This window comes from Rhea pennata, chromosome 16, assembly GCF_028389875.1.
Source record: "Rhea pennata isolate bPtePen1 chromosome 16, bPtePen1.pri, whole genome shotgun sequence".
Lineage (NCBI taxonomy): Eukaryota > Metazoa > Chordata > Aves > Rheiformes > Rheidae > Rhea > Rhea pennata.
Window position 1 is genome coordinate 16,983,603 of NC_084678.1, and position 134,933 is coordinate 17,118,535.

The following is a 134,933-nucleotide window of genomic DNA, read 5'->3' on the forward strand; positions in this document are numbered from 1 at the left end:
AATTTTCTGTTGAAATGAAGCAGCAACTCAATACTAAAAAGAGTCAGAATCTCGTGTAGAAAAAAAAGCATGATGGAGGACTTTGAGCAGAAAACTTGGACAATGCAGTGTTCAACGTCACTAGGGAAAAAATGACCAGAGCTTCTTCCATAAAGTTGGTTCTCTTCAACTGGAAACCAGAAGAGGAGGAAGATTAGCAATGAATTAGTCAGTTGTGGAATTAAGCCCCATGTTCATTTCTAAACACAGAAATCACTTTCTGGAGCTCAAAGAAATCTTCTCATTCCTTCTCTGTTACATTGTCTTTCATTGAAGCTGAGGGCTGCTGACTCCAAATGAGTTTGCAATATATATATATATATTTTTGTTTTAAACAAGCGTGACCTTTTGAATGCCACATTACCCACATCCTCTTTTGAGGGTATCATCAGGAGATCAGCAGAAAACTGCCTCTGCAGCAGTCTCACCTTGCCCACAATCATGTTGTTATGTGCTACCAAAAGGTAGTTGTGAAGATGAGGCAGTAGATACATTTGCTTAAGAATTCACAGGATAAAACATCCTTCACTTTCCTGAAAGAAAATCCTTGCTGGAAGAACAGGCAGTAATCTTGTTACCATTACTAACTCATGAGTAATGCCTTCTTTTTTTTGTACGTGTCCATAGATGACACTGTCTTTGCTAAGCCATATACACACGAACCACCACAGTTGCACGTTGCCCATGCAGTCCTCCCCTAGCAGCTACTCCCTACCAGGGTGGCCGTGACAGGAGCAAACGCCTGCAGGGGAGACTAATGCGTAAACCTGCCTGCTGTCCAACCCTCTGTCCTAGATCAGCTGTGCCTAAGATGCGAAGCACAAGCAAGAAACTACGGACAGAAATGTCCTGCTGGTGCAGTGTCACTGCTCTGCCAGGGACCGGTCCAGCAGCTGGGGGAAGCAGCTGCCAGCGTGCAACAAACAACATTATTTAGAAAATGCTTCATCATTTGAAGCTTACATCCTTCAGCCTAAGGGATGACGTAGGAAATGACTGGAGGCACTGATCCAGTGCAGCTGTAAGAAGCCTGCATTTACGATATACCATAAAGACTACTGTAAGGGTAGATGAAACTCACTGTAAAATCAAACAAGTCCTTAAATGCCTTGCTGAAACAGAAAGCTGCAGAGTTCACGTGTTCAATTCCTATCCAGGAACTCCTCCTCTGCCAGTTCTCAGAAGTCAAATAACCTAATACTGGCTCCCCTGCAAACTTCCTTAAGTATTTTTTTTTGAGTCATACTCTCCCACAAAAGTTGAGTTGCTCCTTAAAGAAAATAAATGTCCTAATGAGACTGTCACAGAGAAAATAAGGAGTTCTTTGTTTCCAGAACAAAGCGGTACGATTAGACCCTCCTCTGTGGCTGGTTCTTTAAATGTAACATTCAGATGAATGCGCAGGTGGGCCGTGTTTTGCTTCTTTGAGATTTTGCCAGTATCTGTATGCTGTCACTGAAGCACTGCTCGCTCACATGTGCTTTTGTATCTAGAGAACAGGGACAGCTGTGCGATACCAAGGGCTGTCACACCCTGCTATAAGATTTTTCTCCTCCTACACTAAACAAAGCTTAGTTTTACATCTGAGGCTATGCGTAGTACCCACGTGTATTGAATACCATGCTTTTTGTAGTGAGGATGAAACCAGCTGGTTACCTGAGGCAGTGGGAGGACAGCTACTGAATCAAAACCAGCTGCTCCCATGTAGCTGTGTCCTCTGCAAGGATGAAGCTCTCCCAAATCAGCACCCATGTTCTCAGTATGGTGGAAATTTTGACAATTCATCTCTAGGCAATAAGAAGAGCTGGGATCACGGGACTTTCGCCCCACAAACCGTGAAAGACCTAGTAAATGTCACATGAGTGCAGCTGCTGTAACAAAGTGCAGGGGATCTCTGTAAACGAGAGGTGCTGAGTCACAGGCTTGGTTGTTTCTGCATGACGTCATATCGGTACACAACCTACAAAACTGGGCAAAAGGAGAACTTGATTCTGCCTTTGCCGGAGGTAGTCTGCGTTTGAGGTTCAGAGTCGTGAACTGGGGAATGCACGCTCCTTATCTTCCAAGTTTCCCTCTAAATATTCCTTACCTTCTGGGAAGGCCAAGACAAGTCCAATAAATCACCTGCCCAACTTCAGTATCACAGAAAGTACAGAGACAGAAATAGAAACTAGCAGTGAGGATCTTGATGGTCAGATTGAGACTGAACAAGCCCTTCCGAGCATGTCCTCGCAGTTGGGTCTGAACTCTCCAAACCTTTAAACAGCCCCTTGTGCTTCACAGTGGAAAACACCCTTCTCGCTACCCGCCTCACGCTCAGAAGCTGGGCCCAGATCACCCAATGCACATATCCGCCAAGCTTGTTTTTTTCTGTTTAGAAATATCTAGGAAGTCATCCTTTTCCTGCCCTTCTACAGAAAAATGACCAAATCTCCCAGCTCCACTCCCATGGTAAAGCTACGTGCAGCCCAGTTGGAGCTCTTCCACGATCGGAGCAGTGTCCGGGAGGGCCCCAAACCAAGCACTGGCTGCTGTGGGCACAGAAAGGGTGACCTGGGGCTCCAGGCACCTGATGCGCTTCTTGAGGCTGAGCTGGTGTTGCGCTTCCCTCCCCCCCCCCCCCCAAATGCAATACTAACTCTCTGATTTCCAACAGTACTTAGTCATTCAGGGACAGTGGGCTGCCGTAGCCCTCTCCCTAAACATTGAGCAAGATGGAAAATGCCAATGTTTTTTAAAGGGTAAGCAAACAATTGCTTTGGGAAGACCCCTGTTTTACATTGACCCAGAATTAATACATGAAGTGCTTGCTGTTCTAAACAGTCAGGGAATTGTGTAAGCATTATTATATCTGTCATTCCAAGCTTCCTGACCAAGTTTCCCAGAAAACTGATGTAAGCAAAGAGCATCAGAAGATTTAATCAACTTACTCTATTTTTATTCGAGTTAAGAGGATGCAATGCCCAGACTGAGGCTTAACCATGATACAGTTAGCACCTTGTGAGCAACCTGAGGAGACCCAGACAACAGCCGAACAAACAGAAACCTGCTTCAGCCTTGAACCCATTCTCTGGATTAATTTCCATGAGTGAACATTTCAGCCTCTCTAGGCAGAAGCAAGCTCTCTGGCAAGCTCTCTAGGCAAGCTTCTCTGTAAAAGACAACTGTCCTTCTACAATCCACTTGAAAGTGAACCCTGGGAATAAGTGAAAATTACAACATGCTTTGTAATCACCACAAGAAACTGGATCCAATTTTTTGGTAAAAAAAAAACAAAAAAACCCAAAAAAACGTTAGCTACCTTCTTTCCTTTATCTGTAGACTACCGAGTCAATATGCTACACTGTTGTCTGAACAAGTCTGCTAGTTATTCAGTACTCTCAAAGAAGTAACTGAATCTACTGAGGGAGACCGTGGATGAAAGATACTGCCACCGTTTCTTACCTGACATCGTAACAAGGCAGCAATCATTTGCAGTTTTGGAACATCCTTATTGCAAAGACCTCTAAACACTTCCTAAATCTGGGATATAGCAAGCTCATTCCATTTTCCAAGAAGGGAAACCAGGGGACTTTGAGGACTAGCTCAGGCAGCTGGGAAGTGGCAGAAGGGATAGGGAGCAAGTAGCCCTCCAGCCCACACCATGGCACATGGCCAGACCGTGACTCTGAAGCAGGCACCCTTTGGGAGCTCTAGTACAGTGCTAAGGCTACCAAAGTATTAGAGCTTTCTTTATTGTGAAAAGAATCAACAAATCAAACCATTTCCTTTGCTGTAATGTCTTTCATTGTGTTTTTCACATTTTCATAAAAAGGATGCTTTTTCAGTAGGTTTTGGGGTGTGGGAGTTGGCCAACATGAGGCAAAACATTTCATTTCATTAAAAAAAAAAAGAAAAAGGAAAAATGATTTGATGACAGAGTGTCACCCAGCTCCAGCAGCAGCTGTAGCAGGAGACCAATGGCCATGAGCCACACTGAGCCCAGGAGCATTTAGCTGATCCTTGCTCCTTACCTGGCGGCAAAACCAATCCCGACTCGCCACCGGCTTGATTGTGAGCCCTCTCGTTTCCTATTTATCCAACTGGCCCAGGCTAGGAGAAGGTCCCAGCTCCTGCGAGACCTCTCATTTACTCTGAGCGACATCCCCATTTCAGGAAGCTCCTAGAACAGAAAGGAACAGAAATTACAGACTGAGGGAAAGAAACGAGGCCAGAGGAATTAAAGATGAGACTGGGAGAGGGAAACCATCTCCTTCATCGCACGTGCATGACTAAGGCTTTGTCACGTGCCTGCCTGTAAGGTGGCACCTAAGCCCAGCGGCTCAGCTCCAGGCACCGCAGGACGAGACTTCCCTGGGGCAGAACGGGCCGTGCCCAGGAGTCGCGTTCGGGGCTCTGGCCCTGGTCAGCTCAGCGCGCTTCCCCAGAGGGTCAGAGCCCTTCACTGTCCCTCCGTAACAATTTTCTGTAAAATCAGGATGCAATTTTTTCTGCTTCCATATGTTTTCAGACTTCACCACTGAAAGCTCAGAAGCACCGTATGTGCCAAGCCCTCCTCCAGCTGGGCTACGCTGGAAGGTAACGGCCAGGCAAGCAAAGACCGGGCTGGCACAGCTGGGTCACGGTCTGGCAGCGCTGCTGGTGTTGCAATCCTGGGCAGGAGTTCAGGGCAATTACTTTGTCCTGAGCATCATGTCACCCAGTTTCCAGTTGTCACCCTGCCCGTTTAGTGAGCCGCTCTCAGGCAGGGCACGTATGTGCTTTGGCACCTCAGCTTAAGAGGTCGCTGCGTGTTTGCCAGGCACATTTGCTCTGCAGCCTGCTCTCATCTTTCTGCTCCTGCTCGCAGACAACACTGACTTCTCACCCTCATCTCTGTCCCCGAGGCCACTGGCCGCGTCTGTCTGCAGCACTGTCCCGAAGGAGCTCTGCTCTGTTGCCTTCAGGTCACTGCCAACGTGGAAATAACCTGCTCAGCGAGGAGCGATGTATTTCAGCAAGGAGAGCCTGGGAAAATAACACAAACACAGTCAGGGAGACAAAAAAAAAAACCCAGCACACACACATAGAAGATAAAAATCAGCACCTTCTCTATGGAACAGTGATGGGCAAATTCAGACAGGTTCAATATAAACTAACATTCCCCAGGTCCCTTTGCGCAGGCTCTACGGGGCTGAGCCTGCCGTGAAGTGTCCGGCCCAGCTGCCGAGCGCTGTGCGAGCGCACGTGGATGCAGAGCAAAGAGCAACCTCTGTCAAAAAGAAAACACGTAGGAATCTGTAGGCAGAAGGAATTTGCCTGGCCTGTGATTTAGGCATGGCTGTGGGGATCATTGGAGTTTGTTTGGATCGGGCTTATGGAGCGGAAACACGGCCCTGCTCAGATCCTGCTGCATCCCTCTCTGCGCCTGGAAGAATCCCTCCTCTGGCAGTCACAGGTGCGAGCCAGCTCACTGGGAAAACCTTCCGCTGACTCCTCAGGTCGGTGTTAATCATTTACCTGCCTCCATTTCACACCCTCCAGCACTGGGCCAGCAGATGCACCACTTTTATTGCGGACAGGTTTTTATGCCAGGAACGTGTCTGAACCAATCCCGCTGTGAGCAAGTAGTTTCCTGCCAGGGGAGACTCTGATGGGGTTTGGGGAGTCGCTGCCCTCTGTGAGTCACTGTCTCACCTGGATGCCAGGACCTGGACCGCTGAGCATGAGGCCCTAGACAGAGGCAAACCGAAGCAGCAGCCACGCCTGAGAAGACTGAATGAACTGTTGTGGGTTTTTGCGTGCCTTTCCCTCTTCCCCCTCTTCTATTTTAAGTATTTAACAGCATAAGATGATAGGGAAACACAGCTTGGAGAACAGCGTGGGCTTGGGCCTTTTATGCAGGGCCCACAGCATTTGGGGAAATTATCTTCTCTATAGTAAATATCTGAGTCATCTCAGGAGATGTTTCAGTGTTACCATGTACTTGTCCTTAGCCACAGCTTATAAGGAAAACAGTCATTTGAGTTATTAGGAAGGAGTTTGCACTGCTTTATTGTTCCTCTTTTCTCTCTGGGCACGGGAAACTACAGTGAAAACCAAAAGGGGCTTTTATCCTTTAAGTTATTTCACCTTGTCAACTAATCAAATTTACAGTTAGTCATGGTTTGGTCTGTGACTGCCTGATGCAGCATGCATGCGTGAGAAGAGGTGGGATCTGAGCAGGAGGAAGCTTCACGTGTCTTCGCTTGGCGCAGGGTGGTTTGGCTGTGAGACCAAACATTGGGAGCAGTCCCCAGCGGATTTAGCAGCGTAAAATTCTCGTGTAGAATTTTATCACATTTTCCATTTCCTGGAAACCAAGTGGGATTCATGTGCTTGGGGAATTGGATGCTTATTTATAAAGGTCAATGTTTACCAGGAAGATCCCCCACTGTTACACTGCCTGCAAGTCTACACAAGGAGAAACTTCGCTATGTAGAAATTCTGACTAAATCCGCATGAAGCTTGGCAGAGAAACCTCAGACAAGGTCTAACTGTTCCAATAAACAACCTAGAAATGGCAGCAGTGCCCCAAATATTGTCTGCCCAGAAAGCGCCCCAAAGGGCTCGGCAGGCTGCCTCGGCTGGGCTGTGACACCAGCCAGCTACGGGGCTGAGTGCCAGCACCCCTGCTTGCACAAACAGCCCTCCAGACTGGAACCTTGCTACCTCTAGGCCAAAAAAACCTCACGAGGGCAAGCTGAACAACACACGAGCATTCACAGCGCTCCTTACCATTGGAAGAGCAAGTGACCGAGGACACCGAATCTTTAGCACTTAGTGCTAACTAGGCAGCGCAGCAGGATGGGAACCCCATAAGCGTTTGGGTCTTCGTTGACCACAGCCAAGCTGGAGGCTCCAGCTGCAAAAGCCTTCAAACCCTCGGGGTCCTGCCCTTTACTCTGCCTGATGGAAAAGCACCACCCAGGAGCAGTATTTCTCCATGTCACGCAGCACTTCAGTGGAAACCAAAACCCTTCTTGGCTTATTCAGCATGCAGGAAAGCCCAGGCCCTAGCAGAGACTAGGCCACCAGCGCCTTCGTTACAACTCTTTGCCTTAGCCAAATGCCTGAGGCCAAGGGGCTGGGGAGAAGCCCCCGTTTGGGGATGGAACAATTATCGGGGCGAAGATTAAACATTAGGAAAGCTCCTGTGGGTGGGAACAGAGCGCTGGAAGAGGCAACTTTCGTGCTTGTGCAGCCTCCTTTGGAGGATGTGGAGAACAGGTTTGGCAAAGCCGCCAGGGAATCGCCAGGGTCAGTCCTGGCTCAGTGCAGAGGTGGGAGCGAGGGCTCTCTGCTGCTTTCAAACCATTTTGTTTGCATCTGTCCCCAGCTGAGCCAACGCAGGGCAATGTCAGAACCACCAGACTGCTTCATCTCCTAGAGCCCAAAGCTGCGTGAGCAGGAGCGATCACCGTGGAGCCTGCTTGCTCGGGATCGCTGGCTTGGAGCGTGGGTGCAAACAGAGCGCCAGGGAGGCCCCAGCTCCAGAAAACCGAGGAACAGCAAAAGGGCAGGTGCTGCCCACAGGAGAGGCCCTGCTCAGCTAACCCACTGCGCGAAGCAAACGGCCTTTGGGTGTTGTGCAGCAAGGACGACACAGGAAAAGGCTGCCAGCAGCAGAGGTGGGGTTAAAATCCCCTTTTACTTGGTTATTTCAGCCTCCCTCTCATGAGTTAAGTGTGGGGCAGTTCCGCACAGCAGATTTTTGAGAGTGCATTCAGTGACTACTGCTTGGGCAAAAATACTTCTCTCTTGAACCACAAACTATTCCTGACAACTATTCAGCTAAAAGGAGCTATAAAAAGCCAAACTCAGTGGAGGCGGAATATGTAGGCACTGTGTCATCATTGCCACAGGCTGGAAAAAGCCCGAGAGAGTCGCCCTTGTTGACTTCCCTAAATGCATTTATGAAGCTTAAAAGAAGAAAAAAAATGCCTGCTGTCAGCAGGAGCAGGGCAGGGCGCTCCTCTCCTGCAGTTGTGCAACAGCACGCTCACGCCGGCCGCGCATCCCCGCCTGGCCGAGCGGGGCTCGCCGCGGCGCCGGCCGGCTGCTCCGGCGCGGGGTTTGCCCGGAGGCAGAGCCGCGTGCCCGCAGCCTGCCGCACGCTCGCGTGCATCCTTGCCTTCGGCTCACCAAGGCTCTTTTTGCTGCTCTCGGGGTTTGTGCTGAAGGCCGGTGCTTTACGATCGCAGGGTGCTGGCGAAAATGGGGCAGAAACAAGTAGGAGCCAGAAGACCTGTGGCAGCACCTCCCTCCCCCCCGCCCAAAATGAGACTAGGAAAGGCAGCTGGTAACAGAGACTCTTGTAATAAAATAACTTCTTTGCTTTTTTTCCTTTACAAAACAGATTCCATGTACGGTATAAAAGCAGGCAGCTCAGACATAAATTTAAAGCCAGCTGTACCAGTGACTTTAGGGGCATCCTACCCCCAAGCTATCTCAGCACGCTCCAATCTCCAAACCAACGTGACAAACGCACGCAAGTGAATCCTCTGCAGAAAATACTATTAAATAATTAAAAAACCAAAACCAAAGACTGTTTAAAACTAAGCCTCACAGTAGCCTAAAAAGGGGGAACAGGGTCCTTCCCCAGAAAAATGACCTTGCTTGTGTGTTTCTCTTCTGATAAAATACTGACCCGTATTAAGAGCTGGAAAATAAACAGCCAGCGCCCCGAGTTGGCCCAGGCCTCCGCGGGCACGTGGTGGCTCCGTGCTCAGACACGCTGCTGCTTGCAGCCAAGCGAGGTTCACCCAAGGCAGGGACAGAGAGGCGACGTACCCCTGCCCGCAGGCCGGGCCCAACGGCAGCTGCCGCGGAGCACGGTGCGACTCTGACCCATCGCTCGTCTTCTCCGCGGTGCATTTCAAGTTAGTTTTTGACAGATTAATAAGTTAATGAAGGCCCAGTGGAAAACAAAACAAAAACACACACGCACAACGCCGACCCCCTCCCAAACCCTGGAGGTTCGATTCATGTTCTCAGTACAAGAGGAAGCGCTCCCGGACCTCCTCCTCGATCGAGTGCAGCTTGGTGGCCCGCAGCGCGTCCAGCAGCTCCCTGGTGACTTCGTAGTGACCCTCTTTCAGGCGGATGAGGAAAGCCCTGAACTTCTCCTGGATGACTGCCCTGCTCGCCGGCGCCTGCTTCCGCGGCGAGCGCTCGAGGATCTGCTGCAGGCGCTTCAGCTTTCTCACGGGGATGTTCTGGTACGCCACAAAGTCTATCACGGCCTGCTCACAGTCCTCGTCTTCTAGGGCTGCTAGGAGAAAACCACCTGAAGGTTAGAGACGAGGTCCCAGGGTGACACGAGGAGACTGGACCCAAGCGAGGAACAAACCAGCTAACCCTGCTGCTGCCCCACTCCCTCCGCGGCATCCTGCCCCGACCTGGGCGCTTCTGTCCAGGAACGGCCAGCTCAGGCCATGGGCTCCAGCTCACTGAGTCCTGCCAGGAAAGCTGCTGCCCTCGTAACCTGATTTCTGGAGTGTACTTTAACTCATACAGCCACTTACAGCCCAGAGTAGCTGCACAAACAGAATTGCACAACACTACTCACGTGCACAGCTGCGTCCATAGGGCGCAACTGGCAGCCGAGGCTGCTCGGAGGCATCGGACTCACACCGGCCCCGCGCTTTGCTGTGGCTAAGGGGGAAAGGGCGAGTACTGCCGGCCTGGCGTGCCTGGCAGGCGCACGACGAGATATACATGTCAGAATAGGTCTTTGCAGGGAGAAAATGAGGTTGAAAGGGAGAAGGAAAGGACCAAGCATGGCATCGTTAAAAGAAAAGTCCATTTCTGCCAGGTGACTGCCCTGGAAGCCGGGACCCAGCTTTCACGGCAGGCAAACTTTCCCAGCAGTGGCCCATCCTATATGGGCCCATCCGACTATTAACCAATAAGGAAGAGATTGACCTGATTTTGTACCAGTGTGAACTGGGAACAGTTTCACTGGTTATACTGGGTTGGGCTTGCCTGGACCTTCTGACCCTCCTCCAGACTTGGAGTTTGTTATTTAAGTGGTCCTGCAATTGTCTGCACAAAAGAGAAGCACAAGGGCCCGTGCACCTTCCCTGCAGAGTGAAATCGTCTGAAGAGCTGGAGTTAAAAATACCGTTCAGCTCCCCATTGCTCACGGAGCCTGTTTCTCTTTAAATAGCTCTATGGCCAGGCTGGATCCAGGTGCATTGCTTAACAAGAGGAAAGGGCACGTGCTGCTGCTGATGTTCATCCGATGTCCTCACTATCCACCATGATCACGCTCCTGGCAAGCGGTGAGGAAAGGGCACGTGCTGATGATAGAGGTTTTCAGCTGGTGCCCACTTCCTCCACCAGGTTCACACTCCTGGCGAGTGGCTCATGGCATGAGTCATGCTTCTTAAGGAGAAGCGCCACACGTTTGCTAGGCCAGTTTGTTGAAATACTTTTGCATAAAGCTCTTAGGAAGCTGATGATTGAAAGATGAACTTGTCTCATACATTGCTGGAGGGAAAATCCTTCTTGCTGCATGGCAGATGAAGGGAAGCTCTTGTTTTTTGAAGTCCAAGACTGTGAGGATTCACTGACATCAGAGGAACAGACCTTGTCTCCTTCATATATCAGCTGTACATTCAGGGTAGAGCAGGTGGTTTCACAGAGCTGCCTGGTTCACCTTAACTGATATCAAGGCCCTTGAGTCAGCTTGCATGTGAGAGACCCGGACCTGGCCTCTTTCTCATCCCCTAAATTGTTGAGGACGCAAGTTACAGGACAGCTCTCAGGAGCCGTCCCGTCGCTCTCCCGCCTCTCCTGCCTGATCTGTGCCAAGTGAAGGCTCTTGCCCAACTTTCAGGCTCCAGTGAAACTCAGCGCTCGTTTGGTGGTGTCGCTGTGAAACAGCTGATGCAGCATCATTGTTTTTTCCACATAACAGGCCAAGATCCAAGTTACACTGAGGCTCAGATGTATTTTGTACCTTGGAGTCAACAATAAGGATTTCTGGAAAGACAGGCTGAAAGACCAGGAGAGGAAACGAAACCAGGCCAGCCAGGGACTGATCTGAGTGAAGACCAGCAGGCGCTCTGGTGGTATTGCCCTTCACCTCGGGTACGTTTACAAGATTACAAGCAACCAGTTATCATTGCAAGCAATCAGCTGTGGGCAACAGAGCAAATAACTGAAAGAACCGCCTGTGTGTGCTGGCAGCTTTCCCTGGTTATCAAAGTCGCTGCTAAACACCCATAGGATTTTGTTGCCAACTCCATATTCTCAGTGGGCAAGAAACCTGCATGTGGTTTGCTCCCAAAGCCTGGATGAGAAACGGTTGTCGCTCAGACCCTGTACTCATTCTGTGTCCTAATGCAAAAGTACGTAAAGGTGAGGGAGAGAGAGACTATATTTTAATCCTCTGTAGTTATCACTCCATACTTTTAAAAGTAATTTTATCTCAATTGTCATCCACATAGAAAAAGACACCAGAAAGTTCATGCTCGCCCCAGCAACAACGCAGCTCCAGCATCTCCCTGCTCTGCCCACAGAGACCCCTGTGCCAGACCGGCCGGCGGCGTGCCCACGGGCTCACCTGGTCCCTGCGTGCTGTTGCCTCTCCCCATTCTGCAGGACGTGCAGAGCGTGTCGTGGTACTGATTTCCTTGGACGTTGGTTATCTTCCCCTGCTGCGAGCAGTCCTGGTGGGCCTCGCACAGCTTGGTGCTGGAGCTGGAGGACGAGAAGAATCCCTGGGGGCAGGGATGACACTGGGTGTTCTCGAAGGGGGTACCTGGGCACGAGGGCAGCAAAGGGAGTGTCAGCATGTCCCTCCCCAGCCACACACCTGTGTTTGCAGCAGTGACCCAGCAAACGAGCAAGCTCAGAAGTTGTGGCCAGCGTCAGCTGAGCAAAGAGCATCAGACAGCATTTGAGCATAAGGGCAGTATGTTTCAGATGGTCACCATTTGTAGCCCCCCCCCACCCCTTGAAAAGTGTGTGTCCAACTGCAGGACAAACAGCAGCACTTTTTCTAACCATTTTCCAAGAACTGATGCCTAAACATTTGACACATGCCGAAACAGTCCTTTGATTCGCAGTGTAACGCAGCTGGGAGGCTTCTAGCCAAGCGAAAGTAAAAGTTGCTGAGGGCTTCAGTGCTCTGCTTGCTTTTGCAGTGCTGCGTTTTTCTAGTAAAGGCTCAGGGCCAAACCAGCTGCCTTTTCACCCAAATGACATGCCAGCAAGACTCTGTCCAGGGTGTCTTTTGTATTCTTTGAAATAAGAGGTAATGACCTTGTCACAATCACATTTCACACCCATTTTCATCTCCTCTTCATACGGCTAGAGAAGAGCAAGGTTTTTACCTTGTTGCAGCCTCCTTCAGGCTATTTCTTTGACTTTAACGGTAGATATCCTAGCCAGCCCTGATGATGACCCCAGCATGTGGTTCAGTATTTGTAAATGGGAAACAAAATAAAGACAACTTCCCTAGAGGAACCGCACACGTATCAGAGAATTCTGCTCCAACGTGAAAGCCAACAAGGTCTGCCCAAGCCATTGGAGCTACTGCCCCGAAGTGACGACTGCACCCGCCGAAGCCCTGCAAAGCGCCGCCGTGGCACTGCCTTCCCCGCGCCCCGGGTCCCGCTCGGCCAGGCGCTCGCGGCCTCTGCGCTCTTCCCATCCGCAGTGAAGCTCTGCCCTTCCTGGGGGAACTGGGACATCTGGGCTGCAGTGCTGTAACGCCCCCCGCAGTGAATTAGTAAATAAATAAAATAAAAATTGCTTCTCCCCACATGTCCCAGCTTGCTCACATGACTGCTCAGTGCTAAAACCAAGCCTCCAGCCAAATGTAATCTTTCAATTTCACGGGATTTTCCCACACTGTTTGGAAAACTAGTTCACCTTTTGCTGAATCACTGCATTTTGTAACTGTCATTTCCTACAGAAAAAAAAAGAAAACTATCAACCTCAACCATAAGAATCATCTAAAGACAAGAGATATTTCTCATCTGGCCTTTAAGCCTTAAGTGCTTGTGTGTCATAAATGGAAGAATTGCCAAAAGTCTCAATGTCTTTAAAACACAAAGCAAAACATGCCGCTTTCACCCATGCTACCCACACTGTCTTATTTTACTCAGCTGTGGTTTCCAAAAAGACCAGTCTTTGGTGACTCAGGGGAGAGTGAGAGGGAAATATGCTTATATGCAAATTGTATTTTTAGAAAGCGTATACAGACGCACCAATGGAGGCAACTAAGGAACCAGATAAACCTATGTTAAGGAAACAACTGAAAAAAAAAAAAAGCCCGTTAATCTTTCATGGTATGTGTCTCACAAGTCCCAGACTTGCAAATCTCCCTGAGACACAAATCTTTGCAAGGCTGATTTTACTGTTTTGCAACCTGCCTTACTCATTTATCCATTTTGTGTTTTAAATATAACCTATGTAAATGACACAATTAAAAACATACAAGCCAACCCTGGAGCTACATACATTCACCAGCTCTGCATTATATCATAAGCAGTGCTTTTCAGTCCAGATAACTGGCATTTCATACCTCAAATTCTTAGCTACCTACCTGCAAGGGAAAAGAGAGTGGACAAACTAGTAGGAACTACCAAAGCATTTCCACCTGCTCAGAGCAGGTATTTCAGAGCATGTTGCTGCTGGACAGGAACAGTGAATCATTTCCCAGAGTTGGCCAGATCTGCCTGGTGAAGTGAGCGCCTAGGAATTACCATGTCTCAAATATGGTGCTGGGGTGTTTCAAGGGTAGCAAGAGAAAGTGTCAAAAAGTAAAATAAATAAATAAATAAAAAGCTCCTAGGAAAATAGGCCATGAGCAGAGGGAATAAGCTGAACTACAGCAAATCATTGGCTGTTCTTTTTCTCCTAGATTTTAGCCTCCAGCAGTCACATCAGACTACGGTAAGATGCTCACAAGCATACATGCCTCTGCCCCAGCAGTTCTGCTAGGATACATACCCAGTTTAAATACACCAGAGCCCGGAGGACACTCAGAGTGTCTGACGCAGAACTCCATTTCTGAATAATAGCCCTCCTGGCACTGACATACTCTGTTGTGGGTGGAATTGCACTGCTGCACTTCTACCTGCTTCTCCTCGCAGATGACATTACAGTACCGGCACTTCTCCAGGTAGTTCCAGTACTGCGTGTAGTGCAAATCCGGGCAGGGCTCGCACACTGTCGGCCTCTCTCTGGTGCAGTGCTGTGCCACGAAGGTCCCTGGCGGGCACTGCTGGCAAGTAATTTTTTCATTTGTCACAGCATCCTTCCATTGGTAGGTGGGTTGGAAGCTGGAGCTGAGTTCAGCCAGTAAGAGGAAGAGAGGAACAAGCATCCACTATAGCAATTAAAAAAAAGAAAAAGAAAAAAAAAGAAAAAAGTACAAAAAGTTATTAGCTTTTGCTTGTTTTTTGTAGAGACAGGAGCAATAACATGGCAGCTGCGTTACAGAACTAGCTCTTGGTTATCATTCTAGGTGCAAGAAATTATTCTTTAGCCTCACATTCTCCCTCCAGCAGCAAAGCAATAGTGCTACTGGGGACCAGACTCACCGCATCGCAGGTACCTCTCCTCCCTTGGTCACAGGAACGCCCTTCCCAAAGGCCACAAAGCCTGCATGGACCCACTGCTCTTTTCAGCAACAAATACAATTCCAGCACACTCTCCTTCTCTGACTTTTTACTCCAGTAAAATCCCAACCATTCTGGGTAAGGCTTTCCCATAATAGGAATCCAAAAGGAAGAAGTTTATCGAAAAAGTAAATATTAGTGTTTTCCATTGAACTCTGAATTTTTTTGGTTTCCAAAAACCAAACCCAGACACTCAGTAAGGCACTGGAGGACCCCAGAACCTCACTTGTGCTCTCTTTCCTTTTCAGAGCCCCTTAGACTAACCTCAACAGCAGATGGTACGTTACCTTGGATGGATGTCTCACAGTCAGCGTGCGGTAGGAGAGCATAGCATCAAGGGTTTCAGGGCAGCGCGCTCGGAAATCTGGGGATTCAGAGAGGTCTCCTCAGTGGTCTGAGCTGGATCTAAGAATTAACTGCTGCGCTTGAGCTCCTCTCCTGTTTAACAGCACCGCCGGACTGGTCCTCCAGCTGCAAAGCAGTGAGATGTCGTTACGGGGGGTTACGGAAGGTTGAGCGATCTCAGACTCCAGCACGCTTCCCAAGCGGCCCCTCCGGGAAGAGGGCTCCCACCGAGCCCAGCAGCACAAGCCCGGGCCGCCGCCGCCGCCAACCCCACCGCGGCGCCCGCGGCCGCCGGGACGCGCCGGGGCCGCCGCCGCCGCCGCCGCCCCGCTGCCGCCGCGGCGCTCGCGGGAGGCGCCGGGGCTCGGCACCGCCGCCGGCCCCGGGCTCCCCCGGCCGCGGGCTCCCGCCGGGCCTTACCGCGCCGCCGGCCCGCACCGCACCGCACCGCTCCGCTCCGCTCCCCGCGAGGCACCTTTAAAGCCGCAGCCCGCCCACCGGCCGCGGGGAAGACCCCCCTTGCGCAAGGCCCGGCGGCGGCGGCGGCATCCCGGGCCGGGCCGGGCCGGGCCAGCCCCCGCCCGGCCCGCTCCCCCTCTCCAGCCCCGCCGCGCTGCCGCTCGTGTGCCTATACCAACGGGAGAGGTTTCACTCCCGTGCGGGGCATTTGCTGTACGGGGCAAGGAAGCAGGTGGGATTTGTACTGTTGCAAATTTTACGCTGATCATTTTATGCGTTTTTTTTTTTTTTTTTTTTTTTTTTTTTGCTTTGCTGGGGAAACGTAGGGAAATTCCCCCATGTACACTCTGTTCCCTAGCTGTAAGTGTTAAATGACTTCCCAGTAACTGCGTTTCTGTGTCTTGCTATTTTGGGCGCTGTTTCCCTCCAAAAAGAGCCCAGATGCTCCCCATTTCTCACTGCCCCCCAAATCACTGCCGTGGTCAGCCCCCTTGCTCTCCCAGGGCTCCTGTCATCTCCTGCACTCTATACTTACTAAGAAATTCACATTAACTCTGTAAAAACAGCCAAAATTTACAGTAGCTAGGCAATGCCTCCTCAAAAGCAGGTTCACAGCTTTAGCTTTCTGGTTTCAGGAGCACAGAGGATGGCAGGCTACCTCCAAAGATAACACTAACATGTAAATACTTGCCTTGGCTTTTGTGGGATAACAGCGTCCAGACAAAGTCAGGATTTAAATATGCTACAAATGATATTTTGGCAGAAGTCCTGGACTCTGAGGATTTCTACAAAAGCAGAACGTAGCCATACCAGTACACTGTTCAGCAGATCCCCGTAAGAACGCAATTGCCAGCACCTCCTCACACTGCCCATGCTTAAATGAGTCAAAATTGGACTTTGTCCTTCTGCTCCGTCTCACAAAACTCCCTCTCAAGCCAAGGAAAGCCAGGGGCTCATTGGCAAACTGCTTTATGTGCTACCAAGGACACATATCTTGGAGAGCTCACAGTCTCCTCGCTCCGTTTCTGCTACACCTGATCTGGTCCCTGCATTGCCAGCGCAGAGAAAAGGACCAAGAGCATTTATCTTCTCTTCAGCGTAAAAGCACGAGCGCTGCTCCCGAGTGAGCCCACGGAAAAGCACCACGCGGTCCACATCTGAAAGCCTGACTTCGTGTTTCCTCTCAGCAACCTCGTCCCCTAGCATGAAGGGTGCCAGAAAGCAATGAGGAAGGGGAACGCTGCAACCGATTCCACAAGAGTTAGCTGAGAAACAGCTTGCCCATTTTCCTCCCTCCTTTTCACATTTTCAACCAAAAATAAGAGAGAAAAAAAAAACCATATCTGCTCACCAGTTACATCCTAAGACTCAGCACACTCCTCTGGCAAGCTTGCCATTTTGTATTACAGACCTTTTAATTTTGCACTTTGCCATCCCCAGCTGCAAAGATGGCAAACGGGCGTCCTGGGGGACCCACCGCCACTGCCCGTCACACGAATCCCACCAGCTCTCCCCTAAGGACACATCCCCCAGCCCACAGGGCCCCGACCGTCACCCTTCTTCAGGCAGGTCTCTGCCCTCCTAAACCTGCCAGATTAAAGTGCTGGCTTTCTACCAGAATAAAACACCGGGTAGTTTTTATAGTAGTAAAGCACCACCACTGCTGCAATCTCTCAAGAAAACCATGGAGATAATAAGCAACCAGCTGCCAGCAAAGTCTTGCTTATTCAGAATAAAAGTGTGTGAGAGATCAGCCTTAAAACAATAACCAGTTCCTAAAAACACTTGCTTAATACGTACAGCTTGTGAAGCATCTCTACGTGGAGACACTGCAAAGCCTTAAAATATCCCCCCGCAAGTCACTTTCGTGGAATTACTGCCTAGATTTGTGTTGTGCTGCCGCCAGGTCCAGCTTTGCTGCCCGTTATGCAGACATTTGGACAAGGCTGAACCAGGCTACGTGCCTCTTTCTAAAAAGAAAAAAAAACACAAAGGCACTTCCGTACATTTGCGTGTTCCTGCTGGGGCTCCGGGTGAATTTCCCGCCGTCGTTTCAGTTGCAAGAAAGATCTATTCAAGCATACAGTTGTCAACAAGGCCACAAAGGAATACAAAATATTTATAGAACCAGTTTATAAAGCCAACACGTTCATAATAAAATAGGATTCTCTAGCATCTGTTACAGTTTAAGATTTTTCTCAAAGGTCTCCTATTTTCCTACACACTCTTTTGTATTGGTTAGCTACTACAGCTAGGCACTTCTGAGTACCAAATATCGGACTTTTCATAGAACCACATAAAATTTTAGGTGGGAAAAGACTTCTGGAGGTCTCTAGTCCAACCTGCTACCCCAAACAGAGCCAACTTCAAAGCTAGATCACGTGGCTCAGCTTGTCCAACTGAAGATTTCCAAGGACGGCAGCTCCCCCCTCTCTGGGCCCCTGTTCCAGTGCTTGCTCGCTCTCCCACATGAACATTTCTTTCCTTATATCCTGTTGGAAATTCCCTTGCTGAACTTATGACTTGTCACTCATCCTTTCACCATGAGCCTCTGAGAAGAGTTTGACTCCATCTCCTCTACAGCCCCCTTCGGCAGTGGAAAATCTCCCTCCGAAGCAGCTTTCTCTTCTCTAGGCCCTGCATGCTCCGTTTTCCTGGCCTCTATTCCTTCCTCCACCACCATGACCACCTCATAGGAGCCCCTCCACTGGACTTGCTCCTGTTTGCAAACATCTTCTGTACTGGGCAGCCCAACACCACAGTCAGTGGCATTCTGCACATTTGCAGAGCTGTGTTACGACTGTGACCAAGACATGGGTCTGAATTGTAGTCACGTATAAGAGCATCCTCTTTGTTTGCAAAGCCCGGGATCCTTATGTGCTCCCCTCTCGAAACTCGGAATTCCCAAATATTTTTGTTGCACCTGAATAGTCAAAACCAAATTGTGTATTTTTTGCTTTTCAAAAAGCAAACATTAAGTGTCTGGAAACCCAACAGAAAGCCGCAGTGAGAAGGTTAGAGAATGTGGAAGTTTTCTCCTCAGGCACCAGCAAGGTTCCTAAGTACCCTGCAAATCATTAGACAGTTAACAAATCAGATTTGAGCACTGGCCTTCTGCAACACCAGATTTAATGTCTGAGATAGAAAGAAAAAGCTGTCACACCTCCAGACCTAAATCATTGTATCTACATCAAGTGGATGGTGAATGCACTTGGATTTTGCTGTTAACACGGTTAAAGATCAAGCCTACAATGGTTAAATATTTACCCAAAAAAAAAAAGAAGAAAACCCAAACCAGTTTTCTATGAAAGGAAAGTAAATCCCAATGTTCAGAAGGAATCTAAAGCTTTTTCTAGTGAGATCAGCTGCTATCCAAGATGGTTAAAGAAAAACTGTAGCCAAGGTGTTGATCTGACTCTTGCTAGGGTCAAAGTGCGTCCAAATATTTTGTTTGAAAAGAACCATCAGTAAGCGAGCCACATGGCATAGGCTGCTTTCACTTGCAGGGAAGTGTCTCTGTGATCAAAAGCTGCAGAACGATAGAAACATAAAGCAGGGAGGGATTAGACTTGCTACGTAACGCACAGCGGAGTGGGACTTCTACAGTGCTTTATTGTCAGTATATTGATTCAGCCGGGAGCAAAAACACTTAACCAGCTGCAGTTTTATAATCCTTTGCTCACAACATCTGGTTCTAGGGCTTTTGAGAGGGACTTTGCACTTCCCCCAAAATGTTGCTGGTAACTGGTTTTATCATGTTTGGCAACCTAAACAGAACAAGTGATGAGCTAGCTTTTACAGGCTGTTCTCTAAAATTGATTTTAATTTTACTGCTGTTTATCTCACTTGTACACATACTTGTAGGTTCCAAACGTAATCCTGATGAGCTGTAACCCCGTCTGCTGGGGCTTTGCTTCCTCAATTTGATACGTTTAAACACTGACATGATGCAACTAGCCTGCACACTGTCCTTTGGGCCCCTTCTGTGATGGGGGCACATTCCTTTGAGAGAGGATTCTGCTCAGCAAAACCACCAGCTTGCATCAAGCACAAAGCTTCAGGTTTCAATTTACGCAGTTGGAGAGTTTGTGTGAGACCTCTTATCTGAGTTTCACCTCATCTGAGGACAGTCTGCCATTCTGCAGTTTAGTGCAAAAAACAGTACATTTCCTTATCAGGTAGCCAGAAGCTTTTTTTCCCCCACTTTCTTATCACGGACTTCATACGGACTTTTAGTCTGTTATTCACTCTTACTGACCCATCTAGACTTTTCCAAGAAGCTGTGGCAGAAATCATCTCATCTAGACTTTCGCAAACTTGTGAGTAGGTTGAAAACATAAATACTGCACAGATAAATACTGAAATTCTGCAGCATTGTAAAATGACTACGTAAAGTGTTTATCTGAATGGCTTCATTTCTTTCACCATCTTCCTCGATATTCCACAGCAATGCCCCCTCGTCCCCCCAAAAGCACATTAACCTCCTTTACCATGCTGTTTGTTAACCAAAACCTGTGATCTGGACACAGCAATCCACAAGATATATTAAGCAAATGTGGATGGCAAATCCTGGATGGGGAGTCCCTGTACCCCACTTAGGAGCACCGAGCTGCATGCATGCAGCACAGCAGGAAACACCAAGAGGCTTCTCACCATACTGCAGTGCAGTGTTATCAACTCTCAGTTCTGAATTCAATAATAATGAAAAATAGTCAGCTTAACTTTCCTGAAGAGCAAAATGAATTCTCTTCCCCATGCAGTCCGTTTCTTTTAGAGAGACAAGAATCTGGTAAAACAACAACCTTCGCTTATTCTTTTCCTGTCCTTTCTTTTAGACGACCAGCTAACCTCTGAGCCTGAGTTTGTGGGATCGCTGCCCCGTCACTGGAAGCAGCAGCTCTACTCGTTACCCACCGGCTGCCCCGAGCGGCGAGCCTAGAGGAGAGGTGCAGCATCGGATCCTCAGGGCTCAGGTGTAACTTGCCCACACAGGGCACCAGACCACTGAGAGCTTCAGGGTGGCCTGAAACAGCATTTTCACAACCGTTTTTGCAAAAATCGTGTTTCTCACTGCTATACAGAGAAAAGCCTGAAAAGCAAAGAGATTCCACACACTCCATCAGCAGTTGCTTATCCAAACAAAGGTACCGTTCATCTCTTTCCTGGTAAGACACTGTTTTTTCTGACTCTTTTCTGCTTTCTGTCAGATTTGATTAAGAAAAGGAGGGGAAAGTCCCGCACCCCCTTTTTCAATGACACCGCTAAAATTGAATGCAATATTCCAGATGTAGTCATACCACTGCAAGGCAGGGGCAATACAGAGGGATTAATATTTGTTTCCTCCATGATGTGTAACTCATGTGTCATTTGTTTCCCAAAATCAGAGGAGTGCCCGTTACAGGTTTTCCTCCCACTGAAGACTTGTGCTTTGGATCAGTTCCTGTAACTCAGTACCACAACGCAGATTTATCTGAAACAGTTCTTATTTTCATTTTCTGGTCTTCATAATGTATTATCCATGTCTTTCCTTGTAAAAGCAACTTGTTTCAAGATGACTAAAGATTACTATCTGCCTCTTGCAGCACATCCTGACATCTGGTTCCTGGTGATCCTCTTCTACAAGGTTTTGCTGGATGTAGGAGAGGGGTGTTTGTGTGCGTGTGCATGTGTACATGCACACGTGCAAGCAGCAACAACATTAGCACAGCTTTAGCAAGAAGCAAAGAATGAAAAGATGATTCCCATCCAGGATGGGCTGCATGTTAACTCTGGTCACAAAAGTCTCTTAAAACTCAAATAAGAAATGCAACATGCTTTTCTATTGAAATGCTCCTTCCTAAAGTAGTGTGAACACATTTAGAAGGAACATACCTGGGTAACAAAGAGATTCAGAATGACATAAAAGCCTCTGAACATCTCTTTGGAAGACAGAGAGAGTAGAAATTTGTGTGCAGTGCCTTGTGATAAGAGAATCTTGATCGACCTGCTACTGGGAGCAGTCAGAAAATATTTTACTCAACTATTTAGCAGAGAAGTTGAAGAAATGGGAAGGAGAAGGCTAGAGGTCTGATCCCAGGTCAGATAACTCTACAGGGAGCCTGCCACAAACCAGAGTGGTGTGCTGTGGCAGCCACTGCATAATTCCTCACTCTAACAGTTAATAGGGTTACTAGGTAGCGATGCCAAGTGATCTGCAAGGGTGAGACCTAACCTGAAGTTCAGAACAGTCTTTATCACAACAGGAGTTCCTCTGGGTTTACACTTTAACCTGGTTAAGAACACTACCACAAAAAACAACTTGCTCCTCCTCTTCCAAACTGAGGGGCATACCCTTCCGAGTAAGCCTCTTCACACCTGGGTCAGGAATGACAGAGTGAAAGACCTCTGAAAACTAGAACTCTGTCATGCCCAGATAAGCTGCAGACAAGGGCAAGCTCTCGAGGGCTGGCTGCACTCATGCCGTGGGTATGCTTGTTGGCATTCACCCACGCTGCTTGAGAGAAGAATCCCAAAGTTGGGGCAGTACAATTCCCACTACCCAAAAAAGCAGCAACAAAACCAGATTGATTCCAAAGGCAATCAGCAGATCCATTGGCAGGAGCAGGGAAATGTTTCAGAATTTGTTAGGGTGGTCTCAGCTAGTCTAGGCAGGTAACAATAAACCTCTTCAACTACATAATCTGACTGCTGAAGATTAAAAGAAGCAGCATGTGAATCTCCTGAAGGCACTGAAATATACCAAAAAAAAAAAATCACTTTTTGTTCTAGCAGATCACACGTACCTTTTATTTTGGTCTGTCTCTGCTGAGCACTTGCTGGATTCTACAGTGTTTTGGAAGTCCATAGCATGTAATTTCCATTAGGCAAATGTAAGCAAAGCCATCATTTCACTCGCTCTCTGAAGATGCTCAAGCCTAACGCCATAAATGAAACTTGCATGCTGTCCTGTGTTGTGACTTCCCTCCAGTGGTAAAAGGAGCAACCTGCACTTCTTTCAGAGGAGAGGTAATTATAAAGTAGACAAGGCACTAAGCTATCTTACTGCTAAATAACTTTTTGCTATTTACTGCTCCCTCATTTCTTAGACCTTCTATCTCAGTACTTGCCCAGCCTCAAGCAATACTGAGAATTCAAAGCTGCAAAACAGCAGCATCAGCCTGATCTGCTTTTCCCCTTACTTTTATAATTCAATAATAACTGATATACTTGTTAAAAAAGGAAAAAAAGAACTAATGATTAAAAAGGACATTCAGGGCACAACTTGGGAAGGCACAATCTCAACAAAAAAAAAATCTTTCATCAACAAAGAAAACTAACAGGTATGGAGGTGCTTTGTTTTTGGAACTTGGCTGTATCCATGTTTCCTGCATGTTTTTAGTCCAGCAACAGCGTTTCCATCATTAAACACATCACAACGATCACACCTTACAAAGCTCTGTGTTCTTTTAGAAGACAAGAATTTAACACTAATGCCTATTTGACATCATCTCCCCAAACATTTTCCATTTATTTTTACAAGATATTTAGGTTTTCACATGTGTGTGCACATGTATACACACACATACACACACACAGTTTAACTCACAGAACATACATAAATTCTGTCAGTTAAATTTTCTAAAATTTTCCTATGTGTATTTGGAATATCTAGAGCTTTCTCTGCATTATTTGTCCATGTTTCCAGAATCTAAATCAACATTAACAATGAATTTTAATCAGCAATAGAACCTGGAATATTATGTTGAATACAGATGTTTCATCTCCTAGAAAATAACGGAGAACAAAACAGCAGTACATGTACAAAAAAAATTGTAGAAGAGCAATTACTCAACAGGTCAGTTATCAAATTTGTGTTTGAGTACAGACATATGGGCAGATAGAAAATATAATTCATCTACAACTTTAAACATGGCAGAATATATTCTAGTCACAAATTACCATCACACCTGTCCGAATCTTCATTATTTCTAATTATTATTTAAAGAAGTAAGGAAAGCTTCCATTTCAATGTCATTTAAGAACACTACTTTTCCTGTTCTTCATATGGTCTGAATGTATACTGACCAAAGGTTGCACACAGGCATATTAGTCCACATTTTAATGCATGAGAAGCATAGTATCATACTACTATGTGGTTAAGTAAGTGGATTCTAATTGGAAAATAAGCATTGAGGAAAAAGGGTCCAGCAACTACGAAATTTAAAAACCCACCAGTTTTGAGTTTTTTAACCAAGGGGGAAGAAACTTTAAAAAATTGCTAGACTATTTCCTTTCCTTTTTTGAGATACCGAAAAAAATATAAAACTTGCCAGAATTCCAGCAGCCTGAACTCCACTTATACATGGGGGGAAGGAAGGGAACAACCCTCTAAAATCATTAAAATATATCTTCCCCAGAAAATTATGAAAATAAATGATATAAAAAGTGGTTCCTTTATCACAGGAGCCACAAGACTAATTAGCAACACCAATTTATTTATATCTAGTGAAAATAAACAAAAAAAATCAAATACAACCTAATTAAGACATAAAAGGTTTTACTTATAGCTTAATTTATAGCAGCCATTGAAAATTTTAAATTGATACAATTTCTTAAGTTAACTAAATATTAATACTCACTACTCACAGAGAGTGGAAATATGAAATGCCCCCCCCCAGCTTCCCCAAATTCAATTTGATTTATTTTAAAGATTAAAATTAATTAGTTCCTTTCTCTACTTGGAAAAGAAAACAAAAAACAAAACAACAAAAAAAAAAAAAACCAAACCCCAGATACGTCACGAACAATAGGAATATCAGTACTGAGCAGAAAATAAACCCTCCTTAGAACCATGTTTTTAAAATTCCAGCATTATGGAAGAATCAGGATTGCGGGTGCAAAGTAGGCACAAGAAGATTCTCTGATCACTATCCAACCACTGGAATTTGTTTAAGGAAAAAAAAAGTCAGTCTTTCATTATCTATGCTATTGGAAACCACAGCTGCTGCCAAATACCAACAGAACATGCATCACTTTTTCCAGGAACACCAGTTCGGACAGGATGGGTAGTCTGGCCACCTTAGCCAGCCAGCTCAGTTCCACTGTAGTACTGTTGTTAGGGTTTTTCCAGGATCTGATATTACCTGAAGGGAACAATTAATGACAGCTGCCTCGGGATATAAAATTTCAGCCTAAAAGAAGTTACTAAAAAATTTACAGGCTAAAATAAATATGAAATTAAGCTGCTTAGTTCTAAATGAAGACTCTACTGCTTTGTTTCCTGTCAGTGATGAAGAGGAAAGAGACAGACTTTTCAGATTTGATAAGCCTTGTAAAAGAAAACATTATGTGAAGTTATGGTGTGCAGCATGCAATCCTGAGCCTGGGTTCATTTAAATGGACCTTTATCCTGTTTCCTTTCAGTCTGAGATTCAGAGTCCAAAAATATATTTCTGCTGATAGGAAGTACTTGTCCCTTCTCTCGGTGAGATTATGACCAGAAGAAAACTTGGATTAATTGCTTCTTTTTCACATCACTTTGGCATTCTGGGCATTTCTTCATCATCTATGAAAATAAATGAACAAAATACAAAGAATATATATTAAATTTCTCTATTGAGTTTGTAATCATCCAATATGAAATAGGAGCCGTGATAGCCATTTTACAGTCACAAAGATGATGTATTTATCTTTTTTTTTTTTTTAATGCAGTGTTAACTGTGCAGTCACTTTTTTAATGGCTAGTAATAAAATGAGGAAAAAGAAAGCCTCCCAGTGAAGTGGTAACAAACTTTAGAGCTGTTGCCTCAGATGAGTTACAGTTACATTTCTGGAAGGCTAAAAAATACAGGAACAAGGAAACACAACAGCCTGCAAGAGCTGTTGTGAAGTATAGACGTATGTGTTATTAGTAAAATCCCGTACGATCACAGATGAGTTCCCTGAACTCCTATTTCCTCCTGCACAGATCAGAAGGAAGTGATCTGCTGGGGATAAAAGGACATCAGCAATATATGTGGCCACGACCAAGACTTTTGCAGAAGGAACAAGGTACATGCAGTTCTTCACATCACCACACACCTTTCTACGAGGTGAACAGCACGACTGGGTGCACGAGGCAATCATTTCCTCCATACAGGTTTCAGTTTCCTTCTTCATTAATCCTAAATTGATAAAGTCTGGTCTTTAGCCATTTTACCCCCAGATGAACCCCAACCATTCTTTTAATACTCTGAAAGGACAACGCTCTTTGAAGGGCTTAGCCTCTAGCCAGGGACAAAGCAGGCTACAAATTAATTCTGACTAATTCTATGTTTATTCATAAGAACAGTTATTGGCCAAGCTAAAATGCTTTGCTTATTTCAAAAGTAAGATAGTAAAAAAATACATTTAATCTTTGTGAGAGTTTGTATTGCCAGCTCACTAGGCTGAAATGTTGTTTACTGGAAGAGCAGCACCAGCATCACTGGTTATTTGCCCATATTACAGAAAGTACAGATGAGGACAACCAACAGTTTCTCTGGAATATCTGGAAGAAGAGCATGAATAAATGATACATTTCAACCCTAAAAAGGAGCAACAGGCCTCTACACTGAAAGTTAAAAACAAAAAAAGTATATGCTGGCATGCACTGTGCAGTTTCACCAAACATACCGAAAGTCACCCAGAGTTAACCATCACTAAATCCTCTAATAACCCTTCAGCTGCATAGAGTTCTGGTCCTGGAAAAGCTTCTCAAATATTTCAAAATTATTCAATGACTCCCCTCAACAGTAAGCTGTTACAATTAACAAATTGGAAAGGACATTGCAATTTGCAGAAATAAGTCATTGCGTTTTGAATAATGGCCTGTTAGTCACTTCCTTAATAAGACAATATGAAACTGAATTTGGGCTGAAGAAACAGTGAGTAACTTGTTGTCAAAGAACGAAGATAAACCCTCAAATCCAGCCTAGTCAGTGGTGACAAACCCCAATACCATCTGATGAGAGTTTGGAGCACAGACACCACAAACATATGGTTGCTCACTTCCTGTTGGTGAGGTTGCCACTGTCACAAAATCCAACTGCTGTTAGCAATGGAGTCAATGAACCAAGACATGAACAGGAATGAGAATGGAATTATTAGGAGATGGTTCCTCTAGGTTTGAGGAACATGAACTAATCTTTTTGGCTCAGGAAGTTCTTTTGCTGCAAATAGGGTTGGGGGCCAAGAGATTACTTGGAAGAGTCATCACCCATGCTTCCCATGCTGTTATATTCTTCCCTAGGCATCCTTTTTTGGCCACTATCAAGAAACAGGGTGCTCGGCTAGATGGCTTTCATCTGACTGAGCATGTCTACTATTATGTTCTTATGATTTGCTTTAAACTGTGTTTGTCTTTTTTGATCTTTATAAGAGCACCTCCCAAAGCTGCAGTATGCTACCACAAAGCATACTTCATCTTGCTAAGGAAAACAGATATTTTCTTCCCCTGCCTTCAGCTGGCAAAACATGGGGTCAAGTTTCATTGTAACTTGCAAGATTATTCAGGTGATGTGACAAACATCACTGTCATTAATAATGAATGGCATCATTGGGGACCAACCAATATCCCAAAATAAGATTTTACATTAGTCGTATTTCAGAAAGCCAATCTAGCAAATCAAAACTGCTTTAGCAGTCTAAAAGATGAACAACCACACAGAAGAGTGATTTAAAAAAGAGACTGATCAGATTTTGTAATTTGCCTATGAGCTATGAAAAGACAAACTAACTTGAGGATTAAGATGAAATCCAGACCTCAGAATTACTAACTTCAAGATGCAACACACAATACAGGCTACTACAATTGCTCAATATACAACAGTTCTATTTCTGTGAATCCTTAAGCTGGCAAAAATAATAATTACAAGCTGCATCTTACTGGTAAAAAGAGAGAGTTCTTCCTCAGAGATTTACAGTGCAGATTTTTATGGGCTGAGATAACACAAAAATGGGATTATGAAACATACCTAATCATTAAACTCTCCAGAGCTTTAATTCTGTTCCTCAGTCAGCTTTACTCTTCAGTATCAGATATTATAAACATACGCTAATAAAATTCTTGGCATGACTCTTTCCTGAAGTAGAGTCTTCTCTGAAGTAGAGCATGTTGCTCACAAAAGAGATGTTGATTCATCTTTCTTAATCTTGGAACCTCAACATACTTCTTTAGCAAAATCAGGAGAAAGAAAGAGGACCAAAACTAGCAGTACTGGGCTACTTGTAGAAATGTCATTAGTTGTGATAATGGCACTTGCAGATGGGAAAGTGGAGGTAAACTCATTTTAAAAGCGAAACTTAAAAGAACTTACAGTCTAGGAAAGAATCTGCTGAATGCTTCCGAGATGCACAATAGCTTGACAGCCCAATTATACTTTGGCATAGAAGGAACAATTGAGTACTCCGCAGTAAAGCCCATTCAAAGCAACTGGCTTGGATACCCAGTGTACAGCAAACATGAGATGACTTCCTTTGGTGTTCTTGTATTTCCTTGTATTCTTTTTATGCTTCTATTGGACCAAGTCCATTTTGATTATTGTATTTTATTTGGGTTGACAGGAACCATGAATTTCAGCATACTGTTTACTTTCTACACTTAACTGATGTACGTCACTGTCCTCTTCCTGAGAAACAAACCTTTCTCTGGAATTTGGAATGACCGTTTGTTGCATACTTGCTTGTAGGTTCACAAGATAGGAGAAATTTCTCTTCCTTCTCTACTGTTTTTGTAGCTGCCTAAGCTATATTGACTCATAACCTTCTTCATCACCTATGAAACCACTCAACACTTGTGTTATACTTTCACGCCCAGGGTCACAGGTGACTGATAACTGGTCACCGACTGGGCTCTAGTACACAACAAGAATAGAGAATCAAGCGTTGTGTAAGATGCTGCCAAAAATAAGCACTGAGGCATCACTTGCATCCTCTCACCTAAAGGACTGCAACTTCAACCAACAACCTATTCAGCCAGGAAGACTAGAGGACAGGATAACAATGGCAAATATTTGAGCATGACTTTGCCTTATCTCAATATCGTGCCTTACAGGAGATTTTTGACAAGGGAAAGAATAATGGAACTAGGCAAGGAAAAAATATTTAAACAAAGATTCAGATGTACAGAAGAATCTTTTTCAAGCTGATGTCTACAGCTTGCTGCCTGAAACACTGTGGAAGGAAAAACATCTGGAAACAGCTCAGAAGGAGCTGCACCTATGTCCAAACCACAGCATATGGCAGGAGTTCGCCTTCAGTCAAACTGAAGAGCATGGAAATGACAGAGGAGATGCTCAGGTGGTAAACCTTTCATCATTTGTGTGGTTTTTGTCTAAACAGAAGAACGCTGTTTCCAAGGCTGTCCACATGGTTCTCTTCAAAAGCACAAAATTCACTAGTAGTTTCAGGCAAAACTGAAATCAATAAACAAGATAACCTTTAAGAGCTGCTCCCAACATGTTTTGCAGCAAGTGAAGACACATAATGGACATTTAAAAGGCACATCATCCTCAGATTTGCAGTTAGAGCAGTGGAATCTTCCTAGAACAGTGAGTGAGAGGGAGAAAGAAAGAGAGAGAGGGAGAGGAGAATGACTAAATTCCGGTAACAATCTGAATTTCTCACACATATATGCTTCTAGTGCACTACAGAAAATGACCAAGAGTGCATGCAGTGAATTTTAAGAAGTCTCAGTTGCACTACTTCTTTCACACAATCTTGCTCAATGTTTAAGATCCTCATTCAGAAATTGAGATTGCATCCTTGCCTTACAAGGAAACTGGCAAGAAAAAAAATCTCTCTAAATTCTCAGGAAACCAATGCACCATCATGATAAAGAAAATGCAGTACTTTGATAAAGTAAATGCAATTAGCAGAAGGTAGAAATTCCACTCAGCATACAATGCTAATCATTATAGCAACGTATTTTTCCATTTTCTATAATTTATCCTATTCCTGAGAATTAGAGAGATTTGCCTCTGAAATCTCAGCTATACCTACCATACTCTGGCTCCATCTGTAGGGGAAAGATAGGCACAGCTCCAGAGCTTGTGGGTGATCTCATGTTACCGGTTCCTTTTGATACTTCTGTCTTTGGCAATTCAAGTTTGCTTTCTTGGCTAAAGCAGAAGGAGGAAATCTTTCTTTGAATCTTCTCTGGCATCTCACTCTTGGAAGCAGCTGCACATGATCGTAAAAAACACCATATAATACAGTGCAACAAAGAACATAATTCACAGACGCTTTGAAAAATGCGATTAAAGGTAGGTTCCAGTGAATTTTCACTATATTAAAAAATAAAACCCACCAATAAAACACTCCCATACACACAGTTAGAGTAACTATCTTCTTCAGCCACACTGGTAACAGAAGTTTCTGTTATTAACACATAACATTATCATTGAAACGGAACTTTTACATTGAAATAGTTCTGTGGTAAATTCTTCCTAGACATAGTTGGTCTTGATCCACTCTTGCAGCCCCTTATGTGCAAAATCTGTCATCAGTCATAAGTGATTTCACATTTTAAAGAAAACTGCACTATAACTGATTTGCTTCCTATATACTTGCACTTCCCCATCTCTATCTACCTATTGCCTTCTATCTTACACATTTTTTATGCTATTTGGACAGGACCAATTGTTTTGACCTTCCTTTACACAGTCTAGTGCAGGGAGGTCCAAGCCCACAACTAAGGCTCTCAGACCCTACCCATAGTACTAGTGAAAATTTAAACTCCAGAGAAATGTTCCTTTTTCAACCTTGTACATGGCTGGGAACTTTCATGTGAGCTTTGCTGTCTTCTGCTTTAGTGCACAAGTTCTCCAAATTGGAGCCACTGTTCCCTTCCTCTTGCACCCGGTGTTGCATTTTCTTCTCTCCCTCGCCGCAGACCATCCCAGTCAAATCTTTACACATCTGTCTGAACTGCTCTTTGTGATGAGGACGCACAAACATGTAAAATCCTGTCCAAAAGAAAATACATAGGAAAATAAATGCCTGACAACAGGATACTTGTTGATTTGGAAGCTGAGTAACATCAGCTGTATTCTTTAGAGCATCTTCAGCATGGTAGACCATTTGATGTTTTTGTTGATTTTACACTTAAGGAGCTTTCCTTGCCAGGAGGCAGATGAGTATTTGGTATTGAAAACTGTCAACTTCTCTGGAAGTTCTTCCACTGTCTACAACTAACCATAAATATCTGATCCAGCACTTCAACAGACAATTATCTAGCTAAATTAAGTATACAAAATACCTGAAAAAAATTTCTCAAAAGAGAAGTTTCTCATTACTGTCTGGTTGGTTGAGGATTCAATATATACACAGAAATTCTAAGAAATCCCCAGTATGATTTATTGCCAAGCATGGACAATTCCACAGTGAAGTCTGAGGTGAAAATATTTGCTTCCTAAAGATACCAAGTCTCCATTTGAAGAAGGAATGCTTAGGAGAAGATTATGACTCATAGTGCCACACAGTTCATTTTCCTCTCATTCTTCGCTGTATCAAGACTAACGTGACTAACATACACACCACAAAAATTTATTTTCTGAAAATTTGGTGAGACTACAATATCTGTTCTAGATCAATGGAATATTTAACATTATTTCCTACAGACAATAGATGGAATCATGTCAACATTTCCCAGTGTGCGCTATATGCATAGTCTCCTTCAGATTAGTTCACACCAAAGACATGGGACAAGGTGGAACTAAAATGTTATCTAGCAAGTGTAACGTTGAGATGCTTCCACATCAAGGCAATCAAGTCCAGGATGAAGTCTTCTCCATTCTTTCTTTCTTAAAACAGTAAAACAAAACCTAGTCTCCAATTTTGACTACTTGTAGCTTTCTAAATCCTTGTGTCAATAAACCCATGAAAGAAGAAAGTTTCTTTGAGAAAACAAAAATCATTTAGAAATCTCCAACTGATATGAATAATAAGGATACCAAATCATGACACAGTTCCATAACTATTCCTGTGTAAAGTTCTATAGAAAAGCAGTGAAACAAAAGTATCATTGCTTTTCACCAAAACCTGAAAGGGACCATAAAGTTTAGCAGCAGTAGAGCAAACAACGGTCAAGAAAACAGAAAACTGAATCAGTGCAAAAGTCATTACTGGCTTTTCTAAAGAACAATTGCTTTCAGCAACCAAGGAAAAGTAAAGGTAATGGAATTATTTGACTGAGGTTAGCTTGACTGAAGGTTAGGACTGGAATTACTGAGGTCTTACCTCAGTTTTAAGTTGTTGGTTTTTTATTTTTTTATTTTTTAAATGAACAATTCCTAAACTGAAGATGCAGAAGTAACATCTTATAACCTTGCAATTTTTTGCTCTCAGACGACATTCATTTACTACAGCTTTCCTCCAGCTAGTTCCATCTATCTGGTTTGTTAAACAAGAAGATGAGAGAGGTACAAAAATTTTGCCAATGCCAAAAGTTTATCCAAAAAGTGAAGAGTTTTAAAACCAACTGCAAATAACCAGTGAGAACTCTCTGCTCACAAAAGATCACAGCACCAGTATCTTCTTTTCAACTAAATGAAAAGCATTTTAAAATGTCCCTTACTTTGTAGGAGATGAAAGTCTTCTGGCCTCTCAGTGGTGAGGGCTGCTATCACCGATACCATCGTATCATAGTTATCTGTCTTCTTGTAAGCTAACAATGCTTCATAGAAACGGTTGTAAGAGCTTTGGTTCAAAGCCTTTTTCACATCCTTGAGATAGGTAGCCCTCAGGATCTGGTGGCAATCTTCTCTCTTAGAGCTTGAAGCTTTTTCAGCATCTTTCCTTGGAGCTTGGCTGGAATTTTTCCCTAAGAAACAAATATACATGAGCAGCCCTCAGAAAGGAACAAACAGGTCAGTTCTTTGTATCCATAATTCTGTTCATTGAGAAGGGGGTTCCTGAACTATTTCAAAGCAGTAATGCCAACATTGCTTGCACAAACAAATACCTCCCCTCCCTCTGACATGATCTTGGGCAGAGCCAAGACCTGCTCCTGCCAATGGCAGCTGAACAAATTAATTCTGTGGAACCCTTCTGGCATCTTTGCGTTTTTTGTTTTTTTTTTTTTTTTTTTTTTTTTTAATAAATAGAGAAAGGTGTCAGATGGTCACTGAAGACTGAGAAAAAGATTACACAAAAGCCACTTGTGCTTTGAGATCAGCAATGAATAAAGTTTTATGCTGCACTTCGAAGAAGTAGAAGCATTATAAGCAGATGGCTTAACCAACTATGCCAGCCTGCCACACAGGTAAGTAAACTGTGAGATTGAATTTAAAGAGTAGATAATCATCCCTTATCACTAAAAGGGAAAAGGCACTATGCTTTCCTGTCTGAAAAAAAGTCAAATGAGAAAGACTAATCTGAAATAGTAGTCAAAATAGTACAAAAACAGTGAAGGTAGGGGCAACTAAGAACATCCTGCTAACCTCCAAGTGGACTTCAGTTCAGAAAGGTAGTCCCTGACTGATGGGATTTCTTTTTTCTTTTTCTTTTTTTTTTTCCCTTTTTCTTAAGGGAAAAAGTTCTGGTTTGCATATTAAAGAATGCAAACATAGATGAAGTATATTACAGGAAATTAATTTAAATCAACTAGTCACATCTGTTAGTGTTTAGACCTCTGTTATTCACCACAGATAGTGAACTACTTTGAAAGGATGCACTCAGTTCCATGTTCGGAAAGGGGAGAAATGTGGTGTGAATTTTATACCACATAGCTTTTTGATACTATCAGAGGAGCACACTCTGCTAAGGGAACGAGCCACATACAATAATGCATACATTTCTTGCTATTATTTTCTTAACTATTTTAATTAGAGACAGATTCCAGTGAAAATCAGCCTCATGGATCTCAGCAAAAATTTCCTAAGATCCTGTTTGATCCAAATGTCCTTAAAATACAGAACAAACAAGGAAAACAAATCTAAAGAAATAGCATGGCTTCATGTATGAAAAGATTTTAAACACTTCCAGGAAACACTGGCAGCTTTTTCAAAAGATTAGCTTTTGACCATTCTTTACTCCCTAAAGAAAGGTAAGTCTATCTAAACTGCTGTAATCCTTGCTCATAGATAAGTCACTCAAGAAAATTAAAGAAATGATTTATGTGAATTAAAAGTCAAATGAACTTACTTGTTTCTTTGTGAGAAATAAATAGAAAAAAAGTCCTATATGTTCTCAGGAAGATCTGCAGTCAAATCAGAACTGGACCTTTGATTTTTCAAAGGTAAATACTGGGCAGTATGAGATTAGAGAATGCACACAGAAATTATGTACAACTATGAAAACATACTTGCTAATCCAGGTTTCTGAAAAAAAACAGCTTTTCTGTGTGAGGATCATATGTAGTACTGAAAACAGACTGTTTTCTTCTTCATATCTGGAACTATACTGACTTTACTTAGAATTATCTTCCCTAAATTGCTCTCTTCCATGAAACCTTGGCCATAGGCCACCACCTTTGTGCTCAACACACTCTTGCCCTCACAGAGGAATACCAAGTCAGTCTCTAATGCAAACTTCTAGCTTTAGTCAGTTGTATTTTCATGTCCAGCTTGATTTAAGTAATATTTTACATTTCATTTTGTACCATCATTGCTGAAAATTCTGAATTAGCATCAATCACTCACAGAGAGCGAACCACTTGTGCTATGTGAATGCACAAAACATTGGTTCCTACCAGGAGAATTTACATTAAGTGACACAATAAAACATAATGTATATTAAACTTGGAATTATGCTTTTATTTAACTTGAAGTGTACCTGCACTATTCAATCCTGTTAAGTGGAAATGTCCCTTGTTCAAGTGGAGCTCGGGGTTTAGCTGAGTGCATGAGTCCTTTGAGGATGTTGTTTTCTGCTGGCTCTGTTTTCCTGCTGTTAAATCAAATCAAACCATTAACGGTGAACTCAGGGAAGCATGAAGACAGAATGATGCTTTTCAAAGTGTGTCACTCTATACTTTGAGATGCAGATGCATTTCTCTGGTAAGAGAGGATAAGCCAAGACACTGCTTTTTTATAATCTACTGTTACAGTGTTTCAAAAGATTTCACAATCTCTACGATGACATGATTACCCTATTTTCACAATTCTAGTGGCATTATGTGGGTAGCAAGGAAGGCAGAGGAATACACACAAATATTTTCAGATCTACAGGCTAGATTCAAGATATAAATAGATCTGTAAAAAATCCCTTTGAAATAAAATGTCATCTTTACTAACTATGCAGTAACAAATGCTCAGGCATCTGTCTATGTATATGAGAAGGCAGGTATATTTAACTAACTGAAAAAGAAAATCTTTTAATTAGAGAGGGGAATCAGGGGTGCTACATAATTATCTGCAATGCATACAGCACTCAAACACCACAGGAACACATTATAATGGAGGCTTTAGCTCACTAAGTTAACAGGAGGATCAGGCAGAGATTTACATACAGTGTTTCTTTGTATTTTGGAGCTACCTAGTTCAATTTTGCTTAATTAAAAATGCTTTCTACCATGCCATTTCTATGCATTAGATGTGTCTTGCTCTGTGCCTGGACAAGTCCACCAAAGGATACAACGGCCTGCTTAGTGCTGGAAATAAGCTTCTTACCTATTTTGTTGGCCAGTATCTCTCGCTGTTCTCTCAGGAGGCTGTGCTCCGGTTTGTAGCCACAGCCTACTCCAGTCAGATTACAACATGCTTCATCAAACTGCTTTTTATGTTGAGGTCGAACAAATTGGTAAAATTCTTTCATTAAAGAGAGGAGAAATAAATAAAGAAAATCAGTCCACAACAGGTAAGCTCCACAGAAACTGTGGATGGCAAGGCTTGTAGGTTGGAGGACATGAAAATAAAAAAGTGCAAGTAAATAAATTAGAAATCAAAATTTCATTATCTAGCAGTTTATACAATAATCAGACTTACAAGCTACACACAAGTTAGATACAGTTTAGGCTTCCAGCAATAGCTGTAGGTTATAATTGTAAATTTTTAATGTAATGTAAACATGAAGTAGCTTTACTTCTCAGTGAAGCAAGTACTTGCAAAAAAAAAAAAAGGGAAAAAAAAAGGTAAGCTACCTCACAAACTATGGGAATCAAGAGTATTCATCTAGGCAGGTAGCAAAGAACAACAACTGACATGCTGTTTATCTTACAGCTCATCTTACTCCACTGTAAACTGGTGATCTTACTTCACTAGCCTAAATCTCACTGCAAGTCAAATGAACTTCAGGCTTCAGGTGCCTGTCACTTTTGTAAACCAGACTTAAACTATTACCTTAAATTTGGTTATCAAAAGTTTTCTTATTTACATAGTAAGATAGACACATTGGGAAATAAATCATGGCTGCTATTAGTACTAAGTACTTATATAGAGCTTCTCATTCCTTAACTTAAAAGGGTTTACAAGAAGAGCAGCTTTGCTTTTTTATATTTTACTTGAAAGAAGTCACAGAAAAATCCATCCTTTCTCCCATATGCACAGTAAAGAGTTTCAAATTCTCTTATCTGTCTTCTCCTGCTCACTTGCTAATTACAAGACAAGAAAATAATTTATATTCAAATCTTATTGTGCTTTTATGAGGAAGTTTCTCTAAAAGAAAACAGCAGATCCAGAATCAGATGTTTTAAGTTTTAAATAATTTGAAAAACAAACAAAAAAACCCTACCAACCAAAATAAACCATAGAAACAAACATGCCAAGAAAATACAGGAAAGTGTCAGATTGCTAAAGCAAGAAAACTTACAATTTGCATGATTCCCTTAGACTTTCACAAGCAGGCTCCCCTTTTTTCTAGATTTCCACAAACTGAAATTATTTCTAATGTATTAGCAGCTGAGTTCAAATAAATCAGATAATACACTTTTAATTCTTATGAGGATCAAAATGACAGATTTTTAAGAGAAGTGAGCTGTTTTATATGGCTACCCTCACTTTTAAAACATAAGCAACAAGCAAAGGTCATCCTCAAAAGATACACTAATCTTGCACAAGCTGCCAAGACTATTAAGACTTCGCTCTTTCATGTGGTTTGCTGTTGTTCTGTTTTCCTATTGTAATATATGCACTACTATCATGGAGCATCACCTACTGAAAAGAAATATTGATAGGGCTTGACTTTCAGCAATGGCTCCACTCTTCAGACTTCCCATCTCACTTTCTCACTAACTGAACAGCTAAGCTCCAGCTCCCTTCTTTTTAAAGCTGATCATTCTCAATTTGACAAAATTGAGAGGGAAAGAAAAATTCAGAGAGAAAACACACTGCTAAAACAAGGTAGAAATCTAGTTCCTCTCAATGCACTCATTAAAAATGCAGGCAAATAACAACTAAACCAGCAAACTACCTGTTTGTCTTAGTTCACTTGCTTTATACTCATCATTATTTGAATAAAAAAAATTGACGTAGCTATTCTGTACACTTACTGTTTTCACACTGAACTCTTCTGAATGCATATCTAAATCCTCAGAACGATACTCTTTATCTTACCTCCTAAATCACGGAGAATAAGCTACACTAATAATATAATATAAAATAACACAAGTTTCCATGGAATGCAGTTACTCTTTATTTTAGGCCCATCATTATGCAAACTAAGGTATGATAACTAAACCAGTAACACATTTACTCTATGATCTGGGATTATAAATTGATGAACGTTAATAATTATCATTCTGATTGATCTGTACTTCAAAGGTAAAACACTTCCTTGTGAAATCCTGAAGTCTATTTAGAAGACAAAGGCCATGTGATTACACAGATACCAGAGAAGTCACCATACCTCGCAACAAGATATGCTTGCTTTGATCCTCTATAAAAAGGGAGCTCATTTGAGATAACATAGCATTGAAGTCATCTGATTTCTTGTAGTGCTGAAGAGCCTTCGAGAAGAGATCATAGTTTTCCTGGCTTAGAGTTTCCTTCACTGTTGCAATGTATGATGTAGCCCTGGCCTTCTTCGGCTCAGTCAGGTCTGCTATCTTATCTGTTTGCTGAGAAGACAGGAAGACTTTTCAGTAAATAGGATGACTGAAGTACTTAAGACTTCAGGATTGCACATAACACAATGCAATGATTTCAGTTAACACATTAATGTGTTCCATGCAATAACAGTAATCATCCAAAAAAGCATGCATCTATGTGTTATTTTCTGAAAAGAGAAACCAAAACAACTTCAGTGCCATGGAAGAAACAAATCTAATGGGGCCTATGTCCTGGAAATGTTTAGTTATCTAAACAGAAAAAATCTTCATAGGTATATAAAGCAGGAGATTCAAAGAAAGGAAGGCCTTTAAGTATTTTGTTTCCCCTAGGACATTTCTTGAAGGCATTATACACACAGGCAAGCTAGATTACTTTCTAGTACTCAAACATTTTTTTTTTCCTATAATCACAAGCAGCAGGGAGTTGAAAAGATTCAAAACAAGTCCTCTTTTACAAAAGAGCCTGTGCACTGCAATGTGCTTGCACACTGTAGAAGCCAATGGACACCTGTCATACATCTTCACGACAAAAACAGTACCACTGGGGCAATTTCCCAAGTCACGACTTTATTATTAATTTCCCCAGATTATTATTTTATCTGCTTTTAAAATAGTAATCCCTCAAACATCTGTGAGCATTCATTCCCTCAAGGAAGAAGAGCAATGCTATTCACTACCTTCTCTACTGAGCAGTGCTGAGTGCTTCAGAGGACTGTTTCCTATAGAAAGCAGCCAAGTCTCATTTCACAATTCTATTCTTAGGAGAAGGCTTGCTAAGAGAAATGAAACTTAATGTAAACCTTAAGGACTAGGCTGATTCATCATGACATCAGGTAGCAACAAGCCCCAGCAAACACAACTTTCTGCAATACACCAGCTCCCTTCCTCATACCTTAGATACTATTAGTCTCAGGATCTGTGTCTACCTTATCAGTTTAGGATGTCATACGCCTGGGGGTTTCTTTGACAGAGAGAATAGTACTCAGCTAGGACAGTACTTTGGACAACTACTGACATACACCATCACCCAGGGAATTCTCATCAATTTATCATGACTAATTGCACAACTAATTACCTACCTGGGGTTTCTGAATCATCTTTGGAAACAGCACACAACAATAACACGCAAGTATAAACATAATGCATAACAACCACCCACATACAGTGTTATGATGTGATCACCTACCAAATACAACTGGTCAGCTGTGCTAACTGAGACTCTACAGTCAATCAAAAAGAACTCCATCAGCCCCCCCCCCCGCCCAACCCCATACCTGAGCAATAGGAGATAATGCTCAAGATCATTACAGCCAGAGAACATTTATTTTTATCTACTAACCCTGCCTATAATGTCTATATTTAAGAAACAGCAAGACAGAAACAGATTTCAGATGTGCAGAATTGAGTATTTATGGCTGTGGGGGTTGATATGATTATATTGGCATCAGTACCAGTCCACATCAGTCACCTGTCTGCCTGGAAATTTGCAATTCAAATTATTATATTCTGCAGCTTAAATACTCAAAGAGATGGCATATGTGCCTGGAAACACATACCACATTGCTGACTAGTTTTATTTTCTTCCTTCCTCCTTTCTGTTCATCTGTTAACCTCTTCTCATACTGAAGGGACAGTGTTGAGAGACGTTGTGCCTGGAAAGACAGGGGTTAAAACAAAGAAAAAAATCACACCCAAACAAAAAAAAATCCCCCACCAAAAATGATTTTCAGTTATTATCCATTTAATTTAGTCATTTCCTGTAATAAAGTTTGTTAATCCTGTTTGTGATAAAATTCAACAGATTGAAACAAATCAAGTTAAATCTATTGCAACAGAGCCTGGAGCACATACCTGCTTCTCAAAGGTGATCACTTACTGGACAATTCAAGATGAGACTCCAACACAGAGAAAATAAAAGGCAAAGTTGGTTTTAGAGTGCAGACTCCCAATTAAGCAAAGCTGGACTAATAGTTAACTGCTTGAGGGTGGCCAGGTGCATATGTGCAAGTGATTCCCCACATGCCCCTTCACTTTCCTGCCTTAAAGTACTTCTCTTCTGAAATCCCACATCAGGGCATTTCTTTGTGTACTGAGAAACGAAGCCCAAGGAGTCTTGCAGAAAATATCAGGGCAGATGGGACAGGAGTAGAAATATTTGTGGTTTGACAAGCTCTTCAGCATCCCCTGTTCCTAGTAGGAAAGAATTGCACTTGCACTGCACTGACTGGGAATATGGGTATATAAAAAGCCTCAAAAGAGAAGTGAGTTGGCATAAGCAAAGAAGTGGAATTGCTTAACAGTAGAGTCTCCAGTATTAGCACAAGCCAGTATCAACCCTATTAAAAACAACTCTGAGTAACAGATGAAGCTGTGAGATAGCCCCATATTGCCAATTGGTTTCTACACGCCTCTTGAGAAAGAAGGTATGTCAAGTGATTTTCTTGGGCAAGAGCAAAGAAGTAAATAATTTCTTAGCAAATATGTGACCATCAGAGTATTTAGTGAATAGCATTGTTTCTTTGTGAGAGGAACCAGTGAAATATAGTGGTATCCTTCACATTCCACTATGACTATTCAGCACTTCTCTTCAGATCATAAAGCTTCAGATCTATGGTTAAATAAATAAAATAAAAATAAAAAAGGGACAAACATGGAAACAGGCATCCAAAAAAATCAAACGTCCAAGCCAGTGACTTCAGATTTGCTGGTTTGTAGAGTTGCTGATACTCAAACATAGCCCTCAGTGAACTCTTAATATGACAAGGACACTGAATTCCAGAAAAGTCTGAGCAGCATATGTACAAATATTTAGGGCATTTAAAAATGTTTTACTTAAACATCATGTAACAGAATGAAGAACCAGAATACAAGCAGCAAATCAAACCGGTACATGCCACAGATTGGGAAATCAATCAGAGGCATCTTCCTAATCCTGGTTAGGTAAAGGTGCCATCTTAAATAGTACAATCCAGAAGATAGAAGGCTTCTGAAAGATGTGCTTCCACAAGGCATATCCTACAAGGAAAACTGATTAAGGAGAATGGTCAAATCATTCTTCGAATGGATTCAGAGACTATTTCTTGCACTTAGGGTTTTTTTTGTTTGTTTGTGTTTTTTTTTTTTTTTTTTTGAGATAGCAACTACCTGTATTCTTAGGACTTTGAGCAGATTGTGTGAGAATGACTGCATCTAAAATTCCATATTTAAGGAACATGGTTTCAGCATATCCTGGATAAAAGAAAAACTGGTAATAGAAATACTGTGATGGATGGTGAGGAGAGATGCAAAAGCATACTAACCATATTATCATTCCAAAATCTATCAGTTATTAACATTATCTCATCACTGCAGAATGAAAGCTAGCTCCCTCAGAGGCACTGGGTGTCTCAAGACTACACTCCCCAGAGCCCTGGCACTAATTTAGGTGCAGCACAGGATGACCAGACAGTCCTCAAAGTCACAGATGAGTGGCCATGCCACATCAGCAAGCCGACATGAGCTGACTCATTGTCAAGCCATTAGGATCATCTATTTATCTGGCTTGAAAAAAGCTGAACTGCCCCGAAAACAGCATAGCTGTGTTGACATGACACTGTAGCAGAGTTAGTGAGACCCAGGAAATACACCAGGCCTTTCAGGGAATACATTCTGGTAGCTGTACTATGGCATGGCGAGGCTGCCTGTGAGCAACAAAGTTGATTTCTCGGTCAACTACACAAGTTAAATAGTCTCTGTCCTTGTCTGATACTCCAAGCTTGTGCATTCTCACATCCCTACATCTCTATCTCCTAGGCCCCTTTAAATATTCCCTAGATATTCCTAACATTTCTGTGCTTCCCCTTATGAATCTTTTCTCTAATCAAACTGCTTAGGGATGCTGCGATTGTCTTGTTCTAGGCATTCCTGGAATCCACAAAACAAGTCATTGGCCAAACTTAACCTGCAAGCCAGCAGTTAACCACCTCTGCTGATGATAGTTAGGTAAGGAAGCTACTTCTTCAACAACTAACTGCAAAGAGATTTTGGAAAAGCTAGAGGAACACAGCCCAGTCAGTGATGTATTAGAAAATTCAATTCAAGAGAAAAGAAAACCAGCATGGAAGAAGCGTTATTATTTCTAATGCAATAGCAGACCTCTTGTGGTTCAGATTATAAGATCACTAATTCACAGCCAGTTCTACACCCCACCCCTCCCTCCTTTTTTTTTTTTTTTTTTAAATGTAGTATTTGTTCACATACCAATAGCTGACACATTCAAATCAGGAAGAATTGCATACTTATAGCTTCTTTACTGAGAGGTCTTTGTGCTCTAGAGAACATGGTTAACTTCCAAGAGTCTACATGATCAGCTGTTATGAAGCACAATGCAAGTGAGTATATGTTGGTCATACAGTAAAAGGCAGCAAAGAAACCTTGTTTAAGCTCAGTTATGATAACACGCAATTACTAGTGCTGATTATAATGGGTTTTTCTTGAAAGGGGGTTGAACTCTAAGTTAACGCTGAACTCATTTCGGTTTAGAGCCTACAGTTTCTATTTTAAAACAAGTATTATGCTAGATCATTTTCATTACCTTTTCCTCTCCTGGCAAGCCATCTTCTTCCTCTGCATCTTCACGGCTCTTTTCATTATGCTCCAATGCATCCAAGAGTCCAACACATTGCCTTCTAGGGCAGACCAGCTCTTGTTCATATTCTGTGCATAGGCTGGATGCTACATCTCTATTTGCTGATATCCCTGCATAATACAGATCAAAAAACCAACACGCAACTCCTGCATTCTATGTTACTTTTCATTGCCTCTAGACCAAATATAGCAACCCACAAGTAGGTGTTGGCTTATCGCATCTCCCACATCTTAAGGAACAACTGTATTATACGGCTTAGTAAGCTTAATTTGCCCCCCAAATGGCTCAAGAATTTGGTACCACGATCTGGTGGCTAGAGTTAACTTAGGATTTCACTCAAACTTTTCCCAAAGTGAAGTTCTTATTTAACTTCAAAATGACTTGGGATCAAGGGGGAATCTTACTCTAACAGTTGTCTGTGTTTAACTACTGTAGTTTTATGCATTTCCTCTGCTTTTTGATCATATTTCACAGAAAGCTCATTTATTTTTTTGAGACACAATATACAGCTTTTAAAGCCTACAGTCTCACAATACTAGCCCCTATAAGACATTGTCACCTCATATCCCCAGAATATATACATTCCCATTATTTAAGGTCCAGGTACACTTGGTTTTAAACATCAGAACTTGGCAATGTCAGTAGCGTTAAATGAGTATCAGTTTGGTACTTCAAAAAGGCAGTCTCTTCAAAATACATTTCCTCTTTCTTGTGAAATAACTTAAAATAGAGAAAGTTGCTATGGAAAGTCACTGTTTTGAAAAGAATTAATGTGTATTAAGCTATAGGTTAAAAATTCAGTACAAAACATTCTTCAGCCAAAAGTTATGATTGCATGTGCAGTTTAATGTTACAGCTAAAGTAGTGCATCTGGAAACCCATAATAAAAAGGTAATGCAGCTTCTTCCCTCCACCTCCAGTCATACATTCCACACCCCACCTTTGAGATGAATCTAGTAATCATGCATATGATGGGTAAATGGTTCAACAAGCTGGTCTGACTCACCCAGCAGTTTCACAATGGACCGATTCAACTCAAGGGTAGGAGCATAAATGCACGGTTGGAAATTTAGAGAGAACAAGGTCATTGCCAAGGTCACGCTTTTCAACGACAGCCTGCAGTCAGTGGTTTAAATGTAATGTGAAATCATATCCTCGCACTCAACTGCAACTATTCTGGAACCACAGTTTTAAATAAATGTCATTTTCTGAACAGAAAGAGAGTGTGATCCAGAGTAGAACACTCTGCAAGAGATTCTGATGTAAGAAATACTTCACTCTGGCATCAGCTAACCATAAATTCTAAAATACTGTTTGCTTTTGAGGTCAATGCTCTCTTTTCGTTTTTTTTTAGTCAGATCATTGTGTAAGAGTATTTGTACAACAAGATAGACATATGAAAGGTACTGCTGGTCAGAAACAGACTTACAGTTCTTACTTTTTTAAAGTATCTGTGATATTTCACTGAACACCCTCTTTTCTGCAGGGCACCTTTTCAGGCCTCAGTCTCTCTGATCAGCAGTTCCAAGGGGAACCAAGTGGTTCCCCAGTTCCCTAACGCCAAGCTATGTCCCTTCTGATCAGACTTTTACGTCAGTCATTGAGCCTTCCTTGCTTTCTGCCCCACTTCAGTTTCCAGCTTCTTGCCCCACTGTTCTAAACCTGGCATGGTTTAGAACAAATAAAACAACACTAAAAAAACAGAAGTATGTCTATGAGGACCCAAACCTACCTGCTCTTTTCCTCTTCAAACTTGGAACATGGTCATCCAATTTCTTGGCTTTTCTCACAGATGGGATCTGCTCAGATGAAGTAGATGGCGCCATATCACTTAGGGCAGCAGCAGAGCCAGAAGGGCATAGGGGCAGGGGTGGGGGCATCTGCAAACAGTTTAGAAATGTTACAGCAGGCAAAAGCTACTCTTCTATCCATTAACTCCCTCCTTTCCAACCAAAAATCCCAGCAGCAACCTGAAGCTATCCCATTTTTCCCAAATAAGGTTGACAGCAAGATTGTTAAGCATTCTGGATTTATGTGTTTCTGACAACAAGGTAAAATAATCAGAAACCGACATAGACAGATGAAGTGTAGTGCACTGGCTCAGCACAAAGCAGTTTGTGTAACAGAAAAATAGTCAAGTCATTGTTAAGGAACAATTGCTTCCTGACATTATCCCTGCAAAATATCAAAATGTGGTTCTTATTTACCATGAAATTACCATTTATAATCAGAAAAGATTATTAGATCATCCGGTCTCATGTATCTGTAACTTATTGTGTTGAATAATCTGGATTTGGCTAAAGTATCTTTCAAGGAAGCCATCCAAGTTGAATTGTTTCCTCTAATTTTAATAACTCATTTTTGATGAGAAGAATCCCCCATTCACCGGGAAATTTGCCCTAATAGTTAGTCACTATCTAGCAAATCTGGAATTATTTCTAATATGAGTCTGGCTTCCAGCCTCTGGTTCTTGTTCTGCCTTTCTCCAGATAATTAGAAAGTCTTTTTTATAATGATTACTTTAACCTAAGAACTGCCAAACTATTAGCTTTATTTCACTACAATATACAAACTACTACTGAGAAAAAAGCGCTTCTTACGCTAAGAGAGAAATCATTTTAGTAAAGATGACCCAGTGATGATGTGGTAATATTAGCTGATAGTGTATCTCACTCTCTATACCAGTCAGATTAGATGTAAATTGAGGGCTTGACTGATTACTCCATGCATATGCCTTTTCCCTGAAGGTGACAGAGGAAAGTTTTTTGATGCTAACATCAGTTTCACTACTGTTATATCATGCAATGAATGCAGTGTTTCTTCAGGAGAGGCTGGAAAAGGAAGATTTCTTTTTCTAATCTAACTTAAATAGTTGGGCAGCATGACAAAATAGCCTGCCCCATCTCACAACTCATTCTTGGAACAGTAAGAAAGATGAAGCAAACTTCCTTTCACGTAAGGGATCCAATGCAACATGATACTCCAAATAAAATGACAAGACTCCTCCATCTCTCCCTCATGGCTTAGTGTTGTCAGTTGCCAACACTATCAAGAAAATTTTTTGAATACACTTACAACTTCCTGAGCAACACGGAAGAACAGAGAGACACCTCTGACTGCATGCCCGAAGTTATCGTAAATCTTCACGTAAGGGCGGACCCATGAAGGTAGCTTGTCTCTTACATCACCAGTTGTGAACCTGTGTAGGATTGGACAAGTAGAGAATTCTTCCTGCCAAATATCCAGGTATATTAAACAAATGATAAATTAGGATCCAAAAGGACTAGAAAGGAATAGTAAGAAAATAAAAGTTTGAACCTGCACAGTAACTGCAGCTGAGGTGATACCTGCCCTTAGAAGAAAAGGGCTTTGTTGATATTATGTACTGTGAAACCATCCAATTCATATCTTTCACCCATAAAATCTTTAAGTATCCAAAATTAGTACCGAGCTGTGCTATGTTTACTGTTCCCAGTCAAGCCTCTGCATAGAGGGCTATCAAATTCTCAGTGGTTCTGGCAACATAATCTTTCCTCCTCTTCCTTCTACTCCTCTCAAATTGCAGTTTAGTTGACTGCCTTCTCAAATGAGAGATAGAGAATCGCAAAATCATAAGTTACAGCAATCACATAATTTGCAACAAGAAAAAAAAAGCATAAATTCAACAAAGCAGGTTATTTTGCATTAAATACCATCAGTATCCTTCTGCAGCTCCAAGAAAATACATTTTGGGATCAGAAGATAATAATTATACTAATGTATAAAAGTAGTTTTTTGTTATCTGACCTGTTACATAAGATCATTTATCTACTTCTGAACTGTAACTTTCTCCACAGTAGCTCATTTATATACAAAACACAAATACACGTGCTGGGATAAAAAGATGTTGATACACGCTTGTGTTCTAGAGTCAAGGTTTCACCTTTGGTCACATAGGAAGATGGCACCATAGTCTTGGCGATGTCTGATGACCCTGCCGATAGCCTGATTAACAGCCCGGGAAGCTTGCTGACTGTACCACTCACGCCCAGATAAATACTACAATAAGTGGGAGAAAGAACTGTATTATTTTAGCAGATAAAGGTATTCTCTGTGTAGCAAATATTTCTTTTCAAATCACTAAGAAATGTATCTAACAAGATTGACTCAAATCTCTAAAAGCCTAGGAAAGCTAAACAGATTCACTTGAATATCTCACCTGACTTACAGAACACAGAAAACTCGAGCACTGAAATCCAGCTTGAGGAGCTATTTAGAGTATACTGACAGGCTTGGTATTATGATTAGCTCAACATATTAAATACCTAATAGCTACCCTGTAGGATAATAAACAATTTAAAATGCCATTCATTCTCTTGCCTGAAGAATACTAAAGAGGAAGAACAAGCAAGCACTATCACAGGCAATTCTTGCTGTCCAATCTCCTCCTGGGTGAACGAAGTCCCTCAGAAAGATATATAAATAACGTGCACATAAAAGACTGCAAAACTTTAATTACACATTTTTTGAGCCTGTATTGTTTGAAATCCTTCACCTTTCAGAGAAATGTGACTATACTTGTGACTACACTCTGGCTGTTCTGATATTCATGGTTCCATAAGGTTGGGAGAGCTAAAACACATTGAGACAAGAGGGAGAAATGATGACAAAACAAATTAGAAAAGAGTCAGTGAAATGTTGCCCAGTATTACCTGTGCACCTGCACCACTTCTTCTCATTTCATCCAGGAACTGCATCTTTAAAACAATTCTTGGCTCCATACGAGGAGGAAATGGAAGCCCAGTAATGATGACTCCTCGTCCATTCATGTCTGCAAAGTCCAAGCCTTCACTGGCCTGAAGAGACAGTGTTTTCCTTTATCAACAGGAACTGAAGTGACATATCTGAGTGAGCTAATAGTTCTTGGCCTTTTTTCTCCATGACATTAAATCCTTAGCCAAGTGTAGTTTGTAAATATAAGTTTAAACTAGATTTTTTGCTTTTATGCAAGGACTTTAAACTTATTTTCCCCCCAGGAGGCCCTGACAAAGCATACCTCAGGCAACACCTTTACTATATTTGTCTTATTGCTGGATGAGCGTAACAGTTGCACTGAAATGGTGTGTTAAATTAACACCTCTCTTTAATCCTTCCACACTCCAAACAAGAAGATGCAGTAAGAACGTGGCAAACCTCCTTTTACTCGAAAAATTAACAGAATCATTTCAAAGCAATAATGGAAAGCTACCAAAAATCTGCTCAGAAACCAGACTACAATGTCATATTCACCAGTTGTGCTGCTTACATCAGTTCAAGCAGTTCTCACTCCCTTTGACCGCTTGCTCATGCCTCTGCAGCATGTCCCATGCTGTGCTGGTGAACCAGTTTGTGAAATGAACAAGATCAGAGAATTGAATGGACTGAAAAATAATATGGGAGAAAAAACTGGTTCATTTCCTCATCTGAATCAATTCTCCAAACTCATTTACCACAGCTGTACAAACAGTTGTGATGGAGTGTATGACAGGTATGGATAGGTAAGTGACCAACTCTGGCCTGTTGAAACCAGCACTGTCACTAAGGAAGAGCACAATCACACGATGTATGTGATGCTATTCCCCATTCAGCTGAAGCTAGCAGTTATATGGTTTTAGTTACGCACATTTTTATCTTGGGCACAGAAAAAGGAGGTCCCTCAGGCTAATAAGAGCATGAGAAGAACAAGCTTAGACAAAAGAAATGAAAGACACACACACACACACACACAAGAATTCCTGTGAACTTTTAAAGGCAATCCAGAGCTACATACATGTCTAATTTACCAAATCCCCTACGCTTAAGGGTAAGGGCAACTAAAACAAAATCTTCTCTTTATAAAAAGGACTGGCACTCTAGGTTTCTTTCGGGGAACAGAAAAACTTGCTAGAACCTACTGTCAACCTAAAGGCTGAGCGACAACTTGAGACGGAATCTTGAAGGGACAGCTGAGAAGGGAGCTAAGTTTCAGGCAGCTTTCAATAACATGTCTTTGTCAGCTTCTCTTCTGAAATATTTCCAGGTTTGCAGTCATGCACCCTTTGACTCCACTAATCTAAGCAGTTTGTCCTTAAAACTGTGTGATGCTACAAAGCATAGTCTCTCCAGACACTCTGTTCCTTCTAGGCTGATATATTACTATCAGAAGGACAGGTATACTCACTGAGAGTCCCACCCAACAAGAGCTACATTATTCCTTAATTGATCCAACAGCTGGTTTGGAGACTAGGACTAGAGCTGCAAAAAAACAGTTGATTCAAGCTTCTGTTGGCAGGCACTAGGTAGAAGCAAGCAGCAAAAAGGCTGTAAGTGATTTATGACTTTACAAATACTTTCACTGGTAACTGATCAATTTATAAAAACTGGAAAATGTAAATGAAAGGCCAACAAATATCACAGAGGATCTGAACTTGATATAAATTCCATCTCTTAAATGAAGCAGTATTTTTGGTTTTCAGCAATGTTGTTCTAACATCTTTGATCACAGATGTTCCTTTTAAGTATCCTCCAAAATTGTTTTCCTCATCCAATGAACTGAATGAGCTGCCAATAAGAAATGTAAAACATCATGAAGCTCAGCCCCTTTAAGGAACACAAAGATATATCCTTGAAAGACCTGTATAATTGCCATGAATGTGAAAAGGCTTCAGGACCGCTCTTCCTCTTGTTTTTTCTATAGATAAAGAGTCACACAACATAAATATACTACTCAAATCCAAAATAAAGCTCTTTTCTTCCATCATCTATATAATTTACCTCAGAAGATATAAATTCTCTGTTACATTACCTTCCCCCGACATACTGCCAAAAAAGCAGCTCCGTTGGACTTAGGACAGACAATTTTATCATAGTATGCATCCATTACCTAAAAGATAAACTAGTTTAAGTACGAGCAACAGAGGAATTATCCTCTTTACATAGACAAATAGAAACCTATACTAGATAAATCCGACTCACACACTGAGATCCAAAGTGTGACTCATTTGGTTTAGTATCATTTTCCTTACTGGAGCATAATTGTAAATATAACAATTTTGATAAGCAAATGGTTTCTCACATTGCAATGAAATCCAGAATACTCCAGGGTAAGCATAAAAGACTGATGTCAGATACTTCTAAAGAGAAGGCAAAACACAGACAGCGCTGCGTTTCTATGAATTCTCGAGGAAGAAAAGGCAGACCAGGAAAGCAACTCAAAAGTATTATTTACTCTAAGAAGCAAACAAAAGAGGCTCTAAGTAAACAAGAAAAAAAGCTGGAAAAGTGGAGGAGTTTTTAAGACTTCAGAAGTTAGGACAATTTTAATTAATATTCTGCACCACATGATTTACTGGCAAGCAGAGAACACAAAAGCAGATAAACATTTGTGCCTATGAAGAAATCTGATTTTAATAAAGTCATCAGCCTATAAAATTAATGTTGACTCTGCAGTTACAGTGAAGGGAAAATCTACAAGGAACAGCAAGAACCTATGATGAAAATCTCCTTTAACGGCTCACTGATAGAACAAAATACATAAAGCACCTTGCTACTGTTCAGTGAAAACAAATCCTACCCACTGTCTTCCAGTGTTGCGCACATTTGTGCCCTTATATTACATTTCTACGTCGACTGTCCATCTTCTTTTTAGCAGCAGCAACAATTCGGAATGTTCTGTGCTCTAAATTAAATTGCTTATATTTAACTTGCAGCTGATACCTTTATGAATTATTTAAATGAGTAATGAAAATTATCCCTTCTTTCTTAGAGTTCAAACCCTTCTCTTTCATTGGTTTCCATTTCAAACAGTAAAGGCATCAAATATTAAGTTTAAGATTCCTAAGGTGAAAGAGGCACCTGAAAGCCCCTAAAGGAGTTCCCATTTCAGTGGTAATTTAAGAGTTTACTGCTGCACAACTACAGGGAAATATTGCACACAAACATTTCCACTGACAGACGCAAGCCTTTAACAACCATAGCCATTGCATAGAAATTAGTACCAATCTGCTACTTAAAGGTATCCTTAATCAAACGTTAATCAAAGATGTCAACTACTCAACTGATGGTTTTCTAGCACCTCAATTACTCACTATAAATGTATGTTATACTAGCAGCTGTTAGATCAGTGGATTTCAGATGAAGACTATATCCTGCACAACTAGCTGAAAGAGTGAAAGAATGATGCTTAGAAGAAATCTTCAAAGAAATCGTCAGAGATTTTGATTTTTATTCTAGGAATATGCAGTTCACAACAAAGCACATCTTATAAAAGGTATTTAAGCATAATTTGTGAAAACGTTACAGATATGTAACGCAAGTTACCAACCTCTGCAAAGCTTCCTTTATTCCTTGGTTCCACAAACATTGGCTTCACTTCTTCTATTCTTTTAGCAAAATCATGCTCCTGTTAAACAGGTAATACATCAAAAATGCTCATGTGAAAGCAAATACACACCAGAAATGCCCTCAAGAGCGGTCATCACATCCTTCCCCCAGAGCCAGTTTCTGTCTTGCCAAACAGAGAGAGAGATGGGCCAGAAACATGCAACTCCAACAACACTAGGAAAACAATGGTCCCTTGTAGTTGATATAACTCAAACATTATACAAGGGTTGAAATCTTTCTTAGTGTAAATGTCATTAAGTGAGAATAATTTCTTTTCTCTCCAACTTGCAAGTTCCCAACACCAACCTCCGAGGGACTCACCCTGCAATATGAAATTAAATGAACTGAGGTCAAATCAAATAATGTAATAAGATTCTTCTAGGCTTTAATTTCTACAATACTGCAACTCAGCATACTGTGACTAAAATAAAAAAACCTCTCACCTAGGATTTTACTTTCTCCATGTTATAATTACTAATTAACAAAGAATTTTTAAACGAGCATGGCTAGATACCCTTACTATAAACTGCCCGAAGTGCATAGCTAAACCACATATAAAGGCAGAAGAATTATCATACTCTCCAGTATTCCAGGCTTTTATCCATGACAGGATACGATGGAAAGAACACCAACAGCCCATGGGGTACAACTCGCACAAGATTACCTGCAACAAGATAGACAAATACATCTAATCCAGGGTGTTTTTCTCATGAGTGGAGTGCATAGACTGTGGAGGAAAAATAAATTAACAGTATGGTTTCCCTCCAAAATTTTTTCTGCTTTCTCAACATGAAAGTTTTTGTATTAGAAAAAGTTATTTTAAAATCATTTCAATAAACTTGTTGTCAAGGTACACACCTTGTATAGTTGCCTAATTAGTTTTCCAAACTTTTCTCTATTATCTGTCGTTTTTAATACTTCAGACACCTTCCAAAAGGATATTTTATTTTTATATATATATATATATATATAAATATATATATATATAATCTTGTGCAATACGCCTGTTTCTAAAATCCAAACACTTTACTTACCTATTGTTTTCCCCAAAGAAGATAAATATTCCTCTGAAAACCTACAAAGCAGAAAATGAAATAAAATCATTGTATTTCCTTATCTTTCTTTCATATATATTGACTTCCTCTGATAATTTTCATCTAAAATAGCATATCCATGCTTTCATTACTTTCCTTCCTATAGCAGTCACCTGTACCAAGGACAAAACATTTGTGGGCAATACCTTGACTACACAACACTTCTGTTACTAAATATTTTGATTATTAGCACCGAAGACAATCTAAGCTTAAACATTAACAGTATTTAGCAAATGAAATATGAATTGTAAAATTAATGACTTAAGGCTGCACATTAATAAATTAAGGACAAAATTTCTGCCAGAAGTCTGTAGATGCTGTGAATCCTGACTAATATTACAAGTATCTAAAGGAGTTATTGATGAATTAGGTGTGGTGAGACTGCACAAGGGGGTGGGTAGGGAGGAGGAGGAATTTGGTTGCTTTAGTTACTAATTACTGGTGGTATAAGCCAAGTGAATCATTTATCTTTCATTGACAGATTACTGCTCTATAATGACTATACAGTATTTATCCATTTCTTCCATCCTGACTAAATTTTCACTTGTTTTTTCAGGCCCTTAGGTTTCATTCTTTACAGTTCCATACAGTTTTGCAACCTCTATTTTCTCAGGAAAGTTACACATGCAGGGAAAAAAATGCTACTTTTGAAAGACCTACAAATACCACTAGCATCTTAAGGATGTTCTCAAAATATGGCAAATACTGTTCACCCCCTTTCTTCAAAAAAGGTGTTCTAGAAGTGGGAGAGGAAGAAAATATCCTATTTCCTACCGATAGAAGACATAAAATAGACTGAAATGGTGCTCACAGCTTCTGAGAATAAAAAATACTGGCTAAGGGTAGTCTAGTTTTCCTCCCTCTGTAAAAGCCAATAACTATTGCTGAGTCCCTTGCAAGCCCCTTGGAACATCTGGCACTTTCCCCTTTTTCCACCATATGAGCTCTTTGAAATCTCTTTTTGAGTTTTTCTATATTCCTGAAAACAAGTAAGACGGACCAGAAGCAAACCAAAACAAATAAAAGAATTTTCAGTCAGGTGTTCGACTGTAATGTTGAATTTGAAATAGATTTAAGAATGTGCAGGTGTTAAAAAAGATAATAATAATTATGGATGCTCCAGGAAGAAAATTAAAACAGAAGAATGTATATATCACATGAGGAACTGGTCCCTCATTCCATAATACTACAGAAGGATTACATCCTTAAACAGAGCAGTGCCACCAATGCAACACCACTCTCTAGTACCTTCAAAGAACTGTTAAGCACAGAATCAGCTGCCAGGTAAAACAAAATATGAAGCTACATATGAAGTTTATATGTAGAGATCCAAATTAGAATATCATATTACAAAATGGAAGTCAATATACAATGAAACCTTTTGTTTTGGCCTTCACTTTCCTTGTCAGCAGCTTTTCTATTTCTGATACAGAAAGAACAAAAGCCGCAGGAGGAACACTGTGACTACTCTGAGAAAGAGAAGGACATAGACAAAATGACAAAAGACCAGAGAAAAGGAGGAAAAAAATAAATAAAAGAAATAAGGATGATGAAAAATTTGACAAATATTCAGGCATGTTTTCCCCCCAAAAGAAAACAGAGATGTGAAGGGGAAGCAGATCATGACAACCACCTTCAAATATAAAAAAGCTTGCTACTTAGTTCAACTATGTCTCAAGCTCACTACCAGTATGTTGAGTTACCTAAGCCTTCAGCAAGAAACTTAGGATGGGGGGGGGGTCCATCTCAGGGAGCAGCAAGGGCTAGCTGTTCCCTAAGGGACAGGGAGCTGCTCATGACAAGGCAGAGAGGGCAGGGGCCTCACTAGCCAGGGCCCAGATCCTACGTTACCCAAGCAGAACAAGCAGAGCAGACCTGGAGATGATAGTCAGGTTTAAGCAAGAATCTAGATCGTCAGGCAAGTTAGTGGCGATGAAGCAGGCCCAAGACCAAGACAGAAATACGTGAGCAAATCAGGATCAAGCCCAGTGACAAAAACGAGGATCAGACAGGCAGGTCCACAGTGATAAGGCGGGTCCAAGGAAGTCAATCAGTAGGTCAGTATTCAGACAAATGGGGTCCAAGGCCAGTCATGGTTGTGATGAAGCTAGACACACACATTTCTACCACATAGCTTGGGCAGGGAGTGATGGCCCAGGCTTGAGCTTAAATGGAGCTCCTGGACACACTAGCAGAGGATGTGGATGGACGCCTCCAGAGAGGCTGATCACGGCCATTAAGGCCTACTTGTGTGTTCCGGACCCTGACACTTCATACCTTTCAGCTTTACATTTTTGAACTTTCTACTTTAATTGTTAAAGGGTGTTGCATTTAGCACACCGTTTATCCAAGAAAAGAACTACAAAGACCACTTATTTCACTAGCTCCCTCTTTTAAACAGAATCCCTAATGCTGGAACCCACAATTTCAAAACAGAATTCCAAGTGGAAGTTCATTACCTTTTTTCATAGGTAGAAGTGAGCACAGTTCCATCAGGTCCCTTGGGAATGATCCCAACCCAGAGCTGGTGCTTATCAATAACATGTGGATTCTCCAAACAAACAGGAAAAGGGCTGAAGAACAGGGAAGTGAGCTCCAAGTCATACTCATTTTATAATTCCGTACTGTACTTCCAATCCAGAACACAAAAATTCTGAGCTAAAACTTAAATCACGAGAGCAGATTGTACATTTGCATTAACGTTACTGTTCATGTATCTAGGTACTTACATCTGCATTTCCATCGTAAAAGATGAGAGGGGTGAGAGTGTACCACTGGTAAGGATAATTGTCCGGACCCCTTGTCGAACAAGCTCATGCATGCTGTATCCAGGGCTGAAACACCAATAGCTCAAGGTCTTTCCTGGATCAAATAAAGAGAAAACACTAAGAAACAAGCCTGTACAGCAGAGAATTGGTCTCTGTCTTACTCAGACTCTAGAATAACTACATTCCAAAAATTAAATAAATTCTGGATTTCTTCAATTCACACTATAAATCAGTGCAAGTTACATATATGCAGTAATGTCTGTCTGGATCTATATCTGGACAGGTCAATAAGTATTCACAAACAAGAATAAAGTCACTTATGTCAGGAGCAGAAGAAACTCCAGCATAAAAGCAAATTGTACTGGCATGGGATGGTCTAGAAAAAAAAACACTAACCACTTGTATTTGCCTCGCTAATTCTCAGTTTGAAATATCCTCCTCTGTAACCCCGTAGAATGTTTGTCAGGCACTAATCCACTGTTCTTGAAGCTAGAATTGCAATATATTTGCAGTCTGGAGTTCTGCAATTATGACTTTAAGATAAACAACATTAATCTAGGGTCCCATTCACAAGCAGAAACTGTACAGAGTGGATGATATGCAAGGTGGCAGCTTGTTTCATCCCTAGTACCCTAGCATAGCTGAGCCACAGGAAAAAGGGTTGCTGGTAGTCAACCACATGGTGATTTAGAGCATACCACAAGCAACAGCATTTTACCTTAATGTAAAACTGCAATAGTTTAATGTCATATTCATAGGCAGCATCTGTGCACAGAAAACAGGTAGCTAAGGCAATAATCTTATCAGCTATCACAAGCTAGGCCACCTCCTGTCACAAACTACAGCTCTTAGAAAATTATGGTCCAATGAATCATTTCCACAAAATCCTTTGAAAACAGCTATTCTTAAGAGTTTTGCAGTTTCCCTATAAAATATGTTGTATTTCCAAACTACAAGGGATCAAAAATTTGATCAGTCTAGTCTGGCCTCTGCTAGCTTTGCACATAGTGCAAGTCTCAGACTTCTATACAGTGTATGCCTGCTAAATCACAGAATTCTGCGACTGCTTCACATGTCTTACGTATAAATCCTCTGAACTATGCAATAAAAGTGTTTTTGTTAGCTTTTTCCTGCATACACAAATAGGAAAAACTACTTAAATGTATTCCTGCAACTTGAAACGTTGATTGAGCAATATCCCAGGAAAACAATATCTGCAGATTACCAAACAGCCTGCTTCTATTCAGAAGTGCTCTAGTGAAGTGAATACTTACTATTAAGGACGTTATGTACAAAAACACTGAATTTGTGGAAACTCATTCTTTGAAAAAATTGTTTGCGTCACTGAAAAATACAGCTTCTGTGAAACAAATATCTACATTTTCATGAGTATTTAACTAAGTAATCAAGTAAATAAGTTATGAGGCATGGCATTTACACAGATCTTTGGAGAGTATCCTATGAAGGCAGCTTAGGTAAAGGGAGTCTACCATTAACTTCTGCATCTTTCTTCTGTAATCAGAGAATGTCCGTTTTGTTTTCCATCTGACTGTATTTATTAAAAAACAGAAAGAATGGATGTTGAAGTCTAACAAAACCTACCGTGATGCTGCCTACAGTGGCCTTCAAATAAACCTTTAAGTCAAAGGAAAAAAAAAACTTGGCTTCTAGGTATGTTGCTCTGAAGCACAGTTATACTGAGGCAGTTCCAGATATAAAGCATTGCAGAGAAGTAACAAAGTAGGTGGGGGGAGAGAGAACAGGGAGAAGTCTCAGTTGAGCATAAAGGACTGAAAACAATAGTTGAGACAAACTATCAAGGAGTGAGACAGTGCCCTTAAGAACTGAGGAAATTGCACAAAAAAGGTGTTATTTCAGAGAGCACAATGACGCTTGAAGCTGTTACCAGGCATGACGTTTTCTGGCTAAGAGTTCACATTCTCAAGTGTTATTTCTCTGACACATTATATGAACCTTCATTATAGAGCTTCAGAATAAGCCAGCCAATTACAACTCTTCTACTATCAACAGGATAATTTAAACAGAGATATTTCAACTGAAAACTTTCATGTAATTTACTTTTCATAACACACATTTCAGCATACATTTTCAGAATCATATCTATACAGAAATCTCCTTGTAAAAGATAAAGTTATAGCCTTAGCAACATAAATTTTGCTTAGCACAACACAAATACAGAGAAATACAGTATGTATGAGGATCCCAGAACACTTTACGGACTTCAATCTCCTCCTAAAAGAGAGTTTTCCATTCTTGGGCTGGTCTGAAGATTTTCTTTATACCAATACAAGCAAGTGTTCTGTAACAGAGATGATTTCCTTTCACTGGTATAATTGTTTCTAGAAGAACTCCAACAGTACACATAGCTGTGCTGCCACAAGAATGTTTTATACTGAGATTGCTTATGTCATCTCTCATTTAGAAGAAACGATACAAGTGAAAATCTTCTCCTATACTCTGATTTACATCCATAGCAAGGCTGTACTTAGAAACATAAAGACTGGACAGGACCATCTTGAAACAATTCTTGAACTCTTGAAACAACGTTAAAGTTCCATAGCCTTAAAATCCTGCTCTTTGCCAGAGGAAGATGGCTCCCGGACAATGCTAACACCTTTAAGTCTCTTCATCTTACAGAAGATGATCACACACACACACACAAAAACACTTATTCGCAAATCACCCAAGAATTCTCTGCTAAACTGAATGGGGAATAATCCTTCCCAATTCCACATCTAGTGGCTGTTTTAAGTTGGAGTACTTTTACAAAGCATGCTAACCAGGCACTTAAGACCTTTCAGCTCTATGAGGAATGCCAGCTGATGTTGTTATGCCAACAGGGTTAAAAAGGAGAGCATTTTCTGTGTATAGGCAAATCTAGTGCATGGCCTTATTGAGTTACTCTGTTCTACCTTTCCATTCCTTAGAGAGCTTAAAAGTCCTGCAACAGCATTGCATGATTTGCCAGAGGAATCCTTGTTCAAAAATGTGAAGTAATGAAGATTAAAATATCTTCAATTGTTTTCTTTTATATTAATCAAAGAAAAAAAAAAAGGTTGAATGTTTTCAATCCAGTTTTTACACGAGTCTACCTCAGCTTACTCTTCTACCTTGTTTTTTCACAGCTGATGAATTCCACAGATCCGTCCTTTGTTTCTTCTTCTGATTACTGTTATCGAGATGAATGTGTACCTGAAGGAGAAAATATCAACACTTCCAGAGACTGCTGCAGAAATGAACTTGCACTTCATCCCTCAACAAGGCTCGCTCATGTCATGGGTAGTTACGGTAACTAATGTCACTTTTATAGTGCTAGTAATGCTGTATTATTTCCTCTCTCTCTTTCCTAATTTGTTTCCAATCACTCATGACATATCTAGCAAGGATCAGAGAAGCATATCACCATTTAACCAGTCATTTTGCATCAGTTTAAGAGCAGCATTTCATGGGCTGCCCTGAGCAAAGACAAAAATAGAATTATTTGGGCATTGTGCACCAGAAAAAGACATGCAGACTAGAATATTACTGTGTTAGGAATATTTGCTGCATTTGGCAACAAAACTGGTCTCACATTAAAGTCAATATATGGAAAAATTTAATTACATAGAAAAACTATTTTATTACAAATATTTTAAAAAGTAATGAAAAAGGCCATAAAAATCCTCCTGCTATTGAAAGATTCAAAATCTACAAGGTAACCTCAAAACAGCAGCTAAGAGTTAAGGAGAGACTCACAGCATAAGATCTTGCACATGGAACTTAAATGTATGAGGTAAACAATTCAGAAAAAACTACTTATACAAGGAGTAGAAACATTGCAGTCTGAGTTCTATTTTTCTGCTAAATACAAGATAGTTATACAATCTAAAAGAAAGCAGGTTTATTAGACTAGAATTTCTTCCTTTAATTTTTCTAGAGTAATGCATCTCATTTTTTAATGCATCTGTAGTATTTTGGCAGACAGCACTGATTAGATAGCATCTTCAGTTTTCCTTACTAGGACAACAGGATACTGTCAAAATTGAGCCAGCCAAGAGACTAATTTATTGAAAGAACATATACATTCTTGCATAGCATACAGTATCAAAGTTTTCAATAACTCCCATCTGCTGCACTTTCCTTAGTTCATATAAAATAACAAGATTATTTAAAAATTATTATATAGATTCCCTTTTTGCTTGGGACCTGATTTTACCACAGTTCTTTTGGCTTTTTCTGGAACAACTTAAATATTCTCCTTCTAATCAAAACCATAATTTGCTATAGCATCCACAGTCTTCTGACTCTTGAATACTTTAAGCACAGACACGAAATGCCACTTAAGAGAATTATAGAATATATACAGCATCTCATACCTTATAGTATTTGGATATGGACTGGGCTGGCATGAAACCTGTCATGCCTTCTGGAGGATCGATGTTGAATACTGTCTGGTAAATGAATGAAAACAAATACAGAGATTAACAAATGTTTTGAGCAAAATCCCTGAAACATCTTTGCACTAAGAAGTATCTACAGAAAAATTATTGTTGCGATAACCTTAAATATATCTTCTTGCTCCTTCGATATTTAATAAAAGCAGAGAATTCCAAATAAACACATTTTCACTGGCAGTTTCTGTTAGTCACTTGGCCTCCTCATTGAGCCAAACAATGAAGGCCACTACTTAAATACAAAAGTCTTTTTCATAATTGTGTATTAAACTCAGTGTACTCAGTTACAGCACCTGATACATACAAAAGGACAATAAAATAACTGGCTAGACTTCTGTGTAAGCACATATTCAAACCACACAAATGACAGTATTATTATACAGACCACACATGACTTTTGGCTATTGATGACAACAGTCACAACTGCTTTTAAAAGAATCATTTGAATTCTCTGATTTTGTTTAAAATCACAGTCATGATACTCTACACTAATAATACTCTGCTTCAATAAAAATGAAGCTGTAACTACATACAGTTGCCCATATATTAAACGGAAAGCCTCTATCAACTCCTTTGTACAGACTTACATTTCTTCCCCTTTCCTGTATGTGATGTCTTATGACTAGGAGAGAGACTCATTTAAACATATGGCATTGCACTGCAATTTCAGTGAAAACAGCTGTGGTTCTCAAATATTTATAACTTACGTGAATTTTTCTAAACAAAATTCCTTCAGACATTTAAAAGGAATTATCCAAGCTCATCAGAATATCAGTTAATTGCAAAAAGATAGACGTTCTGCACTAGTACAAAAAAAACTGAAGTACAATTCCTGGAAAGATTAATTTATGAAAAACAGCCAAAAATGGAGTGCATAAAAAAGTCTTCTAAAATGAAGGGAACTTTTTTAAAAAGTGATCATTAATAAAAACAAGCTTAAATAAATTAGCTCTTGAAGACAAAGTTCTGTAACAAGAAAGCACCATCAAGCAATACACTGTGACCTTTTCCTACTAAAAATATTGGGATAAGAAGTTATCAGATGGAGGATTTACGGTTCATGTACATATTTTCAGCAGCAGCAGCAGATGAGATCTTAGCTTTCAGTGAAAGATGGCTCAGCTAAGTCAAATTATCTTTCATGTGTCTAGGCTAAAAGACCACACATGGACAACTGGCTTTGGTCACGTAGTACCCTGCAGCCTGTGTTCTACAGTGACTGGGATTCTGACACCACAGTTCTGTTTCTTAATCTCCTCATCTATCAGCTTTGAACACCCAGACAAATTATTTAAATTCCCCAGACCTCACCTTCCCCACAAAGAATAGGGGCATTCAACTTCCAAAACAAACAAACTTGATACAAGTGCACACAAATTGCTACTAGTGCACCAGAACATACATCTAGGCTTTATTACATTTCTATAAAAATAAAATACTGTGTATGCCACTGGGAATAAATTTTATTGTCAAATATCCATGCACTTGATGAGTATTGCAAATCTACCAGCACAGGACCAAGTTCTGATTCACTAGTTTCAGATTGTCAAGTTATAAAGAGTGAGAAATTTGGACTGAAATCTAGGAATAACCACATACCAAAACAGCAAAATACACACAGAAGTAGAACGAACTCTACTCAGAAGCTGGTAAAAGTATAGTGCCAAGAATTTGCACGAAGACATTTCAGATGACACGCAACAAATCTGATTAACCCAAATCACAAGGGTTGTGGTGAACTCAAGAAATGCAATGGCTTCTACTTCACAGGCTCTTTTGTGCTGAATTTTTGGAGAGGCAGTTCCTAAACTCACTGAGACAAGATCCATCCTGGTTGCGGAGAAACCACTGGATGTATATATAGGCTGACGTAGCATTGAACTTGACAGGGCTGACCATATATATTCATGACACATTCCCAGTTAAACATGATTTCAAGACTCAAAACATTTGACTTCAGCTGAGCCAGAACACAAAGGCATTTGTTGCTCCTTAAGGTTAAACTAACAGGGATTACTTAAGGCAGCATGGTTTGGGGAAGATGAGAGTGTTCAAAGTATAGCTAGGTATCTTGTCTTTATCAGGTAAGAGGTAAATTTTCAGTGCAGTCGTATAGACTTCACTCACCTCTTCCCTGTTTACATTAGTTTAACATTTTTGGCACTTTCCTGCTTCCTGTAAGTATAAATTACATTCCTAAGCAGCATGTTTTCCAGGGAAAAGTTCTATGAGGTCAATGGTTTCTGAAAAAAGTGTGTTAGCTAATCCATTACGCAGGCTACCAGTGAGCAGAACAAACCAGAGAACAACAAATAAAAGAATGCTACCAACCATAACAGTCTAACTCTGTGGGATTTCATGCATCAGCAGCTGAATTGTAATTTTTAATATAAGAAATTTATTAAACCAAGACAGAAAAGCAACGAGGAACACTCATTATGTCGTCACCATTATTGTCACCTACCTATGAAAGACAGTGGAAGTGAGATCTTTCTGATCCAAAAGAAATACAAGCATGTGGGAAACAAAGATCTTTTTGCACTGTCAGTAAAAGGCTTGGTTCAACCTGATCCCCAGTGACTGGGGCAGAGAGGATGCTCTGAAATCACTAAATTCTGGGAATATAGTGAACTTACACATGTAAGCAGATTTTCAAATACGTAACATTATAACTAAGACGCTATTTTGTCTGAACATAATTACCCAATTTTTGAACATCACCCAAGAGCATTTGGTGAAATTCAGTGAGGAGCTAGAAACTGAGCTTTGGGCCACTGTACTTTCTCAGTTTACTGGGTCCAGGTTTTTCAGATTCATTTTCTGTAACTGCACAACAGGGAGAAGACTGACAGTACCATACAGATACCCATGTACTTTGACTGTCACATTCAGCTCCTGTAGCACTAAAGGGGTTTTCAATTCTACAGATCACTTAACAAGTAAATGAAAAATACAATTAAAATTATTTTGATTTGACTTCTTCCTAAGTCTGTATTGCTCTTTCATGAAAGGTTTCATCCCCAAACACTGCTGGCTTGAATATGCACTGTTCAATTACCCAGCTCCACCTGGTGGAGGTTAAAATGAGTCAAATTTAAATTTAGCATCTCCAGAAAGGGAAAAATCAAAACTATCAAATAACAACCAGGGTAAAAATCAAAATAGACCATCCTATTAGCAGCAGCTTTCCTTTCAACCACCTCTGGACTTCCACTCATACTGAAATGTTAAGCATATGTAATCAAGAATACAGTGGATCCCTCCAATGTCTTTCCACATTTTTAAACCAACTTTTCAATCTTTTAGACATGTAGAAGTAGCATTTATTATTTACCTGAATAATATCTGAAAGTTTATGCAATCCAGATGTATTGATAAATATCCCAGTACCTACAGAGAAGAATGGATGTTTTTGCACACACAAATGCGTATGTACTTGCATATACAACCACATCTAACCAGCACATCCTGCAAATACAATAGCTTGAAAATATCACCCGCAACAGATAAGTCATTCCAAGTTTTTCATTATTATCCGAAATTCAACGAGAAATGTAAAACTAACATGCCAAAGTTAAAGTTTACCATCAGTGAAGTACTGTTAAGCTATAATCTGAGCAAGTTACAAGAACATCTTGAAGCTTCTCTAAATTACAAATTGGAAATGAGATAATACAAAAAATAAGCATGTTTAAACTGATTAGTTACTTCTGCAAAAGCTCACATACCAACTAATAATGGTCTCAAGAAAAAAAAAAAAAAAGAATAGGAAGCTGACCACCACATTATACAGACACAAAACCTACTTTTGCTACAGCTATAAATAACCCCTTGCAGTCATCCCAGAGCCTCTAGTATGCTTATAACAGTGACTACAGAGGAACAGTTAAAAGAACAAAGAACATACAAAATATGCTGATAATGAGAACATGACCATGGAAATGGTAAACTGATACATCTGTTAAGGCAGAGTGCTAACAGTCTAAAAGAAGAAACATGTTAGGTAAAAAAGGATGAACAGACATGCTCACAAAGGATACATTCACACAACTGACAGTCTACGGTCTAGTCTCCACAGATCGAGCTTGCGCCCTCTTTAACGCTTTACTGAAGAGCCTGCTAGTGAGAATTGGCTAAATTACTTTCTTAGCACATGTAAAAGCTTGAGTCTTTTCTTTGCAGAAAATGCAAGTTAAAGAATGAGTTCCAGATAGACATTAAAACAGAAGCTTGTTAATTGAAGGAAAGAGAAAGGCATTATCTGATTCGCAGTCATCCTGTTTTATAACTTCAAGATCATCGAAGAGCTTGTGACTGAGAAGAGCTATCAGCCAAATGTTGACAAGCTCCACCCACACAATCTTGTTGGGTTTGGAAAAGAACAGCTTTATTTGCAAAACTTGTGTGCATACATACACGTACATGAGCAGGTTAGACACAAAGTAGTACTTAAAATTAGTTCTGTTACATGAATGTTACATGAATGAAAACATATTTCTCAATAGAAGTACTATGGCCTCCCAGCAAGTTTTATTAAAAAGATATGAGTATCTGGGAACAGATTTTAAAACTTTTAAAATTTAAATCCCCTTCTCCTTCTCTCCCCAAACCATGCAAGCTCCCAGTTGTTGACATTAGAGGAAAAGGAAGTGCAGTGACTGATTGAAACAACCAGCAAGTTCACACTTACGGCCTGAAAGAAACTGTAAAATCTGCTCAAGTGATTCCAGGAGGGAGGATTTGGTCTGGAATGTTATTTGGGCCTCTGCAAACAGATCAAAGATGTAGCTGCAATTTACAAAGAAGAAATACAAATAAGTAAACACTGTAAATACTCACATGGACACCATTACTATTATTCCTTTATAACAAAAATTTCACTTCCTCGTGAAGACAAGAACATGTTTTGCTACTAGAAAGATACACAAGAATATAAGTAAGTATTTGGTTATAAAGATAGCAGACAATATTGACATGGCTGAAAGCACACTGATCACATCTTTCACAAACACTTTCCATGGCAGCATACAATACACATTAAAGAAATCATGGAAATTATTTGTTAATCAGTTTCTACATTACAATGTACAATATGCATTAGTTTACAAACAAACTTACAGAGCTCTGAGGTATCTCAAACCAAATCACAGTAGCACTAGTACCTCTGTTTAAATCATAATATCAAAATTAGACAGCAGTAAAGGGAGGAGCTACTTCTAGTTCAGTATACCTGACAGGCACACACTTAGCATAGAGAGTCTCCACTCTTTAAAATTCTGGTTTTAAAGGGCTGTGTTCTTCAATTTCTAACATAGTAACATAGTACCATAAGTAAACAGTGAAACCATAAAGCCAGTTCTTAATCACTACAGAATAATACTATTTTTGAAGCATCGTACCATTAAACCAAGTAAAGAGGAAACATTTCAGAAGGGAGTTCAATCAGAAGTAATGTTTGCTACAGAAAGAATAAACACTTTTCCCAGAAGCTAGAATAGTACTACCAAACCTAACAGATGCTGCTAGACCCTTAAAACACTTGCTTGATATTTGTCTCACTGCAGGTTTGCTATGTAAAATACACAAAACTGCTTCCATTGGCAAGAAGTTCACAATAGAGCTATTTGCACAGGGTCCAGAGTTTGTTGTTTTTTTACCATGCAAACATCTTAACACAAAGAGAATACACTTACCTTCCCTCTTTGGTGACTCCACTGTTGTTTAATGGCAATTCCACAGCATCAATAGCACTTTCCAGCTGAAGAAGAATTTCTTTAAGAAAACCAAGAGGGAGAAACATTAGGGCTCACAGAAATTAGTTTCTGGGACTCATCCAAACCACTTTTTTCAAATGCACTTTATTACAAAGGCTGTGACCAAAACCAGGAACCTGGCTGTTTTCTTGATCCCGGAAACAAGCCAAAAAGAATGGAAATAATTTTTCTAAATATCTATATTAAACTTTAATAAATTCTATCATCTTAATTCTTCTTGCAATACTTCTATGAAATACCGCAATCAGATAAATGTTAAACTCCCCTCTCTCTACAGATGGAAAGTTGTTCTTGAAAATGCTTTGTAAACACGAAACATCTCAAACCCTCAACACGAACTTCACGATGCATCGAGTTCTTACAGTAGAATGATGGTACTAATATATTGCCAGCATACTAGTAAGATTTGAAAACAAGAGGAAACTTCTGGCAAAGAAGAAAAAAATGCATTCACCTGTCAACTGTCTCACCTTTGGGGGAAAAAAACTTCTATAACTAAACTTTTCATAAATTCCTCTGAAAAAAGAGGTAGCTAGAACTTCCATGCATTTCTCCATTATGTGCAGATGTCAAGGAAAGGTAACACGAACCTGTTTTATAATCATTGTCCAATCACCTTTAACAATAGTTTTGTTGAACACAAACAAACAAACAAAATACTTACTCTTTATCTTTGCTATATCTTCAAGTTCCATGTTCAGTCCTGTTGAAGAAAGGAATGATTTCAAAGAGGATGTTTCATCTGTTTCATTCTCTGGTTTCTTTATGCTTTTTCAGAGATTATAGCTATGAAGGCTGAATCCATGCATACAGGGAAAGACATCTGCATTCCACTCATTGCTCTTTTATGATCCGCAATATCATCCTGGTTTGACCATATTTTGTCATGCTTCTCTGCTAATGTTACTAAATAACAATAATTTATCTATTAATCAGAATCAATTTTCTGTGAAACTAAGTTATTTTCCTATCTTTGATAATAGCACCCTATAATCCCAGTGAAACAGTGGTTCATGGCTATTAACACACCTGAATTAACCATCTCCATATTGAATTCAGCATTTATTTCATTCTGTTGAACTATTTTTGCTTGTTCTTCCAGTACTACATTTATAGCATCCATTGCCGAAGCCAAATCGTAGGGTGTCAAGTCAAAAGATGACGACTCCTCGCATAACTTCTCCTAGAATATCAAGGAATGGGAGTATTACGTGGACTGCACAGTATGCTATTTGGTCAGGCAGCTTCATAGACAATCAGACTGGACCACCTCCAGCTCAGACCAGAGAATGTTTTCAAAAGGCTTGAAGACCGTCACTGCTACTAGGCATCTCTCTTTTTCTAAGACATAGTGTAGACATTAAGCAAATACTTTTGCCTTTTCCACATGATCAGCAATTCGATCATTTCCATCCAGTAGTAAGCCAGTGTCATTAAGATCCCTTTTGTTTTTAATAGGCCTCTGTGTTCTTAAAGTTACTCGGATTTTTCTTGACATCCTCATTTCTCTTATGTATTTGCCAAGTAGTTTGCTGGTGGCAAAGTATGCAGCAAATACTAATTACAAAACCATTTTGTCCTTTAAAAGGGCAATTCCTAGCCCCTCTCACACTTAGGAAATATTGATATTCCTGTATTAACTCAAATGAAGACATGGTCCTTGCCCCTTATTATCTTACATCTAAAGATTGGGGCAAAGAATAAGAGTGAGGGGGAAAGAAAGAAAAAAAGCTGCAGATACATATTATCCATATGTAAAGTTTAGGACAACATATATATGAGAACAAATATTATTATAAGAAACAAAGGAAATTATTAACTTTTTATTAAAAAAGCAGTGCTGTAACGGTCTGAACAGTTTGATAAAATTCTGACCTTGAAAAAATAAGTCACAATTTGCTTTCTCATAAACGTTATCCATTAAAAAAAAAAAAAAAAAAAAAAGGTAAAAAAGGTATTCCCTGAGTAATGGAGAGAAATAGTAAAGGCTTAACTACACAAAAAATTGACTGCAATGGCTCTTAAGAAACAACTTATAAAGAAAAAAAAATCATGTTGAATTGTGCCAATTCCCATTCAGGACAAAGTCAATTTTATTTCAGAGTAATTACTAAGTTGAAACAGGGACAATCACATGGGAGAAATATTGCAAAATGAGTGGTTGCAGAATAGCAACTCTGATTAATTTCCACATTCAGGCAACAGTTAATATTTTTTAAAATGCTACAAAGGAAAAAAAAAACAAAAAAAAAAAACAAAAAAAAACACTATTATGCATTTTCCACTCATTTTTCAATAGAAAAAGTTGTTTCGCATCCACATACTGGATGCAGTTCTGCAATTACCTCTAGCCAGAAAGAGCATGTCCTCCAATAGCTTTCTTACTGATGAACAATGATTCAAAAACATGCAATCAGAAAAACTTCACAGTTGCTAAGCAGAAATCCCACCGGGAGGTTGTTCGTTTGATAAAGGGGTCATATTTCAAAGGTTCCTTTGCATTTCATTAGCTAAGCAGAGAACTGCAGTTTTGAGCCAACTAAGACGAAGGTCTCCTGATGCAGTATGTTATTTTTGTCATTTTTCCAAGTATTTTCCCATCAAGACAAGAAAGTCACATTTGCCATGTAGTGCACCTGAACAGCTGATGTGTTTGAGCTTCAGAGGAGGGTCTTGTCACATTTTCTTACACCATAGAAGAGAACTCCAAAGAAAGAAAACCAGTACCCTCATAAATTCGGAGGGCCATCTTTTAGGAAACTACCACCTTGCAGAAAGCCATAGCTGTGTCAAAGGACTATTACTTAAACTTACAACTTCAACTGTCATGGAAACTAGAAACACTGATGATACAACTGAAGCAGCTGAGTACAGCTTTTTGTAATATGACACTGGTCTGCTTTTCCTTTTTGATGAAGTCTGGAAAATGCAATAGACCAGGAACAAGCAACTTACCACATTGTGAGCTTCATCAAGTATTACCACAGTCCCCTTCAGGTCCAAACTGTGCGCCCTCCGGCTCTGAAGATGAGAGAGGGAGTGTAATGGGCATAAAGGTCAAAGAGAAGAAGAGATTTGATTGACTGAAAAACTGGCTAATTAGATTTGGATTTTGTTATGTTTTGATACAATTTTTTTCTGGGAAACAGCAAATAAGCTGTGGCTAATATGTAAATCACAAAATAATAGTTTTCTCTGGAAATGAAAGCAACAAAATGCATGACATAAGTTTACAGAATTTACAGCTGAAATTGTAATAAAGAAAAAAATATGTTGTTGATGCCCTTATTGGGCATCATATTTTGCTAAGGTAATTCTCTAACATCACAAGAGCTCAGTTTCAAAAAACACACAACGCTATGGAAAAGAACTTTGCAGGAAAAAAAACACAAAAGGGCCTATGCTTCAGAGTTTGAACCGGATTTTTATTAGTTTTTAAGTATATCACACAATACGATTGCTTGCTGTGCATCATTTCTTTAGAGTTTATCCACTAGAAGCCAATACAAGACCAATAGAAGAAAAACTGCACTTAAAGATATAGATATGTTACCTTTGAGTCTAGTAAATAGTTGTAAGGCATAAAAATAATATCTGCTTGCTGCTTCAGACTCCGAGAGAGATAATAAGGACAAGCTCTGTTTAAAAAAAAAAGTAACACAACTATAAATTAATAATTGCAAAAATACTGAAGTATGCTCCACATTCATGTATTATATTTCAGACTCTCGAGGATTTCTAATCACTTGCTTAATGATTTGAAACTAGCACATTAGATTTTAGGGCAGATGGTTAGCTCTATTCATATGGGCCCAGTTCAGTAAAGTTAGTAAAAAGAAAGTATCAAAAATGCCAAGCTGTGCAGCTCAAAAATAAAGAATGAAAGAAAGTGACATTCATTAGTGCATTATCTTTTCTCCCCTCCAGGCTAGGAGGGGATGCCAGACTACACTATTAAGTCTCAACAAGTCAGTCATCTTGTCCTCTTAGATCTGAAAGAAAACTGCAACAGTATTTGGCACAGCAAATGATATTGGCAGTCTCTACTCAAGAATCAGGTGAACCTCATTCTGATTAGATTTAGTCTTTACACAAGTAAAGCCTGAAATATATATCCACTATTACATAATGAAAACTACAGTAACAGAAATTAAAGCCTTAGTACACACATAAATTTGCTGAAAGCTGTCTCTGTGCAATGTATTTTGCCACTGCACTTTGCTCTCGTCATTGCTCTATTACTTTTGTGTATGTCAAGTTCATACCAAAGTATTAATAATAATTAAAAAAAAGGTTTCACAAAAGAGGAGGAGGGTCAGAGAGGACCATTTACCTGTGCTTGTTCCCATTTTTAACCAAGTCTTCAATATCCATGATAGAGTCAATCAGTTCTTTCTCCGTACTCTTTTCTGAAGAACATTACAACATTACAACCACATGGTTAAGTAAGAGTATCATACAAAGATACTGTAATCATTTCTAGGTGCACTGACTTTATTTCTTCTAAGGTTACTTGCTGCACTGTACACCCACAAAGCACCTTCTGTCCCTAACGATTCAGAATCTTCTCATCGTTCTGAACCTAATTGTTTCATGGCTAAGTTATCCACAGCTCTTCTTGTGTCAACAGCAAGCCTTGTCCTAAATAAACCTCAAGCAGCGAGAGATGTTATCTTTTAATTTGTTTGACATTTGAATCATAGTTTTCTTGGATTCCAAGTTTTCTTAGATTCCAATTTATCAGATTGATCAAAGAAAGTTAATTTACTCTTCTCTTGCATACAGGCTCTGTATTCCTATATGGAGCCTTGTAGCACTTCTCTGTCCTTTTTCCAGCTCCAGTTTATCTCAGCTAAATATGGATGACAAGAATTACAGTATCTAAACCAGGGTTCTCCAGTGACCAATACTAGGACACTATGTCTGCCCCTAATGCAGACATCTCCATACACTCCAGAACTGATTTTTTTTTCCCCATATGTATCATATTGACAGCACTATAGTCTACAATCACTTACAGCCTTGAAGTTCTTCTCGGTTCTTTCCGCCTATGAACACTGAGCTAATAGCAAAGGCTTCTGGTTTTCATTCCAGTCTCATTCTGTATTACGAATGATAGAATTTGGCCCTAGTTGTTACCCTAGATTCATCTGCTTCTTAACATTTTATTCTTGAAAGACATCAACTCGGTCCTTTGTTTGAACAGCAATAGGCTAAAAAAAAAATACATCTAGAGCAAAATATCATACATCTATATAGATATATATAGATAGGTACAGATGTAAAATACACACACAAAAGCAGATTCTGCCAACTCTTTAAAACTTATCTGCCTGTCTCACAAAAAGTCTCTCTCTCCACAAAACAGGGCTTTACTTACCTTCCACATTGTTATAGAAATGACAAGTACGAGCCATCACTTTCATTCGGCACATGTAGATCTGTAAAATATAGTATATTTTAGTAGAGTAGCATAACTTCTCAAGCACTAAAGGTGAGTTGAGAGGTGAAGAGTTACCAATTTTCCGTAACACCAGAGAATAAATAAATGGTAGTCACATTTTTTTAGCTTTAGAATCACATGTCCCCATATCCACCTAAAACCACTCTTATGTAACACAGACCATTCATGTGGCAAGAGAAAATTTGGTTATATTTTGCCACTAATACTTTTCAAAAGAAGTAATATTTACTATTACTAGTAAAAATAGCAGATATAGCAAACACAGAAACATGATTTTAAAATGATTTTTGCCTTTGAAAAGTACTTAAGTGACATACCAGAAAGTAAACTGTAAACTATCAAACTTAACTCTCATGCTCTACATAATCCCATGCTTCTCTGGCTGGTAAGTGCTACCAGAGATTTAGAACTAAATTTTGCATTACCAATACTGTAACAACACCAAGAAACGGTACCAGTTCCTCAAATACATGGAAAATTAGTATCTTTCACACAAATCACTGGTAGTGAAACCTAATGTCATGGTTAAAAATTACACACTATACAGCAGAACAAAAAATTGCATATTCATGCTATTCATACTTGCAAGGCTGTGTTCTCACCTGCACATGGTTGCTCTCCTGCCGCTTCACTTCAGGATTGATGCAAAGCTGCTCTCTGGAACCCAAAACACATATCTTTGGCCTGTACAAACAGAATACATAAAACTGATATTAAAAATAAGGCAAAAAGGGGAAAAAAAATGTTGTACGTGTCTAGCTCAGGCATAGTATGTCAAAGGCAAAGGGCTCGTGAGACAGAGGAGCAACAAAACGAGTTGAAATCAGAAATAGTAAGTAAACTACTCTGTAACAGCTATAAGTTCTTGGACTTTATTGTATTCTTTCTCCTAGTAACAATGGGAAGTACTAAGCAGCAGTTTACTGTGGAAGGTCATGAGTAGCAGCTTACATCATCCACAAGAAAATCTGGATTCTGTAACGATAGCTGATCCCAAAAATCTGGGCCCTCTCACACATTAAGCTATTCTGCAGGTGTCAGTAATTTTTAAACTAAGATTATGACATGCATCAATGCACCAGTCATTCACAATACTTTTTTGCTTATTACAAGGTCGTACCTGCAAAAGAGGCATATAAGCAAATGATTACTACCTGCCCCAAAATTTCAGTTAGCACACTGATCTGTCAACAGCTGAAAATTACAGCATACACTGGTATAGCAAAAACACAAAGCTCTTCATAGGTTAACTTTGATCTAAGGAATTTAACCTTGTAATGACTTCCTAGTGCCTTACAAAAAATAGATTAAAAAAAATACAACCATGGAGTTTCACAAAACAGTACTACTCAGAGGAACAACAGTGCACTCTATTCACGTATATAAACTAGAAAAATCTACTCTTCCTGAGCCAAAAAACTCCAGAGAGTTAATGAATTCTTTTCACTCAAGTTCAGAGAAAGCTTATAGGATTTAAGCAGGTAGAAAAGAAATCCTCTGCCCTTCCCTTGCCCCAGGAATTTTAGAAGTAAATGCAAGTGGAGAACCAGAACCAAACTGAATTCAGGAAATTCTAGGATAAAAAGAGGTGATAAGAAAAGAGAAGCTGTGAACGATGGGAGGGAGAAAAAAAAAAGAAAAAAAAATAAAATAAGGTTCTATACATGCACAGTAAGAGAACTACATTTCAACAGATATCTTTTTTTAATACTTTCATCCTCACAAATTCAAATAATTATTAAAATAGCTGGGTTTCTCCCCTTTTGCTTAGAACAGAAGCATTATCATATTTACCTGTAGACTGTATTCTTTAATTCATTAATGACCTGCGTAAGTTGTGAGTGTGTTCTGGAGGCATAAATTATTTTAGGAATGTCAGTGTAATAAGCTGCCACATAGAGGGAAAAAAAAAATTATTAGCACAGAAAGAAGAACTAAAGATATTATCAGCCTCCCTTCTCTGCGGTGCTACAGTAACAACTTGCTCCGTAGAGACGGCAAGAATTTTTTTCATCTAACTGTTCACACACCAGAAATGAGCTAAATACATTTCTAATATTCTAATAAAATTTAAAATATATAAAACATCTTTAAAATAGTATGAAACTATTCCAGCTGCTAAACAATGCCTCTGCTTTTATGATTACATACTCATTGTAGGAGATGATAACAAACACTTTTGATTTAACTATTTCTGATTTTTATGTTCAGTGGGAGTAATACACTGTACTTACTTGGGATATCAGCATCCACAGCAGCATTGCCCCAGGATGACAGAGGTCTGTCAGGAAAGAGTTCCACTCCGTTCATCCGTTGTGCAATTTTGCGGGCTGAGATAGTATCTTTAAAGTGTTCCCGCCAAGCCAGAGTGGAACATAGAAGGCACAGTGTCTTTCCTGTGCCTGTAGGGCTTTCCAGAATGCCATTTACCTTCTTTGTTGAAGGGAAATAAAATCGAAGAGGGAAAAAAAGTTATCTGGATATTCAACTAGACTAGCATTTTCTCAGTAAAGAGTATTCACTAGTAGTAAACTATACCATACAGAAGAAACAGATACATACCCCACAGTTTTTACATACAGGACCTGTGACCTCTAAGCAGCTTAGTGAAGCTTAAGCTAAAATCCAGACACAACTGTGTCTAACAAAGCGATTTTCCTTTCTCAGAGTAAATAGAATGCATCACATTTTAACATAAAAGACACACAAATATTAGAAACTGCTGCAAAAAAATAGAAATTGATTCTTATGGAATGCTTATTTTCTTTAGAATGATGACTATATCCCACATCACAAAATCCAGACATGGCTTAGGCAGAAGATCTTGAACAAGGTCCATTTTTAAACATCTAGTCCTGCTGGTCATTCTAATTTCCAAGTGCTTTTACAAACTGAATTCTAAATAAAAGGTAAGGTTGCACAGCTGTGGTAAGTCATGTGGTAAGTACATTAGAAGAATTTATCTATGTTATATAGGCTTATAGAAATATTATTACAATATGAGAAGGTACCAAGCAAGGATCAAGCCACTGCCTACAATCCTGATGAATGCTGAGCTACTACGGAAAACCTAAGCTTCTGTTTCCTCTCTCAGAAGAAAGAGGGGCCTTGGTGATCCTATTTACCAATCCCAGAACAAAAATAACTATTGTAAGAAACATTTCCTTATTTGCTATTAGTTTATTAAGATTACCTTATCATAGATAAAATGGCAACTTATACTAATAGTACAATTCACTAACAATACAAAATCAAAACAGACATTGTATGAACATATGAACTACTTCCTTAATTTTTCTTCCTTTTCCCAAGATAGGCAAAAATATCCTATCCACATTTCTACTGAGAGATACAACATTTGAACATTTATAGATTTTTAATAACTATAATCTAAAATAAAATATAAATAAGACAAAATTGAAAACAGACAACAAAAAATAAACTTGAATAATAACTCCTTTTTAAATAAATCCCTTTACAGTCAGAAATGAGATACATGTAGTGAATGACCTAAAATACGCCTAGGAACTAAGCTGCTATAGATCTGATTTGTAACACAGTCAACAATTTAAGTTTATCAGAGGAAAAACTGCTTAGCCAAAGCCTCTGGCCTGCAAGGCGCAGCACGGCAGAACCTTCCAGCGCTTACCTTCTGCAGGCACTCGAGCACTTTGGCCATGTACTCTTCCTGGCACTTGTACGGTTGGAAAGGAAAATCCACTGTGATGCCATTTAGAGTAATCTTAGGCATATTTTCTGCAAAGCACCTGAAACTAAGAGCACGCTCGTGATTTGCGGCAACATGACGCTAGGAGGAGCGCGTCGGGCAACTAAGCAGGAGCGGTGGAAGCTCATCTGCATAACAAACGCCCGAAATGGCCCGTTTCCCCCTCGCCATCGGGGCCTGTAACGCGTTAACAGCAAATCTGCGCGCGGCCCGGGCAGGGCGCGCAGGGGCCCGGCGGAGCGGGTTCCCCGGGGGGGGGGGGCGCGGAGCTGCCGGGCCCTCACAGGCCGTTCCCCGGGCGCTCTTCTAGCGCCCCTCGCATTGGGGCTCCCCAGCGGAGCCTCCCCCGACTGGGCCGGGCCGGTCTGGGCCTGTCCCGCGCCGCCGGGGCCGTCCCGCCCGCCCCCCCCCGTTGCCATGGAGACGCGGGCGGCACCGCCGCAGCCCCCCCTCACCTCCCGCGCCGCCGTTCAGAATCCCCGCGCGGCGTCACGTGCCCTGCCTCCTTCCCGCGCGTCACTTCCGCCGGAGCCGCTCTCGCGAGGCTTGCGGCGTTGCCCCGGGAACGGGGCGGCGGGCGGTGGCGCCCGGTAGGCCCGGCTGTGGCGGCGGGGCCCGCTGGGGCTGCCCTGGGGGCCGCCGGCGCGGCGGGGCTGGCGGGGGGCTGGGACACCGCTTCCCCGTGCGCGGCGGGAGCTGGTGCGGCGGCGGGGTGGGAGGGGCAGAGTTGGGCCCTGCCCGGGGCCCTGCCCGGGGCCCTGCCCGGCCCGCAGTGAAGCGCAGGCCCCTGGCGGGAGCCCGGGTCGCTCCGCGGCCAGAGCTGCGTGATTTACCTGCAAAGGCAGGAGGCGCTTGGGCCTCTCCTTTCCACCCTCGTGCGGGAGGCCTGGCCCCCAAGAGGCGGTGGATGGGCCGTTTGCTTGCAAAAAGCAGCAAAGCGTTGCCATTTCTAATGCTTATTTAAAACCTGCTGGGTTCCCCTGAAGCGCTTGAGTGCTCCTCAACGATAGTTGCCTGAGGCCAGAATTTCTCTCCCTTTCTGTCATTAAAGGCTATGGGGCACTAGGTTGGAGGTCATCTCCTTGACCAGATTTTCTCTCCAAGGCACTGTTCGGTTTTACTCCGCCTGTCTGCCACCCTTCAGTGGTAGGGCCTGCAGGGACAATGCAGAATGCTACAGGATTCTGTGTGGAAACTTTATGCATACAGTTTAAAGGTTTTTATTTCATTGTATTGAACCTACTCCATCAACAGTAGTGAATTCTGATGGGTATCTTTCATGAGGGATCAATGTCCTGCTGCTTTGTTCTCTGCTTTCCTTCTATAGGATTCTTTCAACCTTTGGTTTCCTGTCATTATGTCAGTGCACATAGTCTGGAATGGCAGTGCTGGAATTTCAATTGCTCCAACTAAGGGTTGTTTCCACCCATACATGACTGTAATAGATTCTGAACTGTTCTGCATTGATGTATTAGGCAGTGCTTGTAAGATTCTAGCAAGCCATGCAAGTATTTGAATAAATGGACATGATTTACCTGGACCACAAAATACTGCAAAATCATATTTTATGCAGTTACATAAGGAAGAAAGTAGAAGAAAATATTTTATCACACACAACATCTCCATGTAAGTCATTTCAAGTTCCTCTATTTTTAGATGGTTACTGTGTAAGTGTAAAACAGGATGTGGACTCCTATTACTGAAACTCTACAAATGCCCTTATTCTTATCCCCAAAGTTGCAAGGGTTAATGTCTGTATGTAGACGTATTCTAACATTTCAAGAGAAGGGGGGAAAAGATAAAAAAATGAACAGACCTTAAATGTAAGTGTATTATACAACCTGATCTCTTCTCAAACTTCTGGTATGTCTTGCAGTTACTCAGTGAAGCTTGCACATCTTGCTCTGTTGGTTGCCAACCTTTCATCTCCTTGAGCTGAAATTGTTTTGTAAACTGTTTTGAATTTTAGCTGATACACTAGAGAAATACAACATAGAACACTGGAGTTGGGTGCTAGCAGTTAATCTGTGGTTTATAAGCCTCATTTTCCAGCTCTTGCAGTACCAAGCTCAATTTGGTACTAGTCTATCACTCTTAATATGGGTCACTATACTTCAGACCTTAATAAATTATCTATATTCTTGTACGTCTATGAGAAAAGACAGTTGTTTTTGGCGTGGGACATCTTTATTGAAGAATTCCTAGGGCAGTTGTTGCTGAGGACAGAAAATCTATAGTTGCTTGATATGTCAGACTTGATTTTGAATAATTGCAGAAAAGTCATTCAAATATTCCTTGTTTTTTTACAGTTTGAAAGCCTTAAAGCACAAATTTCTGATGTCATCTGATTTTGAGTTACTCCTTTGTTCTTCACTGTGCTCAACACAAAATGTAACAACTGATTTTGTTCATGTTTCTGAATATATTAACTCTTGAACTTGATACTGATTAAACTGCAGAAGATATGAGTTTGTAAGAACTGATGGGATGCTGTAAGGATGTGGGATAAGGTGTTTATAATGGAGAATAAAGGTTTAAAATTGGCCATAAAGCTAACAAATACTCCCTGCCTTTTCTGTCATTACATATGTTGAAAAAAGAATATCAGTTTTACATAAAATCAACATTACTTAAATAGCAGTTAGTGTTGCTTAAATCAAATTATTTTACCTTAGAGGAAGAAGAGCTGGAAAGTTACCAAACCCAAAAAAGAATGTGATTCAGCAGATGCGCTGTTGTCCAGGGGCAGATATGACTCAGCACTGACTGACTGCTCTTTATCGTTCTAGAGGGTTATTTCTTTGCACCATTTACCTTACTTGACCAAGTCTGCAGTGCCAGCATTGTCAAGTCTGTCTTTGTCTGTCTTTATCAAGTCTGTCTATGCCAATTTCTTCTAAAATCTGGGAACAGAGTGAACAAAATCTTGTAAGTTTAAAGAGAAAGATTTGTTCCTCATTCAATTTGGAAAATAATTTTGGAGGTTTACTGCAGCCAAAACATTTGTGTATGTTGTGATGTGTATATATGGACATCATTCTCATTCCTGGGTTCTCATTCTGGAATTTGGCTCCCTAGGGTAAAACCTGAGCTCTTACAAGGCATGGGTTTGGGGAGGGAAAAGAGGAGAATTTTTAGAGAGGCATAGGGGATAGTGACAGGCCAGTCTCTACACTATTAATGGTTTCTATGTGCTAACCCATCCAATAGGAAATGCAGCCTGCCGGGAGTTCCACACTGCTTTCTCATATCAGTGGAGGGTGAAGATCTTAGAGGAACTGTTTTTCGTTTGAAGTGGGCAGTACAAAGTAAGACATGCCTATAAGGAAAAAACATACAAAAGAAAAATCTTTAAAAAGATAATCCTCAATCTCTGTAGGGAAGTGGATGTATGAGTGACTGAACCTAACTATGCAGAGAATCCTGCAAGTAGAAAGCTTGTAGAATGTAGAAGTACCAGGAGGGTAATTTTCACTTTTATTCGGGGGCCACCAGTGCAGGATTTCTCCACCTGGACCGTCAAGAATCTTGAGGAATGGGACAGAGAGATTGAAAAGCAGCAATGACCAACCACGAGACCACTGCTGTTCATGTGAAGGATATTTTTCTCCTTTTAGGTATGAGAAGATTTAAGTTGCCAATTGTTGTCCTGGGCATATGTAATGGCTCCTAGAATCCAGATTATCCAGAGCCATGCTGTCTTTTTACTGTTGGGGAATACATGAATTAAAGCTACTTTATCTTTGGCACTCAAATTTTGATCACAATCATCCTGTTACTGGGAGATAAGGAAATACCCATTGTACAATGAGGAAGCTGAAGCAGATGGGATTAGTGATTGGTGGAGGCCTTGTGACAAATCATTGTTGAAGTCAGAAGCAGACACAGCTTCATGTGCTCAAAATTTTCTGTTCTTTACCACTTGTTCAGTCAGTTGTCTAGCTTTGCCCTGCTAACTTTTTTTTGTACACCCTTGACCAATTTTAATTGAGCAGCCCCTGTGCTGACCTGAATTCATAGCTTCCTTTACACTTTTAAGTGACTGAATTAATATGTCTTCTCTCCTTCCTCGTGATCCAGATCCTTTGTACAGTTTGGCCTCATTTCTCAAGTGCACATGATAGATACCAAAGAGGAAACATTCAGAGTAACCCTGTTGTTTCCCTTGCCTTAGAGAAACATTTTCCTGATTTAGTGCTGATGTTGTTACCAGTGGTTACTCTTTCTCAGTTGCTAAATTCTGTGGAGTTACCTTAGACTGGGCTCAGATAGTTTTCTTGCTTGAGAGCAAGGGATTTTACTGCTGCCCTATGTGGGATTTTTATTATTTTGTGACCAAAAAAGTCAGCTTCTCCTAGCTTCTTGAGACTGCAAAGGGTACTGGAAGGTCTCATGGCTACGCTATTGCTGTAACTATGCTGTTGTGTTAACATATCACAATCCATGCTCATCCTTTTAGACTAGGTGTTTTTCATCATTCAATCTTATTTCATTAGTCACTGGATTAATTTTTTCACAAATATTCCTTCTTGCAAGCCTCACTCATGCCAAACTTAGAGCTACAAATAATATAAAGAAGTGTGGTTCTGCCAGGTTTGTGGCCATTCTTATACCAGCCACAGTCTGCAAGTCTTCATTTGTGAACTGCTGCCCTAGATGACTGTCTCCTACAACAAAATATGAAGAGGATTACTGTGGGTCTCTGGTTTTAGGATGTATTGTGTTTTGAGGAGATAGTTTTCCCTATTTTCTCTATCAGCTTGGGAATTTTCTTTCTGTTCTTCAGAATTAATAGATAAGCCTCCATTAGCAGTTTGCATGTATATACTTTTGTAAACAGGTATGTTTGTTTTTCTTTCTGAAAAAATTATTTTCTGTTGAAAGTATGAGTTATTGGAAGAAGCCCTTCTATGGCATAAGACCTCTACGGATCTTTAATTGATAAAATTATCAAAAATATTTATAAGGAAGTAGTGGAAGAAGTGCATACTACAAAGCCAACTTCTTTGCTGGTTCTCTTTGAAAATCTATAGTTTTGTTATGGTCTGCCAGGTTTGATGTCACATGTGATGAAGGCAGAGGACAGATTAGGAAAATCTATTTTCTCTAATCTCTGTCACAAAAAAAAAAAAAAAAAATACCCAGTGCCTTCAAACACTCCCTAGTGAAAATCAGGGACAAATTGAAATGATAATTACGTTTAAAATTTGGCAGGATTTTTCAAATTAACCTACAAAAATCTTTTTCTTTGAGTTTCAACCCAAGAAGAAAGCAGAGGAAACTGCAGCTATGAAACGGGCCTTGGATAGAACAGAAAGCAGTTAATTGCCCAGTTGGACTAAAAGGGTTGCTGTTCCAAAGATATATTGAAATGTTATGCATAATGTTAGTATTTTTCTGAATTAGATCTGATTTTCTAGAGTAATTTTTTTCAATAGTAAAGAGGCTTTTCAATTTTTTGGGTGTGAGAGACTAGGACATTTAGAAATGGGAGGTAAAATTTAGAAAAAAAGGAAAATCTCTGACTTTTTTCTGTCTGACAAATCTCTGCTGTTTGTGGCTGCTTCTTCTGGTTAAGCCAGACTGCCTGCAGCTACTTGAACAACCTGTAGTTCCCTGCAGCTACTGGAATTGTCTGGGAGTGTCTGCATTGCAGCGCATTGGATGATTTGAGGGTGTTTTCAGTGAAAGGGTATGTGCAGCCAGCAGAATAACACGTAGCATGAAAGGGCCAATGGCTGGAAGGTTTGCATGGGAGTCTCGTGTGAGCAGCCACAGCCACCAAGGTGAAGTGTGACTGATGAAAAATGAGGTGGGATTTGTACAGATGTGGTTGGAGGAATAATACAGGGGTACCTGCAGCTGTTAATAGAAACTGAGGAGGTTTGCTTAGTATTAAATGTGCATGTGATACATGCACAGAGGTATTAGCACCTTGCAACAGCCACAAAAGGAGAAATGATAGAAAATACAAAAGGAAAAAAAATGGAGAAAAGGGAGGTCCTGATAACTGGGGGGGGGGGGGGGGGGGACACAGAAAAGTCCCACTGAATTCAGAGGACTCCGTTCTGTTCTTCCTCAGCTACTTTTACATCATTTTCACCTCCCAGCTGCAGTAGATTTAGCCCTTTTGTGTGCCGGTGAATATGCAAAAGAAGCATGCCTAAAGATGCTGTGCCTGTCTAGGCTCACTCCTTCCTTTGCTGTTTGTCTAAAGCTGCTGCAACGTTTGGGGTTTGAGCTTACTTCTCTGCTAAGCCAGACCCCAGACATGGCCTGTGGGTTGCTGTGCCTTGGAATGACTTGTTAAAAAAAAAAACAAAAAACAAAAAAACAACAAAAAAAACAGTGAATCTACTCATTTTTGCTTTCAACAGACAAGGAGAAAAATAATTTAGCCTATCTAGAGCAGGCAAGAAAGGAAAGAAAAGGAGGAAAAATCATCTTTTGCCAGGGCCCTGTCTGGGTGTGTCTCCTCCCCCTCCCCCTTGGTGGGTCTGTATTTCCAGTAGGCAGTCTAACTGGGAGGGATCTGGCGTCAAAGCCACCCAGGAAAGGAGGCCTGATATGCTCATTAATATTCTGAACTAGTGACCCTTCTTTTTCTTTCCACCCCTTCCCTTTCTCTCCGCTCTCCAGCCTCTCCCTGCCTCCGATGGCTGCAGCCCCCTCCAGCTGAGTCAGTTCTTCCCTCCCCGCAGCATTGCAGCACCTCCGCAGCCTCCCTGCACTCCTGTTTCTGCAGCGCCCACACTGTCTTCTCGGCTCCCACCTCAGCAGCATGGCCAGCACTGTCTCAGGTAGGACAGAAATCTTTTGAGTTTTGTAGTCAACAGTTTTATAGAATGATCATTTTTATTTTCTATCATTATTGTAGGGCTTTTTCCCTTGCATTTTGGGGGAGTTCTTTGATGAAAAGACAGCTGGTATGGCAGCATTGTTCCCCTTCCTCCCCTATACATACAGCCCTTTGATGCAAGATAGCAGGTGGGCTTTTTATTTTAATATGAAATCACATGCAATAAACATGCTAATTTAAAATATTCCTGACCATACATTGTACCCTAAGAAGATGCTGCTGCATGTCAATTAATGGTTATTTTTGTAACATAATATAGCTTTTTTTTTTCTTTTTCCTAAGAAAAACCTGCTTACTGTGTGACTGGATGCAGAGAAACTAAAAATTACATTCTGTTTTGTGAAGATCATGTATTTCCCAAACGGGTCATGGAAAGAAAGATACTGGCAAGAAATTGTCAGCAATGCCCCCCAAAATTGCTCAAAACCCTAGCAGAAAAGAAACTCGATGGGGTTTCTGTGTATTCTCAGAGCTTTCCATCCTTACATTTTTTCCACAGCTTGCATTTCTTCATTAGAAGATGCTACAGGGGAGCGGTCCTCTGATGGCGTTGAGTGAAATCAAATGCTGCAAGGGAAGCCCTTCCTCCCTCCTGCAGTAATAATGGGAATAATAGCATTGGTGCATGCTGTCCTCGCAGTCCAGGGAGCCTGGCTCTGAGGCCAGGTTTGGCTGCAGTTTGGCAATCTGTTGTAAGGGTGCTGTACTTCTTCAGTGAAATTGTTCCCTAAAGATAGGTCTTGCCACTTTTTCCTGGGGAGAAGGGATTCAAATGGCTGGAACTGGAAACTTGGCAGAGGAAAAAAGGCTGAAATGATACTATGAACAGTGGGTGGGTGTGGGGGATTTTTCTTTTTTCTTTTTCTTTTTTATAAAAATTAAAAAAGAAAAAGTTCTCTCCTAAAACTGCTCTTAATTCTTTAGTGCTTTAGAGAGGGGCTTGGGTGGGTGAAGTTAAATCCCAAATGACTGAGATATAAGTCTGAATAGGAGCAGAAGACAAAAAGGAAAAGTGAATACTGCTTTGTGCCCCTCCCCGCCAGAGAACCAGCCAGAAGAACCAGACAGTGTTTCTTGCTTCTTTCACTGGCTTTTCTCTGTGTTTCCTGCTGTGCGTTTTCTATTCCTTTCTCATTTTAAAAGATCATTAAAAGCAACAAGAAAGGGACAGAAAGATGGAAGGTGGCGGAGGGGGGTGGTAAGGGTGCAGCTTATCCAAAGTAGCTTTGCATGCAATTAGGAAATGGAAAAGGAGCATTGTAAAAATGTGTCTATATGATAGAAAATTTTCAGCTGTTGTATGTATTTGTGTGAGTATCCCTCTGTCAATGAGTGTGTGTGCCAGCCTGTGCTCTGAGGGTCCCACCCATCTATCTTCCTTTCCTACAGAATGGGATTGGATCTAATTTGCAAAGTGGGGGTGGGAGGGAGAGATCAGACCTACCAGCCACCTAACCAAGGTTGCATCGAACTTGACGTGACTGAGTAGTGGATGAAACATGCATAGACACAAGACACATTTTTCATTTGCTGCATTCTTACCCTTGCGACCTACCATAGATCTATGACATATTTCACCTTCTTGAAAATGCAGTTTTACTGTCAAAGGAGACATAGAATCATGATGAAGAGTGTGCTTCAGAGAAAGTACATTTCCTTTTGGCTCAGATCAAGCAGAAAAACAGCTTCAAAGAATAGAGAAATCCTGGGAAACCAGTGTTGTGGCAGGAGGAAAAAATAATAGGGAAAGCGTTTGCTGAGGAAGGGAGCCAGGCTGAGCCTCGCCCAGCTGGCTTTGCAAGGAGCGGCTTCCCATTAGCTATTGCTTTTATAGCAGGAATAGAAAGTAGGCTGCAAAGGCAAGAGAAAAAGGCGAGCAAATCATGTAAATGAAGGAAAAAGTCTTGTTTTCTTTCTTCTTTATTTTCTTCTTTCTCCCCAGCAAAAGCAAATCTCTACTGGAAGGAGCAAGCTGTAATTGTCTGCAGATGATGCCCATGGGCTTATCCCCCCTGGGAAGATTTTCTTGGGTTTGTTTAAACAAACAAATCAATTCAAGATGAAAAGAAATGGCTCTTGATTCCCCTACCCCACCAGTCATCTCTATTTTCCACCTCAGGCGTTTTCTCCTGGCCAGGATTGTTGTTTTCAGTGATAAAGCAGAGGAAGAGGCAGCACATGCTCAGTGCAGGCTCAACTGCAGTGATGGCCATGCTGTGCTGGCAGACTTTGCAGGGGCAAAAGATGATCTCTCTTCCTGAGATCATCTGGACAAATTGTTACCCTTTTGCATACTGAAAAGCGGAGTCTGTGTAACTCTGCCACACTATACAACTTTTACCATCATCCATAGATGTCTGGGTTGGATAAACAGACAGATGAGTACCAGTGGCCTTTCTTAGGGATTACGAAATGATGCAGTAACATGAAAGCCTCATGGGCTTTTCTCAGATGTAAGTATGTCTGAGAAGGTGGAACCAAGATGAAACTCCATGGTTTGTCATTCCAGGCCTCACAGCTGGACATCATGCAATAAAAGTGCCTTGATAGCTCTCAAGACTTTCCCCTCCCTAGGTGGAAATGTGAGAATCGTATGACTTTGTGGTGTGGGTTATCCCCTTAATCCCTTTTCTGGACTATATTGGTGGACACCATACAGTATTGCCGAATTGTCACTGGTGCAGGACGCAAGCCCAGTCAGAGGCCTTTCTGCCTCGTCTCTCCATCTCAAATTTGATTTTTTTTTCTCTTCAGATATTGATGGAATATATATGGCCTGTGCTAGAAATTCATGGTACTTTTATTGGGACTTCAGTTTCACAAGCCAAGAGGATACACTATAGGCGTTTCTCTCTCTCTCTCCCTTTTTTTTTTTTTTTTTTTTTTTTTTTTTTTTTTAACCACTGTATCCAACCAAGGGTTCTAAATCCTTGGAAAATGTTTGTTCTTTCTAAAATATAAATCGTATCTTTATTGATGGCACCTTATAAATTCTGTGAGGAAGGATCCCTCAGATACTTCAGAAATGCCCTTTCTTGGAGTATTTCAATGTTGGTTCAGATCTGATGAATGCATTGCTCTATCAAATGAATGCATTCTCCTTCTGCAAAGGAAAAGCTGAGATTTAGTGGTGTGATATAGCAATTGGAAGGTCTGCAGACAAGAGCTTCTGAAGAGTAAATGTAAGACTTGTGTGATAGCCATGTGGGTAGCAGCATGGTTTCATCTTCACATCTTCTTAGGGTGAACTGGGCTAATGATTCTTGATTGTGACACTCAGAGGGAATCTCAGGTTCACCAAATGTTCTATGCAACATTCCCTTAAAATTAATTGAGAACACTGTCACCTTCTGAGCCATTCCCTTAAAACTTTTCCCTCCCCATTCCCCTTATGTGCTTTATTCTTTTAGGTATAAACCTAGATTGGAAATTCCAATCCAGAGGGAAGTTTAACTGATTGTCGAATCCTTGGCCATGATTTTGATATACAGAAGAGCCAGGCAGTGCTCAAAGGCCATGGGCAAGTGCTGTAGTACTTTGGCAAATGCTAACTGGTGAAGAGCTACTCAGCATATTTCAGAACAGTCCTTTTATTCATTCATTCCACGCTTTGTGTCATACTTGAGAACCTTAGATTCTCTTACTTTGTTTATACAAATAATATCTCTGTATAATGGGCAAGTACAATAATCCCCATTTAATGGAAAGGGCAGATCCAAAGAGACCAAATAACCAGTCTGTGGTCACATAACAATCTGTATCTATGACAGATCCTGGCATTGGACTTATCCTTGACTGTCTCATTAACTTCTGGCTTATCTGATCCCTAACTCCTCTGTAGCTCTTTTTCTCAGCTGAGCCTGACAATCTGGATCTGTGTTGCCGAACGTCGAGGAATAGTTGCCTCCATTTTGGCTTCTTCGTCTGCTTTATTAAACAACCCAGTCCATGCTTATTTCCTTCCATGAATTATTCCCTGACAATCAATCACCCACCTATCCCAGACTGTTAGGTTTCTGCTTTACAGCTTGACCCTTTTTCTGTCACTGAGCCAGCAAAAGAGATATCCTTGGTTATTTTCCTGGGGGCAGCCCACATGTTCAACTGTAACAGCATAAGTGATTTGCCAGTCTATTGACTGTGCATAATACAACTTGATGTGGTGTACAGGAGCTGCAAAGGAAACCTTGGAGGGAAGGATCCAGGTGATTGGAAACCTTTTCTGGGTGATAATTTAGCAGATGTCCCACAGAAGGCAAAGTAAGCCTTGCATCTGCCTGTTCTCATGAATGAGTCCGCATGAGTCCACAGTAACTTCTGGGCTTCGGATCCCATGGCGAGCAGCTGAAATGGTGTGTGGCATCAGCATGGTGTACAGCAGGTGATCTGAAACAAAGCCACTAGAGAACTGCTACAGTTTGTCTTCCCCTTTCAATACAAATGGAGCTGCATCACCTCTGTCCCTCAGGAATCCCATTGCTTTTTACTGGTTCCTGTTCCTGCACATCCTGCAGATTTCTCAGTGTTGTGAGCTGCAGGCCTACATTTGTTGTACTAGAATGGGAAGGTGGGGGGGAGGAAGAAAAGAGCTGAAGTTTAATCATTGTGCTAATATACCTGGACATTGTTAGGAGTTTTTCTAGGCATGGGAGATCTCTTCCTGACCTATTAAATCAACTAGTTTTGAGAACAAAAAAAAAAAAAAAAAAAAAACAAAAGAAGTGCGTTAGACTGAGATGAAGAATTAGCCATTAGTATTATGCTAATATTGTTACCAGGTGAGAATATCTACAGTCTATTTTACTCTCAAGACTTACTGAGGATTATGCTTGCTTTCACTGTATATGTGGCATTACATTTTTTGTACTGAAAGACACTCAATTCTCTGTCTTTTCTGTTTCTTTATCTTCTATTGTGCTTTGGCTACATTTGCAATTGCACTATTCTCATTTTTATCATGGTATAACATTTATAGAAGCAATTCTTACTTCTCCAAAATTATCTTTGCAGTACAGATAGTTTTCTTGTAATAACCTTTCTTTGACCTTGCTATCAGATATAGCACATTCAGTCTCATCCATTTTAATTGTCTGAATTCATATAAATTAATTAGTCTTGCTATGCCTCTATGCCTCTGGTTTGTTATGAATTACTCTGTCTTGGTGTTGTGCCTAATGGCCTAGCTCCATTCTGCTGGACTTTGTTAAATGCCTAACAAAAAGATAGGCTGTTCAAATAGTTTACAGTTTAATTTTACCTAGTTAGGAAGCAAAGAACAAAGCTTATTTCTCGGTTACTGCTGGTGAATCCAAGCACATCACCAAGTGAGATCATTCCCGTTGCTTGTGCGCCGCATCCTTCTGCAGCCACTAGCTCCATTTCCTGTATCACAGTTGTTCAGGGAGCAGCTGAATAGTGTCTCTGGGGGTTAATGTAGAGATAAACACTTTACTTGGATAAATGCTGTACAGTATTCATGTCAAGCAGCAGGAAAAAGAAAACGCAGTATGTACTAAGTAGCACTAGAGGGAGCTCGGGAAGTGAGTTACTTGAGAGAGAGCAAACTGATAGGGCTCTGGCCTTTTTAGTACCTTACTTTGAATAAAGATCCAGACAAACTACCTTGCTCTTTCCTTGCAACAGGGCAAAATTGATCTTTGCCTGTGCAATATATACAGTACAGAGAAAAGTTAGATAAAAAAATTTAGTTGTTGATATTAGTTATTGGAATGTGAACAGAGCAGCATCGGAGTGTGCTGGTTACTGTGCATAAATATTCACAAATGTTGAGGGATTGACTGCTCCTTCTTAGACAGCATTGTAGCTATTAAACCCAAGGTCCCATGAAGACAGTAAAACACAAGGCTACTGTACTTCACAAGATGAGATTCTGGCATACTTTCTGTATCTCTTACTACTTCTTAATTTGCAAAACTCAGCTCTTTGCAATGTTTCACCCCAGTCCTAATGTTAAAGCAGTAAAGTTCGATGACTTAAGGGTGAAGACCATACTGGAGTGAATGAACTTGCTACCTCCTATTGCTGTATTTGTCTGAAAAGTAAAATATCAGTAATTTATACTTGAGATAACATGTCATAGGTTAGTCTGGGCAGTGAGCTGGCAGCCTGCTTCTCTACCTGTAGGCAAGGCAGAGCTCTTGTGTGCACCTCTGAAACCAAAGTGATGCTTTGGTGTAATGTCCCTTAGGAACTGCTGCTCATAAGTGTGCATATACTTTATCCTCTGTGACTTTTTGAGTTTCTGATCTTTAAGCCTGTAACAGCTTTTTAATAGAGTCAGACAACCTGGTTAATTTATACAAATATACAATATTTGTTTAGTCTAAACTGAACAGGTTTATTTTTACAAATTTAGATGCTTAAATAAAGATCTTCTATACAAATAGATGCCTAAATAAGAGTTTTGCTATTCTGTTTAACTGTTCTCAAAATGTGTAAATCTGTGCCCTCAAAATAAAACAGTCTTTCCTGGCAGGGACTGGTCTACCATATCATAGTATATTCATCCAACTGTCATATCTTGGTGCAAGGATTTTGTCCACTGGAATACATATGTGTCCTCAAGCCCATATCTATTGCAAATGTGAGCGCAGAACCTCCTGAATGCTCAGATTTGCAATACTGTTTTTTTTTTTTTTTTTTTTTTTTTTTTTTTTTTTTTTTTTTGTCCCCGGGAATTTTAAGAATGCTTTTTCACCAGTTGTGAACAGGAAGTAGTCTTGCTTCAGGAGACCTTCGGTTTGATCTTCATTGACATAGTATCTTAAATAGTGACTCAGAGCACATGTTCCTTACTTTTATTTGCTGTATATTAAATCCTTCACTGCTGAGCAAAATAGAGCTTTATCAAGGGATCATACAGAATATATGAAAAAAGTCTGACACTGAATCGAAGACCAGTTCTAGAAGGAGGTGTACTTTAGCAAATTGATGACATTGTGGAGCCCATTTGAGTGTCCTGTGTGACAGCTGTGACTGCTCCCCTTGTCCACATGGTTGTAGTATCTCTCTGCAAAGGTTGAAGTGCTCGGTTTATTTCTGGTTAGTTGCAATTTTGTTTTAAGTGTGAGCAATGGAGAGAGAAATGTAGTCTTCCTGGCCATGAAGTCACAATCTGTTTTCAGTCAGAAATTAAATCCCAACACGTAAAAATGAGCAAGAATTATTTTTATTTATTAATTTGCTTGTTTTTCTCTAGCCGCCAAAAAGTAGCAGTCCTTTCCCAAATGTAGCATAAAGCCTTGTTTTTAATCCAAAGAGCTTGCCTTCCTCATTATAAAGAGGTGAACAAACAAGACAGATTGAAGAGATTTCTAGCCAAGTCCTCATAGTGTGGTACTTGAATCATAACATATTGTATTTATATAGGACATGTAGATTTTCACATCTTCCAGTCTTCTGGAAGTGTAAATGTCCATACTACCCATTCACTAAAAATTTCTGCCTCTCTGGTATCTGACAGATGTGTAGTTACACACAGTCTCTATCAGATAGACCCTGCTGGCCATTTGCTGATCCCTGTGCTATACTGAAGGGTTGTGTGCCCTGCCTCGGGATGCATGTAAGCTCTGATACCTTGGGAAGGGGCTCGGTGTCTGGAATACAGCACACCACTTTAGAGAAAGGACCTTGCATGCAGGGCAGGTGCATCAGATATTTGGCTTTTGCTTATTTCCCCTTCTTGTCTGTGTATACTACCAAGGAGATCCATCTGAAATTGAGGGAATGAATTAGATAAAGGGTTTCAGGGTAAAAGAAATCATGGTCACATTTTTTTTGAAACTGATGAAAGAATCTCCCTAGAGTGTTAGGAAACCCCATTTTCCCAAAGAGCTTTATTTCTGATGGAATAAGTACAGAAAATGTCTCGTTGTGAAAGTCCTGCAGTAAATGACTCCTCCCTACTTCCAGATATAGGTGATATGTGGAGACACCATGCATATGGCTTGCTAAACTTCCTCCTACTCTCTGCCCTCCCATTTAATGCAAATGACAGCATAGAGCCTTGGAAAGTAACATAAAGCCAGGGATAACATCTACCAGGCAGTTACATTTCCACTGTCTCTCAAACTCTGCCAATGAGTAGGAAGAAGAGTTTAGAAGATATGAATAAGCATACAACATGAATAGAAGTCAGGCTTGTCTGCACTCTGCCTTATTAATGTTGCTCCGCTAACTGTACTGGGATTGTCTTAGCAGTTTTGCTCTGTAGATATCTCTGACCCTTGCAGCAGTATCAAATATGTCCTAAAACTTAGGCATGACTCTGGCAAAACCAGCATGTATTCATAAAAAGGCTCAGATGTTTTATTTTGAAAATACTGGAGCTGGAACTCTGGTTCGGATAAGTTATGCCTGTTTGAGAATGCAAGGGATAGTGAGAAACCCACCTTTCCACTCTCATGTTCCCGAAGGTAACTGAGGTCAGAACTTGCCCCAGGACAGCTTAGAACGGTTCCTGTTCTGTTTGGGTAACCTACCCTCACATCAGTAGGTAAAAAGCAGTGAGGAGGGTGAAGCTGCAGCCCTGCGTCAGAGGAATCCCCAGGTGATTCAGCTTCCCATCTCCATTACAGTGTCAGATCAGGATCTGCCAATCCTTTCACGCTGCCTTTTCTTATTTTAGCCTAATTAGTGCGTTACAGGCGCTGTACAGCAGACGCAAATGCCATCTACTGCTTGTCACTGAAAGCTTCAGAAAGCACAAGAGGAGGAGGGCAGCACATGAGCTTCTGGGTCTCATGTGCGTGACAGCTGGGGCAGAGGCGGGGGGGTCCTGGGATGTAGGTCGGGGGGCGGTTGTTTTTTTTTTTTTTTCACCAGGGATCGGGGTCCTTCTCTCTCTCCTCCGCCGGAAGCCCCCGGGCTGGGCGCTGCCTGGGGCCGGGGCGGTGCTGAAGGACAGCTCCGCGCCGGGGGCGGCCGGCCGCCGCCGGGGGCTGCGCGGGGGTCCGCGGGGCCCGAGGCCGCCGCCGGCGCGGAGCGGGCCTTCCCTGGGGCCGGCACGTCTCGGTCCACTGCCACCCACCACGGGCAGACTGGAACGGGCTGTGCCTGGCAGCGAGGGCTGCCCGACAGACAGGTCCGGGCTCTTTGGGCTTTTCCTCTGCGGAGGCCTCTGGGGGTGGCAAAACCCAACCCTGCTCCCCTGACCCGTGTGCTTACATGCTGCTAATTGCCTCTGATGGCTGGTGCAAGGGTGCAGCTGCAGGCTCCAGGGCTGGGAGAAGGATGCACACCACTTTCATAGCTCATTAAAGTGCTGGCCACAGCCCAGCAAAGCGATGTCCCTTTGTCCTCTCTCTCCTTTTCATTTTAGTTGACAGAGAGGGACAGTCAGTTTGCTCTGCAGAAGGGAAAGTGGGACAGGAACGATCCTGATGGAATGGAGGCAGCTATTAAAAAGAAAAGTCACTACAACAGACCTGGAAGGTAGTGGCTGCAGCATTCTCTGTCGTCTAGACAGAGGATCATGAAACCAATACCAGGAAGACCTACTGAAGTTCAAATAATGAAAAACAAAGCATTGAAGTGCTAGGAGGCACTTAAACCAGTAGGTCAAGGATGTGACACATCTGCTTAATGCCTTGGTTTCACCTAGGACCAGGCATAATGGTACTGCAAGGACCTCAGTGCTTGGTTTGTTTCTTTTAAATGGTGCAGGCTCTCTTCTAGTCCAGTGGATGAGACATTATTAACTCAGTGCTACATGCCACTACCTCTAGCACCAAACAGCACTCTCAGAGGTTTTCCGAAGGCCTTCTGATTAAGAACAAAATTAAAGCTGTTCTGCTCTATAGCTTGTACTGCTGATGTAAACTGTTCTTGTTTAGTATGTGCTCAATAGTGATCAGAACTGCGCAGGGTATTAAAATCAGAATGGGAAACAAATTGAAAAATGTTTAATAAAGATTTGTGCTCTAGGGATTGAGGGTTAGCAAAAGGAGGATGCTAATTACAATGAAGTTCTTTACTGAGGAGGGAAAATAAATGCAAGTACAGAGTAAGCATATAGAACAAACTGAATATGCATTCCTCTGCTGTCTTTTGTATCGTCTACAATGTACTAGTTCTTTTATAAAACAGAGTACTTACAGGAAGGCAGAGGAGACAATCTGAAAGGTGTTCCGTAGGGGATGTAGGACACAGCATGATGTTTGAAAATTATTTCACAGTTCTCATCTACCTCTAATGCCTCTTCATATCACAAAGTTTGGGAGATAACTGGAAAGTTATCCCTTCTGCTAAACAAGATTGACTCTTTGGAAAGCTGCAGGCTTTCCTGCTGATTTTCTGGTCTGCAAGTGCCTCTCCAAACTGTCTCCTAAGGGAAGGGGTCTTCCCTTTCCCTGCCTGGCAGAAGGTCTTGCTAAAAAATGAATATGTTGTTTGCTGCTGAGCTGCAGACTCATTTCTGGCTGAAGTTCTAAGTTAGAGCAGGAGCTCAATAACCAAGGGACAGACCAAGGTCAGGAGCACATGCAGGAAATCCAGAAGCAGGGATTCTGGAAAAGTCTGGAAACCAGAAGATTTGTGCCATGAGGTAGAGGCAGGAAGAGGAGCAGCACAAAGGGGCTCAGAGCAGGTCTGCAGAAGCACACAGCTGTGCAGACTGTGTCCCTGTGTGCCTGGGCATCCCCTGAGGAGCCAGCCCAGGGCAGAGCCTCACAGTCTCCAGTGTCCGTGAGATGGCAGAACCTGCTGGTGAGCCATCAGCTGCTGACCCACAGCATCCTGCTGGCTCTGGTGCCAGGGGCTGTGGTAACAGCTGCTCCTGGAGTTAGTCTTCAGCTGGGATTCAAAGCTTGTTAGTAAAGTTGCTCAGTCTTCTGAGATAGCCTACTAAAGAAAATAAGCTCGTGTTTGAAACTTAAAGGAGTGTCACCATTCTTTAGGCCTCTCATGCTGTGGCCTTGACAAGCTGGGAAAAGTATCATAGTCGGAGCAAGGATCTGAAGTCATGATGCCCGGATTCTCCTCCTCCCCACAGCCCTGACCCTCAGCAGGGATGTTGTGAGGGTTACAGTAATGTTGGAAAGAACTTGAAAGCCTGACAGAACACCTTTCAGTTTTTAAGTCTTTCTTCTATTGTGAGGTTCTTCAAGTATGTGCTGGCAGTTCATTGTCTTAAATGTGCTAAACTCCAAGAATGGAGGTGAAGATTGTGCTGGAAGGAACACTCCCTGCAAGCTGTGTTGTTCTCACTAGAGTAGCAGCTTGGTGCACTTGTGATCACTGAGGATGCTGCAGTGCATCCTCTGGTCAAAGGAATGATGAGCAAAGTTAAGTGCTCCCAGCAGCAGAGCATAAAAGAATTGTGTATTTCAGTGTCCTTCACAGTAGGTTGTGGGGACAGCATTTACTATAATTCTAGACAAGTAGCAACCTCTGCCTGGATGGGCCAAGATGGTGACAGAATCCTCTTATGCCCTCTCTTACCTGCTTCTGTAGTGAAGGATGTACACTGATGAAGCTGGACCCTCCTTTTCTCAGATCTCCATCTGTTCTCCACATACCTGACTGCATCTTTCCTCTTGATCCTGGGTCAGAAATGCTGAATTGTGAAATAATGTGATTGCGCCATGGGTTGAGAAATGTTTGCAGGCTCTGGTGGGCATCATTTTTACCTCTGAGTTTGGAAGTGCAATGGAGGAAGGATTTAGGTAGCGTTACTATATGGTTATATATAGTTGTATATACACTGAAGCTTATCAGCTCCTTTGGCTGGAAAATCCTCCATAGGAATTTTTATCTCTGGAAATGGTAAAATCCTAATGTGTGTCTCCCCATGGCATTTGCTACATCAGCAGCTAGTTTAGTCTGTTCTAGAACAGGCAATCCCTGGGGACATTTTGGCAACCTATGGCAACCTGGAAAAGCCTCCTTAGAGTCAGATAGTTAAAAATGAGCTTTCATGTGTCTACTTGCTTCTTTTTTTCCTTGAAAAAGACCTAGAATTGCTATTTGACTCTTCTCATTGGTACTTCTTATTTTTTCAGCCTACAAGGAGAAAATGAAGGAGCTGTCTCTGCTCTCTCTCATCTGCTCCTGTTTCCATACCCAGCCGCATCCTAATACCATCTACCAGTATGGAGGTATGTATTCACATATGTGTTCACATAAAAGCTATAGACTTGTTTGCATATCCTCCCGCCTAGCAGCTTCAGTGAACATGGAAGCTTTTCAGCACATTGAGCTGTCCCATCCTGGAGAAGCAATCCATGTTTTAACCCATGGTCTCTGTTTAGTCTTCTTTCATAGTTCAGTTTTTTAAAACGTGACCCACATTTACTCAGAAAGAAACTGCTTTCAGAGGCCCTGTAGTTCACACTGGCATGACATACACTATGTTAACAACAGTGTGGCTTTTCTGCAACTATTCTGTGGCTTTAAAATAATTACATTGACTAGGGAGGATTTGAAGTTGATCACTACTTGCTGATAAAGAGAACAGTGTCAATGTAGAAGTAAAAATAAGATTGTTATTGTCAGATGTTTCAGTGAAGAGCAGTATTATGGGATAGTTTTGTCAAAGGGTATGGAAATTCCAGCTGAAACCTGGAGAAAATGTTGGAGATAGGACAAAATCACCCAAGTGGGAGTTTGATCAGGACATGGGAGTTAACACTTTTATTCTTACATGAAGAACTTGGTGGCCCTCAGGTGAATGCTATCCTGAGTGTCGCAGGTACACAGAGCTCCTTTTATTTTTTTCCTTTTTTTTCTTCTCCTCAAAGATATGGAGGTGAAACAGCTGGATAAGAGGGCATCAGGCCAAAGCTTTGAAGTGATCCTGAAGTCCCCTTCAGATTTATCTCCTGAGAGCCCAATCCTTTCCTCTCCTCCCAAGAAGAAGGATCTGTCCCTGGAGGAACTGCAGAGGAGGCTGGAGGCTGCAGAGGAGAGGAGGAAGGTAAGGAGATAATCTGTAAAAACAGTGACTTTTGTGTGACTGGTACTAATTGTACCAAGCCCTAAAATTGTATTATCAAGAGCAATCTAAAATGACTGGAAATAGCGTTCTTACATGTATTCTTGTTCATCTATAAATTGTTCAGTGAGACATGGGAGTCAGTGAAATTCTGCAGCCTGTTTTAGGCAGGATATTGAACTTGATCATAGTCTTCTTTCTGTTCTTAAAATTGCATAGGTATATGGAGTCCCTCTGATCTAGCACATGTGAGCTTTCTATAGGCTGAAATTCTTACCAGCTAATGCTGTAGGAGATGTAACTTGCTCATGCACTCAAGTCCTTAAGCATTTTCCATGACGTTGCTTTCCCCCAGACCCAGGAAGCGCAGGTGCTGAAGCAGCTGGCAGAGAAACGGGAACACGAGCGGGAGGTGCTCCACAAGGCTCTGGAGGAGAACAACAACTTCAGCCGGCTGGCTGAGGAGAAACTCAACTACAAGATGGAGCTGAGCAGGGAGATCCGTGAAGCACACCTCGCTGCCTTGAGGGAGCGGCTCCGCGAGAAGGCGAGTGTGCAGCCCGCGAACCGGCACCTTGGGAGCTAGGAGGGTCAGAGGCTCCACAGCAGTGGAGGGGCTGTTTGTGCCCTGGTCCTTGCAGCACCACCCTGACAGGCTTGCCTCGGCTGTGACTGGGGTATATATGTCCTGGGTATGCACATATCTAGTGTGGTGTCTCCTGTCTTTGCAGGAACTCCATGCAGCTGAAGTTCGCAGGAACAAGGAACAGCGGGAGGAGATCTCTGGATAAAGGGCTTTTCTACACATCTAGCACCTGATTCCTGTTAACAAATCAACCAACCAACACATTTTATTTTGTTTGTCTAGATGCAACATTTGGGTCTCCATTCTTTCCCTCCCCCTGGTGTTAGTGCCCCAGCTACACGCTTCTATCTCCGCCTCCTTAATCGTTCAGTACTTGTGGGGATTCACAGATCATAGGGACCTCTAAGCAGAATAGCAACTAGTTCACATGAAATATAGAATCAATGAATCAGTCAATCAAACAGCTTCTTTGGGGGGGTTGTCCTTTTTTAAGAGATATTTCTTAAACTGATGTAAAGAATTAAGTTATTAATAAATTCAACCAGCAGTGTCATGGAGATACGGATTTCTTATCCGGGGCTTTTACTACTCTTGGTGTTTGCTCTGAGCCAAATATCAGTTTGAGAATAATAGGAAGTAAGAATTTCTTTATGTGAAGTGATATAACTAATAGATCCTTTATTTCCCAGTGGTAGGAGATAGGAATAAGAGAGGGATGGGATGGCTCAGGGAGTTGTGGCATGCAGACCTTTTCATCTCTTGGTTATTATCTGAAGCCAGCCCAAGTAGGCAGTGACCAAAAGTCATTATCTTGGGATGATTCTTTGATAGCCCAAATGAAAATAGCTAGGGGTCTCAAACCAGAACTTGGTGAGAGGTGCCCGTATCACAGAAAGTCCCTATCACAGCAAGCACTAGTTGATATCCTAATTGGCCACAAACTGAACAAGTCTGTAGACTGAACTGTCTTCTCCCCTGCGAAAGGGAAGACCAAGATAGCTTAGTCACGCAGCATGGGAGAATCTTGTGCTGCTGTTGCCTCTATTGAGCCTGGTCCTTGGATGTCCTGGGGAGACAGGCTGGGTCTCCAGGCCTGTCCAGTGCTTTCACAAACACAAGATTTCACTCCAGTAAGAAAACAATTCAAATAAAAATGATGCATGATTGTGAAATAGTCCACAGGCCTTTAGCGAACAGGATAATCATCCTTCCCTCTTTGTGACTCTTCAGTGCCGTTGTAGGACAGACATTGAGACCAGAGATCACGAGATAAGCCATAGAGCTCTGGTTCTTACGCAGCATGTTGTAAGAAAGGGCATACCAGTTGCTTGCAGGGTACTGCCAGACCTGCAGCTTTGGAAAAGATGGAGCTAAGAGAGGAGGCCATCAGTAAGACTACAGTAAGGGTGAAGAGATGTTCACATGCTCATTTGTTGTCTACCTTTAGCTTTTCAGGGCCTGTTTTTAAGAAAAGTTTGTCTCTTCATGGAGGTAGAGATGAGCAGAAAATATGCAGGCATGGCAGTAATAGCTGTAATGTCTGTAGCAGTAATGTCTGATCTAAATAGATAACTGTCAAAGCCTATGGACTTCCCAATCTTCTAATGTCATAGTTTGTGAAGCTAGCTGAAGTCCAGGCAGCCACTGTGCCAAAGGCTAAGGGGTCCGCCGTTGTCTCGCTAAGATCCACAGAGTTGCTGACCTTCAGTGTCAGCTCTGCGTCTGGCTTGAAAAACTAATTGGAAATGTTGCATCTGAAATGCAGGGAATTGCCATCTTATCGCAAGTCGGGCCTCATAAGATGTGGTGCTGAGGAGTCAGCCCTTGCAAGAACACAGTCTTGAGGCAAGATTTTGCAGAGGAGAAGATGGACGTTGCTTTCATTTGAGGCAGAAGGTAATTCCCCTTTGTCTGGTTCTTAGAGATTTCTGTAATATTTTTTTAATAGATCAGTACAATGTCTCTCGGACAAGGCAGCAGGGTGCTTAGAGCAGGTACAGACACAGCAGGATTCCTGGGCTGGTATTTATCCCCAGGGTGTCTCTCCCTTCGGCCCTCACGACGGCCATTCCTCCCTGGATGCTATCTCAGATTTCAGAATAAACCAAAGGGATGCTCAGGGGACCGAGACATTTAATTACTAGTAATTGGTATCCTCTGCACATCATGCCTCCAAAGAGCCAGTTGGTAGGTGAAACGAGACTCCAACAGTGGGCTTTGCAGACTCCATGGGAAAATGATTGAAGCAAGGGGCTGCAGACTGGTGCGGGAGTGCAGCCGTGCACGTGGGCCAGCGGGCACCTCTGCAGCCGGCACAGGCCAGGCAGGGGGGTTGCAAGGGTGGTATTCTGCCTTGCACGAAGGTGCGAGGCAGTGGTCAGAAAGCAGAGCAGATGAGTATTTTACATTAAAAAAAGATCCGCTTGCCTCTCCACCCTTCTTAAAAAAACTTTGCTGAGTCTTTTCAGAAGCTGAAGTTTTCTGTCTACCGTGTGCTTTGCTTACATAAAGAATTGATTATGCCCTGAGATAAGCATCAGCCGGCCACAGAAAACCAACAGAATGCCAAAGAGCAGCAGCTGCTGGAAATAAAATCCCTAGCCTCTTTGCTAATCTCCCCAGAATTCCCATTTGGATTAGGGAGAGATCCCTCTATGGCCATAACATGTTTTGATGTTAGGGAAACACTCTACTCCTAAAAGGAAGGGCTACCTTACTCTCAACCCCCTCAGCCTGGGCCGGAGGGGGATAGGGCTGTTAGAAAGCCACAGTGCTGTCCAGGGACAAAAAATGTTTGGGACAAAGAGGGAAAAGGAAAGGAAACTGAGGGTTGAATTTTTTAACAGTAGCTAATGATCAGTTTATAGTAGCAGCTGTCTTAGATAAGCATCTGTGTAGAACGCGGAATCACCGCCAGCATCACCTCATTCATATAGCGACAATACATTTTAAAAAGTTTAAAAAAATTAAAAAGTAATTTAAACAAAATGTTTGTGTGTAAGAAATGGTTGAAACTGTCAAATGTCTGTGTCCCGCGTTGGTGGGATCTGAGAAGGTATCTGCAAGATATTAACCCTGTCCTACTCTCTGTGGTGCTGAGTGTTTGCTTGGTGTGTAATTCTGACCTGAAGCTTGTTGTAAATACTGTTTTTAGTACTATGATGATGATTATTATTATCAGAAATGTTGTGCTCATGAGCAGGAGCTTAAAACAAGAGAAATGACCATTTTTCACTCTATCATTGGGGCTCGGAAGAACTCGGAGGCTGGGCCGTGCGCAGGCAGGGTGCCAGGGCCCGTGGGATGCAGCCTCGGGGAGAGGAGCCCTCGGGGAGCCCCGTGGCCGGGCCCGGCCCGAGGGGGCTGCCAGCTTCGCGTGCCGGGGAAACCGCAGGCTGGGGAGCTGCGGGGGTTTGAGTCCTGCGGACGGGGCGGGTGAGAGCAGGGAGAAGCCAGGCCTAGGGTTGGGGAGAGGAAGGAAGGACTGAGAGATGTAATAAAGATGGTGCTTCAAATCAGCGCTCAACTCTGGTATATGTCATTTGGCATGAACCCGCCCTGCGTGAGGGTGCTCCAGTCTGCTTCCCGCAACCAAGGAGCGAGACGGAGCAACGGTGAGGTTTGGCGTGTAGCACAGGGAGAAACGGTGGTGGGAGACTGTGTTTTGTTAGAGCGATCCTTCCCCGAACAACTCCCGAGTCTCAGGACTTGGTTCCTGCCTTGATCTTCCACCTCAGCCCTTTGTGCTACCAACTAAGGCCCAATTAGCAGTATCCTCTGTGTAGTTAAAGGCCAGCCTTGATCTCAGGTGGAGACTTATTCTTACAATAGCTTTGCCTGGCAAACAATCACACTGGAAATGCGCAGAAGAATGACCTGGCAAGCCAGGAGCCCAGCACGCAGTGCTCATGCCGGTGTGAGCACTGGGAAATGCATTTTTCTCACCTTCACTGGGTTGGTTCTGTGAGGTACAGTGGACATAGCTGAAAAATTTGCTACTGCAGGGTAAACTCATGTCTCAGAGAAGCAGGGATGTGTCAGGTGGAGTTTTGTATTAGTAATATCAGGGGTCCAGGTGTGTTACTGCTGCTGAAATGTCTCATGCAAAGGAAACAGGATTGTCCAGTGTAGCCAGAGGTATCAGTGTAACAGAGATGGTGCAGATGAATGTATTGGGGATGTTCAGGAACTTAAAAGTTTGTCCAGCGCTGCTGGACATTATCAGGGAAACGCGTGATTGCTTTGGTTGCACGCGCCAGCTACTCCAACAGCAGTTATCTGGAGGGGCCGCCCCGCTGCAGAGCCGAGGAGGAGCTGGGCGCAGCGCGCTGCGGGCGAGGGGAGGCAGCTGGTGCCAGGCACCTGCCTGGACTAACGTGACACTGTGCCTGACAGGCGACACACATCGCTCTTTCAGTTCTCATAGCAGCAGCAGATCAGTTCATTCCTTTCCATGTCCCAGCATTGCTAATGGCTGTGTGCAACAGCATAGTTCATGCCTCAGTTGAGACTAATTAAGTATCCTCATTACTTACCTTACAGTCCCAGCCTACTCCATTGCTATTGTGACTTTTCGACCATTCCCATATTCCGCAGCCTTCAGACGTACTGCATGGCATGCAGTTTATAAATCCCTGGGGCAACGTTTCTTATGACAGGGCTTGAGATTCTTCATTGATTCTTGTAGGTGTTTATTAACCAAACTTTGCAATTACAGTTAGCACCCCAATTTTTGCAGAAGCATATTAACGTTAGGCCTTGTGCCTGGTAGGTGCAGCTCCCTGGAGGCTTCTGGCAGTGGAGCTGCCCAGACTAGGAACTGATGGTGTGTTTGCAGTTGTACGAGGGAAGAGAGATGAGATGGTGACAATCTATTAGTGTGCATACATGTTTCAAAGAGATCTCCTGGAGAAGGGGCTTTGATTCAGGCAAGACAAAGAAGCTGAAGCTAAATTCATTCCCAGCTGGCAGAGACCGCCAGATGAGCAGCGCTTCTGTGCAAGAGCTACAACAACTGGCCCCAGAGTCCAAACTCTAGCTCAGCGCTTACATTAACATTTGAAGCAAAATGCTCAGCTCCATCTGCAAATAGGCGCATTCGAGGATGTTAGGACCTCGGACTGCTTGTGGACTGAGCCAATTCCTTTTCTTATTATTTTTGTGTGATAAAATAAACCTTGCTGTAATCCACATGGAGGTTACTTTTAGAGCTAACCTTGCAGAGAAAGTGGCAGCTCACAATTGCATGATCCTGTGCTGGGGGCAAGTCTGAATCGCTGCTCCTGATAAAACGTAAGCTTCAGCTTGCTTGCTTTGCTTAGCCCAGTGTGCGTCTCTGGCCCTGCCTCTGCACAGCTTGTCTCATGGGGTTCATTAATTCCATTAAGCTGCATTGCTCTGCTCTCTTGGAGGGGTTGTGCATTCAGTTGTGCACGTGCGCACAGAAATGCATACATGGAAATGATATATGCACATATGTTCTTCTACCACTAGAAACGAGTTGAGGAATGGCTGTTTATGGTGCTAGAGATTTCTTACTACCCATGCTAGGGATGAGATGACATATTAAGACCAATAACTCCACTGTCGTAGTCAGCTGTCTTCTAAGTAAAGCAGAAGAGGGGCACTGGCCACCACCTACGTGTCGGTAATCCTTGGCCTCTGGGGGCGCAGGGAGGTGACAGCCCTCCCCGGTGCCGGGGGGACCTGAGGGGCCTCGGCACCGCCTGCCCCGCGCCCTGGCACCGCTGGTGCCTCGGTTCTCCCTCCTGTGACGCAGGGGCAATGAATCCCTCCCGACCTCCCAGGGGTCTTGTGAGAATCAATGAATTCATGTCTTCAAAGTGCTCTGAAAACGGAAGGCACCAAAGTGCTGAGCAGTGTTACAGAATTGTCCACCTCCCAGCGAGGAATAAGCTGGCACATTGCTGTGGAAAGAGCTTTTGAAGATGATGGTCTTGCCAGAAGGGTGGGTCGTAACCTAAGCGATGTCTGAGCTCCCCCGGGCTGCCCTCTCCCGCGGTGCCGCTCCGAGCGTCGCTGCCTTGCGCGGCATTCGCTCCCCGGGACGCAGCACGTGCTCGCTTGTTCCTTCCCGCCGTCAGCCTGACGAGGAACTGTAACGGTGTCGGGAAGGGACTTTCCACCACTAACAGAGCCTTGTCTGGTTCCTTTAGGTCTACCGCGTGCATTTCATTGTCAACTTGGGGTTGTTGTTGTGCAAAAGAAGTGATTATGAAAAAAAAAAAGAAATAAACTTGGTATGAAACCACATGTGTCCATCTCTCTCCATTAATTGACTGTTTTCATTCTAAGGCTTCTGTTTGTGTTGTGAAAATAATAATAAAATGCATTAAACTGAAAATTGACCTAAAAATCTGAGAAAATAGAATTTAAGCATTGGTATCCTGAATGGGTAGTTTATCTAATGTAAAAGATGCATGGATCCATAGTTTATTCTCCAAGAAAAAAAAAATACTTGAATGGAGGTAAACCAAACATTCCCTTTGGTTAGAAGGGTGAGGGCATAAAAGGTCCTTCCAGAGGAAGATCAAAAGACTTACATGAGACAATTACAAATGTAATAAATTCAATTCTAGAAAACATATGACCTTCTTTTTAGAAGAAACTCACTGTTTGCATAATGAGCTTTTCCTGAGAAACATCCCAGCCCGCAGCAGCCGGTCTGGGCAGCAGCAAGGCCCGCGACGCCTGGCTCCCACGGGACCCCCAGCCCCAGCACCTCGAGGGTGGGGGGACGTGGGACAGTGACCGGGGACGCCCAATGCCTCACCCGCGGCCAAAATCACTTCCCAAAAGCTGCAGCTGGAAACGTTCAGATTTGCAACGCAGGGCAACCCCGAGGGGGACGGTGTCGGGCCAATTCCCCGGCTCCTTCATCCCCCGTTGGCCTTTGCCAGCACGAGCAGCGGCCGGTTTCGCTCCCCAGCCGTCTCCTCCGTCCTGGACTACGGAGCCAGGAGCGCCGCTACGGGCTGGCGCCCGCTTTGCGATCCTATTGCAATAACCACCGCGGGAGACTTCACGCAGAGCTCGTTCCACGGCGTGCGAGAAGCGGACGTGAGCAGAGGCATCGGGACGTCGGCTTTACCGAACGGACCGCTGACTCCTCGGCGGGCCCTTCCGTCAGCGCAGGGAAGGTAACCCGGCCGGTCCCCACGCCAGCCGCGGCGCACAGGATGCCTCTGCCAGCACAAACAGGATTTCTATTTTTGCAACACGACCTTCAGGCTTTTTAAGATAACAGCCTAACTGGGAACACAGCATTGCCTCCCTTTTCCTAAGTGGTTCACCATATGCCACTAATCTAGGTGTAGGAATACTTAAAAAATTTTTAAAGGACACCGTAAACTGAACTTAGGTATTTTTTTAGGAAAAGGCACAGTACCTTGGAGCTGCAAAGCCACTGTGCGTTACAGAGAGACCATGCACAGTCCTCATGCACCCAGCCCGCGGCGGCGCCTGAGCTGAGCCGTGGGTATCCCGCTCGCAGGCAGCACTGGGATCGTTCAAAGGCACCACGCCAAAGCCCTGGGCCAGGTTATATCATGTAGCAACACACCTTTAAAAGATCAGCAAGGGGCAACAAAGCAAAATATTATAAGCAACCCTTGGAAGGATCCTTGCAAAATGCTGGAGTTGTGTCTGAGCAAGGAGAACAGAACAGGGCATCAGCTGTGGCACGGCCAGCGTAACAGCCCCGCTGGGCAGGCCAGAGAGGGTTTTGCAGAATGATTTGCTAAAATTTGAAAAATAATCCTAAATCCTTCCTCAGCAGCCTCGCAGGCAGCAAGGCGGAGAGCGAGCCTGCTGACGGGTAACGGGTACGAAGGAGCGCTGGAGTCGGTACGGCGCTGGGGGGAAAGCAAAGCGAACCGCCTGCACCGGCCTGGCTCGGGAGAGCCGAGGAGGCTCCCGGCACCCCTGATCCGGCAGCGAGAAGATCTTGCTCTCTGCAAGGCCACAGACTAGGGAAAATTCGATAAGGGCAGGATTGCTCCATGCTCACCCTGTTCTTACAGTCCCCAGCGCGCCGCATCGCCGCCCGCTGTGCGCCGGGGCTCCGGCTCCGCTCGCCTCTGGCATTTCTAGTGAGCAAATTAACATTGCTAGTTACCTTGGAGGAGAGGCAAAAGAAAGGAATCCAGCTGTTAGTGAAACACACTTTAACGACCGTCGGGTTTCAGTAAACAGGAACGCTGGAAGGAACAGGAGGGAAATAGTATTTTGGCAGTGTCAGTCTGGAAATATGGATGAGGAGGATGGAAAAAGGAAAGGAAGCACCTTGGAAAAAAGAAGCACTGCGTGAGCCACCACGAGCCTCTCGGACAGATCCGTTAGAAAGTCACGTAGCGAATACTGCCAACCACGAAGGAGCGCGTGGGGGCACTGCGCCGCTCGCCCGGGAAGGGGCTGCAAGGCGGCCGCGCAGCCCAGCAAAATGCACAAAACTAGCACATAACAGGAGCGTTGCAAAAAGTGATAACGACTCCTACTGCCTCTGGCCTGACTCTTTTTCGCAAAGCATTAGCCACTCGCTAGCAGAAAAAAGCGATGCATTAGCAAAAAGCAACACCAGGCCTGGAAAGGGCAGGAACCAAGGAGCGGGAGCCCAGGGCTAGCGCAGAGATGCAGCAGGACCCTCCGTGTCGCCCTCAGGCCCTGGGCAGCACATGCCCTTGCAGGATACCCATCCAAAAAAGAAAAAGGCTGAGGGATGGTTTGCAAATCTACACTGCAGGTACACACAAGGGGAAGGAGCCGAGCCGAGCCGTGCAGCACAGCTTCCTGGAGCTGTAGGAAAAAGTCCCATGGAATCTAAAGCCCTCCCAGATAGGACCACTTCCAGGTTCAAAAACAAGTTCCAGGCGTAAAATAGTTTTCTCTTTCACCTTCTGCAATTCACTGCTGATAAGGACAGTAAACAAGTCTTCAGAGAACTTCTTTATCTCTCCTATTTTTATTAGGCCTTTCGAGCTGGTGGCAAAGCAGCAGGGCAGAGCTCCTGCAGGGCTGCTTTATGCACTGTAAGCATCAGCAAAGAGAGACAGCAATACGGGTGCCACCGCTCGCCCACGGGACAGCCCTGGCACGGGCAGGGGCGGCTGGGGGGCCACTAACGACACTTTGATGCCCCTGCTGAAAGCGCCCGCTGCCCTGCACGGCACGCTGGGCCACGCACGGCTGCCCCGAGGTGAGATATCATGGGGACCAAACCTCCAGTGCTGCAGCCAAATGGCAAAGGCAGGTACGGGAAGGGCCCAAGCCCTGTACCGAACACGTGCGCCAGCTGCTCTCTGCGTTCCTGTAGGGCATGCACGGGCTTCCCGCCCATGCCCTGCACCTGCAGGGACAGACGAAGATACACAGATGCCCAGTGCCCTCCCTGTGCCCAGCCTTGGGGGCCTGCCGGACCCTCCGCCAAGGTGCCTGCACAGCTCTGGGTGCACGCAGGGGCCCGAGGGGCCATGTACAGCTCTGGGGACACACACACAGCCCCAGGGAGCATGCAGGGACCCAGGGGGCCTGTGTGGCCCTGGAGGGCATGTGCCTACCTGCCCTGACAATATGCACAGACAATCTCTGGGGCATGCACAGCTGTGGGGGGGACACACACAGCCCGAGGCGCATGTCCTGCGTCCCCGCCCCCCCCGCCCCTAGTGCATGCAAGGCCACAAGACCCGTACAGCCCAAGGTGCACAGGCTGCACTCGGTGCAAGCAGAGCCATGGGGACACACACACAACCTAGGGCGCATGGACCCCCCTAACGCGTGCAGGGCCACGGGGACACGCGCACAGCCGGGGGTGCACGGACCCCCCTAACGCGTGCAGAGCCGCGGGGACACACGCACAGCCTGGGGGGGGTGCATGGACCCCGCTAACGCGTGCAGGGCCGCGGGGACCCCCGCACAGCCGGGGGTGCACGGACCCCCCCCCCCCCGGTGCATACAAGACCGCAGCGACCCGCGCGGCAGCAGCGACCCGGCGCGCGGGAACCCGCGGCGAGGCGCGCACCGCCCCACCCCCGCCCGCCGAGCCCGCGCATGCGCGCTGCGCCGGCCCGGCACCTATTTCACAGCCGGCTGGAAGCAGGGCACCCCCTCCGCACACAAACACACCGCCGCGAAATAAGTCGCAGGAGCGGCGGCCCAGCGCGCGCCTGCGCGGGCGCCAGGACCGCGCGCGGCGGAGCCCCGCGCCCCCCCCTCCCCCCCCCCCCCGCGCTCTCCCTCCCTCCCTCCCGCCCCTCACCCACCCGCCCGCCGCCCAACGAGGAGCCGAGCGCCGGGAGCCGGAGCCTGCGCGGGGCCGCGGGGCCCGGCCGGAGGTAAGAGCCGGGCCCGGCGCCGCCGCGGGGCCTCCGCACGCGCCGTCCGTCCGTCCGTCCGGCGGGTCCCTGCGGAGCGTCAGGACGTTACGGCAGCGGCAGGGAGACGGCGGCAGCGCCCGGCCGCCCGCCCGCCCCGCTCCCCCCCCCCCCCCCCCCCTCCTCCTCCTCCTCCTCCCCCTCCCTCGCGCCCGGCGCTGCCAGCGTGAGCGCGCCCACGCGCCCCCCCTCCCCCCCCCCCCCCCGCGGCCTCGCGCCCGGCGCCGCCGGCGGGAGCGCGCGCGCCGCCCCGCTGCGGGGGGGGGGACACGGGGACGGGGACGGGGGGGGCCGCGCTGCGCCGCCCGCTGCCCGCGGCGGGCCCGAGCGGCCCCCCCCGGACACCCCCAGCCTCCAGCCGCTCCCCCCCCCCCCCCGCCCCCGGTGCAGCTTCCCGGGCACCCTGCCGCCCCCCCCCCCCCCGGCCGCTCCCCCTCCCCCCCGGTGCAACTCCCGCGGGCACCCCGAGCACCCCACGCACACACGGTGCAACCCCCCCGAGACCCCTGCACTCTCAGCGCCCCCCTTTCTCTTCCCCCCCCCCCCACGCTGCATCTCCCCGTGCAGCTCCACCGGGCACCCTGAGCCCCCTCCCCCCCACCTCCCCGGTGCAACTCCTCTAAGCCCCCCCTCCCCCCAGTGCAGCTCCCCAGAGCACCCTGCACCCTAAGCACACCCCCCCCCCCCCGGAGTACTCCCCCCAGGGTGCCCCCCCCCCCACAGTACAACCCACACCCCGAGCACCCTGCACTCAGAGCTTCCCCCCACCCCATGCAATTCCCCTGGGTGCCCTGCACCCTGAGCACCCCCTGACCACCCCCCCCCCGCCATAGCGCAACTCCTCTGAGCACTGCTTCACTCCCTCCCCTCCCCCCATCCCCTGCGGTACAGCTTCCCCCAGGCACCCGCACCCCGGGACACCCCCCCACCCCCCCCCCCCACGCAAACGACGCAGCTCCCCTGGGAGCGCCTCCTCCGTGCAGCTCCTGGGGGCACCTCTGCCGTGGTGCACCCCCCCGCCCAGCTCCTTGCTGCTCTGTGCGCCTTCCCTGCAGCTCCCACGCACCCCTTTGCACCCAACTCTCCCATGCCCCAGTGCGGCCCCCCCCGCCCTATGCAAGTCTTCCATGCACCCCTCCCTGTACGCTCCCCTGGGTGCTCCCTTCCCCTCCCCCATGCCCTGGTGTGCCTGCCAGCACCCTGTGCAAATCTTCCGTGCACCCCTGGGTGCTCCCTCCCCCTCCCATGCAGCTCCCCCATGCCCTGGTGCACCCCCCCCACCCCGTGCATTCCTCTGTGTACCTCTGCAGTGCAGCCGTGCCTCCCCCCCACGCAGCTCTGCATCCCCCTGTGCTCCCCGCTGTGCACCCCATGCATCACCCCTCTGTGCGTCGCTCCTCTCCAGGGCTCCCCCCAGCAGTGCCCCCCCCCCCACTGTGGGGACATGACTGTGTGCCCTCAGCTCACTCCCCCCCCCCCAAATACCTTTCCCACCTGTTGGAGTGGTGTATACATGGTTTGAGGCATTTTTATTTCTTTTTTACTTAGTTCCTTTCTTTTTTTTATGCTAAGGCCTTGCACGCACATCCCTGATTTTTCCCGCAGACCCTGGTGCCTGCTGCTCGGGGGGTGCCACGTGCCCTGCCCGCGCCGGGCTCGGTGCAGCCGGGGGGGGGGGCCCGGGGTCCAGGTGGATGTAGACGCACGCGCCCCCCCCTTGCAGCCGGGAGGGCCTCCGGCGTGCCCTGCCTCCCGCGCCGAGGTCTCGCCCTCTCCCGCTGCTTGCTTTTGCTCTTCTGCCCCGTTCGGCCCCGAACCGCGCGGATGGCTGAAGTCTGCCCTAAGGTTTCTGCGCCGCGCCGGCCCGCGCAGCCTTGGCCTGTGCGATTTTCCGGAGCCGTCCCCAAAGCCCAGCGGGAGCGAGCGGCTGCGGGAGCGCTTTTGGAAGCACCTTGGCTAAGAGCGTTCCCAACCTGCGATCTGCTCTCTTGCAGGAAGAAAAACGCGGAGGCTTTTCCAGCCGCCGTCGGAAGCGGTGCCCTGGGCCGTGGCTGTGCCGCGGCACGAGGTCTGGAAAAGCGAGCAGCAAACAAAAAAAGCGAGCGGCCCTTTGCTCCTCCTGCTCCGGCTGGCCGTGCCGGCTTCTTAACTTGCTGCTGCTAAAACTAAAGTGCTTTCGCTGTTGGCCTTTGGTTGGGTTTTCCGCCTCGGAGAGGCCCGTCTGCCGTTGCCCCGGTCCCGTTGCAAAGTCTCTCCCGCGCTCCGGGTCGGCGTGGTTGAGGCTTCGGCTGGGGAGGAGCCGGCGAGAGCCGCGCCGTGGCTCTGCTGCGGTCCGGGCCGCGTCCCAGCGGTGTTTCTGGTCCCGGGCCGCGTCCCAGCGGTGTTTCTGGCCCCGCTCAAGCCGCGCTGAACACAAAGCTCAGAGTGAAGAGCGAGTGCTTGCGCTGCAGCCTTTGTCTTGCGTTCGGGGGTTCGAACGGCGGCGCGGGCGGCGTAGCCGTGAGAGGCGTGTGCGGGACTTCTGCCGTCACTTAGCAGTGCAATTTCTGTTGCACGAGGTGCAGCATCCAGGGGGATGCGGTAAGAGGTTGGTCACTAAAATTAGCTTCCAGATAGGCTGAGAATTAACGTGTTTTTGTTTCTCGGTTGCTTTCAGAGTAGAACCGAACTCTGGAAACCAGCTGCTGCGGGTAGTTGGAGGTTCACTTCTGCAGCATCCAGCCAGGGCTGGGCTGCGCGGGACGTGACGGCAGCGACGGCCCCTGCCGCCGGCCGGGGGCATCTCGCGGGGCTTCCCGGGGGGCTCATGCATTTAGCGAGGCAGCGATGTCCTGCGGTTCCCTTCCCTGCAGCCAGTGCTGAGCCAGGAATGGCGAAGGAGAACTACAGGAGGCGGATGGTGTTACCCCGAAAAGACAGCGGGTCCTCAGAGACAAACCAATGCTGAAGTCGGGTTTAAGCCATGGCTTAAAGCTATTGCTGATTTATTAGAAACACTGACTTCAAAATGTTTTTCAGATGTCACTTCGTTTCCGCCAGGCGTGACGTGGTGGTGGTGGTGTCGGTTGGTTGCAAGTTTGGGGGGTGGGAGGAATTCTCTGCTGCTTCTCAAGACCACCTGCCTTGCAGGAGCTGCAGTGTGGAAAGGACAGCGAGCTCTTCCAGCAGCATAAAATCTTTCTTAAACAGATAATTTGAAATGCATTTAGGAACACACCTTCAGTCTGTGTGTCTTCATATAATTTTAAAACCTTAGGTGAATGTGTTTGTTTTTTGTAGAACTGCTTCGTATTTGCGTGCACTCTATCTCGTGTGCTGCGCTCCGGGCTGCTTGTGCCCCAGTCCATCCCCCAGGCTCCTTCCCCCTTCCCGTGTTGGTTATCCTTGTTCAGACTGCAAAGTGCGATTTGGTTTATGGACCTTCCTTCCCCAGCTGGAGGTGGAGCGGGTCGGGGATTTACTGATCTCTTCTTTAGGATCGTGGATTTGCCTGCAGCCCCTGCACCCCATGCTCCTGTTCCCCTCGTTCTTCTCTTCGTAGCCCTTGTTAACCGGGAGGTGGTCTTCTCACAGCCTGCTTCCCTGTCTCTTCCCGCTCCGCAGGAGGGCCGTTCCCAGCGGGGTCGCCTGGCTTGGCTCGTCGTCGCTGTCCCCCCGTCCTTCCCGATGGCAGCGCCTGATGTGAGCGTTCACATGGAGGAGGTGGTCGTAGTGACGACGCCCGACAACGCGGTTGATGGCAGTGGTGTGGAAGAGGTGAAAACTGTGCTTGTGACCACAAACCTCTCTCAGCATGGGTAAGACATGGTTTCACCTCACATGTTAGAAGTAACTAGCGGTAACATAGTGGTTACGTGCTGGAAAGCCTTGTATTGCAGGACAGGAAACCCGGGGTGGGAGCGAGTGTCTCTGACTTCACCTGTGCAGCTTGTGCACGGCGGAGCCACGTAAGCTGGCCCGGGGTTTTGCATGTGTGAAGATATTTCCAAAGCATCCTGCTGCCCTTCAGGCTGCTTGGCCAGAATCCCCTCCAACGGGGATCGCGTAGTTCGTTATCTGCATCGCTTGTGCCAGTAGCGCTTTGGGGATATCCGTGCAATCTCCGATTTCAAGATACGTTCTCACTGACGCCGTTGGGAGAGTGTGCGCTGAGTGTCTGCGCAAGTTCGGTGAGGTTACGCTGCAGTACGTTGCTGTCGAGCAACGCTGGTGACAACGTGAGCACTGAACCGGCTCCACTCTTGCTCTTCTAAAGCTGTGTTCTCACAGATGTTTTTAAACTCTCCTCCTGTTACCAGAAATAAAAAGCAATGCAAGAAAAAGTTTTAGACAGATGGGTGAAAGTGTCTTTTAAGGGGCAGGGGGAATTTTTGAATGGAAATAGATGTTAGAATGGAGATGAGCATCAGTGACCATTCCCCCCCACATTTGTAGCTGACTCCCTGAGCTGTGCATCTCAGGGGTGAATCCGCATCTGCAGCGTATTGGCTGCAATATAGCAGAGCTGCTTTTCCCGAGGAGTGGCTTGAGGGTCAAGGTTTATAGCAAAGCTCTGAAAGAAAACTCTGCTGTCACTGTAGGCAACACAAGTGGGATCACTACTGGCAATATATAAATAGCAGATGCGTCCTTGAAACCACAAAATATCGAGCGGAATGTCACTTCTCAAAAAACAAAGTGAATTTGTGTGATTTTCACATTTTTTTTCTCGCCTTTTCTTTAATGGTGTGTTAGATTTGAAACTATTTGTTTCAGCTTACTCTGTTCAAGCTTTTCTAGATTTTCACAACATAAGCAGTGCTTGTTTTGTACCTGGAAACCCCATGTAGTAACAGGCTATTTGCTTTACTCCTCTTCAGAGCGTCACTGGATTGTATCCAGAGCCCAGATATATTTTTAGCTTAGATTTTTTTCAGCAGGCAGAAAATCCAAGTTCACAACTGCAGCTGGCTCCAGGCAGGTTTGTCCGATTCAGAAGTTCCTGTGTTTGCAATAAGTGAGTAGCAAGTGGCTGTTTATTGTTCTTCACGAAACACATTTGTCTCGTTTCCTCCATTATGTCCTACTATTTCTGTGTCGCGGATTCCCTGTGGCTCTGGGGAAGAGCATCAGATTACAGCTTTTATATTATAAAATAGACGCTATTCTCATCGTTCTGCTGTGGCTAGCATAAAACTCGTTAGAAGGCTCAGGTCCCGTTAGGAAGCAGGCCGGGGCAGGCGAGAGGCACGCTGCTTCGTCGCCTGCTCCCCGCGTCGCCCCGCTCGGTCGGGATTGCGCACGCTCCGCTGCGTCGCCGAGCAGGTGATGGTGAAAAAGGGGCTCCTGCAAGGACGCCGAAGGATACCACGTGCGGGAACTGCCCCCTTTCCTCCTCGGCTGCTCGAGTCTCTGAATTATTTCGGAGAGCCTTTTTCATTCCCAAATTAGTGGATGACAGAGGGGAGGAGGGCGTCCACTCTTCTTGCTTTTGGGCTATTTTTGCCTGCAGTAACCTCCTTAGCTTTCCTAGCAGCAAAGCAGCCAGACATGAAATATGGTTGTGGCTTGTTCTGGATGCAGAGTGGTTTCTGTTTCTGATATGGCCAGGTGCAGGTCCACTTGGAGCAGCGTTACGTTCGCTGACAGTATGGATTGTGGCAGAGACTGTCTCAATTGGTTTGGTTTCATTTCATTCTTTTGTCCCTCCTATTTTTCTTTGGAAACCTTTGTTCATCTTCCCAGTGTGTCTCTGGATAGCCAGAAGCAGGATAGCGCGCTAGAGTGGAGAGAGACGACGATTTTTATTTAGCTGTATCTGCGAGTGGAGTATATCTTTGCAGGTGTTAAGAGATTCCTGGAGGGCTTTTTGAAAAATCTTGATCTTGGCAAACGGCTGGATGGCCTCTTCCAGGCATGGAATACGCCGCGATCTGAGACCATGGGCACCTCTGTGCCCATGTTCTGGGATCGTGGCGGGTAGATTTGAAGGATTTGGATTTTGGGCTCGTAGTGCAGCAGGATTCTTGCTAGTTTTGCTATGTCTTGTTGAACTGTTCTTGCCAAGCAGGTTCGTAGTGTTGATTGTAGATGGTAGAACGAGCCACCCACCGTCTCGTTTTGAGATTTGGATGACTGCCTTAGCAGGGTCTCCCATTCCTCCTTGGGGGAGTCTGTAGCCTGTTTTGGTTACTTCCTCCTCCTGTTTTTTGCTTTCCAGACCCTGTTTCTGTAGGGAAAGCAGCTGAAAGCGTGGGCTCGGATTCCTGTGCTTTGTCTTGGCCACTGCTTGTATGGGAAGTAGGGTTTGACTCTTACTTTGAGGCACTTAAAAAACCGAGAGCCTAGAGAAATAGTCCAACTTAAAATGACAAAGCTTCGTGTTGATGCATTTTTCTAGAGTTCTTTTGGATGTATTTTTGCCATTAAAAAAAAATGCAACCAATGTTTAAGGGCTTAATTAGTTCACATATTTTTGAATTGACTGAAAAAAAAAGCAGAAGTAGATAGAAAAATAGTAATTGTCAGCAAGAAGCTTCTCTTTCAGATGTGACTGGAAAAGGTCCATACACCTATGCCCCAGTCAGTTGGCCAGTATTTTTAATTAGCTTTCCTGGTGCAGATTTTTGGAGACCTCTCAGGTGAGGCAAGAGCAGTAGAGAAAGAAGAAGCAAGCCCACTGCTTTACTGATACTTAAGTTTTTTCTTTCTCCCATCTGGTTTACGGATTCTCCTGGGGAGAAACTTGAGAATGATGCTGCCCGCTGAAACGTGAGCACTGCTGCCTCCCACAGCTTTGTCATGACAACTGGCTAAGGCACATACTTATTTGATGGGATGAACCGCTATGGCTTGGAAGATGTTCGAATACCCTCCTGTTCCTTTCTGCATCTGCCTTTCCTTCAGTCTGTTTCTCTGGAGCAGGATGGGGGAAAGCAGTGAGGAAAAACTGGCTGATTTTTTTTTCCCTCTTCCCCGAGGTGTGGCAGAGACACACTTCCCTATCTAGCTACTTGAATTTTTCTTGGAGGCTGTTGAAGTTCATTTGCTTTTCTCCTGAGGAAGGAGTTTAAGTTGTGGGCAGGGTTAATGTTCCCAACTCAATAATGCTTCTCAGTCATTCTGAGAGCGACACGAATGAGGCGAATCGAAGTCCTGGAGGAAGCTCCCTGCAACGCGCTCCTGCTGCAGATGCTGACTTTCTGCCGGGGTGTTTTATTCTGGAGAAATCAGTGGAGGTTTCCTGTCTAACGGCAGGTGGAGAAGATCAGAACTGGGACCTTGTGGTGCTGGGGTTTGCACGCTGGAGGTGGCAGCTGCCTCCCTTGCAGCCCTGAAGTCCTGCCGCCGTGGGGTGCCCGGCTTTTCTCCGAGGCTTTCTGGAGAAATGCAAGAACCGAGTAGCAAATTGGTGAAGAAACACTAGGTTAAAATTTTTCAGTTTCTCTTGTGTTAAACCGCTGCTTTTTGAATATGAACCCGTGTTCGAACGTGTTGGCTCAGAGTCTGCCCTTCAGAGCCAGCTCGCGCTGGCTGGCCTCCCTTCCCGGGGCCGTGCTTCCCGGGGCCGCGCTGCTGGTCGGTGCAGTCGCAGGGCCCGCGTGACGGCGTGCAGTGCCTTTCTTGCAAACCTAGGCCTCTCGTCAGGCCCCCTGCGCTCCCGCTTCGCTGAAGCGTGGTCTCGAGTTGCTCCCCCCGCGACCGAGGTGCCTCCCCCGCGACATCCCCGAGCCCCCCGTGCGAGCGCGCTGCCCGCCCTGCAGCTTGGAGGGGGAGGGATGCTTTGAAGCTGCAGTTCCACCCCGAAGCTGTGTGTTACGAGGCTGGGAATGCGTTGTGAGCGTTAAAACGAGGATGGGAAAAACCAGTCGCTCCTGAATTTGATTGTCCTTGTAGCATTGCCTGTGGGAAATGCAGCCACCAGTGAATCTCTGGGCCCGTTGCTTCAGCTCATCCATGGTACTAAAACAAGGCTGGCTTCAGATTTACGTTCTTCACCTGGTCTTCCTTAGGAAGCGGTTCATGCAATTTGAAGCTGCTGAATTACCAGAAAAGTTAACTCACTGTTTTTCTTCCCTTCTGCAGGACCTCAAAGAGGTAGAGTAAATTTGCTGCAGTAATTAGACTGGTCCTCTTTGATAACAAAAATAAATATACATCTTTAAACCCGTTAGGAATGGACATGCAGTCTTTATGGCTGGGACTCGACAGATACAATCTGTGGAGAAGCCAGCATGAGCTTTTCTTGCATGGGAATCTCCTAGAAGATGGTGAGGCGTGTGACCCAGATCAGAAGAGCTAAATGTGTTTTACATTTGCGTGTGTACTTAAGCCATTTGCAGAAGGGCTTGGATTTGGCATTTTGTCCGTACTCTGCGGGGGAAGTGGGAACAGCCAAGCAGTAAGGCCACGGATGCTGGTTTTTTTCTCTTTCCACCAGCAAGCATCAAGAGATGTCTGGTGTAAGGAAGATGAATGCATTCTTCACTGCTGTTGGCAGAGAACTAAATTGTGGTTATTATATATGAAGTTATAAGAGGCTGAGTTTGGGCTTAAAGGTCTACAGCTCTTGTTCAGTTATGTCTGTTCTCAGATTTGCTGGGTTTTGTACTGTTTTGTAGTGTTTGTGTTGCTCTCTGGGGCTCTGCTCCCGGGAAACGCAGAGCCAACACGCTAATTCAGTAGTACAGCTACTTTGCTTTAGATCTAGCTAGTCCGTTGCCCCAGACAGTGGAAACATGTTTCACATGTGCTTTTCTGGGGAAACTTCAGGAGAAGTTGGCTGAAACTTCTAAATGAGGGTTTTAGAGAAGTTTCCGCTGTGCTGACAGCAGCCCTTCGAGCCGGTTTCCTAGGCGCGCGCAGGGCTGCGTGCGGGGGACGCGCTGGCTTGGGGCGAGCTTCGCAGGGCCGCCGTTGACCCTGACGGGAGGCAGAGACCACCTGGCTTTTGGCAGTGGTGGGCGCTCCCTTGGTGGTGGTGGGCTTTTTATCTTGTAAAGGAGAACAGAGCTGAACCTCTCAAAACTAGAGCCGACTCGTCGCTCTTGTGGGAAAATGCAGAAGAGACGACTTTTGAAGCAGGGCCTCCTGGAGAAGGCAGGAGCACGAGGGCACTTCCATGTTGCTTAATTTTGCATATTCAACTCTCTTACCAGGGGTGACATGAACGAAGACACCTTGGAGACGGAAAACGCAGCTGCTGCGGCTGCTGCCGCCTTTACAGCCTCGACGCATCTGAAGGAAGCTGTCTTAGGTAGGTTCAGAGGTTGCATTAGCCTCGTGGCTAACGGCGCCGCAAAGCTCCGCTCCGCGGGGGCCCGGCGGGCGCAAGCCGGGGGGGGGTCCAGCCGGCGGCCCGCCGAGCTGCGGGCCGGCTGAGGCGGTGGGCCGTGCTTTTGCGGCTCTCCTGCGGGCACCGGGGATGCTCTCAGGAAGGAGTTTCGGGAAGGAGCCCCGGGAGCTAATCCATCCTGCTGGGCCGGGAGCCGGCTGCCTTGCTTGCTGGAGTGCTGCCGCCCTCTCCTGGCGCTGGGGAGGCCGTGCCAGGCATCAGCCCTCTCCGGCTCCTGCCTGCTGCTTTCTGCAGGGACAGCCCTGCGATCCAGCCGCTTTCAGCAAACGCACGAGCTTTCGTTACAAGCAGAAGGGAATTTAATGAGTAACAATTGTAACTGGCCCGGGGCTGGAGGCGCTGGTGAGATTAGAGCCATCTGATCTGGACCATCTCTCTGGATTTTAGTTAGGAAGTGTGGTGAGCACAATATTGGGGGAAAATGGACCCTTAAAACCTCCCTGGACCTCAGCTCAACAGTGAGCGTTTTGTAGTGTGGAGCATGTCCAAGGCTCCACCAGCAGCAAGGGGGACAGGCTGGCTGGAGATCGGTTGTCCTGCAGAGGCATGGTGGCTAGCCACGTGCAAGCACCCTGTCCGAGTAGGCTTAAAAGACCAAATTGCTTAAAAAGAAACAGTCACATTCACCCGTGTTTTTACAGTGTAACATCATCACTTTCATTTTGATAAAATGAATTGAGTTTTCAACCCTACCCACTGACTTCTCATGTTTTGTACATTCCTCTGGGCTTGGGTCTGTGCAGATTTGCTTGTGCGATTTTTTGCTAGGGAAATTTGGCTAGTTGGACACTATTAATAAAGGATGAGCCAGTTATGGCCACAGAACCCAACTGGTCCTGTCTGATTAAAAAAAAAAAAAAAAAAAAAAAAAAAAAAAAAAAAAAAAAAAACTTGAGCTTTTAAACTGTGCTCTACCACTCTGTATGCTCTGATGGTTAACCAGGAGCTGCGACTCATGTTTCTTTTTGATCTGTCCCTGCTTCTCTTCCTTGTGAGAAGTGAAGATGGCTGAAGATGAAGACAGTTTGGAGGCAGAGATTGTTTACCCTATAACCTGCGGAGACAGCAAAGCCAACCTGATATGGCGAAAGTTTGTGTGCCCTGGGATCAATGTGAAGTGTGTGCAGGTGAGAGTAAAAGACTTGTCCGTGTGTGCAAGGAGGAGGTGGGTTCTCGGCTGGGGAGGAGAATCGAGCAGGGCCAGGCCATCTAGTGCCAGCACTGGATTTGCCTAGACTGTTCTGTTGATTTGGTAAACACCTGATAAACTTTTCTTGCATCAGAACCACCTCTTCGTGGGAGAGGAGGATGCTCTTGGTCCATGCTCCTTGTATTGCTGAGAGAACAAATCAGGGACAAAATAGAGCACTCCTGAATAGCAGAGTGGTTTCCATTTAGCTGTATGTGGGAGCATGTTGAAAAGTTTGAGCACTTCCACTGTTTGTCCCATTTGAGAGAGACTGAGAATTTGGTGAAAAGTTTGTTGGTAGGATGGCTCATGATTAGAAACTGCATGGATTTGGGGAGGAGGGCAAAATTTTCATATCTAGGAACATACAGTTTGTGATACTGTAGTAAGGCATCAGTGGCATTTCGGCATTGATTAAAAAACACTGGTTAGGTACTGCTCCTTTGGGCTATATTGTGAAGGGCTTTTCTAAAGGATGGCCCTTGGGCTCTGTGGGAGAGAAGGCATTGCTGGTCTCGGCAGAAGTGGGTACTGGCATAGATCATTTGTTTCTGCTGTTGCCTAAAATCAGTTTTCTCTTTGCACTTTGGCCCATGCACTTGTTAGAGACATAGTTCGTGCCCTACAGTAGTTGTATGAGTGTTGCTTTGGTTCACGTGGTGTTGAAAAGAGGCCTAGACCTGGGACAATCTTTACAGAGGTTGACCATAAAGCAGCTCTTTAGCAGGCTGCCTGATTCAGCAGGTTGCTTTTTATTTAGCCCTTGACTTCAGATACAGGTGGGTGTGTTGGGTAATAAAAGAAAAGGGGGAATAGCTGGCTACTGATGCAGTACGTGTCAACTTTGTAGAACTGGTTTTCTGGGAAGTGGGTGTGCAGTGTTACAGAGGTCAGAGCTTTAATAAATATCGGTTGTGCTTGGTCTTTGACCTCCTGCAGAATTTGCTACTGAATAGTAACAACACTGCTCCCCTTTCCACTGGAATCATTCTGGCAAGGCTCTGTGGATTTGCGTGCTGGGTAGCATGCCGCTAGGAAGCCTAGATCCTAACAGGAGCACTCGCGCTCTGGCTGCTGGTCTGCTTGCTCGTTAGTGGCAGTGTACCAGAGCTGAAGTTCTCTGAAAACTGAAACTTTTCTCCAATGCCAAAGCTCACTGTACTGAGAGAGCTGTAAGGGGCAGGGAGCAGCACGCTGATGCTAATAGTGTGCACAAACCCCAAGAAGTGTTCTGCCTGGCTTTCCTGCTTGCTGCTGTGGGTTGGAGCAGGTTGGGCATCTAGCAAACTCCTGTATACTGCACGCATGCCAAACTTCTGGCTTTAATTAGCAAGTACTAATTAAATATAAAAGTAATATTTGACTTTTAGCTAGAGATGGCCGTAGCTCAGAGTTCAGTCAGCAATCTGAGGTGTGGAAGTGTTTGTCAGCATGTTTTTTTCTTTTATTTTAAGCAATTTATTGAACTCCCCTGTGCCTGTGAGGCAGTTCCCCTCTGCTGTTGGGCACCAGAAAATATCACTTGAGCAGCCAGCCCTGCCGTCTGGCGAAGCATTTTTGCAGAGCACGCTTTCATTTGTTGTGCTATGTCACACTGATGTTGCATTTCTCCCTTTTGCAGTTTAATGATCACCTAATTAGTCCCAAAGAGTTTGTCCACTTGGCGGGCAAGTCAACCCTAAAGGATTGGAAGCGGGCGATCCGGATGAATGGGATCATGCTCCGGTTAGTCTCTTTATTTGTATGTGCACAGCAACAGCTGGATTTCTTTTTTCTGGGGGGAAGTGGTAGGATGGGACAGCTTTGACTCATGCTGCTGAGAGAACGATTGCACCACTGACTATTTATTTTACTAACAGCCTGGCCCCAAATATTGTCCATCCAATGGCTCCGCTTATCCTTGTGTGTAGGGAATAATTTGGGACAACAAATGGTTCTGCAGTCTTTTTACAGCTTCAGCCATGCTGAGTTCATCTGTCATAATGTCATTGCAAGTTTTAATGGCAACTAGTGGTCAGGCTGTGTTGCATACAGGTTCTTAGTATGACCTACCAAATGAAAACAGTCTGGTCATAAAGTAACACACATTATATTACATCTGCTTTGTGCCACTTTTCTTTGTGAAAGGCTTATTTAAAGCTTATTTATACAAACATTTATCTTCTGGCCTTAACTACAGAATTCAGTTCCTGAATTTATGGTCATCTTTAACACCTGCATGGGACAGTGATTCAATTAAAATCTCTCTTCTCCTCTTGGCAGGACAGAAATACATCCCCCCTTTCCCTAGTGTTTGTCAATATTTTCATACTCTTTTTCTCTGGGTGGCTTTGTGTTTGCCTGTGTTCTCCTGTGTGTAGGAGTCTTCCTTATTCTTCCTAAGCAGCTTTTACTTCACGTAGATTTTACATAATAAGCTTATACTTTGCCAGGCGGGCCTTTCAAGGAAGAAACTTCCTAAAGAATATGTGAAGGCAAGCCCAGCAGCCCACTGGAAGCCAATCATAGGAAGCTAAGATTGTTTTTGGCCAGCAAAGACTTGGGGATGTTTGGAGACAACTTGTTTAGATTAGGAAGATCATATATGCTAGTCTTGCAGCCTCCTTTGCTTAAGTTGAGACACCTTATTTTAGTTTATAACGAGAACTGCATCCTATCTCTTTCTACATGACATGAAGCAAAAAGGGGAAGGAACCAACCTCCTGCTGCCTCAGTCCTAGGCTGAGGTTGCAGCTCACCTTCCTGCAGGAGGCTGTGGGCATGTGTGGGGACTAGGTGCTCAAGGGACCAGACCGAGATCTTCCGTTCTCCTTCCCTTCCTCTTGCCCTCAAAAAGCAAGTTTGTTGGATCCAGCGAGAGCACCTAGTTAAAATAAGACCCCCATGCAGAAGGATCAGAGCAGAGAGAGGTGGGAGCAGCTCTGAAACGAGCTTGCCCAAAGGCTGGGTGTTTCCTTCCTTTTAGAAGGAGGAGGAGATGGAAGAGCAGCAGGACAGTGCAGCTCTGCCTCTTCCATAGAGGCGCCCCACGGAAGTGTGGATGTGCTCAGCGGTATTTGTGTATCGCTTACACCGAGCTCGGGAAATGTCCTCAGAACTGATCCGCTGATCCCACAGAGCTCTGCAAAGAGGATTTTGACAATGTCACAGAGCAGGGTTGACGTGCTGCATTAGAAAATTGGATTCTAAACAGTAAATTCACATGAAGACTTCTATCAAGTAGAAGATCGGTTGAGAGAATGCAACTTGTCCTGACATTTCTAAAGGTATTTTAACTTTCCCAGGGATATATTCCTGTGAAACTAAATGTGCGCCTTGAGTCTCTCAGCCCAAGTTGAATGCTCCCGTGACAAAGAAAAGGTGGTTTTGAAATGTGCCAGTCCTGGTGGACTAAAGAAATTTGTTCTCAGTGTTTGTGCAGATTTGGAGAGGAATCTTTTTACAGTGCTGAAATCCTATCTTGAGCTTCTGCTTTTGTGGAGCTTTGTTGTGACATCTGTTACCTCTAATGCAGATGACAAATTCTCCCAGTGTGCACAGTTTTAACTTGTTATGCCTCAAGTCTTAAGAGTTCACCACTTCCTTTGACTTTGAAGCCTTGTTTGAATTGGGAAATGAGCTGCTTCCAAGTTCTGTTACTCTGTTTATTGCTTGCTGTAAATATTTGTTCACTATGTGTTTCCCTGGGCACCTGTTACAGATTGCTTTGTTTCAAGCTGTAAAAGGACATCAAATTCGCTTGGTTTTAATCTTCCTTCCTTTACTAATTAATCAGTATGTGTGGCAGTGAAGGAGAGAACAACATGGTATGCTTCATTGAAGTGTTTTTTAAAGAAACTTTTTTTAGTCTCTTCCTCTTTCCTCATTCTAACTGTTCAGTAAAATTTACTTCTAATGCAGTCAGTGTTCTGTTAAGTGTGCACCTTCTTCCTCCCATTTTTGTAGGGTCACGTTTTGCTTAACTAGTTAATAACCTCCCTGTGCACATCCTTGTCTGTGTTGGCAAAATCATTGGAAAGACCAGCCGTCAATTCATCACACCTCCGATTCATTTGTGGTCAAGGAAGCTCCTAATGCAGTTTGATCTGGCAGGAAAATACAGGATATGGTAGAAAAATGTTCAGAAATTCTAATCTGTTCTAGTTCTCTACCTCAGCTACAACATACGTTTGATGGGCTTTTTCCTTACCGTTGTGGCCTCCTAAAACACTTAACCACCACTGAAGTATTGCGCGTAGTGGTCAGATTTGTGCAAGTGGCCAGTACGGAGCAAACTGGAAGCGGGCACTGTTTTAATTAACTCTTGGTTAATGCTGTCTCTAAGATTAGGAAATAGGGAAACTTGGGTGAAATCTGTTGCCTGTCTGCGCTCTCATTCTTGCTGGCCTGTTAAGCAGAATTCTGGAGGGTTTTATTTAACTGATTCTCTTACAGGGGAACATTTCCTTCTGCTTTACCATTGCCTGCTAGGTAGGACTGTATGAAAGGAAGAGAAAAGCAGAAAGATAAAGTACAGCTTGTGCTTTTCATCTAGAATTTTGAAAAGTTCGAGTGCGAAGCTTTGCATCCAGACAGGAGCTGTTTTTCAGCAATCTGTCAGTACCCTGTTGATGCAAGTATGTTCTCATGCTTGCTCCCTGTGTTGCAGGAAGATCATGGACTCTGGAGAGCTGGATTTCTACCAGCATGCTAAAGTCTGTTCGAACACATGCCGAAGCACTAAAATTGACCTGACTGGAGCCAGGGTGTCTTTGACCAGCCAGACATCAACAGAGTATATTCCTCTCACTCCTGCTTCTGCAGATGGTATGTTCAGTGATTCCTAGCACCCTTACAGCAGGGGCTTTGAAGAGTTAAAGCATAAATAATGCTGCGTAATGAATGCCCCTTATTGTTGCCTCTGTTCTTTGGTTTTTGTGGGTTGTTTTTGTTCTCTGCTTTTCCTCCCTGCTCTGTTGCAGGATTTCCCATGTCAGAGCTAGGCAGAGTCACTATCAGAGCACATCTTGGCCGAGGTGTAATAATTCACCTAGGTGCTCTATGACATTGCATGACCTGAAGAGCTGCCCTTCTTGCATCCTGTCTTACCCAAAACTCTGTAGCTGAAGCAGAAGACTGCAAATCTGTAAGAAAACAGGAAAACAGTAGTCATTGCTTGATGAGGTCATCTTCTGTCCTAGCTGCTGGGCAGGTGCTGTCCTTCAGTGCTTATCGCGGGAGGTCAGAGATCAGCATGGTTTCTCTTGCTGCACAGCGTGCCAGGTTGGGAGTCCCTCTTACTGCACCTTTTTTTTTAAGCTGTAAACTGACTTCTTTCTGAATAATTTAAGCATTTTCATTTAAGGCTCCCTGGCTGAATTATTTATCATTTTTGTCTGATGAATACAACTTTTTTTTTTCATCTGCCCTCTTGTGTGTAGTTTATAAAAATGGATTTAAAAGGATATTGTGGCTATGTAGCTTTAGCCCTAAATTTGCCTTGTAATTACAGGTAGCTATTTTTGGGGAAAATTATCTAATTTCTACATACTTTTATATTTCCCAAATCCTTTTGTCATTGAGAATTAAGAAACATCCCCCCCGATTTCGCCTGGATCCTCAGCTCGTGATCGGCTCTGAAGAAGCCGAGCTGAACCCCTTAGCCGCCTCTGCGGGGAGCCCGTAGCAGCCGAGCCCGGTGTTTTGGTAGCGGTAACCGTGGAAGCCGGTGTCTGTTTTGGTGCCTGTTGCACCCTCGCTGGGCTCTGGAATCACAGCCCTGTTCTCAGCATTTCTATTAAATCAAATCATGGAAATTAACTCCCTAACGAGGAGACGCTTCCCACGCCCTTGGGTTCCGGCCGCGTTGAAGGAAGCGGAGTCCTGGCGGCTGCGGGGCGATCGGGTGCTCGCAGCGCTCCCCCGACGATCGCCGCAGCCTCCCCGGCCCCGATCTCCCTTCGCGCGGCTCGAATGGCCCGCGGCTCCCTCGTCCCTACGGCAGCAATTCCGCGGAGATTCGGCCGAGCTGCGGTGGCGGGGGGGAGCGGCGGGCAGAGCCGAGCAGGCTCCCGCTGCTCCGAGGCTTTTTGTCTTTGCAAACCCCGTGCGCGAGCCAGTTGGCGAAGGGCGAAAAGGGGTTTGCAACAGATCTGCTGTTCGGGGCTCAAAATCTGTTCGCCTTCCGCTCTAGGCGGTAGTGGTGTGCGGAGGGGGGACAGGAAGGACGCCGCCCGTCCCGGGCACGTGTCCTTTCGCAAGGACCGCAGAAGCGATCCGTGCGGAGGCGCGCGCCGGCGTGGGCAGAGCGCCGCCGCCTGCGCCGCGGTCTTGTGCGGCTCGACGCTTCGCCGGGGTGTCTCTTGGTTTGGCTTTGAGAGCAAAGTTCAAATAAAATGGGTCATATGCAATAAAAAGGGGATGCTGTGGAAATGCAAGGGAGTGTTTTCGTTAGAAACAGCCTGTGAAAAACGTAGTGAAAAATCAGGACTTTTTTTTTTCTTTTCTTCTTGCTATTGGCTGCAGTGAATGGATCCCCAGCTACAATCACCATAGAAACCTGTGAGGATGCCAGCGATTGGACCACTAGCATTGGAGGTATGTCTTGGGAATGCGCTAGAGACAACACATCCAGGGTAGATGAAATGCACGGAAAAATCAAACAGCAAGGACAGTGAATAGGAACTCTTGCTGGAGCTGCCTTAATTTGCAAGCCTGCTTGAGCTTCCTCTGGGATTATTTGTTTACCATTCCTCGGTGCATAGCATCAAATTATATCCTGCACGAATTCAGTCCGAGTGCACCATCATCTTGAGATAAAATTGTTTCTAAGCAGTAGAATGTCAAAGTATAGGCCAAATATTTGATGTGGCTCTAGGAAAAGTTAGAGTAGTTGTAAAACTTCTCTCTTGCTGCTCTTATGTAATCTGAGCTAAGGAAACAGATGTTTCTTAGATGGGGTTCCTGCTGCCTCATCTAGCTACATTGATGAGATCAGATTCCTAAAAGAAACTCTGCTTTGGGTGTCTCTTACTTGCCCCGGGTTTAATTTGCATCCTGAGCTGAATTGGGAACAGCCTTTTCTGCTGCATCAGTGAGCTCTTTGGCCAGGTTGGATGTGATATGGAGCATGCAAGAAGCATTAGGAGAAAACATGTTCTTTTAAAATGCCAAAAGTATTTGTTCTTTCAGTTGCAACTCCTTCAGGGTATGTGCTTTGGTTGGGTTTTGCCCTGTTGTTGTGCTACTTAGAGACTGAGTGAATCTCACCCCTGTGGACATGAGAAGCAGAATCCAAAGCAAGTCGCCATCCCCTCGGTGCACTGCTTGTGCAGCCCCTTGTCTTGAGAGAGAGCCGTTAAAATCCCCATTGCTTCTTCCTAGTATTTTAAGGGTCTTTTGCTTTCTCTTTCTCCAGATGATGCTTTTGCTTTTTGGCAAGGGTTGAAAGAAGCAGGGGTTCTGGAAGAAGTAATCCATGAATTCCACCAGGAGCTAATGGAGACCATAAAAGGCTTACAGGAGCGAGCACAAGATCCCCCACTGCAGCTCAGCGGTAAGGATCTGGTCCTGGGTGCTTGGACATGTTGGAAAGAATCATCTGAGGAGAGGGGTTTGTGAATTTTCTCCTTTAGCATGAATGGATATCTTTATAGGAATGTGGCTAATCATAACTAAACTGATTTTCTTAAAAATAGAAAATGAAATTAAAAGGAGATGCTTTTACTGGTTGACTTTTAATTTACCATTCTCATAAAATTTAAATTAGATGAGTATTTTCAGCTTTGTAGTGGTGTGGGAAGGGAAAGTGAGGCTGCCAGCTAGACAGCTTCTACTAAAAGCTGTTCTGGCCATGCTTTGGGTAGCCTCTCAGCAGTGCTTGGGGCTGCTCAGGTGGCCTAAATTCTGTATAATTCCCTGTGGCTGGTGTGTCCTGTTTGCTGGCTTTGGGTTTTTTGACAAACGCTTGGCAAAGGAGCTTAGGTGGGTTTAGGCTATCAGAATATGATGCAGCAGCCAGCTACTGTGTGAGGAGTTATTATTTTTTTAATCAATTCCTGTTAAGTAGGAAAGGACTGTTTATATGCTAATGACCTCTTGCACTTTCTCACGACTCTTCTGTTTTCTCCCCCGTTGTCCTCACACAGATTTTTGACTACCTTCGTTGAACATGTTCTTTTTTTTTTTTTTTTTTTTTTTTAATGGCTTTTTACCAGGGAAAGAAATGCTTTATATTGAGAATTTTGCTTTCCTCAAAGATCTGTGTCTTCTTTTTAAGATGCCGTTTTACTCAACAACATAGTCCAGAATTTCGGCATGCTAGATTTGGTCAAGAAGGTCCTGGCTAGCCACAAATGTCAGATGGATCGCTCGAGAGAACAGTATACGCGGGATTTGGCAGGTATACCCCAGAGAAAAGCCGGTGTTCTTGACCTTGTCATCACTGGCAGTGTGTCTTATCTCTAAGTAAGAAAGTGGGTTTTTTGTTGAAGCTGGCGCGTGCTGAACCAGCTGCAGAAGGACCAGCTTCTCATACTGGAGGTTCTGCAATGGCGGTGGTTCCTGGAAGCTTGTTTTTGCCCCAGACTGAGGTGCCCTCTGGTGATTCTTGTCTCTTTTCAGCTTTGGAGCAGCAGTGTGATGAGCACCGCAAGCGGGCAAAGGAGCTGAAGCACAAATCACAGCATCTCAATAACGTACTGATGACTCTAACTCCGGTCTCTGTCCCGACACCTTTAAAACGTCCCAGACTTACCAGGGCCACGTCTGGGCCAGCTGCCATAACCTCCCAAGTCCTGTCCCAGCCGGCACAGATCGCGGTGGCTCCAGGAATGCCCGTCTCTCAACTTGCCAATCTGCCCCTCAGCAAAGTGGTATCCGCGCTTCCAACGTCCGTGCTTGCGAAAAGCCCGTCGCAGCCCCCGGCGGTGAGCTCGCCTGCGTCGCCGCTCCTGGGAGGGTACACCGTGCTGGCCTCCGCGGGCTCCAGCTTCCCCGGAGCCGTGGAGATCCACCCGGACGCTTCCAACCTGACGGTGCTCAGCACGGCCGCCGTTCAGGACGGCAGCACTGTCGTGAAGGTCGTGAGCCCTTTCCAGCTGCTCACCCTCCCGGGACTCGGCACCGCCATCCAGAACGTGACGCAAGTGGCTCCCGGTGGGAGCACGATCGTGACCGTGCCGTCGGGCGCCGCGGCGGCGGACGAACGCGCCACCACCATCGAGGTGACCGCAGTGGCCGACGAGGCGGAGCAGAAGTGACGAGGGGACTTGCCTGGAGGGACGTTTTCTGTGACACTCTGGGTTGGAACTGCCTTTTCTCCGTCTGCGCTGAGGGAAGAGGGAGCAGTGTAAAGAGGGCACAGGTTAATGAGACTCAGAATGGCTGAAATTGGTAATAAGGAGATTCGAGTCAGAAGAGAGAAAGAGAGGGAGGAAAGACGCCAGAAGAAGGGAAAGGCAAAATGCTCTGCCCTGTTTGGAGAGGAAAAAAAGGCTTGTCGTAAAGCTTTCCTCCCATGCTCTCTGGGAATACTTATTCTGTTTCTAGCTTGTTAGCCCTGCCTTATCTCTAGACTTCTTAGCTGGGACAGTGTGTTAGAGAAGCAGACGGGAGCAGGGTCGCAGGGCAAGGAAGCAAAGGCAGTAGCAAAAGATTAAGAAAATACTAGACAAACCGCAGAGCAGGCGCAGCTCCGCGGTGGCCGCAGGGTCTGGCGCGAGCTGACGGCGCGCGGAGGACAAGTCGGGGGCTGCCCTCCCTGTCCTGGGAGAGGGCTGCACGGGTGGACGGGCTGGCGGAAGGGGTGGGCGCACGGGTCGTCCGTGGGACACGAGTGGGCGTGGAGTTACGGCGGGGAAGACCCTCCGTGCGGCAGCTGCGGGTCCTGTTACGTTGGATCTGGAGGGCTTAGACACCTCGTCCGTGCTCAGTAGATGAGGTTTCCTCCTGAGGATCACCATGTGCTTCCCAGGTCTGATCAGTGAAGGAGATGGGGGAGAACTGTTACAGGTTTTGGTTCCGTGAAGAGAATAGACAAATGCAAAGAGCCAGAAAAAGCTGTAACTTCTGAGGATTTAGGGTCTCTTTCTATTTTTCTCCAAGAACCCGTTCTTTGGGATTTTAAGCAAATTGTGTAGCCCTTCTGGTTGTGAAGATACTGCTATAAGGCAGAAACGTACTGTTGAATGTGCAGAAAGACTAATTAAACAAAGCACTCTGAGAAGTTTGCGCTTCTTAACGAGGTTTAACTCTAAAGCCTGCCTGTCCCGGCAGCAGGCTGGCCCTCGGTCGCGCGCGGCTTGCTGAGTGCCTCTTCCTCGCGTAGCTGGGCGCTGCCATTCTCTCCCCGCGTGGCTGCAAAGATGTTCTGTGGGCCGCAAGGTCTGAAACACCGACACAGAATATTCAGCTCAAATATTCTTTTGATGATTCAGCTTGCTGCGAGTCTCAACTGTTCCTGTTTTAAGGCACATGTACGCCGTATGTGTGTGAAGCGATGTTTACACTGTCTCCAGCTAAAAGGAGTTGGGTGCTTGAAGTGTGGGTTTTCTATAACTTGATCTGGCAGCAGCTGCAATGACAGGTCACTTTAATGAGCTAATAAATATTTTTTTTTGAAAGAGTGCTGCTGGTTTATTTTATTTCAGTGTGTGGTCGTGACAGCTAGGATTGCAATTCAGGACTACGTCAGAGCAGAAACACACTTTAAAGATATATTTGTGCGTACGTATATTCAGTGCTCGCTACCATCCACACATGCAGAGAAATGCTTCAAACCCTTCCATGACTGTGGGCATGTTGTGACTGTTCCAGACTGTATCCTGGGTGCGAGGAGATGCCCAGGGCGTTTCTCCTGCCGTGAGCACAGGCTATGAGAACATCAGGAGTGGCCACGACAAGTGGCTTGGCTTGTTTGCTGCTCTAGCCCTTAAAGTGCCTGGTTTGGGGTGCACTGAAGTCCTCCTTTCTGATCATTTGAAGGTTTTATGGGGACCATAGAGCTTTTTGGCTTAATCTGTTAGCTGCAATTGCATGTTGGTCTGGTAAAACTCTGGGGGAGTGAAATTTTACAAAAAAAAGCTTAGGAATTCTTAAAGAAAGACACGACCAGCTTTTAGTATTACTGGGAGAGGGCGGCTTTCCTGTTGGAGCGAGGAGGAGAAACCTCTTGTCAATAGTATGGACCTTTTCAGGCATGTGAGTTTGAGCAATTTCACTGCTGCATATGTGAGTGGGAGAAGTTTTGCCTAAAACTTGATGATATAAAAGGATTTCTTTCTTTGCAGATGATGCTTTTAATTTCAGGAACTGGGAATTTTGATGACAACCTGCAAACCTGACTGAGCGGTTTGGATGAGAATAGCAGTCTTGAAGATCTGCTGTCCTGGCTGCGGGATGGGTGCTGCCTTGGCACGTTTCCTGTGCTAGGAGGAGTGGACATGTGGTTATGTCCTGGCAGACCAGAGATGTGGTAATAGAAGTTATAAGCCGGGGGCAAGAAGAGCAGCTTTTTTGTGTGTGGTGAGATGGGCGAATGCGAGCGCGTGCAGGGTTGGCCCAAGGGAAGCAGGACGGAAATGAAGCGGGTGCGTGGTTGCACCATGGATTCTGTGACCCTGCTTAAAACGCTCTGCCCTTCTCCATCGCAGCGGGCAGACCAGCACGGTTTCTGCACTGAGGCACGTTTCTTCGGAGCACCTCTACGTTCGCAGCAAGGTCGTTGTTCAGAAGTCTCTAGTTTTGTGTTACAGCAGCTTTGAAACCACTGAACCAGACCAGTATTTTGCTAATTCTGTCTCTTCTGCCAAGCAAGTTTTCTGAACATCACTTACTTCCTTCTCTTAAGTAAATAATAACCCCTTCCTCCCACGCTGGGGAAGGAGCACAGCTATGTTTTCTCTCAGCTGAGACGACAGTGAGAAGTAGGTGTGCACGCTGGGTATCTGGCCAGCGTGGTGGCTGCTCTGACGTGATGTTTACTCTGCAGTTTGGACGTTGTAACTGGGTTTCGCAGATGGTTAAGGACACAGGTCAGTGGTGTTTGGAGGACTTCGTCTGCCTAGGGCCTAACGGGAAGGGAAAGCCCGCTGTGGACCGCCGACGGCTTGGCGCTCCTCGGAGGCGGAGCGGGGCAGCGGTGTTGCAGGGGTGGCTCCTCTCCAAGCTCCTGCGTGCAAGTGAAAGCAAAGGAGAGACATGCTTCCAGCAGCAAGTGGGATCCTTCTGGCATCCCAGGGACTGAGCAAGCGCAGCGTAGCATCCGGAAGGCTTCAGTGCCGCAGAGCTGTGCAGTGAGCCAGGAGGGCCAAGTGCGTGACCACAGCAGGGTCCCCGGGTACCCGTAGACGCTGTAAGTGGTGCCAGGGTGCTGCGCTGGCTTTATCTCGCGGCGCTGCAGAGCCGTGCGGCTCGGCTCTCCGAGGCCGAGCAGCACGTCGTGCTCCAGCCGGCGCGGGGCAGAACGCGGCGTCCGCCTTGGCGCGGGCCGAGCCTTGGGTCCGGGCTCTCATCCCTTTTCTCTTGCTGTTGCAAGTGCTGAATTCTGGCCAGCCTGGAGCATCTGCAGAAGTCCCTAGGGCCCTTCGTGGCCCTGCTCCTGGGCTGCTGCCCTTCGTGTCACCAACGTGCGTTCTTGAGGGCTTGAGCTGCCCTAGCTTCGGGAGTGCTGGTGAAAGGAACCCGCTGAGTGTTTGCAGAGAACCGCAGTTTTCACGTGTAATGAGCTTTGTTTTCAGACTCTAGTAACAGGAACACGTTCATCAGGGTGAATTTTTGATACTGAGGGAGCTCTTGGCTTTGGAGCTGGTATGTGCCGCTTGGTAGAACGTCCTTGTGAGGCTTCCTGAGAAGGAAGCTCGAGAGGATGTTGGAGTGAGATGTGCCAGGTAGACAAGGGACACGTGCCTCTCCTGGGTGCGTGCACACACGTGCGGGAGCCTTTAGTTCACTAATTCGGTCTGTGCATGTCCAAACTGCTGCGGATGCTGCGAATAAGATCTTACATCTGGGTATTTTTTTCTTTTTGCACATAGGGACTTCAGGTTAAATCATCTACATTTAAACTAGCTTTTGCTTAGCAATTAATACTGCTGAGCTGACTTGAGGCACACTCTGATTTTAATTAGATTTTAATCTGGTGTGCGTGCATCTGAGGCCTTCTGAGGGAGCCTGTTCATCTCTCCTGTCCCCTCCTCCTGCGTGCAGAGGCGGAAAGGTGCGTTGCAATGTTTGATCTGTTCCTCTTCGCCCCCTTGCCCCGTGGAAGGAAGGACTTTTCCCAGCGCAGTGTGTTTAAAAGCCAGTGTCGAGCCGTCCAGACCCTCGTGGACGGGCGGCCCCTGCGTCGGGACTCGCCCGCTCCGCGCCGGCGGCCGCCCTTCCCCTGGCTTCGTTGCGGGCGGAGATAACCGGCCGGATTTCGGGACCGCGCCGTGCGACGCGGCGCGTGCGCGGCAGCGAAGGCGACGTCCGCGGCGTCCGTCCCGGTGAGTCGGGGCGGACGGTCCCGCGGAGGAGCCGCTGGGCGAGCGGTTCGGGTGCGTTAAACCTCGCGCGGTGCCACGCGAGCGGCGGCTTTGCAGGGCGCCGGCCGCGGCGTGGGAGTGGAAACCGAAACCTGCTGCCCGGCTGGTTATCGAAAAGCAGCAGCGCTCGGGCTCGGGCTCCTCCCCCGGCTGTGCTGCTGCTGCTGCTGCTGCTGCTCTGCGCCGCCTCCTCCCCGACCCTTTCTGCCCCAGCGCCCAGCGAGCGCCGGCCTTCAAATTTTTATTTATTTGTTTGTTTATTTTAAGCAAGTCGCTCCCCCTCTCCCGGTGGGAACCGCAGCGAGAGCTGCGCTCTTTTCTCGGGTTCCTCTGCATTTATGGGATCTTCTTTACCTGCGCCAGGCAGGACCAGACACTTCACTTAACGCATAAGGGCAGCCGAGTTTCTCATCGCCCTCACCGCGGGAGTTGGGGCTTTCCGGGGCTTTGCCACCCCAGCGAGCAAGGAGGGGGGGCGGGGGGGGGGGGAAAAAGAAAGAAAAAAAGAAAAAGTTGGTGCAGAGTCCCGTGGCAGAGGCGCCCTGCGGGCCCCGCTGCAGGCACCGCGCGTCCCCTGGCCGCGGGAGCCCGGCGGCGCGTCCCCCACGGGGCTGGGGGGCCCGGCGGGCCGGCGGGAGCGGGTGCTGCCGCGCGCGGCGCTCTCCCGCCGCCGCTGCCGCCTTATCTCCGTGCGGGACGGCAGCCGGCGCGTGCTGAACGCCCTAATCGCTCCTTTGCTGACAAAACACGGCGGCAAGGAGCTGGCGGCCACCGGGCACTGCGCTTGGCCTGGCGCCTGGGCACGCCGTGCGCCTCTGAGCCCCCTTGGCAGCGGGGAGCCCTTGGGTTTGGGTTTCCACATCTCTGGCACAGTCTGGCCCTCCAAGGCTGTAATCTTTGCTAGCTGCACCTATTTGGAAGTGCTTTTTTCCCTTTTTCTCCTTTTTTTTTTTTTTTTTTTTTTTTTTTTTGCCTGTTTTTTTCCCAGAGTTTGTAGCTGGATGCTGGCTCCGAGATAAAACGGAGCAGGAAAGTCAGGCCTGGGGCATCGCTGCAACACAGCCCCCAAGGGCGGCTGCTTTCCCAAGCCTCCCCTCCGGGATGCTGCCGCCGGAGGGACGCGGGATCTGCGGGGCCTCGGCCTCGCGCCCCGACGTTGCCGTCGGCTTCTGGTGGCCGAGCGCGGCTGGCCGGGGAGCCCTCGGCGGCCCTCGGGCGCGGGGCCGCGGCGGCGGGAGCACGCTGCCCCGGGGGCTGCGGGGGCCGCGGGGCTCCGGGCGCTGGCGGGCCGGCGCGGCTGCCGCGCAGCGTGCGCGCTCTGTAAGGAAGTTATACAAAGCCCGATGCAAATGAGACTGTTTGCAGCTCGGGGAGCTCTAGCTCCTGGGGGCGTGTTTTTTTTCGTTTGTTTGTTTATTTTTCCACTTGATTTTAATTTTTTGGTAGGAACTTCAACCTTTTGAGGCTAGTTGACCCTCTGTAGGGAAGGGAACAGAAATTGAAACTGATGACGATGACAAACAGAAAGGAAACCGGGCAGCCTTCCCGCAGCCGGAAGCCCTTTTTAAGCAGCGGCAGTCTGGCTCATCTCTTGCCCGCGTGCGTCTCCCCGGGCTGAAGGCTCGTGCTGCCTGCGCGACTTTATCCGCCTGGCGCCTAAAGCAGAGGAGGCCCAGGTACGGAGTGGCACCCCGGGGTGCTGCGGCGAGCTCGGCAGTCCCTGTCCCACGTCCCTCCAGCCGGTAAGCGACCACCAGGCAGAGAGGCACGAGGAGAAAGCAGGGGAGGACGAGCGTGCCCGGAGCGTGCATCCCCCCCCACCCCCAGCTCGGGGGGATGTGGGGGGAGAGCAAGGGGGCTTTGCAGGGCCAGCGCGGGAAGCTCCTGCCTTGGTGATTGAGGTGCGCAGAGGAGCAGAGCCGGGGTGCCGACCTCGCGCCCCGATGGCCGGGGTACCGGGCTGGGGTGCGGGACCTTGTGCCTTGCTACCTGGGATGCCGGGGAGCAGAGCTGGGGTGCAGACCCTGTGCCTTGAGTGCTGGGGTGCAGATCCTGTGCCTTGATAAGTAGGGTGCAGGGGGAGCAGAGCTGGGGTGCAGACCCTGTGCCTTGAGTGCTGGGGTGCAGATCCTGTGCCTTGATAACTAGGGTGCAGGGGGAGCAGAGCTGGGGTGCAGACCCTGTGCCTTGAGTGCTGGGGTGCAGAGCTGGGGTGCAGAGCCTGTGCCTTGATAAGTAGGGTGCAGGGGGAGCAGAGCTGGGGTGCAGACCCTGTGCCTTGAGTGCTGGGGTGCAGAGCTGGGGTGCAGAGCCTGTGCCTTGATAACTGGGGTGCAGGGGGAACAGAGTTGGGGTGCAGACCTTGCACCCTGATCGCTGGGGTGCAGGGGGAGCAGCCCCAGGGTGCAGCCCCGTGCCCTGATTGCAGGGGTGCAGCCCCGTGCCCTGATTGCAGGGGAGCAGCCCTGGGGTGCAGCGCCATGCCTGATTGCGGGGGTGCAGCGCCGTGCCCCGATCGCAGGGGTGCTGGGTGCAGCCCCGGGGTGCAGCGCCGTGCCCCGATCGCAGGGGTGCTGGGTGCAGCCCCGGGGTGCAGTGCTGTGCCCTGATCGCAGGAGTGCCGGGGTGCAGCCCCGTGCCCCGATCGCAGGGGTGCAGTGCGGGGTGCAGCCCCGGGGTGCAGCGCCGTGCAGTGCCCCGATCGCAGGGGTGCTGGGTGCAGCCCCGGGGTGCAGCCCCGTGCCCTGATCGCAGGGGTGCCGGGGTGCAGCCCCGTGCCCTGATTGCAGGGGTGCAGTGCGGGGTGCAGCCCCGGGGTGCAGCGCCGTGCAGTGCGGGGTGCAGTCCCGTGCCCCGATCGCAGGGGTGCTGGGTGCAGCGCCGTGCCCCGATCGCAGGGGTGCTGGGTGCAGCCCCGGGGTGCAGCGCCGTGCCCCGATCGCAGGGGTGCTGGGTGCAGCGCCGTGCCCCGATCGCAGGGGTGCAGTGCGGGGTGCAGCCCCGGGGTGCAGCGCCGTGCAGTGCCCCGATCGCAGGGGTGCTGGGTGCAGCCCCGGGGTGCAGCCCCGTGCCCTGATCGCAGGGGTGCCGGGGTGCAGCCCCGTGCCCTGATTGCAGGGGTGCAGTGCGGGGTGCAGCCCCGGGGTGCAGCGCCGTGCAGTGCGGGGTGCAGTCCCGTGCCCCGATCGCAGGGGTGCTGGGTGCAGCGCCGTGCCCCGATCGCAGGGGTGCTGGGTGCAGCCCCGGGGTGCAGCGCCGTGCCCCGATCGCAGGGGTGCTGGGTGCAGCGCCGTGCCCCGATCGCAGGGGTGCAGTGCGGGGTGCAGCCCCGGGGTGCAGCGCCGTGCAGTGCCCCGATCGCAGGGGTGCTGGGTGCAGCCCCGGGGTGCAGCGCCGTGCCCTGACCGCCGCGCGCCGGTGCCGGCGGGCGGGGCGGGCCGGGCCGGCGCCGCCCCGGCGCGGAGCCGCCGTGATGCAATTTCCGCGAAGTCCGGCCCCGGTTTGAATGCGGGGAGGCCCCAGAAACGAAACTGGCGGCGGCGGCGGCGGCGAAGCCCGAGCCCAGCGCGGCCGCGGCGGCGGTGAGAGCGGCGCGGCGGCGGCAGCGGGCCCGGGGCGCCGCGGGGCTGCCGGGTGCCCTGGGATGCTCTGGGGCGCGGGGTGCTGCAGGGGCGCGGGATGCTCTGGGGTGCTGCAGGGGCGCGGGATGCTCTGGGATGTTCAGGGGTGCAGGGTGCCTTCAGGTTGCAGGGTGCCCTGGGGTGCTGCAAGCCTGCAGGGTGCTCCAGGGTGGATCCCGGGCGCTTTGGGGCATTGTAGGGTGCCTCGTGGGTGCAAGGTGCCCCGGGGCACAGGGTGGGTGCAGCGTGCTGCAGGGCATAGGACGCCCTGGGGGGCAGTGCGGGGGGCAGCGGGGGATGCAGCACCCTCGGCCCTCGTGTGCTCCCTACCCACGCAGGGGCCCTTCTGGGGGGCAGGCTGGACTGGGATCGCATTTGGGGCGCTGTTTTGGGGTTGCAAGAGTCCCCTGGGTGCGAAGCCTTGCTTGGGCCGGCCCGGGCGAGCAGCCCCGAGGCCCAGGCGTCCTCCGCCCTGAGCTGGCCCTCGGCGGCGCGGGGGCTCTTAGCCGGCTCCTTGCGCTCTGCTGAAGACGTTCGTGTGCGAGAGCTGCGATCACGGGCGCCCGCCTGCTCCGCACAGACGTGCCCCGGCGTGCAGGGTGCTGCGCGCAGGTCGGGGGGGAAGCGCTTTCCCGCCGTCTCAGGCAGCGGCTTCCCGGCTGTTTCCGGAGGAAGAGGGAAATATCCCAGGGACCGACCCCACCTCGGCGCGGGGACGAGGATATCCGCCAGCAGGCGGGCCGGGAGGAAGGGCGCAGCGGGCGCCGCGCGGCTCTCGCTCTCCTTTCGCCTGCCGGACCGTCCCCGAGCAGCTGGCTCGGCCGCGGGGCGTCCGAGATGCTCGTCCTGGTCACTCCCACCGTTCCTCTGAGTGGCCAAAAGGGGGAAAAAAACCAAACCCTCGTGCGCCTCGGGCCGGCCCGGTGCCGGCCCGGCGCTGACGAAGGCGCCGGTGCGGGGTGCCGCCGGCGCCGTGGGGCAGAGGCCGGTCCCGCGGGGCTCGGCCCGACCGGGGCTGCCTGACTCACTCCCGCGCTGTCCATTGCATAATCTCTTGTCAATAATTAATCAAGGCCGGACTAGACAGACAGACAGACGTGAGGCCAGCGTGCTGCACCGGGGCTTGGCCACGCGGGTGCAGCGAGCGCTGCGCTGCGCTGCGCTTTACAGGCGCGCGGCAGGTCGGGGTTTAAATCCTAATTTCCAGGCGAAAGCGGCGACGCCTCGCGTGGTTGGAGCCGCGGGGAGGGCCCCGCCGAGGATGCCGCCGGGGCGCCCTGCGGCCCGGCCCGGCCCGGCCCGGCCCGATGTCCCCGGCTGGGAGGGGACACGTGTGAGCGGTGGGTATCCGTCCCAATGGGGCAGCGAGCCTCTGCAAGCAGGTGCTGAGCTGGTGGTTTCATAAACCAACTTCTCTCTGTTTGCAAGAGTCGCTTCTTTTGCCCATCGGAAGGATGCGAGTAGCTTTAAATGCTAGGCCGTGCTTTTGAGGGCTTCTGTAAAGAACGAGGGTTTTTCTTTAAATAGACAGGGAAAAAAGATGTTTGATGTGTTTGCTGGGAGAACGGGCTTTAATGCTGCAGCTTCGCTGAGGTTTCAAGAGGGAGTTTCACAGTTCCCCTTCCTATTGCCTCCTACCTCTGGAGCCCGTTCACAGAGGTTCTGCCTGTTCTGAGAGCTTGCTCAAAACCTTATTGTTTCTTAAAAATAAATAATATCGGATTTGACCCTTTAAGGCCAGAATATTCCTTCCTGGCTTCTCTAGAAGCGTGTCCTCCCGTTGGCGTGAATACTAGTATTACCCAGGCGGTCCTGTTCTGTCTTTCTTGGTGGTCCTCCAAGCGTTTAGCCAAGAGGGGCTGTATCGTTATCGCTGTATCGTTAGAGGACTGCAGCTCTGGGACTCTGTTGCACTTGGAGTACTCGAAACGGGAGGCTTAGCTCCCACTCAGCTCTGCACTGACGGAGCCGAGTGCCAATGGCCAGTTTTCATTCTCCGTGATTTGTACTGTGAAGATATTTTGGAGTTTTCACCAGTGACAGAGTTTCCACTGTGCCAGCTGTTGCATGAACCTGAATGTAAGAGCCTTTCTCCAGAGGAAAGGAAGAGCCCTCCAAAGGAACGAAGGTGGAATTCTGCTATCAGAGGAAAAATGAAGTTGTCTCAAAGCCACAGAAGCTGGAGAAATGTAAGCACCGATTCAGCAGGGCTCAGGAACATGCTCCTAACCCCCGTCAGCTTCAAAGGAGCTGAAAGTTTGAGTGTGACCTCGGCCTTTGGCTGCTGCGAGCTCAGAGTTCTTGGATGCAGGCGTGGGGCGTTCCTCCTGGCTGTGCTTCAACAGCAGCCTAAAACCCATCTAACCACTCGCTGTTGCGGTCCTACCCTACCCTCCCGCCTGCCCCAGCTTCGTGCCAGCTCTGGTGCTTGCCAGATCCTTCACGGAGTTTTGCAGCACGCTAACCCTGCAGAAACGGGGCATTTGTGGCTCAGTTTGGGTGCGTGGGGGGATGGGGTGGGTTCCGGGAACCGAGTGCTCAGTTCCCAGCCCGACAGCCTTGCCTGGGGCTGAGCTGTACGCCCAAGCTCGCCAGCCCTCTTCCTGCTCTCCCGGCGTGCAGGTCATCGCGGGCAGCGTGACTTCAACGCCCGCCGTAAAACGCGGCGGCGAAACGTCGCTAGCTCTTGAGCTGGTGGTTGCCTTTCTCCACCGAGTTTTGCCACGTGTGC

General features: G+C 45.1%; 4 protein-coding genes and 1 long non-coding RNA gene across 13 annotated transcripts; 2 read left to right on the forward strand and 3 right to left on the reverse strand.

The window, feature by feature from the left end:
* Positions 1-8,398: 8,398 nt before the first annotated feature.
* TNFRSF6B (TNF receptor superfamily member 6b) lies at positions 8,399-15,045 on the reverse strand. Its single transcript, XM_062589264.1, has 4 exons — positions 14,984-15,045; positions 14,026-14,404; positions 11,630-11,827; positions 8,399-9,331 (listed from the first exon to the last, which is right to left on the reverse strand). Exons 1-4 carry the CDS (start codon positions 15,023-15,025, stop codon positions 9,051-9,053), a joined length of 900 nt encoding a protein of 299 aa, XP_062445248.1. The 5' UTR covers positions 15,026-15,045; the 3' UTR covers positions 8,399-9,050.
* A 9,227-nt stretch (positions 15,046-24,272) lies between these two features.
* On the reverse strand, positions 24,273-73,801 carry RTEL1 (regulator of telomere elongation helicase 1). Its single transcript, XM_062589030.1, has 35 exons — positions 73,692-73,801; positions 72,277-72,475; positions 71,837-71,930; positions 70,645-70,726; positions 69,959-70,019; positions 68,912-68,987; positions 68,132-68,216; positions 67,534-67,599; positions 65,608-65,761; positions 65,243-65,281; positions 64,498-64,576; positions 63,495-63,592; positions 62,139-62,194; positions 58,727-58,801; positions 57,482-57,563; positions 54,312-54,444; positions 54,042-54,155; positions 51,523-51,563; positions 51,067-51,152; positions 50,430-50,507; positions 48,912-48,989; positions 46,801-46,944; positions 46,032-46,147; positions 45,185-45,308; positions 43,842-43,989; positions 42,056-42,219; positions 39,039-39,134; positions 37,281-37,491; positions 35,108-35,245; positions 34,272-34,385; positions 32,074-32,319; positions 30,260-30,463; positions 29,499-29,678; positions 28,936-29,039; positions 24,273-25,044 (listed from the first exon to the last, which is right to left on the reverse strand). Exons 1-35 carry the CDS (start codon positions 73,791-73,793, stop codon positions 24,970-24,972), a joined length of 3,942 nt encoding a protein of 1,313 aa, XP_062445014.1. The 5' UTR covers positions 73,794-73,801; the 3' UTR covers positions 24,273-24,969.
* A 498-nt stretch (positions 73,802-74,299) lies between these two features.
* STMN3 (stathmin 3) lies at positions 74,300-97,154 on the forward strand. 5 transcript variants are annotated; one of them, XM_062589487.1, is made up of 7 exons: positions 74,300-74,359; positions 75,097-75,395; positions 80,409-80,569; positions 92,649-92,744; positions 93,387-93,562; positions 93,936-94,127; positions 94,312-97,154. In XM_062589487.1, exons 3-7 carry the CDS (start codon positions 80,551-80,553, stop codon positions 94,369-94,371), a joined length of 543 nt encoding a protein of 180 aa, XP_062445471.1. In that variant the 5' UTR covers positions 74,300-74,359; positions 75,097-75,395; positions 80,409-80,550; the 3' UTR covers positions 94,372-97,154. The 5 variants fall into 5 exon arrangements, with proteins under 5 accessions (XP_062445471.1, XP_062445468.1, XP_062445470.1 ...); XM_062589484.1 differs by having other exon boundaries at positions 74,337-74,359; positions 74,821-75,395; XM_062589486.1 differs by having other exon boundaries at positions 74,344-74,359; positions 74,874-75,395.
* Positions 97,155-100,730: 3,576 nt separating this feature from the next.
* On the reverse strand, positions 100,731-103,072 carry LOC134147906 (uncharacterized). Of its 2 annotated transcripts, XR_009960099.1 has the most exons (3): positions 102,196-103,072; positions 101,575-101,748; positions 100,731-101,371 (listed from the first exon to the last, which is right to left on the reverse strand). It is a non-coding gene; the product is annotated as an uncharacterized LOC134147906 (long non-coding RNA). The 2 variants fall into 2 exon arrangements; XR_009960098.1 differs by having other exon boundaries at positions 100,731-101,748.
* Positions 103,073-104,432: 1,360 nt separating this feature from the next.
* On the forward strand, positions 104,433-125,681 carry GMEB2 (glucocorticoid modulatory element binding protein 2). Of its 4 annotated transcripts, XM_062589481.1 has the most exons (11): positions 104,433-104,515; positions 106,549-106,622; positions 108,158-108,351; positions 113,692-113,789; positions 114,885-115,015; positions 116,699-116,802; positions 119,726-119,883; positions 121,582-121,653; positions 122,474-122,611; positions 123,335-123,457; positions 123,679-125,681. In XM_062589481.1, the coding sequence occupies exons 3-11, from the start codon at positions 108,221-108,223 to the stop codon at positions 124,314-124,316; spliced, it is 1,593 nt and encodes a 530-aa protein (XP_062445465.1). In that variant the 5' UTR covers positions 104,433-104,515; positions 106,549-106,622; positions 108,158-108,220; the 3' UTR covers positions 124,317-125,681. The 4 variants fall into 4 exon arrangements, with proteins under 4 accessions (XP_062445465.1, XP_062445464.1, XP_062445466.1 ...); XM_062589480.1 differs by lacking the exon at positions 106,549-106,622 and having other exon boundaries at positions 104,440-104,515; XM_062589482.1 differs by lacking the exon at positions 106,549-106,622 and having other exon boundaries at positions 104,440-104,515; positions 114,888-115,015.
* The last annotated feature ends 9,252 nt before the right edge of the window (positions 125,682-134,933 follow it).

Coding starts and splice junctions, on each gene's coding strand:
- RTEL1 (XM_062589030.1), bottom strand. CDS start 73,793: ATGCCTAAGATTACTCTAAATGGCATCACAGTGGATTTTCCTTTCCAA. Junction 54,445..57,481: donor ATCAGCTGTGAAAAAACAAG/GTAGAAGAGTAA, acceptor TATTTGATCCAG/GAAAGACCTTGAGCTATTGG. Junction 25,045..28,935: donor GTTGGGAGCAGCTCTTAAAG/GTTATCTTGTTT, acceptor TTATTTTCATAG/ATGATGAAGAAATGCCCAGA.
- STMN3 (XM_062589487.1), top strand. Junction 92,745..93,386: donor TACCATCTACCAGTATGGAG/GTATGTATTCAC, acceptor TTCTCCTCAAAG/ATATGGAGGTGAAACAGCTG. Junction 94,128..94,311: donor GGGAGCGGCTCCGCGAGAAG/GCGAGTGTGCAG, acceptor CTGTCTTTGCAG/GAACTCCATGCAGCTGAAGT.
- TNFRSF6B (XM_062589264.1), bottom strand. CDS start 15,025: ATGCTCTCCTACCGCACGCTGACTGTGAGACATCCATCCAAG. Junction 14,405..14,983: donor CTGTGAGACATCCATCCAAG/GTAACGTACCAT, acceptor TAATTGCTATAG/TGGATGCTTGTTCCTCTCTT. Junction 11,828..14,025: donor CTCTGGTGTATTTAAACTGG/GTATGTATCCTA, acceptor CCTCGTGCCCAG/GTACCCCCTTCGAGAACACC.
- GMEB2 (XM_062589481.1), top strand. CDS start 108,221: ATGGCAGCGCCTGATGTGAGCGTTCACATGGAGGAGGTGGTCGTAGTG. Junction 115,016..116,698: donor TCAATGTGAAGTGTGTGCAG/GTGAGAGTAAAA, acceptor TCCCTTTTGCAG/TTTAATGATCACCTAATTAG. Junction 116,803..119,725: donor ATGAATGGGATCATGCTCCG/GTTAGTCTCTTT, acceptor CCTGTGTTGCAG/GAAGATCATGGACTCTGGAG.